We start from the raw sequence: 144,179 nt of genomic DNA, 5'->3' as shown, positions 1-144,179 counted from the left end.
GGTCAAAAACAGAGAAAGAAAACTATAGACCAATCTCCTTAATGAATATAGATGCAAAAATCTTAAATAGGATCCGAGCAAAAAGACTCCAGCAAGTGATCAGGAGGATCATTCATTATGATCAAGTAGGATTTATACCAGGGATGCAGGGCTGGTTCAATATTAGGAAAACCATCCACATAACTGACCATATCAACAAGCAAAACAACAAAAATCACATGATTATCTCAATAGATGCAGAAAAAGCATTTGATAAAATACAACACCCATTCCTACTAAAACCACTAGAAAGCATAGGAATAGAAGGGCCTTTCCTATAAATAATAAACAGTATATATCTAAAACCATCAGCTAACATCATCTGCAATGGGGATAAACTAGATGCATTCCCAATAAGGTCAGGAGTGAAACAAGGATGCCCAATATCACCTCTATTATTGAATATTGTACTAGAAACACTAACATTAGCAATTAGAAAAGAAAAAGAAATTGAAGGCATTAAAATAGGCAAGGAGGAGACCAAGTTATCGCTGTTTGCGAATGATATGACGGTCTACTTAAAGAATCCTAGAGGGGGCAGCTGGGTAGCTCAGGGGATTGAGAGCTAGCCCTAGAGACGGGAAGTCCTAGGTTCAAATCTGGCCTCAGACACTTCCCAGCTGTGTGACCCTGGGCAAGTCACTTGACCCCCATTACCTAGCCCTTACCACTCTTCTGCCTTGGAGCCAATACACAGTATTGACTCCAAGATGGAAGGTAAGGGTTTAAAAAAAAAAAGAATCCTAGAGAATCAACAAAAAAGCTAATCAAAATAATCAACAACTTTAGCAAAGTTTCAGGATACAAAATAAACCCACATAAGTCATCAGCATTTCTATATATTTCCAACACAGCTAAGCAGCAAGAATTAGAAAGAGAAATCCCATTCAAAATCACCTTAGACAAAACAAAATACTTAGGAATCGATCTGCTGAGACAAACACAGGAACTATATGAACACAACTACAATACACTCTCCACAAAACTAAAACTAGATCTGAGCAATTAGAAAAACATTAACTGCTCATGGGTAGGACGAGCTAATATAATAAAAATGGCCATTCTACCCAAACTTATTTATCTGTTTAGTGCTATACCCATTGAACTTCCAAAAAAAAGTTTTTACTGATTTAGAAAACAAACGTAAAGTACATTTAGAAGAACAAAGGATCAAGGATATCCAGGGAAATAATGAAAAAAATACAAAGGAAGGTGGCCTTGCAGTCCCAGATTTCAAACTCTAATATAAAGCAGTGGTCATCAAAACAATATGGTACTGGCTAAGCGACAGACAGCAGGATCAGTGGACTAGACTTGGGGTAAATGACTTCAGCAAGACAGCCTATAACAAACCCAAAGACCCCAGCTTTTGGGACCAAACCCCACTATTTAACAAAAACTGCTGGGAAAACTGGAAGACAGTATGAGAGAGATTAGGTTTGGATCAACACCTTACAACCTACACCAAGATAAACTCAGAATCTGTGAATGGCTTGAACATAAAGAAGGAAACTATAAGTAAATTAGGTGAACACCGAATAGTATACATGTCAGATCTATGGGAAGGGAAAGACTTTAAAACCAAGCAAGACTTAGAAAGAATCACAAAATGTAAAATAAACAATTTTGATTACATCGTTAAAAAGGTTTTGTACAAACAAATCCAATGTAACCAAAATGAGAAGGGAAGCAACACACTTGGAAATAATCTTCATAACAAAAACTTCTGACAAAGGTCTAATTACTCAAATTTATAAAGAGCTAAATCAATTATACAAAAAAAATTAAGCCGTTCTCCAATTGATAAATGGGCAAAGGACATGAACAGGCAGTTTTCAGCCAAAGAAATCAAAACTATTAATAAGCACATGAAAAAGTGCTCTAAATCTCTGATAATCAGAGAGATGCAAATCAAAACAACTCTGAGGTATCACCTCATACCTAGCAGATTGGCTAACATGACAGCAAAGGAAAGTAATGAATGCTGGAGGGGATATGGCAACGTTGGGATATTAATTCACTGCTGGTGGAGTTGTGAATTGATCCAACCATTCTAGAGGACAATTTGGAACTGTGCCCAAAGGGCGATAAAAGACTGCCCTTTGTCCAGCCATAGCACCGCTGGGTTTGTACCCCAAAGAGACAATAAGGAAAAAGACTTGTTCAAGAATAGTCATAGCTGCACTCTTTATATTGGCCAAAAATTGGAAAATGAAGGAATTCCCTTCAATTGGGGAATGGCTGAACAAATTGTGGTATATGTTGGTGATGGAATACTATTGTGCTCAAAGGAATAATAGAGTGGAGGAATTCCATGGAGACTGGAACAACCTCCAAGATGTGATGCAGAGGGAAAGAAGCAGAACCAGGAAAACATTGTACATAGAGACTGATACACTGTGGTACAATCGAACATAATGAACTTCTCCATTAGTGTCAATGCAATGTCCCTAAACATTCTACAGGGATCTAGGAGAAAAAAACACTATCACCAACAGAGGACAAATAGTGGGAGGAAAAACAATGAGGAAAAACAATTTCTTGACTACAGGGATTGAGGAGACATGATTGAGAAGAGACTCTAAATGAACACCCTGATGTAAATACCAACAACATGGAAATGGGTTTGAATCAAGGACACATGTCCTTGATTCCCAGTGGGATCCCAGTGGAATCACGCATCAGCTAAGGGAGGGGTGGTGGGAGGGGGAGGAAGGAAAAGAAAATGACCTTTGTTTCCAATGAATAATGTTTGAAAATGACCAAATAAAATAATTTTTAAAACTGTCCTCAAATTTAGTGTGCATCTCCTCAAAAATTGTCTATGTACATGGCCAGCTGTCTCATCATTATCTGCTTCTAAACCTAAGATTGCCTCTGCCATTTCTGAGAGACAGTCTATATATGTGGCAGGATGGTCCCCTTTATCCTGCCTGATCTTATGAAATTTGGACCATGCACTAGGTTTGGAACAGCATTGCTTAATGGCTTGAGGCAAATCCTCTTTGCACCATTTAAGGTATGACATGCAGGTCGGATTGGCAAATTCAAAATCCTCCTTTTGAACTGGAGTGAAGCAGCTGGTCAAATTGGTTTCAGATCTAGTTGTCTCCACAAATATCCTTTTTTCATGGGAGCTGAAAAGTTCTGATAAAAGAAATTCAATATCTTCGAAATCTGGATCAAAGATCCAAAATACTCTCTTCAGTTCCTTGTGGGCTTTAAAAGGATTGTACACAAATTGAGGAAAGCGATATTTAACGGACTCAAGTTCCTGAGGAGTGAACTGTCTATGGGCCTTTGAGTGAATAACACCAGCATTAGTTGTTAGCTTGGTGACTTCCTTCAATGGACATATTTTCTCAGGGGCACTAGCAGCCTGGTTTTCATTTTCATTGCTACCTTCAATTTCCTGAGGTGCATTCTCATTTTGCCCATTGTCCTTGCTCATAACTAGATCTAAACCTTTTTCCTTAATGAGTTGTTCAAATACTGCCTTAATCATCTTGTTTAAGTTATTGTCAATGGCCATAACCTTCTCTGCCTTAAGGGGAATCATGAATCTTAACATTTTCCTCACTTGGGTTAGAGTCTGCAACACAGCCATGAAGAGTATATATACTTGTACTAGGACTTGCCAGAGAACTAATTCAGTTTGAAAATGTAATTGTAACACAGTCATTGTCAAGTTACCTACATAATCCACACTTTCCACTACCATTTGAGTCAATTTGCTATATAGAATATGATAAACCCCAAAGCAAGTCCACCACCCCAAAAACTACTTGTTTGAACATCTTTACTATCTTTCCTGCTTGTGGATTGTTGGGTACTGTCAGACTAAGGTGCCACTTGAAATAGAAGAAATAAAATGAAGGAAATGGTTACTTATTGAAATAGAGAGGTAAACTGAGGGGAACTGTTTCTTCTTACAATGACTATTGTTCTCTGGCTGGCTTTTGACTTAAGAGAGCTGCTACAGGAACTTGAACCTGCTTATTGGTAATGGATACAAGAAAAAGAAATACTGAGGGATGCCACCACATAAGGATACTGGTACACAGGGGAACTACTTATAATGGAATGCATTGGGGTTTACTCTGGGGTTTGCCTATTGATCCTTACTGATGACTGATGGATCTACAATAGTAGTACAATGTTCTGTATTAGCTGATAAGTGTATTTTAAGTTTGATGTTTGCATGGTAGTTATGTTCATCTTTTGTTTGATGTTATTTGCTGTTTTGATTTTGCTTCTGTTTGACATTTGTACTTGTTCATTATAAAATTCCTTTTCCTTGTTAAAATTCCCTATAATAGGTTAGTATTAGTTAGCGTAAGACAGTTGAGTGTAGGTTGTTTGTTATTTAGAGCAGATTTCTTAGTTTAGGTATTTGGTAAGTATTTTAGATTGTGCAAAAATACAAAAATAGTGTTTCCAACATGATTTTTGATTCGTGCAAAAGGGGGGAATGTGATAAAGGATAAATGGTTTGCAAAAAACCGAGAGGTGCAAACATCAGAGTGAATGACAGAAGCTAAGGGTCACATGGGAGCCTGAGGCTGGAGATCTGGGAAAAGATTCTATACCCCCAACAGACTTCATCTTATCTCCTGGAAGCTGAAGTCTTGGAAGAGAGGTTTCTGACTTTTCCTGAGATCAGCAGAAGAAAAGAAAGCCTTTGAATCTGGCTGCTGGCAGCTTTGAGTCAAGAAGATAGAAGATAAATTAACCAACTGAAGATTCTGCCCCATTTGATTGGACTCCTGGTGTGGGACTTGGCTTTTGGGGAATTTACTGCTTAGCATAATAAAAGAGTTTTAGATAGTGTTTATGGATATTAGATTTTAAGATAACTAGTATCATTTTCTCCTAAAACCCTGTTCCTTCTACTCCTTCCCAACCAATATATTGGAATTATTTATATGTTCCTTCTTGTTCTTTTCTCACCAAATTCCCAATATAACAATACGCATTAATATGCAAGGTTGGGAAAGCATAACTTGACTCTGTATACACATTTGCTCTTTGGATTTTGCCAATTCTAGTGTTTGTATGAGAGCTTTTAATTTGGAACCTTGGGTGCTGACATGACCAGGTAGGGAAGCATGCCATAGCATCCCGTCATTGCTCTCTACTGCTGTACCTATGACCCTTTGTCCTCTAAAGATGTTTGAGAATCCATCTGTGTATAACTCAATCTCCGGGTCACTGAGTGGTGTATCTTTTAGGCAATCCCTTGATTTGTATATAATTTCTATTACTTAGGTGCAGTCATGTAATGGTTCTTCTCCTAAAGTCAAATCAGTAATTAGAGTTGCTGGGTTTAGAGGTGCACGTCTGTGAATGGTCAGATTATCATTTTCTAGCAAAATGATTTCATATTGAGAAAGCTTAGCAGATGTGAAAGCATGCATATCCTGTGACCTTGCAGGTTTTTCAATTTGGTGAGCAGAATATACATGTAACTTGCATCCCAGTACTATGTCATTTGCTTTTTTCACCATGAGTATGGCTGTTGCTATACACCTCAAACAATGTACCATTCCCTGTGTTATCTTATCTAAGATCATACTGTAAAATGCTATAGGCCTTAAATTAAGTCCTAGGTATTGTGCTAGAATCCCAGAAGCTATGCCCTGAGCTTCACGAACATATAAATGGAACTCTTTCTCATCATTTGGTATCCCTTATGCTGGGGCTGTTAGAATTGCCTGTTTCAACTTGAAAATGCATGGAAAAATTGCAATGGTTCTTCTACCTCATTCTTTGTCAAGTCTGTTAAGCATTTAGATATGTTGGAATACTCTATTGCCGAGAGAAACCTGCTATCCCAAGGAATGCTCTTAGTTGTTTCTTTGTTTTGGGGATCCCTAGCTTTGGGATTTCAGCTATTCTTTTGCTAGAGATTTCCCTGGTGCCCTTTCCCAAGATAAATCCCAACTATTAGACTTTTCGGAGAACCCACTGTAGCTTCTTTCTAGAGACCTTATGTCCTCTCTTATACAGTTCTATTAGCAGCCTTTTGGAATCTTCCAAGAATATTTTTGGATCAGGTGATTCAAGGAGAAGATCATCAACATAATGTACCAGTTTGCTATGCTTGAATTTAATAGTCTCTAGGTCTCTCTTAAGCAATTGGCAAAAAAAAAATAATGCACTTTCATAGCAGCCCTGAAGTAAAGAGTCCAGAAGAGCTTATTTTGTCCCCAGGGGAATGCAAAAATGTTTTGGGAATCAGGATGTAATGGGATGTTAAATAGGTGTTGCTCAGGTCTATCACAATGTACCACTGAGCATTGGGTGGTATCTCTGTGATAATATCATTTGGTGATGTTGTTATGGGGTGTGTCTTCTTTATAAAGTTGTTGACTCTTGATCCTCCACAAATCTCCATGAATATGACCCATCAGCACTCTGTTCATTTTTTTTGATGGCCAAGATTCGGCTGTTAAATTCTGATACTGTTGGTCTTCTTTTTTTTTTAAACCCATACCTTCTGTCTTGGAGTCAATACTGTGTATTGGCTCTAAGGCAGAAGAGTGGTAAGGGCTGGGCAATGGGGGTCAAGTGACTTGCCCAGAGTCACACAGCTAGGAAGTGTCTGAGGGCAGATTTGAACCTAGGACCTCCCGTCTCTAGGCCTTGCTCTCAATTCACTTAGCTACCCAGCTGCCCCCAGATACTGTTGGTCTTAATGTGCACTGCTCCAAGAAATTATTGATAATAGGACTTGTGCCTAGAATAGCTTCTTTACTGAGATCATATTGAGGTATCTTAGAAGATATGCCATCTATGACTTCTATTTTTACTGGTGTTGCTGATTTAATTCTACCCACATCATTCTGGTGTTTAGCAAATGCTCCTTCTGGTGTGTCATTGGGAATTTCATACATTAATGTTACTTCTTGCTGCTACTCAGTTTTTTCATCTAGTTCCAGAAATAATAAAGAATAGTGTTTGAGGGATTGCTTGGATTGAGAACGCATATATATATGTTCTCAGACTGTTCACGTTGCAAAGTCACTCCAATTTTACACAAAAAATAGAGTCACAAAAGGTTGTCCAGACATCCAGGAATTAGGAGATATGTATGGTTAATGGAGGGAGGACCTCGTTTTACCATTGTGCTTTTGAGCTCTGGGACCTGTGTGACAAGGAAATCACTTAAAGACTGATATAAATTAATTTAAGGTCGCTAAGGAATTCAGCTATGTAATTCCTTAATGAAAACTCAAGTCAGCAGTCAACCTTTTATGGAGTTTAATGACAAACAGGAGGAAGAAAGGTATGAGAGAGAGAGAGAGAGAGAGAGAGAGAGAGAGAGAGAGAGAGAGAGAGAGAGAAAGGGGAGAGAAGAGAGAAGGGAATAGGGCTTAAATACCCCCTCTGTTTAGGCTGGGCCAAAAGGCCCAAGCCCTTAGATAGCTGAGGCAAAGAAAAGAGATCAGTCCCTATCACTCACGTGACCAAAATGGAGAAATAGTCTCAGGGGCCTCCACCTCCAGCTTTCTTCAGAGCACAATCTCTCAGAGCAAAACCTCTCCAACCACCCCTCAGTCCTCAGACCCTGCTATCTTTAAGGAAACCATCCAAGTTCCCTCCCCTCAGTTCTCACATCTACCAATCACTATCCATGTCTTCCCTGTGCCAATGGTGGCTCTAGCTTAACCCAGGACCGCCTAGAGGTCTGTGGCTTTGCACATGTTTGTTGAAGGTCATATTCTCAAATAATTAAATCTTGATCCTTTGCTACAGCCCTTCCTAAATCCTGTTACCCTGAGTAGGGTGGAGATTGGAATAATTAAATTTTGATCTATGCTGCAGCCCTTTCCATTGTTCAGCAAAAGGTTTCTGTCCTAAAGTAATCTTAAGAAGGGAGGAGGAGGAACCTCCCTTGCCAATGGGGTTCACATTCCAATGGTGAAATTTCCAACATTCACAAGTCGAAGAAATTTTAAGGTTTACACCTGTTGAATCTCCCCAGTATCTCCTGACAATGAATCCATACCCTCAATGGTAGTAGCTCCTGGAAATAACTTTAGTACTGTAAAATTTTAAATTATACCTCAAATAATAAAGGATTATATTTTAGGGAGGTTTATTAAAGATCATTAGAAATCAAGGGAAAAAGAGAATAAAAATTAAAATCACATGTCCATGGCTGGTTAGCCATTTTCAAAATCCCCACTTACCACCATCGCTATTGATCATGCCAAAAAAGATAGGAAAAGCCTCAATGCCCACTCCCTTTATCCTCTGTCTACTGGAAGTACGTAATGACAGGAAGTCAATGGGCTCTTGGGACATGTAGTTCTTTTTTAGGATAACAGATTTTCAATTATACATTTCCCCCTGAAAGCCAAGGAAGACTAGACTCTCTGATGGGTCTTGTAAACATACCAACTTTGAAATTACAATAATTTGAAGATAAGAGGAAAAGAGAACAAAACCAATAATTGCTAGGAGCATTGACAAAAAGCCAGTTAAGGGGTAGTCCCTTTCAGCATAAGAGTATACATACAAAACAAATGCATTCAACCCCACACAGTTCAAATCACCATATACAACGGCCAACCAGTGACTGTTGTATAAAGAATCTCAATGGGTAATAACTTGAGGAGGAGAAAGAAGTCGGGAGAAAGGGATAATAAATCAAGAGACACAGACAAATCAATTAATATAAGGAACTGTGCATGCCCCTGTAATATTTTCCCTTTTAGGGTATTCTGTGAAGGAAGATATGAACAACAACATGTGGAATAGAGGTGTCCTAGATAGGAATAGAGTTCAAGCATGAGGATAGAAATCAGAGTTACAGAGAAGAGGCTTCCAAGAAGGAAGAAAAGAAAAAGGGGTGAGGCACACCACTACCTTTGCATTTATTTAGGTGAGTATTGGGAGGTATCTAATGAATATGTAATCACAGTTGAATAGCATTGGTTGAAATGTAAATGATGACAAGTTCCAGGTGTGGATAACTGTAGCAGGAGAAAGACAAAGAAGCCTGGATTCATGCCAGAATGTTAAGAATGCCAAGAACAAAGGCCGCATGACCAAGTCAGACCTTTACTGCTCATGTGTGGGTCTGACCATGCATTTGTTAATAAAATCCCCATACCTCAGATTCCTTAGATGTTCATATGTGTGACTGTTACATCTCCCCCTTTTTGTTTAACATAAAAACAAAGATGTGTAATATTAAAAATGTAACAAAGAATTATAACTTCAACAAATACAAATATAATGGTGCATACTCAAACTATAATTCAAAAGTGAAATCCAAATCAGATTGCAAAAACTTAAATGTAAAAATTGTGTGATTGTCAGTAAAAAGCTAATTTAATAATGATTCTGTAAAATAAAATTGATCTTCCTATCTACTTTTCAGAGTCAAAGGTAAAAGTTTCATTAACCATCATAAGTAATGATAAAACTAATAAGAAAGTAATTTTCACTCTAATAATCCTGGTTTAATGTGATATTAGTCCCATAGCTCATAGGACAGGTTCATTAACCAATCACACTACCCAAGTATAGTCAGGACTATAAGAAGTTGTCAGATCTTACAATAGTAAAAGAAAAAGACTATATCCGGAGATGAGGGGTAATTTCTTCCTTGTTCTTGTACTGAGCCTGCATCTTAGGGATATATATGTGCACCCAGATGCCTGCCACATAGAAATATGGTTGGAAGTTTAGTACCAGGGAAACCTGTGAATGAGGGTGTCAAAGCACTGCGTCCTAGCATCTCCAACCTTAAATATCCATTTCATATGGAATATGCATCTGTGTGCGGCTTCGGCTGTCTGGTTAAGTGTGAGATATCCATTGCAGTCCCTTTTTTATGCAATCAGACATAATCTCCCAGAAGTCACTTGGAATTTAACAAATGCTGTCATGTTTTTATAGTCTCCGGCTTTGGGGTATCTGCAAAAATAAAAATTTGCACTTTCACAGCTCAGGATTAGAGCATTAATGCAATGTACTTCAAATATTAGCAAAAGTTATGAAAAGGAAAACAAAATTGAATAATCAAAATAAACCAAAAAGTGCTCAATTAAAATAAGAATAATACTGATCCTTAAAATTCCTCTCTCTTTTTTTTTTGAGAGGGAGAAATCCTGTCCAAAAAAATGCATCCTCTCTGCGTGATCTTAGAGGATTAATAAACATGCACAAAGCATACAAAATATATCAGCATCTTTTACATCTTACAAACATTAGTGAAGAAGCATCATCGTTCTGCACATCACACTCTAATTGCTTGCAGTTCAATATCCTCACGTAATAAGTTTTGAGAATGATGAGATAGCGTCAATTCAGGCTGCATGTTTCGGATATAAGCCCTTTTTATCCAGCTTTTTCTGCAAAGTATTATCAAACCAATAGCCAAAACTATGAAGAGTATGATAGTGCCAATACTGGTTAAGTTAGTTCTGCCAAACCAATTTCTAGGATCCATGGAAGTTAAAGTTGCTTCCCAATTGGATGCTATCTTTACAGCTTTCTATTCCAATACAATTTGGTCTAACTTATTAATTTCTTCTTGTAGCCGTATAATATCCAGTGTGCTGTTATGATGTCCCCAAGCACCTTTAATGTGCTCTACAACAGTTTGCCATTCATATGACACATTATCATATGGCAAAGGTGTGATACAATATCCAGTTTGATTAAAATGACATGGATAAATAATTCTTGTGCATAAAGCTTCAATCTCTTTTCCTAACCAAAATACAGCATCTTTCAAAGTTTCAAGATTATCTCTAAAAGCTAAGTCAATGCTTTGCTGAGTGTGCCATTATTCAGATGAATTAGATACCATTTCTTGTATAAATTCTTGTTTCTGAATATAAGTAGTTAATGCCACTGTTGCTGTGGTCAATGCCGTAATCATAGCAACGATGGACACTACTGCTCCTATGACTGCTAATACCATCCATTTGGTGTGATGCATAATGATATTAAATGCTTTTTAAAAATATATACAGTAGGTGTAGATGTCCATGTCTTTGTAAGATTCACAGGTAACCACACCAATGGTGGTTATATACATATATATATATATAATGGCTATATACGAATCTTCATGCATAGAATGTATGCATTGATACAGGTGACATTTAGTGCATTGAATCTCATATAGTCCTTCCTTGTTTCTAGAAATGTTAAAACTATTACCCACTAACATTACATATGGAGCAAATACATATGCAGTGACATTGATGTGGGTGGCATATTCAAAATAAATTCCTGAATTCATTACATTGATCTTAAATTTATGTATTGGCTGTGTGGCAGCCATTATCTTCCATTGAGTATTCTGAATGGGACCTGCTTCAATAGCAAGTCTAAGAACAGCTACATCAACTTCTAGCAAGTCTTCAATCTTATGCAGTGTATGTGCCATTTCTCATATTTGCTACTCCTGTCTAAACGTGTCAATTGATCATAGCGACCACATCGTATTCTGGGTCCCCAATTGTAAATATTAAAGTTTACTTTTGCTGGCATCTTAACCTTTCTAGGAGATTGGATAGAACAATCTGTCCATGACAAATCCCTGTGCAATGTTCCTGTTTGGTTTGGACATAATTTCTTGTTCCCGGGATGGTTATGTATAAAAAGGAGATGATACCAAGGGTATATCATCTCCTTTTCCTATTATACCCATACCAATTCCTAAATAAGTTGTCACTAGCATTTTTTACTATCCAAGCTTGAGTTCTACGAGGTACACAGAAGGACTTCCCTTTGTGAGAATGTCTAGAAGATATACAAAATGAAGGGTATACAGTAGAGCCTGAATAGTTGTAACTTGCCCTTTCAGATTCCAGAGGAATATTTCTGACTAGAACTGGGTACGTAAGCCATTTAGTATAAAAGTAGATAAAAGTGGGGGCTTGTCCATCCAAGTTAACATTCTTAATATAGGAGGTTTAGGTATAATGGACCAATAGACTTCAGCATGACAAATGTCCATCATTGTGATAATAGTAAATGTCATTAAAAGTAATGTAATGTCAGTCTTTGGTGTGTGCATTCACCAATGATAGTTTCGTGCCTTGTGCCTTGAGCGTGTCCAGCATGCAATTAACTGGTGCCAGCAGTGATGTTTGTCTGCTTCTCTTACTAGTCTCAAGTTGCTGGTGGCATGGTGCTCTACTCTGGCTGCCTTTCTGCTCCCTTTGCATCCAAATCTGGTCCTTTCCATGGTTTGAGATGCTTCCTGGGAGTCTAGACATCTCCATCATCTATGGAAACACAAGCATATCCTCGACCCATTGTTATTAGTCTCTTCGGACCCTTGTAATCTTTTTCTCCTGGAAATCTCCAAAAAATGCGGGGCTGCTGAATTGTGTCCATTTCATTATGACACTCAAAATGTGTTTGCATAGGAGTAGCAGTCAGCCCTTCTGGGATGGAGAAGTGATTGATGGTTAGGAGTACCATTTTTAACAATTTGTTAAGAATGATAAGTTTGGGTTTCAGAATATCACCTTCATAAATTGTTTGGTACTCTCTTTTTTGTTTCTGTATTTGATTTTTAAGAGTTTTGTTAGCCCTCTCCACAATAGCTGGACCTGTGGAGTTGCTTGGAATTCCAGTTTTATGGGCTATATTCCACAATTTGCAAAATTCTGCAAATCTTTTATTGGCATATGCTGTTCCATTATCAGTCTTTATTTGGGGAGGAATGCCCAAATGTGCAAATGCTTCCAGCAAATGTGCAATAAAATGACAAACTTTCTTTCCAGTTTGGGCTGTGGCCCACATGACATGAGAGTAGGTATCCACAACTAAATGTATATATTTCCATCTTCCAAAAGGAGCATATTGAGTTACATCCATTTGCCAAAGCTGGTTAGCTTTCAGACCTCGTGGATTAACTCCTATAGGAAGAGGGTTTGAAGAGAAAGGTGCACGAGAACTGCACTGTTGGGTTATTTCCTTTGTTTGTCTTTTGGTTATATCAAATTGGCATTTGACAGATTTGGCATTTTGGTGCAATAAAGAGTGCGAATTAACTGCTCTTTGAAAGACAGAGGCAACTAAAGTGTCCACCTTTGAATTTCCCTCTGACAGAGGTGGGGGGGGGGGGAGGTTAGTATGCAAACGAATATGCATTATAAAAAATGTGTTTTGCCTTTGTAGTATCACCATTTGGGTGGTACGAAATAAAAGAAATAATTCATCAGAGAGGGGTTTAACCATAACTGTTTCCAGCGAGTTAACTAAACTTATTACATTTGATGTTGCAAGGTTGTGTTTAAGTACACTCCTGACCTCTGCTAATTCAGCTTTTTGTGGGGTACTTAGTGTGTAGCAGCATCACATGCTCTTCTACCACTGCTCCTGACTTGCCATTCTTTGATGCATCTGTAAAGACATTCACAGCATTAACAATAGGAAGCATGGATGTTATTTTTGGAAAAAATGATAGGAGTTAATTTCAAAAATTGTAATATTTTATTACCAGGAATGCATAGGAATGCAATCTTCCCTGCAAAATCTTCAAGAGCAATTTACCATGGTAGTGACTGAGCAAATAAATTCTGAACCTGTTCTCATGTCATAGGGACATGGATGGTGTCCAGGTCAATACCTACTAATTGCTGTGATCTTTTTCTAATCTGAGTGATTATTAAGATCATGAGTTCTAAGATCATGAGAGATTTAGTCTGATGATTGGCTAGATGTATCCATTCAATTATATGCTCCCCTTGATAAATTGCATCCATGGGTGTGTATCTAGTGAAGGATCAATCCTGTATAATCTAGCTGCTGATAAAGCTGCTTCTACTACTCATAATTCCTCTTCAGCTTTGGGTGAAAGTGCTCTGGGGGAATGCAGTGCAGGGTCTCCCTTCAAAGTGGCAAATACGTTTTCTAATTGTCCTGTTGTAATTTTGAGAAAAGGTCTAAGCCAGTTAATATCACCCAGTAATTTTTAAAAATCATTTAAAGTGTTTAGAGAATCCCTATGAATCTCTATTCTTTGAGGCCTAATTTCCTGATCATACCCAATCGTGCCTAGATATTTGTAAGGAGATTCACTTTGAATCTCAGAAATCACTAGCTGTGCTTTCATTAAAGCCTTTATGGTGTCCGCTAGTAGTTCCTTAACTTCGCCACTAGATGGCACTACTAGCAAAATATCATCTAAGTAATGGCAGATATATAGATTTTCATATTTTTTCCTGACTTCTTCCAGGGCTTGTGCCAGAAATTTTTGACACAAACATGAGCTGACCTTCATCCCCTGGGGCAACCCGGTCCACTCGAACCTTTTGAATGGACTATTAAAATTTATGGAGGGTACTGAGAAAGCAAATCAATGGCAGTCCTGTGGTGAAAGTCGGATGTTGAAAAAAAAATCTTTTAAATCTTTTACTATCAAGTTCCAATTCATAGGATTGGGGCTAGGGGAAGGTAGGTCTAGTTGGCAGGTGCCCATGTCAATCATTTGCTGATTTACCTTTCTTAAATCATGACCTAGCCTCCATTCCCCTGACTTTTTGGGTACCAGGAAGATTGGGGTGTTCCAAGGACTGTTTGACTCGCGAATATAACCTAAGAGCAACTGCTTTTGTTTTATTTTGTCTAAATGTACTAGCTTTTCTTTAGAAATAGGACATTGATTGATCCATATTGGCTTATTATCAATCCATGTTATTGGATCAGCATATTTTGCTGTGGAGTCAATAACAGAACCCACAAATTCCGACTGTGCCTGACTGGATGTAGTTAGTGTTATATTCATATCAGCCATGACTTCTCTGCCCCAAAAAGATTGGGAAATGTCTAAAACATAAGGTTTAAATATACCTATCAGACCATGATAAATCTCTGGCAGATTGTAAAACCTTTTCAGGAGTCCCAATGCCTATTAACTGCTGGTGAGGTACAATAACTGCCCAAAATTCTGGCCAAGCATTAGCAGAAATTACTGCGATGTCTGCTCCAGAATCTAAAATGCCTGTTATAAACTTGTCTTTTACATAAAGAGTCATGATCAACCTATCCTTAGTGACTTTTTGAGTCCAATATAAATTGTGGGTCTGCGATTCAGATTGGCTTTTTTCCTGAATACTTTTTTCTAGGCAAGGTAATAAAAGTAAGGAGGCTATCTCCATTCCTTTTGTGATGCCAAATGTAGACCTAGCTATAGCTAAGATGTGTAGCTTATTTGCATCCTTGTTCTCACACAATTGTGGTAGGATTTCTAGCCCTTTAACAAAGAACTCCCGGTTTACCTAAGACTAAGCCTATATAGTCTTGAGGCACAGAAAAAGCAAAGTTTGTAGGAATTTGAAAGAGTGCCTTTTGCCTAGCCACTAGAACATCCGAATATGCTGTTTTTGGGAACCCTGGATAAGAATTCACAGCTGATTCTATGTTCCTAGCAGCGTTTGTTTAATGCCTCGATTCTGCCCTGGGCTCGAGACCTGCCCATAATCTAGTTTTTTGCCACGTGTCAGGCCATTTGTAAATATGATTCTTCGGGGGCCTGTTTCTGCATGAAGAAGCCCAGTGCTTACCCCTTTTGCATCTAGGGCATATTCCTGGGACTTTCTTAGCTCTTGAATTAGGACAAGAATTTTGAAAATGATCTGTCTGGCCACAAGAGAAACATTGACCCTTAGGTCCTCTAGCCTGCACTGCCAAAATGGATTGATGTTCAAAGATGCCTATGTCCTGACAAATTCTTAAAAAATCCGCCAAAGTACCCGTTGCTTTGATGGGAGCTAACGCTTTCCTAGAATCTGCATTTGAATTTCTATAGGCAAGATCTTTTATTAGTACCTGTGCAGCTCCTTCATGAGGTATCTTTTTTTTAATCTCAAGGGTGTCAACATGGAAATCTAGAGATCCCCAGTTTATTTAGTTTGAGTATAGAAACCCCAGGTTTTGACCTTGTCACAGGAGAGTTTCCCCCTGAGGGAAGGTCCCTCTTCACCAAACAGTGAACTTCCTGGTAGTTTGTGTGGGAACAGCTAATCCCATCCAATACTGAACATCCCTTTTGTCCCAATGGTTTCTTCCCCCTAGGCTATGGTCCATGACCAAGGTGACCCAGCCCTAGGCTGAGTCTTTCCCTTTTGTGTCCATTGTGGGGCCCCAGCCCCTCACTATTATTACTCTCTGGAACTCTTCATTTTCCTTTCTCACCATTGTAAGGTCAATCAACTGTCCCTCTAATCCTAAAGCCCCCAGGTCACCTAGAGTGGTATATAGGTTCCCCAAGTTCTTTTGTTCCTCGGAGTCCATCCTGAGTTGGTGGCACTCCGGTGCAGTCTTGGAAATCAGCTCTGTTGTCGTAGTAGTAGGGCTAACCCCTTTTCCCTTGATTAAAGAGTGATTTTGACTATTTAATAGTTCTGTGTTTTTTCTAGTTGACAAGGGTCAATGTATCCACAAAATCTGCAAAAATCTCATTTTGCTTCTGTATTATGTCTGTATAAGAGTATGCTATCTTGTCCTTATTTGGCAGCGCTTGCCACACCCTTCTTGCCGCAAGGGCGATTTGGCTATAGACTTGTTCAGTGCCTGCGATTTGCCTTTTGATGAGTTCGAATTTTCCCTGCCCCACTAACTACTCATATGGAATATCTACTCCAGCTCGCCTATTCGCAGTAGCCTGTTCCTGACAAAAATCCTGAAATTTTAATTTCCAAGTTAAATAATCACCACCATTAAGTGAAGATTCAGCTATCAGTTTCCAATCTCCTGGGCTAAGAGATTGCTGACTGAAATTCTTAATCAGTGCTATGGTAAATGGAGCAATGTTTCCATTCTGAATTACACTGTCCCTGAGAGCTCTTAGAATTTTATAATCTAGAGCTTTGTGCTCAGCTAATTGTTCATCTAGATTATCTGGGTTATCTCTTAAGATTACTGGGTATGCTAAAATGTCTGTTTTTTCCTTTGCGAGGTCCCTCTGTGGCTCTTTCCTATTGGATGCAATCTTAGTAAACTCTGGTGATAGAGGTCTGTGAGGAGGAGCAGCATGATAGGTTTGCAAAAGCGATCTACATGCTGGAGGTGGGGGAGGGGAGGCAAATGCATTAGAAGCCATCACCTCTATTGTATGGAGAGGAAGGTAAAGTGTGGAGCTTGTAGAGGGTTCCTTTGTTTCCTTTTGATCTGAGAAATAGCTAGGGGAAGGTAGGTCTAGTTGGCAGGTGCCCATGTCAATCATTTGCTGGTTTACCTTTCTTAAATCATGACCTAGCCTCCATTCCCCTGACTTTTTGGGTACCAGGAAAATTGGGGTGTACACATGAAATAGAGCCTGTAAAAGAGATCTTATCCCAACTGAGGTGCCAAATACAACGGCCGACCAGCGACTTTTGTATAAAGAATCTCCTTAGTGGGTAATAACTTGAGGAGGAGAAAGAAGTCGGGAGAAGGGGATAATAAATCAAGAGACACAGACAAATCAATTAATATAAGGAGTGGCCCGTGCCCCTGTAATAGCTTCCCTTTTAGGGTATTCTATGAAGGATGACATGAACAACAAAGAATGCATGGAATAGAGGTTTCCTAGATAGGAATAGAGTTCAAGCATCCAAGAAGGAAGAAAAGAAAAAGGGTGGAGGTGCACCACTACCTTTGCATTTATTTAGATGAGTATTAGGAAGTATCTAATGAATATGTAACAAAGCATAGTTGAATAGCATTGGTTGAAATGTAAATGTCGACAAGTTCCAGGCATGGATAATTCTAGCTGGAGAAAGACAAAGAAGCCTGGATTCACACCAGAATGTTAAGAATGCTGAGAACAAAGGCCTCATGCCCAAGTCAGACCTTTACTGCTCATGCGTGGGTCTGACCATGCATTTGTTAATACAATCCCCATACATCAACTATATTCCTTAGATGTACATATGTGTGAACTGTTACACCGTATACCAAAGTTCACTCTGGATCATTTGGTGCAGTGTGTGGTCTGTGGAGGCATCTTCATGGTGCTTTCTCAAAAGAGTTCATTTTCTGGATTCAGAGAGGTAGCATGTTTCTTAATCTAAAATTACTCTCAAAAAGAATTTAAACTTTGCAATTTAAAATAATAATAATTATGCATACCCCTTGAAGAGGGTGATTGAAAAACACAGCGATCACTTAGGGATGCATGGCTGAGATATGAGGTATATGAATCAATTGACAAGTGAAATAAAAAAATATTAAAAAATCCAAATAAAAAAGATAATTTCTAGAAGAAATACAGCCTATCAAAGTCTTATGTGTAAAAATTCTAAGTAAAGGAAAAGCAAATTTATAATAGGTCCTTGAATCAGGGCCCAATTAAAGTAATGTCTATCCTACATGTCTGTAGGACAAAATATATGATATTTCACTTACCCATTTGCAGCCAAGACTACAAGAAGTTACCATACTATAAGAGAAAAAAAGGTCTGATAGGGAAGTGTCGTTCCGTGGTCTGATTTTATCTTCACTCTCAGGGACAGAGGGAGCTGTGATGATAGCCAAACTTTAGTACATGTCTGTGAATATTTCACAAAAAGTGTGGTACAAGGTGTCCTACATCTTAACATATGTTAAGTGTCAAAATCTCAAGTCTCACACTAGATTCAAGTCTTTTTTTATTGGCTTAGAAGTTCATCAATCCTACCTGGATTGGTTTGGTTCTTTTTTGACCTTGTGTTCAATTGACATTATACAGTTTAGCTTTGTGCTTCTTTGGCACTGTGCAATGGATCTTTTTATATTCTTTTCTTCTGGAATCAAACAAAATCATTAATCAAAGTTGCATAATTAATTTTTTAAACAATCAGTGGCATCATTTTTATCATCTAAGGCTTTTAGGTAAGCATTGACATTATGTCAAATATATTTTTAAACATATTACTGCAAAATCAAAAAAATTAAAGAAAATTTTCTTAATACTGGTGATGTGCTTCACATACAAAAAGAGAGAAAAATAAAATGAAATATTTATTGCACATGCAAGCAAAAACAATAACAAAAGAGTTTTTAAAATAAAAAATATATAGCTTACAATCAGTGATACACTGTGTTAGCCAAGGAGAGGTAGAATACAAGGGTTCCTCACTAAAAAAAATGTGATCCATTTTCTTATTAACTTGGCCATGAACCATGGTGTATGTACATTTTTTTTCTGATTTTCAGAATAAAACAGTAATAGAGTAGATAATGCACATTCAGAGAAGTGCCAAAGTGCCCAAACTTTGCAATAACCCAGTTAATTACAATAGCAAACAAACCCACTATCATATTTCATATAAGTTTCTGTATGACATAAAAAAAACCCCCTATGAACTGATGGATATTTGTCAGTCTTTTTTTTTTAACCCTTACCTTCCATCTTGGAATCAATACTGTGTATTGGCTTCAAGGCAGAAGAGTGGTAAGGGCTAGGCAATGGAGGTTAAGTGACTATTCTGAGAGATTATGTCTGATTGCATAAAAGGGACTGCAATGGATACCTCACACTTAACCAGACAGCTGAAGCCACACACAGATGCATATTCCATATGAAATGGATATCTAAGGTTGGAGATGCTAGGACGCAGTGCTTTGATACCAGCAACACCAGAGTCAGCAGTGAGGAACTGAAGAACATGGACTCAAGCAGTTGGGTGAGAGAAGCAGCTTATCGCTTCTTCACCAAGAGTCTCCCAGCTAAAAATAGCCCAGCCAGCAGGGAGAGCAAACAACCAGCAAAAAGTAGGAAAAGAAAAACATAGCAGCTCCAAAGAGAGTTGGAGTTTGAGAGGGTGGATGGATGGGGTGGGTGAAAATCCTTGGCAGGAGAAAGGTGGCTTAAAAAATTATCTAGGCTATCTTAAAAAAATTGAAATAGTTTCTCATTCCTTCTGGTAGCCAACTGTAAAAATTAAAATCATATGTCAAACAAAAAAAATATATTTTGCAGAGGTTTATTAAATGATCAATAGAAACCATGGAATAAAGGGGGTACAAAATAAAAATCACATGCCTAACCCTATGGCTGATTAGCCATTTTCAAAATCTCCACTCACCACCATCACTACTGATGCCAAAAAAGAGAGGAAGAGCCTCAATGCCCACTCCCTTTATCCTCTGTCTACAGGAAGTACATCATGACAGGAAGTCAATGTGCTCCTGGGATATGTAGTTCTTTTTTAGGGTAACAGATTTTCAATTATACAGTACGAACTTGGAAGCACCAGTATCAATGAGAGCTTTGTATTCTTTCTTTCTACTTTAATCTATACATATGGTTCAGGTGTGTCAGTAGTTATTGAACCAGTTGTTATGTTGTTAATTTGCATTGCCCCTACATTAGCTATTTTCTGTACAATTGGACTAATTGAAACTTCTTGTCTTAACTTATTTTCTAACTGTTTCTTACTTACTGCATCTCCCTTCATTTCTATAGTAATAAATATTGGATCAGAACCCTGGACAATTGCCTGTTCATTTTGCAGCATGAGGTGAGACTTAGGGTCTACATTTGAAATGTTGGAGAAAGTGAAGCTGCTTAAAGATTGAGTATCACTGGAAGGTGTTTTTTGCTCTATTCTACCCATGCTTTCTGTTGTTTTTGTTGTATACTCTGGTATGAAGGTTAACATTTCTTTGTTGTGTGATGGTGTAATCATGTCAACCCCTTTCCCAAGTTTACAACTAAAATGATTTTAATCTTCTCCTTTAAATTGCAATGGGTAAAATATTTCTGCTCCTGCATTCAAACTAGTCTTTTTCTCCTCCTGAGTTGTCCCTAAATATACTTTAGTTGTTTCAATTAGTCCCTGTGTGGTTTGATTTGGTTCTGTAAGACTATCAGCTATGTATGTTTCTTCAGTTGTAGGTTTCATTGTATTTATTTTCTTTGCTGTTACTGTGTTGTGATGGTTTACAGAATTGTGATGTTGCTTTTTCTCCACTAACATTTGTTGTTGATGTAAGTTTTTGTAACTTTTCCTTCTCTGTCCAATCCCTACACCAAATCTAAATGCAAATAAATTTTCTAGATATGCTTTAACTTGTTCTTTGGTTTTCTCTTTTCCTGTTTGTAAGCTCCATGTATTTGTTGTTTCTCTGCTATAACATTCTGAATCTCTTTTTCCATCTCCATAACTTCTCTCTGCTTTTTACTAATGTTTTATTCCAACCTTTCTTGTAAAATGCTTACAGAACCTAAAATCACATTTGTAGATATCTCCTTTTTGTCACTGTTACCCTTTTTGTAATTTATGTTTAATCCCTCATGCTTCTTTCTCTTAACTATTTTCCATTCATTTCCCCCATATACATTCTTATGTTTTAATGAAAAAGAGTCCTGGCTTCATGCTGTGTATCTCTGTCCTTTAGCTACAACTTCTGAGTAGCAAGGTTTCTCCCCCTTTTTGGATAGTTGATTGCATTGTTTTTAGATCTGGTGTTTCAGCTTCCTTTAATCTGCAGTGATCACAACCGCTCTTATTATTTCTTTCATAGATACTATAATATCCTCTGTTTTGGAGTGTTTGTCTGATATCTCCCATTTCTGTTATGTCCCTGTTCATATCTTTGTTTTAGGACACAATTTTTCACTATGTGGCCAATCTTGTTGCAAAGGAAATATTGTCTAGTATCTCTATGACCCCACTATTGTGATTAATAGTTTGGTCTGGTATAGGTTCTCTGATAGTATTTAGATTTTTAACTTCTTCAATTTCTTTCTTTTTCAGGCACTTTGTTGTTTCTTGTAATTTTTACTTCAATTCATCTTTTTTATCTTGTTTTTTTCTGATTCTCATAGAGATATGTTTCAGTGCTTCTTATCAGCAATGGTTATAGAGTCAAATGTGGGGGGGAAAGTTCCTGAAAAAAATTTCTCGTTTAGTGATTGCACCCCTTTAGGAACTGCCTATGGACATGAGCTACAGACTTTGGGGAATACTGGATAATCCCCAAGATTGACTCCACATTTTCCATTAATCTATCGATAAAGGTAGCAGTATATTTGTTCTGATTTTGAGTCATCCTGTCACATTTACTCCAAGCATTGAGTCTGTCACAAAATGATTTGATGGCTTGTAGGAGGTCTTCTCTGCATCTTTTTAAGTATGAGAAATTTGCCAGTCTCACAAAGTCAAAATCTTCCCTCTCATGTGCCCTAGGCCATCAGATTGTCATCTTGCCAGGTCTTCTCTACAAATTGTCTCTCTTCATGAGGATTGAATACTTCCCCTATAATTAACTCTACTTCAAAATCAGGTTCATACACTTTCAATGCTCTCTTCACTTCCTTAACACATTTGTGGGGTTCAGAAATAAATTTTTAGAATCTCTTCTTCAGAGATTCCAGGTCTTGTGGAGTGAAGGATTTGTGTATCTTAGTATGCAGTACCCCAGAACCATCAGTTAGCCTAGCTACATCATGAAGAGGCATAATTTTGTGTGTCCCTGTGACTTCAGATGTTGCGTTATTCTCTGGCTTGCTAACTGATTTGGGATTGTCAACTACAGTATCTTCAGTCATTGAATCTTTAGCCTTGTCTGTATTATTGCCCATTTTGTCTTTGTAACATCTTCCTTTTTTGTTTCTCCAGTCCCCACCTCAACATCCTTATCTTTGTTCTTCTTAGATAAATATTCATTGCAGATCTCTGTTAGGATAGGAATTTGTCTAATAAAAAATCTAGCCACTCTTCAGTCATACAAGAAATTATACACAAAACAATCAAATGTGAAATATACCCAAATATTTCCTATGTGGAATAATGGGTCACATGGTTCATGACTACTATTTAAAGGCACAATTAGTTCTAGTTAACAATAAAAAGAGATACTGGAAAAGCAACATAAAGTATAGCAGCAACAATACACAAACAAATACAAAATGTTGTAATTGTTACTGCAAGAATTCATTGCAAGCACCAAATTTAGAAACCATGGAGAAATTCATCTAACAATTTTTTTGCAGGTATTTTTTTTTTGCAGGTAGTTTCAGGAACTGCCAAACAATGTCAGTTATGAAGCTAGGTGAATGTAGTAACAATCAAAAGGGAAAGATGGGAAAGGAAATGGGGAAAATGAAAAGGAAGGAGAATGCATGCAAATAGAATTCGGGGGTCTCAAAGCACAAAATAAAATTAAATAATAGTAGAAGAAGAAATCTAATTAGAGAATGATGTAACAGAGATTAGAAAATTTCTGGAACAGTGGAATAAGACACAAAGAAGGGGGAAGGAAAAGATCTGGAAAACAGTCTGTAATACATAAACCTTAAACTTATTAGGACTCTCTTTCCTTGCCCTCAGACTGGAAGGAGAGCTCTTTCCCTGTCTCTGTATAGAGTACCTCTATTTCTGGATATTTCCCAACTGTGTGCTCTACCTAGATTCCTGTGATCATGTATTAGAACAAAAGAATTTAAGGGGAGCAGTTTGAATTGTAATCCCAGTCTTTAGGGGTGTCAGCCCAAAGAGACAGGTCAAACCAGCTCTGAAGGTGAGAAATTTTTCTTCCTCTTGCTATCTTCTGCTAAGGACTTTGAACTTGAGAAAACTAGCACAGATTAGCATAGAAAGGAATAAAAGAAACCCTCCACCAGGCTGTGAGGCCTGGCCTCAGCTCAAAAACTGAGAGAGACTCAAACCCAATCTAGGGAAATCCTGTTTCCCTCTTCCCTGATATCTTCCCAATCCAAACTTGTTATTAAATTCATCTTGAGTTGAATAACCTGCAGTCAGATAAGACGACTATCATTTCAGGGTGACACAGAGGGAACTGATCCTAAGGAGAGGCATTCAACAATAAACGGTCTTCATCAGACCCCTGCTAGGTGACCTTGGTGGGTTGTGGTGGAGGCTTGTCCCTTAGGAGGTTCCTTGCTTACTCCCTGGGGTATCTTCAATAGAGAAGACATCCCCTCGTGCTATCATAAGTTGGCCCATTTCACGGGAACTCCATTTTTCAAAAATAGACTCTCAGCTGGGGTATCCCTCTCCTTTTACCTCACCAGCAACCATATTCCCTCTATTCCTTCAACTCCTCCATTCCCTGTTACAAAACCTTCTTTACCTCTTCAGTATCTCTACAATCCCTTTACCTATTACAATATTCATTGCAGATCTCTGTTCAGATAGGAATTTGTCCAACTAACTCTTCCATCTTTTTATCAATTATGAAGACTTGAGCTTATTTCTTTGGCAAGATCATTCTCATTATGGTCTTTACATAAGTCAAGGTCTGAATAGCTGCCATGAGGATAATGTATACTTGGATTACTGTCTGCCACATAAATGAGTTGTTGAAAGGTATAAAACTCATGAATGAGGTAGTATTAAAAATCAGCTCAATAGTACTACAGATGTTAAAGTGTTATATATCAGACAATAAGTCCAATCTATACCCAAAATCATAACAGAAGCCCAAAAGAGTAACTGCCACATATTGTCTTTTTCTTATATTGATCAAAGATGGATGGCTACCCTCGTTCAGGGGTTCCAACTGTCACCCCATTGCAGTTAACAAAGATGGATTCTTTTTGAAACCGGGGTGCCAAAACTGTACTAGCAGATCAGGAACCAAAGTTTGACAGCTAACTGAGAAGGAGGGAACAGATAAAGAGAAACACCACTTCCCTCCCAGTCAGAGCTGTCCCAGAGAAGATGAAGTTAATCAATGTCCAGAGCTGAAGGATAAGAGGATCAATCTCTGGTTTCTTGTCTCTTCTTTGGATGATTGTTATCTGTGATCCCCTTTGTACTTTGAAGAAGAGATGTCTAGTTCTTCGGTAAGTTATAAGATCCATTTACTACTTGATGAGTCTGGAATGGTAGGTTGGGGAAGAGGGAAACAGGAAGTCCCTATTATATTTTCTACCTAAAGTTTCTTCAGGGGTTGAGGCTCAGGTCTAGGGACCTAAATCCCAGAAGACCTTAGGATCTTTGTGGAGTCAGTAAATCCCTGAGACAGAGATTCAGCTTTGAAGGAAAATCTTTGGGGTGGATAGTCTCTTGCCTTCTCCAAAGAAAAACCTCTATTCTACTTAAAAGGAAAGATGGTTAATCTGGGTCTCTTCAGATCAACGAGGGACTGTAGCAGAATAGCGTCATTGAGGTTGCTCCTTCCCCTCTCAGTTTAGAAGGGACTAGAAGAAATTTTCTCAACTGTCCACCTGCTTTTCTTAGCTGGAGATTCCAGACTCCTCTCCCATTGGCAGCCAAAGTTCTATTTCGTTCTTGCATGAGATTTTATTGTGAACTCCAGTCTTTGTAACATATATTGTATCTCTAGTCCACTATTGTATAATTGTCATAAAATCCAAAATTTTAAATTGTTTGAGAAAAAATTGAGGAAATGGAGCTTCAATAACTCTTTGAATTAAGAAAACTAATTGTTTAAAGAAGATGCGATGAAGATGCCTGAAGAAACCTCCACAACACCAGAAGATTCAGCATGACCTTTGAAGTATAATTGACTACATTGTAGGGGGGGGGGGTTTGAACACAAGTATGTTGAATGTACTCTTATGCCAAAGGTGACTGACCCCTAACTGTCTTATTGTCAATTCATCTAGCAAGCATTGGTTTGTGCTCTCTGTCTCTTTTTCTTTTATTTCCCTGTTATCTCCAACTATTGTAGTTCAAAATGATCCATTAGGGAGACTAGTCTCTCAAGGATCATGGGGGGGTGGGATTATGAAATAGGATTCTTTACTCTATTGTCTACCTTCAGTTAACACTAACTTAAGTATCTCACTAGACTGAAGACAGGATTAAGTGTCTTTTGTCTACCTTTTGATTGAACCAATAAAAAGTTTGAACTAGATGGAGGAGTTCACAAGTCACTTACTAAAATGTGTGTCAAGTCCAGAACTTTTGAATCCTTTGATAAGAGTTTACAACTTCAGAGGCCTTTGATAAGAGCTCACACCTTCAGCACCATAAAAGCAAGCCCAGCCTCCCTCAGAGCAGATTGTCTTTGAGAAGATAATATGAAGAGAGTGTCTTCTGGAGATAGCCTTCAAAGGATCTTTCCTGGAGACTTTGGCTTGGATTGGGGGTGTGATGCTTGGCATCAACTTGGGCTCTGTAATAAATAATAATAATAAATAAATAATATTGATTGGTAATGATAACTAACAGATCAGGCAGTTATCTTCTTTCTTTTGTCTACCCTCCTTCCACTATACCTCCCTTCTCTCTTCTTCCCTTCAGCTTCCCCTCCTCCTTCCTCCTCCTCCTTTCTTCTTCTTCTTTTCTAAATAAACTCAGGGGTGAGTCTATGATGTTTCAAGTGAAATACTCTTTCTCTTCTTCATCTTAAGTAAGGAGTTTATTTGGGGAAGACAGGAAAGGATAAAGAATGGAAATAAGAAGGTCGAGGATTTCCCTATTCCTCCAGTGAGTTGTTGGAATATATGTCTGATAGGTCTGGAAGTTCAGTCATTATCATCAACAGAGCAAGTCAACGAGGTATCTGGACTATTGTCCTTCTTTCTTCTCTCTTCAAAGTTGCCAGTCTACCTCCAATTTTATTCTCCAAAGTCCAAGAGAAAAATTCCTCCTTCCTTCTGTTACAAGGGAATCACTTTAAAAGACTGATATATATTAATTAAGGTCGCCAAGGAATTCAGCTATGTAATTCCTAAATGAAAACTCAAGTTTGCAGTCAATCTTTTATGGAGTTTAATTACAATAGGAGTAAGAAAAGAATTAGAGATAGAGAGAAAAAGGGAGAGAAGGGAATAGGGCTTAAATACCCCTTCTGTTTAGGCTGGGCCAAAAGGCCCAAGCCCTTAGATAGCTGGGGCAAAGAAAAGAGATCAGTCCTTATCACTCACGTGACCAAAATGGAGAAACAGTCTCAGAGGCCCCCACCTCAGCTTCCTTCAGCGCAAGCTTCTCCGAGTCCACCGCAATCACCCCGACCAAACTCCTCAACCCCCCTCAAGTCTCCAGACCCTCCTATCTTTAAGGAAACCCTCCAAGTTCCTCCTCTCAGTTCTCCCATCTACCAATCACTGTTCATCAATTTCCCTGTGCCAATGGAGGCTCTAGCTTAACCCAGGACCGCCCAGAGGTTTCTGGCTTTTGCACATGTCTGTTGAAGGTCATATTTTCAAATGATTAAATCTTTGATCTAGGCTGCAGCCCTTACTCAATCCTGTTAGGACTGAATAGAGTGGAGATTTATTCCAAGTATCTCCATTGTATCAATTCTAAAATCAAATCATGATTCAAAGAAATTCCTGTTCTATGCTTAAGCATAGGTCAAAGTTCTTTCCATTGTTCAGCAAAAGGTTTCTGTCCTAAAGTAATCTTAAGAAGGGAAGAGAAGGAACCTCCCATGCCAATGGGGTTCCCATTCCAATAGACTATCAGTAAGAAATTTTCCAAGTATGAAATATCCCAATGGTGAAATTTCCAACATTTATAAGTCTAAGGAATTTTGAGGTTTACACTTCCCTGATACAAGGCAACCAGGTTCATCCACAGTTGGTCTGGCTCCCATCTGCCTATCCCAGTAACATTCCAAGTCAGAATACACTCATTTGACTGACAGCTGCTCCAAACGCAGACTGACTGAACTTCACAATCCTAAAACAACAGCAAAGACATTCAAACAAGTGATCTGTGGGGTAGTTGTGTTGGCAGCCATTACAGGGTATTGGATTTATAACATCTTATATAGCAAAATGACTAACATGATAGTAGATTCAGTGGAATACATTAACAATACCATTATGTTCATACTCCAGATGCAATTTCAAAAAGAAACCATTCTCTGGCAAATTTTGACACAGATATACATCATTTCCATGGTTGCTCTACAGCCACTGACCTACTTTAAAAACATTTACAGATTTGTGATTCCCAAACAGACAACAAAGATTATGGTAGTGGATACAAACTTGGAAACCTTAGTTAAGAATATGTTTGAAGAATTTATGAAGGCAAAAGGGCTAGATCAACTAAAGGATAAGGGAAATGGTGAGGCAGATAGTGCACTCAAGGAAAAAGACAGAAAGGCCAAGAAAACAAAGTCTGATGCACAGGGAAATGAAAGTGACAAGGACACTAAGACACATAATGAACCTAAGAAAATTTTTCCACTCAAAGATGTTACCAAGATATCAAGTATAGCTGGTGTGTTACATTCAAAGGTTCATAGACAATGTACTACCCAGGAGTTTGATTCCCTGAAGAAAAGGGTCCCAAATTTTCTTGATAAGCCTTATAAAACTCAGAAGGAACTTAAATGTGCTTTCTGAATTTTTTAACCCAATTTTTCAGGATGTGGAATTTCTTTTGGCAGAACTTTTTAGCCCCCATAAGCATTGCCAATTCATTGAAAAGCCTAGGTCAGAAAACAACCTGACAAGTTGGCCCACAGAAGAGCAAAGGGAAGACTTTGATTTCTCTAATCCCATCAGCATGACCTATCTAAAGAAATGCCAGGAGGACTTGCTCCAAGCCATTAAGATGTGTTGTTCAAAGCCAAATTCTTGGGGAAACTCTGACAGTTTGGTGCAAAATAAAGGAGAACATTCAGCTTCCTTTATTGATTGCCTGTCTGAAATGGCTGAATCTATAATGGGCTTAGAGATGAACATAGAAGAGTCTATATCGCATGTAAGGAGACAATTTTTGAAAGGATGCACACCACACTTAAAGAACTTTTTCAGACATTATTTTCCAAAATATGACAAAGTAAGTTTAATTGAATTACAGGATATGGCAACTTCCTTCCATTCATGGCAATCATACAGAGCAAAGTAAACAAGTGAAAGATTTAAAGGAAAAATTGGAAGAATCACAGAAAATTTTAAGAGAAAAAGAGATTGAAGAAATCAAAAAGGTGAATATTGTTACGACAGGCACAAAACCTGCTTATAAGCCAAGAACAGTGCAGAGAAAGACTAGGCAATGTCTTTTCTGCCATAAGACAGGACATCTGATCAAAGACTGTTTTCTAAAAAAGAAATATGAAGTTAGTAACAACAAAAGCACAAAAGTAAAACACAATAAGCAAAACCCTACATGCTATGATCATTGTACACTGAAATTCACACAACAGGCAACAGATTTACAGGAAATGAAAGATGCTATTAAATCAGGATCTAAACCCAAATATTCAGACATGGTTAGGAGAGAATTATGAAGCCAGGCTTATATTGCATGTAGTTTGGTTCATGGAGATAGAGAAAATTAAAGCTTCCCGAGGGGAGAGAAGCTTTAAGGTAGGAAGATAGAAGAAGGATAGAAGTTTTGGATACCACGAGGGGAATGGTGGAGCCAAATTAGAGATATGAGGTGGCAGGAATGAGTCAGAAATCCAGGCCTTATTAATTATCAATGAGCCACAGCAAAACTCCGATCAGTGGACTACTCAGAAGGCTTGTACCCGTCCAGTGATCCAAACTTAATACCACACAGGTTGGAGAGATGATAGAGAAAAGAAAGTGCCTGGCCAAAGGCCAGGTCCCAGGTGAGCGAGATAGAGAAGGATTAAGGCCTCTGGCCAAGCTCCAGCAAGGACAGACATCAGGGAGAGCTGAGATCCAAGTGAGGAAGAGAGAGAAGAGAGGAAGAGAGAGAGGTGGAGCCTGCTGCGGCTGTATTTCATCTCTTTGATATGCAATTATACACAACACATAGGGATGATTATCATTGGTTATCGACAAGGTATAAGTGTGGTTTCACTTACCAGGTGAACACAAAGAAACCTGCTTTCCTGCCTAAGCTGGGGGAAGCTGGGGTCAAGGGTCAGAGGCTTTCCCAGCCATGTGCAAGACTGAGCATGCTCAAGACTGAGCATGCTCTCTTCTAAGACAATCTGTACATACTAACTGTTTCCCTTGCCCCTAGACAGGTGTGGACTGCTACAAAAATAATGAAAGACTTAAATTTAGGAGAAAACAGATAAGAAACAGTGAAAAAGGGGTGCAAGAAATTGAATCTGTGAGTGAGGACAAATACAAACCAAGCAAAAGATCAGATGATAAGCAGAGACAAGTAAAACAGCTTGATGCAGAAGTTAAAAACATCATTTCTCAAATGTTAACTTGTTAAGTTGTTAACTGAGATAGGAGAAAAACTGTATAGTAACCATGTATGAAAAAAGCAGAAATCAAGTCAAAACATTCTTGGAAAAAAATTTTCAATGCAGATTGGGCACTGGGATTGAATTTTGTAAAAGAAAAAGTCAGAAAAAAAGTCACATAAACTCAAGCAGGAGTTATACAGAGAAACAAAATTTCAATTCCCTGCAGCAAAATGACTGTAACAGAAAATCAAAGCACAAATTTACTGTTACCAATTTGCACAAGATCCCACAAAACTCGGTTAATTTTTCAAATAGCTATATGGTACAGATCTCCTTAGAAAAAAAACATCTAATTTGAATCCTGAAGCTGACAATTTTCATCCTGCAATAACTGTTATAAACAAAGAAAATTTAATGAAAACGAAGTTGACATTATATTTGAAAATAAGTTGTACATGTAGTACAATAAACCTCAAATGAAAATCTCATAGGAAATGATTCAAATCAAGATTTATCTGATTCAAACATACAGCTGGCAGAGAGTAGCAAGGAAATGAACAGTGACTCAGTAACAATAAACACCTTAGCTACCCAGCCAGAAACATGTATGGAGTACTGTGGGAAAGAATGAAGGCACACATCCTAGTGATGCAGGATAAAATGCAGATGTGCTAAACTTATTCCCAGAAAATAACATCATAGAGGGACAGCTTTCTATCTCTACACAGTCAAAAGAGAGGGAAGATGAACAAAATCTTCAAGCTGAGGAATAGAGTAGAGTAACAACATTGCATATCTCTGCAAGAAGCAGTGAAATCCATACCATCAAGTTTACCACCTAAAAACATTAACCTAAAGCTTATCAAGGAGAAACAACCAGAAACTGATTTGGGAAACATAAAAGCTGGTGACATAAGGTTAGATTAACACACAAAGCCAGAGTTAACAATATCTGACACAAGTTTACATGCACTAAACAAAATCTAATGAATAACATAAGGATTACAGATTTCTGTGACTCAGAATCAAAAACAGTCAGAAGGAATACCAGCTGGTGTAATAATAATGGACCAAGATAGTGATTTAGAGCAAATATTTTATCAATTTTATAAGCTTTACGAGGAAGTAGACGGAGAAGGGGATGTGTGGGACACAAATGAGAAACTCGAATACCTGAAACCAGAACAATCAAAATCTTATGAATATGATTATGATGAGGTGATCTTTGGGCACAGGACAAATTGTATAACATTGCAGGAACATTTTTCAAGATTAGGAGTTGATAATGAAGATGATCTTATGGAGAAATTGCATTACATGGCTCATACAGATGATGATTTTGAATGGGAAGGGGGATATCAAGGAATATATTAAAGAACTGGAGGAGGATAGATATACAATTTCACATCTATTCTCTAACTTCAAAACAGGACAAATACTGTTCATGCAGTAAGAATGAAACCAAGATTAGTTGGAGTTCCACAGGGTAACATAAAACACAAAACCTTATGAGAATGAAGACTAGTCTTAGGTAGAAAAAAGAAAATATTCTTACAAAAAAAAAACTAAGTAATTCAATAACAACAACAAAACTCCTAAGCTTTTAGCAGAAAACTCCAACTTCAACACCTAGAATGCTATTGAAGCAAAGCTTCACATTGGATGAATTTGTTATCAAAGACTTCAACATCAAGTCAGAGATGAGAACTGAAACAGGTTAGCCATATCTCTCAACCTTCATCCTAAAGCAATCTCTACCAGAGGAAGGAAGAGAAGGAGGGTATACCATGAAGACATTGTTACAGTTAAAAAGAGTGACTGTGACCGCAAAAATATGGTTTCAAGACAGTGTCTTGAGTTAAATAAAAAATAAAGGGGTCGCCATGGGAAAATTCCCAAATATTAAATACCCAAGTCAGCTGGGTTTTATGGAGATTTTAATTAATACAAATAAAGGGAGAGAGAGAGAGAAAGAGGAAATAATGAGAAAAGGGCTAGGCCAGAAAGGCCAGCCTAGGCTTAAGCCTTAAGAGAGAGACCAGTCAGTCTTTTATCAACTCACCACAAGATCCTTCCAAGCAAAACTCTAGTGATTAGAGAGACCCTCCAGTTTTGCTCCTCAGCTCCACTAAGTTCAGCCACCAAGCCCTCCAATTCAGCTTTGGCAAGCTGCCTCCTTCAGAGGCCTTTCTGACCTCCTTTTAAAGAGAATTTTCTCCTATGTCACCTCCCCTAAGTTCTCACATTTACCAATCACAGTAGACATTTTCACAGGAATGACCATTCTTAAGTCACATCTTCTTTAGTTCTCAACTTCTCTGGGTAGACTAAAACTTCTGAGTAAGTTCACACCTCTTTGCCCCTTGCAAGTTTGCAAGTTGCCTGACCTTTTAGTGATTAATTTGACCTTCATAGGTACTTAGCACCCTTTTGTATTAGATATAAAAATAGATTTAGCTTAAGGGCTTTTGCCTCACTATAAATTTGAGTTAAGTACTTTTTCATTGTTCAGTAAGGAGTTTACAAATTTATCTTCCCTAAAGTATGCTTAAGTATGGGTGGAGTAAGGTTAGAGTTCTCACATTCCTGATCAAGTACCTTCATTGTTTAAAATGGTGAATGGTCATAACCAAATGTTCTAAGGTAGAGTCTGAAAATCTTTAACATTCACAAGTCTGAGAAATTTTAAGATTCACAACATTATGTCACAGTTTCAGATACTTCACAAAAAACAACAATGTGATCATCTCATCAATGAAGATACATGCAAATGACATCTGATAAAAGAAACCCTAGTCATGAGCAGCAACATGAGTAGCCCTAGAAAAATCAATACTAGTCCTTGTGAATGAAAGCCTATGAGTGGGAAAAATAAGGAAAGCACACATGAGAGTATGTGTCAACAAAAATTACAGACAAGAGAGCACTTCACATGTTAAAATGATAACAGGAAAGTACTTCTAAAGCAAATAGAAAAGCTCTGGAAAGAAACACAACCAGTAAAACACACACAAAAGGAAAACATCCATTTAAAAAATTAGCTCCAAGGAAAAGTCTCTATATAATCTATACAAAGTCTCTTACAATCATAGTAACAACAAAGAAAGAACCAAAGTTATTTCAAATGAAAACATAACTCCATGACCAAACGAACTACATTATATCCAAATACTATCTCCAAGACATAACTAAAAGACAGCAAACAATAAATCTTCTCGTGAAAAATTCAAACATTAAAAGACAAGAAACTCTCAGATTCATAATCTTAACAAGAATCTAAGCACTTATACATTATACATTATGCATATACCCACTCATGAAGATGATCATATATAATGCTTACTTCCACACATGTAGAATGGCTAATGAATTTTAACCAGCACTCATGAAAAATTCATAGCTTACTTACATGCACAATGAAAATTTCAATCTTACATACATGCACATGTAAAAACCTTACACAAATGCATGTTCGTTTCTGATTGTTCCAGTATGTTCCTGAATATAAAAAAAAACACACGACTACAATCAAGAAAGACGAGAGACAAAAAAGTGGCATGCAGCACAGACAACAAGAGATCAAGACAGAGTTTCTACTATCAACATCAAAAGACATGGAAGGACTTTGAAAGTTTGAACTTGTGATCATGAGGTTATGTAAGAATGCGACATAAATTTTAATATCACATAAATATATGCACATGCTACACAGAAATACAATGTAGGAAGAAATCTCATGGAATGGGTAAATATACAACATATGCATATTTGCAAAACACAAAATTCACACTTACATATAAATTTCTGTGGAAAATTCAAACAGACAAAGAAATTTCTTATCTGCATGAGTTTGCACAGAAATCAAGAACAATGTATTATATTTGTACATATATATCTGTATAGATACAACTTATATATGTGAATAATATACTAACTAACTATATTGGAATAACATTAATGTTCTAATAATTAACAATAGGGACAGTTTAGAAAAAATTTGTTCAAAGTCTTAGGGAAGTATGGACAGACATAAAAAATACTTAAGTATAGAAGTTAGATCACATTATAATTTTAGGTTAGCAATTGTTAGTAACGGAAATTTTACTTAGTTGAATTTATAGACATTAGGAGATAAGACAGTTACATATTCAAAATACTGTTGAAATGGTTTTAAATTGTTACATGATTTGTTATGTTAAAAAACCATGTTCAAGTAAAATTCCTATTACCTAAACCATTTTCCTATATCCAAACTTAGCATAGAATTAGACAGACAGAATAGCTAAGATAGATTAGTATTTGTTGTTTTGGGAGGATAAAGGAATATTTAACATAGTATAGCGTTAAGAATTAGATAGTTAGAAACATAACAAAATGTATATCTAAAAGGTAAATATCATTTAAAAATGCTGGTTGCATTTTTTTCAAGACAAAAAGGGAGGATTTGTGGAAGAAAGAGATATTGGAAAGGCATGCAGCAAGACAGGAAACAGCTGAGTGCAGGCCTATTAGTCAAATGAGTGTGTTTTGATTTGGAGAATCAGTTGGAGGCAAAGTCAACTGCTGGCTGAACCCTGGTTGCCTTGTATCAGAGAAGGAAGAAGCTGGGGTTTTTCTCGTGGACTTTGGAGAATCAAGCTGGAGGTGGTCTGGTGACTTTGAAGGCTGAAGAAAGAATAGTCCAGATATCTCTCTGACTTGCTCTGTTGATGATAGTGACTGAATTTCTAGACCTATCAGACATTTCTCTCAATTTGAACCATATCCCAACATCCTCCAACCTAAGGCTCACTTTAGTATTAGGGAAATCCCCAAACCTCTTACCTCCATTCTTTATCTTTTTCTGTCTTCCCCAAATAAACCCCTTACTTAAGATATAAGAAGATAAAGAGTATTTCATTTGAAACATCATAAACTCACTCTGGGTAATTTAGAAAAAAAGGAGAAGAAAGGGGATGGAAGCTGAAGAGGGAGGAAGGGAGATATAGAAGGAGGGTAGACAAAAGAAAGAAGATAACTGCCTGATTCATTAGTTATCCCAGAATCCCAGAGGAATTTATACTCAGGCCAATTTGGTTTCTTACCTAAAGATGAGGGAATGGCTTCCAGGTGTAAGGATACTTTTAGAATTGTGACCAAAACCATATTTAATTATTGTTGCCATGGAATATCCCAAATAACAAAATACCCAAGTCAGCTAGAAATTATGGTGATTTTAATTAATATAGAGGAAAGAAATTAAGAAAGAGAGAGAGGGGGAAAGAGTTAATTAAAACTGATCTGACTCACGCTGAGCCAGGCAGGAGTTAAAGGCCTTGGCCAAGGGGGCCTCCCCAGAGAGCCAAGGGAAAGGGAAGTCAATCTTATCACTCACCACGTGACCATCTCAAAGAAGCTGTCTGAGGGAGCTCCTCTAGGCTCTAGTTCCAGGATCGAACTGGTGCCCAGCCTGCTCACAGAAAGTCACCAGCCAGAGCCACCTCTCCAGGGAAAAAGCCCAAAGAGACGAAGTGACGTGCGCTGTATAGATGGTTTTACATCACTTCCCTGCATCTTATCCGTACCAGTAGTAGCTTAGCTTGACTTAGGACAGCCCAGGGGTCTGTCAGGTGTTTCTGCACATGTCTCTCAAAGGCCATCCTCCTAGATACTTAATTCTTAAGTGCAGACATTCCTGACATTGTTAGACTAAGTAGGGTGGAGCAATGTAAAGTTCACAAGACTTTCCCGATTCTGTTAGACCAAGTATCTTCATTGTTACAATCAGGAGGTAGCTAAATTCAGTCTTCACACAAGATACCTTAGTTCCCTAATCTCTTTTGGGAGAGTCTATTTGAGATTGGAGAGTTTGTTTGTTTTTTTCCTAAGGGAGAAAACTCAGTTCTCAGTTTTTCCTTTTCTTTTATCCTACTTTTCATTTTTATTACTTTTTTAATTTAGAATTTATAGTTAAAAATTTTTTTCATTAGATTAGCTCCTTTATAAGAGCAAAATAGGTGATAACTTCTCATAACCTCTGTTATTGTGGATATAGTAATCACCTCTAAATCCTGGCATTCTTAATTCAAGTTCATTCCTGTGATGAAATGAGGCACCTGACAGCCACAGAACAGGTAATATTTGAACCCCACAAGGATCCCAAGGAACTTTCTAGAATCTGAGTGTGGACAAATGTGCCAATACACCCCAATTTATTTGCTGAGGTCAGAAAATATTGACCTTGAAGAAGAATGTAATGAGAGTTTCACCTCATAAAGCATGTGTTGGAATGTGAAGTAACAATTTTTATTTATCATTTTTGAACATAGTATGAACCTAGTTTTATGTGGCTAGAATACACTCTAGCCAAAGGGTTACTACCTCAGAGAAATCAGAGAGTTGTAAAGAATGCTTGTATACAACCTAGTGCTTATTTTGGGTCCACCCAATGTTTGTGTTTTGATTGACTTTCCTGCTGATATACATCTCAAACTACATTTATCTTGGTTACTACCAAGTCAGACCAATTAAACAAATGTCCTTATGCCCATATCTAAATGCTATATCATATAAACGCAAAGAGGGAGACACTGCTTTCAGATTCTATCTCTACTGAATTACCTAATAATTTTCTTTCTAAAACTATTTCAGACTTTAGGGTTTAGCTGGCAAATGACAGGATGAGTCTACAGGATTGTGCTGAGTTGCCCTGCTTTCCTGTTGGGAAAGATATTCCTACTTCTATAAAACTAGTTTGGGGATAACATAGTTAAGCCTGAGTAGTCCTTTGGTTTCTCAATGCCTGAAAATGGAGGGGAGACTGTATCAAAGTCATGTTAGATAATTTTGGCTGTCAACCCAGGAATAGCCCACTCAGTTTACCTTAAAAAAGGAGTGACTATTATCTGTCTTTCCCCTCTTTTGACTCTTCAGATGGTCCCATATAACTCTGGGAATTCCCATGAGGTGAGAGAGGATCAACTTTCTCTTAGAATAGGAATTGTTTCCAGATGGCAGTAAGAGCAGGTGTTCGGTCTGGTGAGTTGACTTTAAACCTCAAGGCTTCAGGTGTTTTTGCCATTTGTGTTTCTTTGCCTGATTGTAGGTAACCAAAAAGGGATTACAAGACGGACATATCTAGTCTTGGAGGCAAGTTTTTGTGAGTTGGTGAAGTAAGGATGTTCTGGGTCATCATTCAGAGCAGGAGATACCCCTTTTCCATCTGTTATATCACTTATTGGAGGTAAAGAGGGCAACTAATAGAAGGATGCACCAAAGCCCTGGCCCTGTTTTTTAGAAGACAGATATGAAGGGAATTGTTTGGAAAGTACAGATGCCCGTTAAAATGTAAGAGGACTGTAAGGTACACCCCTTTTATATGTGAACAGTTTTGATGTATGTGAAGAAGCATAGAAGGACCACTTGTATAAGATAAAATGGTATGATGCACATGTGAAGAAAGTCTCTGAAATAAAATGTTCAAGAGACATAGACTGAGCAGAAGACAAGCTAGCCAATTGCTTCTCAAATGAATGTATTGTGAGACCATCTTGATGGCAGGACCTGGGACTGAGGGAATGATAAATGCAAGGCATTTTGATTCATTTGCATTGTACTGTTTTTAGGGGAAAGGAAATGAATAGAATCGATTTTTATATAACACCTTCTATGTATGAAGCACTTTTATGAATATCAACTCATTTGATCCTCATATTAACCCTAGGAGTTAGATGATATTATCCCCCTTTTACAGATGGGTAAACTATGGCAACAGAGGTTAAGTGACTTGTCTAGGATCACACAATTGCTAAGTATCTAAAGTTGCATTTGAACTCATTATTTCCTGCCTCTTGTTAGAATTTTAAGGTTTATAATAACAAAACTGTAAATAATTAATTGGGGAGTGTAAGATTATACAAAGATTTTTGGGTTCCTATCTGAGAGAAAGATAGATTTCTTGAATTTTACCTCATATAGTGTGAATCTTGAAAACTACTCAGACTGTACCTTAAAAGATTTGGTTAAGTTCTTCCCCATTTTTAACAATGGAAGTACTTGATCAGGAATGTATTGGGAACTTTTAAAATTACTCCATCCTACTCAGACAATGCCTTAGGGGAAGATAAAGTTGCAAACTCCTGACTGAACAATGAGAAGTCCCCAACTCATATCTTATAGTAAAGCTAGAACCTTAAGTGTAACCACAAAAAATGTGGGTTTCAAGATTGTGAATTGCCAAAACTGTAAAGATAAATTTTAGTGTCTTGATTTAAATAAAAAATAAGTGGTCACCATGGGAAAATTCACAAATATGAAAATACCCAAGTCAGCTGGGTTTTATGGAGATTTTAATTAATACAAATGAAGGAATTAAAGGAAGGGAGAGAGTAAGAGAAATAGTAGGAAGGGTCTAGGCCAAATGGCCTAGGCCTGAGCCTTAAGAGAGACTAGTCAGTCCTTTATCACTCACCACAAGATTGGTCCCAAGCAAAACTCCAGTCCTTCACTGAAATCCTCAACTCCTGAATTGAGTTCAAAGACCCAGCTCCTCCAACTAACTCCAAACTTCAACTAAGTTCAGAGAGCCAGCTCCTTCAAACTAACTCCAAAACTCCAACCTAAGTTCAGAGAGTCAGCTTCTTTTAAAGATAAATTTCTCTTATGTCACCTCCCCTAAATTTTCACATCTATCAATCACAGTAGACGTTTTCCAAAGGACAACCCATTCTAAAAACACTGCTTGGTCGACTAATCCCTTTAGTAAGTTTGTACCAGAGAAAACTTCTGAATAAGTATTCACCTCTTTGCTCCTGGCAAGTTTACAAGTTGCCTGACCTTTAATAGGTATTTAGCAACCCATTGTATTAATTCTAAAAATAGGCATGGCTTAAAGAACTTTTTGCCTCATTATAAGTATGGATTAAAGTATTTTCATTGTTTATTAAGGAGTTCTCTCTCCCAAAGCAGTCCCAAGTACGGGTGGAGTAGAGGTCCTCCCATTTTTGATCCAAGTAGAGTTCTCACTATCAAAATGGGGAATGTCCCCATGTACCTCTGTACATCCAACAAGGAGTGGAACCACGTTATTTGCAAGTAGTCTCAGGTGCTGCCATAAAAGTCAGTTATGAAGCCAGGTGCATTGGGTAACATCAAAAACGAAAAATGGGAAAGGAAATGGAAAAAATGAAAAGGAAGGGGACTGCATGCAAATAGAACTTGAGGTTGCAAAAGCACAAAATAAAACTAAAGAACAGATACAAGAAGAAATCCAATTAGATAATGATGTAACAGAGATTAAAGAGAACATTTTTGGAACAGTGGAACAAGCTACAAAGAAAGAGGAAGAAACAGAACTGGCAACAGTCTGTAATATACAAACTGCAAGTGAACTAAGTGAGGCACATGAGTTAAGAACAGAAGGGTCCAATGGGGAGCAAAATGCAATAACAGAAAACATTCAAATTAGCAGACCTCCTAGAGACAATGACATGGAAAGCAGGGATGATATTACAAAAAAAATACCTATGCCATAATAGAAAAGTCAAACTTAAATCCTTATGCAAAAGAATTCCAACCAATAGTAACTGCACAAGAAAAAGCAAACACAAACATTATTATGCCATCCTTAAGTCTCCATAATAATGCAATTCCCTTGCAAACTGATGATGGATTGCAAAATTAATGCTCAAAGCAACAAGAAAAGTCTGTAGATGAAGAACAAAACTGGGATTTGAACAAAATAGAAATAGAGGCACCTATGGTCCAACTGTGCCAACAAAATGAGAACACAGAACCAAGGGTCATGATAAAAGTGGGTAATGAGATCTACTCAGCTCTTATAGATACAGGAGCAACTAAATCTGTTTTAAAAACATCTCCTGAAGACAGCCAAATCACAAGTTACATACAAGTTAAAGAGCTTGCAAAAGACTTGGCGAATATAGAAATCGCCTAGCAAGAGTCAATGCAAGACACGAATCACACAGAATCACTATATTCAATAATGTTTGATTCAGAAAATGAAGAAGACCAAGAACCTTATGAATATATCAAACCTTACGATCAAGATCACAAAGCTTTACAAGAGGGGGAGAGAGATGATTTTATTAACAACTCAAATCAAGAACAAACAATCCAGTCAGAAGAGTTACTTTAGGAAATAAACTACACAATCTCATTAGAAGAAATGCTGGCAGCATTGGGAGTCAAGAATTACCAAGAACTTTGTGAAAAGTATGAGGAAGTGGATAAAGACACTAAATTTGCAGTAAAACAAAATCATATACCTGATCCAAAACAAAGAGAAGAAGAAGCAAACAATTTGATCCTATCATATTTTCCTTCCTCTGAAGAACTTCTAACAAACTAGACTGTCAATTAAGAAATATATACAAGTTTTACAAACAAGAATAGTAGAGTTGCATGAAATGGGCTTGATACAACAAACAGTACCCTGGGATTACAATTTGCACAACATCAGGAGACAAAGTATACTTTAAAAATTTCAGTAGAAAATTGGCTACAGACAGGGAAAGACTCATGGTTTCACTGTTCCCATGTAAAATCAGAAAAAACTCAACACCACTGTAATAGACATAGAAGGTAATTAGACAACAGATAGCTGAGAAATAAAACAAAAACTGATTAACATAAAAGGTACAAGACAAAGAAATAATAGTGACATATAATGTTCTAGACAACTTTCCAGCCCAGAGGAAAAGCAACCCAGAGGACAAGCATCCCAGAGGAAACGATTTTAAACCAGCCCAGAGGAAAAACATCAAGAAAAGATGCTAGAGACAAGAAACAAAGAAGAAAAGCTGAAATGGATAGCTAAGACTTTGAACTTTGTAAATTTGTTTACATAAGAAGAGGACAGATCAAAAAACGAGACATATATAAGACTGAGTGTGTTGAAGTAATAAAAACAAAAGCAATTTCATATATTAGGGAACTAGCATACATCACTACATAACTTGGAAGAAAAAAGAGATCCATCAGTTAACATGAGAAGTGGAAATCTGAAGAAACTTGATAAGTATTAATTCAACACAACACTATTAGACAGAAAACACAAAATCACAAACTGACATATGGAGCAACCTTGTTTATATAAACAAGTGTCTGAAATTGTATTTATGCCAAATGTAAATATGTATATAGTTAGTTCCATAAGGTTTTAGGCAAATAGAAAGAGCAATAGATATTTCTATTTGACTGACATCATGATGTGGAACAATGTATATTGTTGTATTATGTGTAAATAATTTCTATAAATAATGTATGTTTTAGTTAACTTAGAGTAAGTAGTATTAGCACTAGATTCAAATTTCTTGTAATGGTTTTGTTAAACATTTATTGTATTGAGTTTTTTGTAAAACCCCCAAAACTACCCTTACCCAAACTTTCCTGCAAAGAATCCTTAGAGTATATTTAGTAAATTGGTAACTATCATATAAATAAGTGACCTCGGGAAGGTCACAACAAAAAAAGGGGATGATTGTGGAAAGGAAACAAGATTGACAGTTGGTGGGGAAAGGGGCATCTGGGAGTGGCAGTTGGGTCTTGTGACTAGCACTTCCTTCCTGGCAGGAGTGGCAGTTGGGTCTTATCACTAGCTCTTCCTGCCTGCCGGGAAGGTGGCTTCCTTCCTGGTGTTGGAGGAGAGAGGAGCTTATTCAGCCCAGTCTGATGTCATGAGCATCTTCTTGGTTCAGCCCGAAGATTCAGGCCCAATTACTTCTGAAGGTCAGACCTGTTCTTGTTTGCTTTCTGTCTACTGCTAAGATTCTGAATTAGACTAAGCAGGACTGATGTAGACAGGAGTGGGAGAAACCCTCTGCCAGCCTCTGGGGCCTGGCCTCAACTCTGAAGCTAAGGAAAAAACTCCAATTCCAACTGGTTATTAAACTTTATATTAGTTGAATTCACAGTCAGATAAGGGGACTATCTTTTCGGGTCATAGAGGAAGCTGAACTTCAGTTCAGTCATTTCAGGACAGACAGTCCTTATTGGACCCCTGCTGCTTCCTCTTGTCAGGGGGCATCTCCCTCCTTTGCTTCACCGAGCAATATTCCCTCAAATCCCCTCAACTCCTCATTACCCCCATACAAACCTCTCCTTATCCCCCTCTTTTCCAATTCCCATTTCCTTTCACGTTAAATATAACACCAAGCAAGCTCCAATCCTCCACTGAATCTCCTGAACTGAGTTCAGAAATCAATTCCCAACCTAAGTCCCATTTTGTGAAACCATGGCAGGCTGACCAGAGGGGCTATCCCCGTAGAAGGTCTAAAGGATATGCAAAGTGGAATTGAAACAATCCTTTTTTAAAATTTTTGATTCGTTAAAACCCACTTGAATCTAGAAAGACTGTGGCTCTGGCCTTGCACATTTCTGAATTATGACCAGAACTGAGAAAGTGTTAATTTAGAGTAATACTCCCATGATTCAAAGAGAGCTGGGAAACTCTAGGAGGGTAAGACAAGATAAAAGGACTGTAACATATTGACATTATGTCACACACAGGTGTTGGGTAACTTAAGGTACCATTGTATTAATTTCCTATAAATTCTGAATTCATTTGTACACCTATGGATATGGAGCAGCAGCTGAGAGACCATTTGGTGTTGCAGTGTTCCCTGACCTCCCCCTTCCCCCTTTTTTCCTACTGTCTCCCCTTTCTCCCTTCTAAATAAAGCCACAACTTCCAGAATCTTATCTAGTCTCCTATCTGCTCAAACATTCACAGAAAAACCCACTTTTAATAGAAGAGTGGTGATGCAATGAAGTCTCCCAGAAGGGATTATAATAGTTACATTGCCTTTATAATGAACATATTCAAACTTATCTTAAAGAAATTGGAGAATAGCTTCACAATGGATACATCAGCACATCAATATTTTATAGGAATGACCAGGGAGTTGGAGACAGATACAAAAGAGGGGAGTGGTTCAGGACTGGGTTATCTAGGAGGGCCTTAGGGAGGCCAATTTAAGACATTGGGCTTGACCTCCAATTAGAAGGTCCAAATCCAAATCCAAATTTGTCTAAATACAAAGATACAACAGAAGAGTCTCTTGGGCCAAAAGGATACACAAGAGTGGTATTTAAGATCTGGTTCCCCAGTATCTCAGACTTCAGCTTGGGGCAATTTCCAGATAGTCTTCCTTAAAGCTGCAAAGCTTAGGTAAGAATGGGGGGCTGGGGAAACACCAACCTTTAGATATTAATAATTTTTCACAACTTGAGAATAATACACAATAACCAGATTGTTATTTCTTCTGTTTATATTTACAGAAATGAGATCTCTTGGTTATAAAACAATACTGTTATTCATATTGGTTAGTAAATAAGTTTTATTCTTTCTGTTTGTACACATTATCTTTGCACAAAATAATTGCTTAATAAAACATTGATAGCTGATTGAAGGAAGGAAGGCAGAAAGCGATTTCTAAAGCTGGAACAACCTAGATGACAATCCAATTAAAAGAAGAATAGCAGAAGATGGATGCAACTTGCGCCAGACCACATGTTGTTCTTTGGGGGACCGACAATTGGCCAAACTCCACATGGCCCGCGCGCGCACCACGCCCAGCTGACGCAGTCTTACTCCTGACGCTTCTGGCGTGCTTACCTTTTTGTTATCGCGAGGACACAGCTTCCTTCTTAGTGGCGGGCGTCCGGAACTGGAAGGGGAGCGGATGAGGGGGAGGACAGAAGATGTTACCACCACGTAAGGGGCGGGGCGAGTCTGTTCGCTGTTTTCTCTTGGATCTTACCTTTTATTGGTCCCTCCCTCCTTTTCCTTCCTTCTCCCACCAGCCCGAACATTTTGTCTTAACATCCTGTGGCGGCGGAGACTGATTTTGACTTCCCGCGGCGCGCGTTGATCAAGATGGCGGCGACCTCTAGCTGCTTCGGGAGAGGTAAGGAAAAGCCTTACTTACTTTTTCATGATCTCCAGATGCTTGCTTGCTTCCCCAAGGGCAGGACCGGGTCTTCTGACTCTGCTGTCCTTGGGCGCCTGGTCACTTCATACCTGGGCTATTATTATCAATTGGTTCTCTTAAACCGCTGGTCTGACCACGTCTTGACCGAGACCGCCCTTAATAACATTCAATGGTTCCTTTTTGCTTTTAGGGTCAAATGCAAAATATTCCGTTTGATATTCATTGTCCTTCACAATTATCTTTTCAGTCTTCTTATACTTTCCAATTCAATAACCATCTTCTCTAGGAGGCCTTTCCTAATCCTTAATTCTAGTGCCTGCCTTTTATTAATTACCTTCTGTTTATACTGTGTATATAGCTTGCTTTGCACATACTCGTCATACTCGTTTGCATGCTGTCTCTCGCGTTCGATTATAAGCCCCTTGAGACTAGGAGTTGTCTTTTGCTTCATTTAGTATCTTCGGGGCTTAGCACGGTTCCTGGCACCTAGTGGTCTCTTAATAAATGCTTGTTAACTGACAGACTGTGATTAAACCTTAGTAAGAGTTCCGTGACTAGGTGTATCACATATACAATAAAAAACTCGTAAAGGGACTAAAATGAAAGATGGTTTGGGATAGCATTTTTTTATCATGAGTGGCTTTGAGTTATCTTGGGATCTTGTTTTGCTGATAACAGTCAAGTCCTTCACAGATGATTATTGAACAATATTTCCATTACTGTTTCCATTTCCATTCCATTTCCAATACTGCACTATTCTATTTCTGTTCATCTTACTTTGTATTGATCTATATAATTATTTTCAGGTTGTTGTTTTTTTTAATTCATCCTGTTTGTCATTTCTTAGAGCAAAATAGCATTTCAGATGGATCTTAGTAACTGACTTTTCGGGCAGCTGAGTGGCCCAGTGGATTGAGAACCAGGCCTAGAGAGGGAAGGTCCAAAATCAAATCTAGCCTCAGACACTTCCTAGCTGTGTGACCCTGGGCAAATCACTTAACACATATTGCCTAGCCTTTACCATTCTTATGTCTTGAAATCAATACACAGTATTGATTCTAAGGTGGAAGGTAAGGGTTTTAATTAAAAAAATAAAATAATTGACTTTTTACATGTTAAATTTATGTACCTTTCTTTTTATTCTCATAGTATCTAGTAAGGTAATACAAATACTATTACCATTCACCATTTATAGATGAAGGAACAGAATCAGAAAATTTTAGTTTCTTGCTCATGGTTTATCAGTAAAGTAGCATTTATTAAGTACCTATTTGGTGCTATACAGACAGTGTCTTCATAATACTGACAAAATTGAGACTAAGTTATTATATATGAAATGTATAAACATGTTTGGTCTGAATTGTGCTTAAGGAAAATAATTTTAATGGTTCTTTGGAGGATGGATTAGAGAAAGGAGAAACTTGAATTAGGAAGTCCTGGTAAGGAGTTATTTCAGGAGTCCAGATTGAGAGGTGAACAAGGTGTTGTCTAAGTGAGTTGGGAGGGGTCAAATGTGTAAGATGTGGCAATCACAAGATTTGGTGACTAATTGGGTATGTAGGGTGAAAAGTGAAGAATCAAGGATAATGTTAAGGATAAGAACCTTTGGTGCAAGGTACAGAAATAGGCAAGTTTCAAAGGAAGCATATATTTGGTTAGAAAGATGATGAGTTTTATAGAGAAACATTATGATGGAATGACTGGAAGCTGGAGAAGAAAAGAGGGAAAAGAGAGGAACTGTTGACTGAGAAAGTGGCTGTTGATGGTATATGTAGAGCTATGTAAAGATCCTAGAGCAGGCTAGTCCATTCATACAACCTGATTTTGAATTTAGCATTTAATGTCTTGGATTTTTGTTAGATACCTCTAAATGCTAGTCATTGTAGCAGAAGGACTAGTTAAGATGCAAATTTCTGAAAAATCTATTATTGTCTGGCTTTAGACAAATTCATGTAATAGATATGCCCGAGATATGCCATCCTACAGAGGATGCCTTTTACTTAGACCTGAAGATCCACCATGGAAGATCTAAAATTGAAGAACTAGCTCCAGAATTCTAAAGGCCAAATTTCCTCAATTTTTCTTGTAGCATCTGATGATAGTTTCTGTAGACAATTTCATAACATTTTATATATTCTGAACTCCATTAATACCAGAAGATAGATAAGTGACATGCCTCCAAATGATGAAGAGTAGAGCCAGGTTTCCATTGTCCTTTGATAAACAGGAGAACACAAAGTTTTAAAAGAAATACTTGTATTGACTATGTATGGGAACTACCAGAACATTGTGCAAGATGTACAGTGACCAAGGAGCAACCTTTCGGAGAAGATTTGTTATTCATTGGATTTTTCCAAAATCCCTAGAGAAAACATCACAATTTAATATTATGAGTATTACATATAGATTAACTTAAAGCATTAAAAAAGAATCATTCTAGGAGGCAGCTTAGGTGGTTCAATTGATTGAGATCCAGGTCTAAAGTCAGGAGAGGTCCTGGTTTGGAATCTGGCCCTATACTGTGTGACCCTGAGCAAGTCACTTACCCCTCATTGACTAGTAAACAAAACACAGGATTGATTCAGAGATGGAAGTTAAGGGTTATTGAAAAAGAAAAAAGAATCATTCCAGCTATATCTTTCACAAATGATGTCATCACATTTGTGTCATTGATGTCTTAGCAGGGAAAAAACTCAAAATAACACATGCACATATTTCTATTATTAATTACTTGATGGTTAATTATGTAGTTGGGCTGGATACATTTGAAGTGCAAAGAAAAAACTGTCCTGCATGTAGCCAATTTCCTCCAAATCCAAATATACAAATTCCTTTATTATACGGCAAGAGGTTTTGGATTCTTTAATTATTAAAGTCTCATTATAGATAAAACCTCCAGCCATCCAGCCACATTAGTATGAAGAATAGAACACTTTCCTTATAGATAAAACTTCTGCTGAAGAAGGAACAAGGCAAAATTTTTCTGAGGCATTAAAAGAATTGGGACTTATGGATGTACAGGAACATGTCATTGCTGATGTAACACAAACTATACTGTTAGAATTTCATTTTAACTCTTAAGAAGAACCCTAAAGAGGATTAAACTGTATTGAAATATTGTGTTTCCTGTAGATGCTCAAAATAGGCAAATTACTTGTGGCTTTTATTTAGTATTAGGTGATGAAAGAAATTTGACTTTTATAATGAATCATTCATACTATAAAGTATCTTTCCAAGCCAGAATTTGGAAATCATATTAGAGTTTTCATTAATATAAGCCTGGAGAGAGAGGTGTTGACTAATTGTACTGTTCCTGTTCAGATTTAAGAGTCAAAGCCCATCTTGTACAAGAAGACTGATCATCAGACAGTGTAATCATCAACTTTCAGTTGAACAATTCTAAAGAAAATTAAGAATTTAAATGAACAATGTTGTGTAGCAGATAGGCCAAAAAAGATGAGGATTGTTAGATTGTAACCCTGGTAACTTCTGAGTCATGATGAGATTGAAAGCCAGAGTGCAAAGCTATATGGGACAGGAGTGAAAGTGGAGACAATGAACACAGATAGCTTTTTCTAGGAGTTTGGCCAAGAAATCCTGGAATATAACTTGAAGTGATGGTAGGAGCCAGCAAAAGTTTCTTAAAAGAAGGAGAGATTTGAAGGCAATCAAGGAAGAATCAGTAGCCAGGGAGAGGGGTGGGGGCAGATTGAGGGGGCAGTCTGCAGGAGAATGGAGGGAATACAGAGGGATTGACTTTGGCAAGGATACCTTGCCATACTACCTCATCGAAGCCTGGAGGAAAGGAAGAGAGAATAAAGGGTTTTGAAATGAAGGAAGTGGAAAAACTTAAGTTTTCTCAGCCAAATAGGAGGTGAAAGGGTACAGAGAGAGTGGGGGAAGCTTTCCATTTTATCTAATATATAGTTTGTATAAGTTGTTTATATATGTCTTTCCCATTATAGACGAGCTCCTCAAGATGAAGAAATATTTTTTTTTACTAAAAAAGTATTTCCAACACTTAACACAGTGCCTAGAATATAGTACCAGTCGTCTTCACTTTATTCCCCTTATATTCCCCTTATATTCCCTCTAAAACCCAGCTCCCTGGTCTATTTTTTCTTCCTCAGACATGATACTCTTCCTTGTATTGGCTGTCATCATTTTTGAATCACTCTCCTTCCTTATATCTAGCTCTGAATTTCCCTGGCTTCCTAAAGTGTCAGCTCAAATCCCACTCCCTACCAAATTGCTAATCTCTGGGTTGTATCTAAAGGAAATTATAGATGAGAATTACACAAGGGAGGTGAGATACCATAAAGGAATTATAATCCATACTGTACCCATAAATAGCAATGAAATTAGGCCTATCAAAGTAGAGTTTTTTCAAAGCACTAAGCTATTTTTATGATGATAATGGTTATTTATCACATTTTTTTCTAATGCTTTCCTTTTTCAGTTTTCCTTCAGTACCAGAGGCAGTGTCTCTCTAGGATGACTTCTAATACCTCCATTGCATCTTGTAGTGTAAATGTTCAGGCAGCTAAAAGACACTATGTTGCTGAAAAGTAAGTATTGGGTTTTATTTTATTTTTATTTCAGTAATTATTGAGGGGCCTCTATTTGGGATGGATGTATCTTTTAAACACACCACCCAAATGACTATCTCCATGATTCTGAATTGGAAGCCTGGGTCAGGAGAAGTCTTCTTCCTCAAATTTTGTCTTGGGTAACCACATCACCACCCTTTCTTCTCCAAGCTTTGCTCAAGAAGCTTAAATAAATCCCTGTTTCCTCTCAAGATAAAATACAAACTCCTCTGAGACTAAAAACTCCTCACAATCTTGCTCCCAACCCTCTTTCTGGGCTAATTCACATTATCCACTTACATTCTTGCCAGACACCTTTTCTTATTTTTTTATTTTTTATTTAAACATTATTTGATTTGGTCAATTTCAAACTATTCATTGAATACGAAAATCATTTTCTTTTCCTCCCTCCTGTCCCACCACCTCTCCCATAGCTGATGATAGCTGATGTGCAATTCCACTGGGTATCACATGTGTCCTTGTTCCGAACCCATTTCCACGTTGGTATTTGTGCTAGGATGTTCATTTAGAGTCCCCATCCCCAATCATGTCCCCTCAGTCCCTGTATTCAAAGCAGTTGCCTTTCTTCGGTGTTTTTATTCCCACAGTTTGTCCTCTGCTTGTGGATAGTGTTTTTTCTTAGATCCCTGCAGGTTGTTCAGGGACATTGCATTGGCACTAATGTAGAAGTCCATTACGTTCAATTGTACCACAGTGTATCAGTCTCTGTACAGTGTTTTCCTGGTTCTGCTCCTCTCACTCTGCATCACTTGCTGGAGGTTGTTCCAGTCCCCATGGAATTCCCCCATTATATTGTTCCTTTGAGCACAATAGTATTCCATCACCAACATATACCACAATTTGTTCAGTGTAATAATTAAAATAGTTGATGTTGTAAACTGTAGTGAATTAAAATGGTGGAAGATATAAATTGTAGTAAATATAAGAGTGGGTGAGTAAATTTGACCGCAGAAAATATGTTTCACTACAGTGTCTTGGTTTTTAAATCAAATGTAAGGTGGTCGCCAGGGAATATATTCCCAATTATGAATATGCCCAAGTCAACTGGGTTTTATAGAGAATTTAATTAATAATACAATGAGATATTAAAGAAAAGGAGAAGGAAAGAGAAAAGGAATTAATGAGAAAGAATCAGGCCTGGCCAACCCAGGCTTAAGCCTTAAGAGAGAAACCAGTCAGTTATCACTCACCACAAGATTTGTCTTAAGCAAGGATGTCTGGGGAACAGAATCTCCCCAGAGGGAGTTCCAGCCAGAGTCAGCCTCCCAAGGGACTTCTCAAGAGATCTTCAAAGGGCCTTCTCCAAAAGGATTTATCTCCAAGGATCTATCTCCAAGGATCCAAGGATCTACAAGCCTCCAGAGATTCCTTTTCTTATATAAGGGGTTTTTTCCTATGTCACCTCCCCTAAGTTCTTCCATCTACCAATCACTGTAGATGTTTTCTAAAAGACAGCCCATCTGAATTCCAGCTAAGTTGACTAATCCCCTCAGTATGTCTGAACCAGAGAAAACACTGCTGTGTCGACTAATCCCCTCAGTAAATCTGAACCAGAGAAAACATAGCTGAGTCGACTAATCCCATGAAGAGAAAACCTGCCCGACTTTTATAGGTACCTAGCATCCCATTGTATCAATTCTAAAAATAGGCATAGCTCAAAGAACTCCTTGCCTCATCATAAGCATGGATCCAAGTACTTTCGTTGTTTAGCAAGGAGTTTTCTCCCCTAAAGCAGTCTTAAGTACGGGTGGAGTAGAGGTCCTCCCATTTCTGATCCTGGCGAGTTCTCACAGTCAAAATGAGGAATGTTTCCAGTAGGGAATTGTTCCAATTGAGAATTCCCTGATGGGGAAATTTTTAACATTCACAAGTCTGAGAAATTTCAAGATTTACATCAGCCATTCCCCAATTGAAGGGCATCCCCTCATTTTCCAATTTTTGGACACCACGAAGATTGCACCTATGAATATTCTTGTACAAATCTTTTTCCTTATTATCTCTTTGGGGTACAAACCCAGCAATACTATAGCAGGGTCAAAAGGTAGGTCCTTTGTGCATAGTTCCAAATTGCCCTCTAGAATGGTTAGATCAATTCACAACTCCACCAGCAATGGATTAATGTCCTGACTTTGCCACATCTCCTCCAACATTCATTACTTTCCGTAGCTGTCATGTTAGCCAATCTGCTAGGTGTGGGGTGGTACCTCAGAGTTGTTTTGATTTGCATCTCTCTGATTATCAGAGATTTAGAAACACTTTTTCATGTGCTTATTAATAGTTTTGATTTCTTTGACTGAAAACTGCCTATATCAATTGGAGAATGGCTTGATTTTTTTGTACAGCTGATTTAGCTCTTTGTAAATTTGAGTGATTAAACCTTTGTCAGAAGTTTTTGTTATGAAGATTGTTTCCCAATTTGTTGCTTCCCTTCTGATTTTGGTTACATTGGTTTTGTTTGTACACAACCTTTTTAATTTGATGTAGTCAAAATTATTTATTTTACATTTTGTGACTTTCTAAGTCTTGCTTGGTTTTAAAATCTTTCCCGTCTCACAAGTCTGACATGTATACTATTCTGTGTTTACATAATTTACCTATTGTTTCCTTCTTTACGTTCAAGTCATTCACCCATTCTGAGTTTATTTTGGTGTAGGGTGTGAGGTGTTGATCCAAACCTAATTTCTCCCACACTGCCTTCCAGTTTTCCCAGCAGTTTTTATGAAATAGTGGATTTTTGTCCCAAAAGCTGGGGTCTTTGGGATTGTCATAGATTATCTTGCTGAGGTCACTTACCCCAAGTCTATTCCACTGATCCTCCTTTCTGTCTCTTAGCCAGTACCAAATTGTTTTGATGACCACTGCTTTATAATAGAGTTTGAGATCTGAGACTGCAAGGCCACCTCCCTTTGTATTTTTTTTTCAATATTTCCCTGGATATCCTTGATCCTTTGTTCTTCCAAGTGAACTTTGTTATGGCTTTCTCTAGTTCAGTAAAAAAAAATTTTCAATGGGTATGGCACTAAATAGGTAGATAAGTTTGGGTAGTTTGGTCATTTTTATTATATTGGCTCGTCCTACCCATGAACAGTTAATGTTTTTCCATTTTCTCAAATCTAGTTTTAGTTGTGTGGAAAGTGGTTTTTTTTTGTTTTTGTTTTTTGTCGCAGCAAATAGATTCCTAAGTATTTTATATTGTCTAAGGTGATTTTGAATGAAAATTCTCTAATTTCTGCTGTTGATGACTTATGTGGATTTATTTTGTATCCTGCAACTTTGCTAAAGTTGTTGATTATTTCCACTAGCTTTTTAGTTGATTCTCTAGTATGTGTTAAGTAGACCATCATATCATCTGCAAAGAGCGATAGTTTGGTCTCTTCATTGCTGATTTTAATACCCTCAATTTCTTTTTCTTCTCTAATTGCTACTGCTAGTGTTTCTAGTACAATGTTGAATAATAAAGGTGATGAGGATCATCCTTATTTCATTCCTGATATTATTGGGAATGTATCTAGTTTATCCCCATTGCAGATGATGTGGGCTGATGGTTTAAGAGAGATACTGTTTTATTATTTTTAAGAAAGATCCTTCTATGCCTATACTTTCTAGTGTTTTCATTAGGAATGGGTGTTTTATTTTATCGAAGGCTTTTTCTGCATCTATTGAGATAATCATGTGATTTTTGTTGGTTTGCTTGTTGATATGGTCAATTATGTGGATGATTTTCCTGATATTGAACCATCCTTGCATTCCTGGTATAAATCCTACCTGATCATGGTGAATACTCCTTGTGATGACTTGCTGGAGTCTTTTTGCTAGTATCCTGTTTAAGATTTTTGCATCTATGTTCATTAGGGAGATTGGTCTGTAGTTTTCTTTCTCTGTTTTTGGCCTGCCTGGCTTTGGGATCAGTATCATATTTGTGTCATCAAAGGAATTTGGTAGAACTCCCTCTTTGCTTATTTTGTCAAATAGTTTGTATAGTATTGGGATTAGCTGTTCTTTGTTTGATAGAATTCACTTGTGAATCCATCAGGCCCTGGGGTTTTTTTCTTGGGGAGTTCTTTGATGGCCTATTCAATTTCTTTTTCTGATATGGGATTATTTAAGAATTCGATTTCTTCTTCTGTTCATCTAGGCAATTTATATTTTTGTAAATATTCATCCATATCACCTAGGTTGGTATATTTCTTGCCATATAGTTAGGCAAAATAGTTTTTAATGATTGCTTTAATTTCCTCTTCATTGGAGGTGAGTTCTCCATTTCCGTCCCTAATACTGTTAATTTGATTTTCTTCTTTCCTTTTTTAAATTAGATTGACAAGTATTTTGTCTATTTTGTTTGTTTTTTTCAAAATACCAGCTTCTACTCTTATTTATTAGTTCAATAATTCTATCACTTTCGATTTTATTAATTTCTCCCTTCATTTTTAGGATCTCTAATTTGGTTTTCTTCTGGGGGTTTTTAATTTGTTCACTTTCAAGTTTTTTGATTTGCATGTCCAATTCATTGATCTCTGCCCTCCCTAATTTGTTAATATATGAATTCAAGGATATAAATTTTCCCCTGAGTACTGCTTTGGCTATATCCCACAGTTTGAAAGGATGTCTCATCATTGTCATTTTCTTCAATGAAATTACTGATTGTTTCTATGATTTGTTCTCTGACTAGTTGATTTTGGAGAATCATATTATTTAATTTCCAATTAGTTTTTGATTTATCTCTCCATGTACCCTTACTTATCGTTATTTTTATTGTCTTGTGATCTGAAAGGTTGCATTTATTATTTCTGCTTTTCTGCAGTTGTATGCCATGTTTTTATGACCTAGTCCATCTTTGTGAATGTGCCATGTGCTGCTGAAAAGAACATGTATTCCTTTTTGTCCCTATTTTTCTCTATATATCTACTAATTTTTCTAAGATTTCATTCACCTCTTTTACCTCTTTCTTATTTTTTTTATTTGATTTATCTAAATTTGATGGTGATAGGTTCAGGTCTCCCACTAGTATAGTTTTACTATTTCCTCCTTCAATTCTACTAGTTTCTCCATTAGAAATTTGGATGCTATACCATTTGGTGCATACATGTTGATTAGTGATATTTCCTCATTATTTATACTCCTTTTTATCAGGATGTATTTACCTTCCCTATCCCTTTTAATCAGGTCTCTTTTTACTTTAGCTTTGTCACATAGCATGATTGCAACTACTATAAAGATTACTATATAAAGATTACTACTATAAAGATTAAAATTTAGGGGAGATGGGGAGACTGAGGCATCTGAGGCAGGTAGAAATTAGTTTCTCTCTGCAAGGAGTATTATATTTTTTTAGAGGTTTATTAAAGGTTAAAGATTAAGAATATACAAGTAAGAAACATGTGCCTAGGCCAGAGGCCTAGACAAAATAACCTCACATCATGGAAGAGACGCCTCTGCTCCAAAACGGAAGTCCAAAAACCTTCAAAAGCCTTCAAAAGCTTTTGCTTAAATATCTTCTCGATCTCAGCCCAGGTGAGATTACAAGGCATTCTGGGGAAGTGGAGCAAAGGCTCATGGGGATTGTAGTCCTGTATTCGAGTCTATTTTTCACATTCCCCCATGTGATCATTTGCAAAAAAATTAATTTTTTTCCAAAGGATCATGAAAACAAAATCAACTTAAAAGATTACAGTAGTGTGAGGATAAGAGAAAAAAGAATAAAACCAATAATTTCTGAACACATTGACAAAAAGCCGTTAGGGGGCAGTCCCCTTTGGCATAAAAGTATACATACAAATAAATGTTCAATCAGCCACACCCAAAGTTCAATTTTGTGCAACTTGTGGTCTGGAGGCTTCTTCATGGTGGCTTCTCCAACAGTTCAGTTCTGGATTCAGAGAGGTAGCATCTTCTTTACCTAAAATTCTTCTCAAAAGGAATTTAAACTTGCAATTTAAATAATGATTTTTTTTTTTACATTCCCCCGTGTTGTGGGTGATTGAAAGATTCAGAATCAGTTAGGGATGCATGGCTGAGGTATGAGGTATATGAATCAATTGGCAAGAGATATTAAAAAGATATCAGAAAATCCAAAAGAAAAGAAAAATTTCTGGATGAAAATATAGACTATCAAAGTCTTATATGTAAAAATTCCAAGTAGAAGAAAAATAAATCTATAACAGGTCCTTGAATCAGGGCCCAATCAAAATGATCTAAGTAATGATGCATTTACCCAGTCAGTGCCAGGACTACAGAAAGGTACCACACTATGAGAGGCAGAAAAGGGGACCAGATTATAGAAGCCAAGTAGGAGCCAAGGTTTTGGGGATACTCATCTTTGAGTATCTTCAGAGTGAGTGTAGATACAAGGAAAGCCTATTTCTTAACACATGTTAAACATAGTAACCTTGAATCTTCACACTAGGTTCAAGACCTTTGTATTGGCCTAGAAGTGCATCAATCCATCCTAGATTGGCCTTTCTTTGGCCCTATGAAATGGCTCTTGTGTGTAGCTCTTGTCCTGGAATCAGACAAAATCATTAAGCAAAGTCCCATAATTTATTTAAATAATTAGTGGAATCATTTTCATAGTCACAAGCTTTTTAGGGCATGCATTAGAAAATGTATCTTAAACTTGTAGCACTGAAAAAATAAAAAGTTAAAGAAAATCTTAATGCTGGTGACATGTGCTTCAAATATAAAAAGGAGAGAAAAAATAATAAAAAAAACTGAAAAAGTATATTGCACATGCAAGAAAAATATAATAATAAAAGAGCTTTAAAAAATTCAAAAATATAGCTTATAATCATTGACACTCTGTGTCAGCTAAGAAAATATAAAATACAAGGCTTTCTCACCAAAAAATGAGATCCATTTCCTCTTTGTATCTGGCCATGATCGCTGTGAGTAGAAGGCAAATGAATTGAACAAGGTTAACAATTTTTCATTTTTAAAAATACAGTAGTACAAATATGTAGATATCAAAATCCCCAAAATTCTCAATAGCCCAATTAATTACAATAGCAAACACACTTTCATATTTCACATAAGTTGCTGTATGACATTTTTAAAACCTATGAATTGATGGACATTTGTCACAATTTTTACAAATGTAGCAATCTTTCAACCTTGGTATTTAAACATATTTTTTAAACAAAGTAAAACTCATCTTGGGTTTAGAACATAAGCAAGAAATCTATATATCATTCTGGTAGAAGTAAAGTAGTGAGCTGAAGAGCATAAATAAAGGGGTGCTCCTTTTTCTTGGAGGCTTATAGGGATACAAATGCCCTGAGATTAACTGCCCAACTTCCATTCACATGTGGGAAGGTTGGGGGTTATAAACTACATTTCACTTCAGCTACTGTAATGGGCCTTACCTCCTGGTAGGGGCAGGGAAAAATAACCAGATTGTTAAAAAAAATTCAAAAATCATATTTAAAAAACCCTTAAAATCAAATCATTTGAGGTATTTAGCACATTAAAATTTCCAAGGTTGTTAATACAATTATAACCAGTTCTGAAGTCCATCTATCCTTGGCAAAATAGAAAAAAAGCTGTTTTTTCATATATGGGCTTATTCAATAATATTTGTTCAACACAGTTATAGGGGAAAAACAACAGAATTTTAAAACTCAGTACATTCAAAGTAAATTCAATCAACCTTCAGTTCAAGCAGAATAATATTGAATCCAGTAATATATGAACTTAAAATCACAAAGTTATATCTTAAACAAAACAATGCAATAGAATACAGAGATTTTTTTTTATAAACCATTGGAGTCTGAAATGCCTTAGAATATAGCCTTTAGTCTCTTCAAAGTTCCTTGGGTTTTTTTTTTTGTTTGTTTGTTTGTTTTTAATTATCCATTTAAATGTCTATTGTCGGAAGGTAGAGTAGTAAAGGCTAGGCTATGGGGTTCAAGGGATCCGTCCAGGGCCCCATAGCTGGGAAGGATTGGCGGCCAGATTTTAACTAGAGACCTCCCGTCTCTGGGCCTGGCTTCCAGTTCGCTGGGCCACCCATTTTCCTCCCCAAAGTTAAAGTTGAATCTTTGGGCTGAGTCTGCTCCCAGATAGGCAGGCAAAATCAATAAAATTGCCAGAAGAGTCAAAAATCCTTTTAAACAGCCCATTGCTATTAAGTTTCTGTTTGAAAAGTCTGTTTCTTCTCTCTAGTCTTTTCTCTCTTTCCCCTCTGATCACCCTGTGGCCAATACCCCCAGCCACGTGGAGGCTTAGCCTAAGGGAAAATTGCCCGGTCTCCTTTCCCTCTGGTCTCTCCCCTCCACCCACGTGGCCAATACTGTTACCAGCTGGTCGCAATGAGTCCTGAGCGATCTGCTCCAAGGATCTGGGTGATGAGCCGGCTGGAGTCACGCTTGTGGGTCTGGGGCGCAGAAATAGGCAGGCAGCGGCTGGTGAGAGGCCAGGAGCAGGAGCGGCTGCGGGGGTGGGCAAGGCCGGGACCAGGTACCAGGTGAGGACAATCAGGGCTGCAGGTTGCAGGCAGGAAGCGGCGGGGCAGGTCCGGAGCCTGTAGCAGCTTTGCGAGGGTAGAAAACCTTGGCCAGAGAGATATGGCTCAAAAAAAAAAATTTCTAGGTACTAGCTATTAAAATTGAATTTAAGATCAGAAAAGAAATCAGAAGACTGAGTTTTTTTCCCATTAGGTCGCCATAACTATAAAGATTAAAATTTAGGGGAGATGGGAAGACTGAGGCATCTGAGGCAGGTAGAAATTAGTTTCTCTCTGCAAGGAGTATTATATTTTTTTAGAGGTTTATTAAAGGTTAAAGATTAAGAATATACAAGTAAGAAACATGTACCTAGGCCAGAGGCCTAGACAAAATAACCTCACATCATGGAAGAGATGCCTCTGCTCCAAAACGGAAGTCCAAAAGCCTTCAAAAGCCTTCAAAAGCCTTTGCTTAAATATCTTCTCGATCTCGGCCCAGGTGAGATTACAAGGCATTCTGGGGAAGTGGAGCAAAGGCTCATGGGGATTGTAGTCCTGTATTCGAGTCTATTTTTCACACTACTGCCTTCTTTCTTTCAGTTGAGGCCCAGTAGGTCTTGTTCCACCCTTTAATTCTGACCTTGTGAGTATCTACACACCTCATGTGTGTTTCTTGTAGACAACATATGGTAGGATTCTGGATTCTAATCCACTCTCCTATTCATCTAGGTTTTATGGGTGAGTTCATCCCATTCACATTCAAAGTTATGATTGTCACTTTTGAATTCCCTAGCATTTTGATATCCTTCCTAGTTCTGACCTTTCTTCTTGTGCTACATCCTTTTAAACCAGTGGTTTACTTTTACTTGGGAATTTTCCCAAGGCAACCACTTATTTACTTTTAGTCAACCCCCCTATATCCTTCCCTTGATATGTTTCCCTTTCTGGTCCCTCCCTTTTTGTTCCCTTCTTGTTATTTAGGGTCTGTTAAGTATCCTCCTCCCTCTCCTTCCCTCTCCTTTTTTCATTTTTTGAGCTCCCTACCCCCCTTAGTTTCCCCTTTTTCCTTACCCTGAAGGGTAAGATAGACTTCCAGATCCCAATGACTCTAGATGCTCTTCCCTCTCAACTGATTTCACTGAGAGTAATATTTGGGTATTACCTATTAGCACTCTCTTCTTCTCTCTCTTATAAGAGTATTCTTCCCCTCCCCTTCCCATGTGTATCTTTTTGTGACAAAGATTATTCTATTTTTTTTTAATTTCTTTAAGTATCTCTTAGTACCATCATGGATTCCCGCTCACCCTTTTTATCCCCCATATCATTTTAGAGTCCTAATGCCCCAATCTTTTCCTATAAATGATTCTTCTATTTACTATAATAATGAAAACATTTTTGAGAGTTACAAATAACATTTCCCCCATATATTAATATCTATAACTTGATCTAATTGTAGCCCTTAAAGAAAAGAGTTTGAAATAACAAAAAAAAACAAGAAAACAAAACAATTTTCTCCTTTTCCCTCTCTTTTATATTTACCTTTTCATGTTCATAAAATCTCCATAAACCCAGCTGACTTGGGTACTATTTTCATACTTGGGAATTTTCCCAAGGCAACCACTTATTTTTAACATAAAATCAAGACCCTCAAAATTATCTTTACAATTTTGGCAATTCACAGTCTTGAAACCCACATTTTTGCAGTCACAAAGATAGACTGGACTTGGGAGAGACTGAGGTTAGGATACTTACCAAAGGCAACTACAGTAGTTCATGCAGGAGATGATGAGGGCCTGAACCAGAATGGCGGTGGTGTCAGGAGAGAAGGGGACATATTGGAGAGATGCTGCAGAAGTAAATGGACAGACCTTGGCACCAGTTTGAATGGGAGGAGGGGGTAGTGAGAGAGTAAAGAATTGAGAATGACACTTAGGTTGTAAATTTGAGGGTCTAGGAAATTTGGAGTTGCCCTCCAATAAAAGGGAAATTTGAGGGAAAAGATAATGAGTTTAGTTTTGGATGTATTGGGTTTAAGATAATAATAGCTACCCTTTATATAGAACTGTATTCCAGGCACTCTAAAAGCATTTTTCAAATATTATCTCAGTTGATTATATATCATTTGATGTCTACAGGACATCTTTTTTAAATTTTCCTTTGGGTGGTGGTAGATTATAAGCTTCTTGAATGCTGTGCCTAACTTCTGCCTTTTTTTATTTTCTGTATTCCCAGCACTTCTTACCACAATGCCTGATATATATTAGGTGCTTAATGTTTATTGAATTGAATTGGAAAATTGGATGTGTAGATTTGGAAATGATCAGCCCTGTTGCTAAGATCTAAAACAGCTTAATTTAAGGAGAATCAAAAAGAGAATCAAAAAGGTGGTTTTTTTTACTCACCTGTTCTTGCAGTTGTATTTTTGAAGCCAAGTTAAAAAAGAAAACAAAACTGACTGATAGAGCAAGTAACAAAGAGAGAAAGGAAAGAGATTTCACAGAAACTTTTTGAGGGGTTTTTCCACCAATTTTGTGGTCAGCCATAAACTGTAATAATTAATATGGTTGGGTGTCATAAACTGTAGTGAGTAAAATACTGTCAAGATGCAAGGCAGTCCCACGGCCATAATGATTAAGCTGTCTTCCGTTTGTTATTTATTTTGACTGATTGTTCGCCACCAGCTGGGAACCCTGGAGTCACAAGTGAGGCTGGACCCTGACCACAGCAGGTTGGTCATCTTACAATATTGCTATTACAGTCTACACTGTCCTTCAGGTTCTGCTCCCTTCTCTTTCCATCAGTTCATGTAAGTCTTATCAGGTTTTTCTGAAGCCATCTTGCACATCACTTTTTATAGCACAATTATTTTCCATCACAAGCATTTACTACAATTTGTTCAACCTTCCCCAATTGGTGAGTACTCCTTCAATTTCCAATTCTCTGCCACCACAAAAAGCTGCTGTAAATATTCCTTAAGAATTGTTGTTCAGTGGTAAAAGACTACTTTAAAACTAGCTGTCCTAATTGGGACTCTATGGACCTCGAAGAATTGAGGAGAGTAGCAACCTATGTTTATAAAGGTCGTGTAAAAAGACCTGAGGAAGATGATACATCAGTGGAAGATTTATAGAAAGAAATTGAAATGTTAAGGAGACAGTTGAAAAATAAAGGAGGGACTATAGCCCCTTTGCGGGAATTCACAAATAAATCAGTAACTTGCCACTTCTGTGAGAAGAAGGGCCACAAAATGATGGAATGTAGAACCTTTCTTAAGATAATTGGAAGAAATATGCCGTTTAAAAACAATTTTAGAAATAATAACTATAGAAATGATGATGATGGTCATAGAAACCAGAATTTTAGAAATTGTAGAAAGTATACTAACGATTATGGAAATAACTATAATGAATATAGATATAAGAACTTTAGAAACCAAAATTATAGAAATAGGAATTGGGAAAATAATGACAATGCTCAAAATGAAGAAAATTATAATGATAATGCCCAACAAAAATATATGGTGCTCATCCAAAAAATACTTGAGGCGCTAATGACCCTCAGAGAGGTGCCCTTCAGGAGGGTGCCCAAGGAACTTCCCAAATATAATGAAGGTGATTCTTCTTAGACTCTGTTAATTTTGTTGATATTAATTAACCTTTTTCAGTTTTGTCTCCACTCCAAATAGTAGGAAAGGATGACCAAAGAACTTAAAACTATGATTGGAAAATTATGCACTGAGACACATTTAAAATGGCCTGAAATCCTACCTCTGGCCCTATTTTATCTTAGAAGCAGGCCTAGAGGAGACTTACATATCTCACCATTTGAAATGCTTTTTGGACATCCGCCTATACAGGCTAAACCTTTTTCCCCTGCATATACATCACTATTAGGGGGATATATTACTGTTGCTTCCTATATACAGGAGTTACAGCACAAACTACGTGAACTTCATGAATCCGGAGCTGCAGTACAAGCCAGACCACTAGACTTTTCTCTGCATGACCTGAATCCAGGAGATAAAGTTTATATTAAGAATTTCAAGAGAACTGGAGCAACTCAACCTTAGGGGGAAGGACCATTCCAAATATTGTTAACTACTCCAACATCTATAAAGATTGGAGAAAAGGAGTCTTGGATTCACTGCTCATATGTGAAGAAAGTTTCATCTGTTGAGACTGATTGACTGTACCCTATCACATGCATTGAAGATAGTAATCCATAGACAAATGGATGCTATTTTTTGAGAACACATTGAATTACTAATTTTTCCTTATTTTTATTATTGCTTTTCTTTATTTTTGATCAGAATATTTGATTTTTTCTTATTTCTTGTACTAAAGGTACACATAATTAATATTAATATTTTCTTTTACAGTAATACAAGTTAATATATATATTCTTGCTATAATGTCAATGCACAAACTCTAAACTATGGGAACCTGCCATTTATTGATAAAATATTATGAGACTGATTAATGTTTATGTATGATTCCAGAAAAAGGGATAAAAAACAATGAGCACAGACAACCTGAAAAGTGCCAAAAAAGAGCACACATGAAATCCTAATGTGAGACTCGAAGTTGCGACATTTGACATATGTTAAGCCGTAGGACTTCCTTGTATCTACACTCTTTGTGAAGTACTCATACAAGTACAAGATTTGACTATCATGCTGGCTCCCTATATCCCTGAGAATGACAAAAAATTTCAAATAAGGGAATGACACTTCCCTACCAAAATAGAATTCTAGTTCTTTTCTTTTTATATTTTGGCACCTTCCTGTAGTCTTGGCTACAAATGGCTAAGTGAAATATTACTGCATTCTGTCCTACAGATTTGTGGGATAGAAATTACTTTAAATTGGGCCTATGCAAAGGCCTATTTTTAATTTTTCCCTTACGTTTTTGATTGTGCTTTTCTATTCTGCTGATAACTGACTCATACATCCCCATAACTTAACATTGCATTCTGAGTTGAACTGGATGTTTTTTAACACCTACTTCAGGGGGATTGTATTTTATTTAAAATCTAAGAATTTTGATTTTTTGTTTGAGATTGTATTTTACATAAAATCCAAGATTTTGATTTTGCTCCAGAAAAGATCTTCAGGAAAAAGCTTGAAACTCCTAAATCCAGAGAATGAATTGTTGCAGAAAAATACCGGAAAATCCACACTACATCAAGAAGATCAAGAATGAACTTTGGATATGGTTGATTGAACTGAACTTTGATTGAACATTTATTGTAAATGTACACATTTATGCCAAAAGGGACTGCCCCTAATTTGGCTTTCTGTCAATGCGCCCAGCAAAATCTTTTCTATTTCCTCCCTCACTATTCTAATTTCTCTTAGAAAATTGAATATTGTGTATATCTATAGTTAGAAGTGCATTTAGAACTACAAGATGATTATGTTAAATGATCAATGGGGAGACTAGTCTCCCAATGATCATCAGGGGGATTGTGAATCTTGAAATTTCTCAGACTCGTGAATGTTAAAAAATCCCTCATTGAGGAATTTTTTATTGGGACAATTCCCTATTGGGACTATTCCCCATTTTAAACAGTGAAGCTACTTAGATCTAAAATGTGAGAACTCTACTTAGATCAGAAATGTGAAGACCTCTACTCTACCCGTACTTAAGCCTGCTTTAGGGGAGAAAACTTCTTGCTGAACAATGAAAAATACTTACACCCATACTTAAGCCGTGCCTATTTGTAGAATTAATACAAAGGGGTGCTAAGTACCTATAAAAGTCAGGCAACTTGTGAACTTACAAGGAGCAAAGAGGAAAAAACTTACTCAGATATTCTAGCCTACTCAGGTATGGATTACTAAAAGGATTAGTCTACTCAGGTGTGAATTCAGAATGGGCTATCCTTTGGACAACGTCTACTGTGATTGATAGATGGAAGAACTTAGGGGAGGTGTCATAGGAGAAAACCCCCTATATAAGAAAAGGACAGGCTGTTAGAAGAGATAGAGACTCTAAAACAGTCCCTAAGGAGGCTGTTAGAAGGAGAGTGCTCTAAGGAGGAGGCTCTGAAGAAACAGGCCCTAAGGAGTCAATTGGGAGAGGCTCTTGAGGACAGTCAGAAGAATCCCTCTCTGGAGAATGATGGCTGGCTGAACTGGTGTCTATATCCTTCTTAGACAGATCTTGTGGTGAGTGATAAAAGACTGATCTCTCTCTCTCTCTCTCTCTTAAGACTCAGGTCTAGGCCATGTTGGCTTAAGGCCCTTCATACTTATTCCTTTCTTACTCTTTCTCTCTTTCTTTAATTCCTCATTGTATTAATTAATTAAATTCTCTATAAAACCCAGTTGACTTGGGTATATTCATAATTGGGAATATTTCCCTGGCGACCACCTTATATTTGATTTAAAACAAGACACTCTAGTGAAAACATATTTTCTGCGGTCACAATTTACTCACCCACTCTTATATCTACTACAATTTATATCTTCTACTATTTTAATCACTACAGTTTACAACTCCCACTATTTTAAATCTTACAGTTTATGGCATCCAACTTTTTTAGAGGCCACACAGCTGCTTCACCATTCCGAGGCTTGGTTTTTATTTTTATACCCATTTTCTTGGCATGCAGATATACAAAATCAAAGAGAGGTAATTGGAAAAGTGATACATTAACTTTTAATAAATCACTTGATTAATATTCTATATTTTTGTATTGTGATAAAAGACAGAATAAAGGTTACACAAAAGATTTCATCACAGATGGCTTGATTTTCTCATTACCCTGTGAGAAATGTTGAGCTTACAATCAATCAAGGAAAATTACTTATTGCTTTTAACAAAATGGAATAATTAATCAGCAGTTCTTAGAAGACAATTCAACAATCATATCATTGAGGCTGAGGGGTACTGGGAACATAATTCAAATTTAGACTGGTGGCTTCTAGGGAGTTCCTAAATTACTGATTTGTGTGATCGAGTCACTGAGGCATACTGAAGCTTGATGTATTTGTACTTATTGCTTGGGCCTCTATGATTGGTTTGTGTGCTGGCTTCATGAGAATGGGTTTCTGTGAGTGGGGAAGTTCTGGGCTTGGCCTCTAGCTGTGGTTTTGCTGAGAATTATGCACCTAAATAAAAGTTAACCCATGATAGTCGTTTTGGGATTGGGTTTAAGGGTCTGATCTTTTTGGTGATGTTTTGGGGAATTAGAGTACAGGTATTTTGCTCTTGCATTATTTCTTTTGAGACTAGGGGGAATAATAATCATGTCAAATCATAGGTAAGGGGCATTGATGAAAGAGGTCATGTCAAGGGGATAGAGTAAGCAATCACATCTCGCCAAGGACCACTCTGTGGTCTCCTCAGCTACCACTCGTGACTCTGTCAAGGCGTCGTGGTCTGATGGATCCCAGCACCAACCAAAGACTTAAACTACTACAGCGCAGTGATCCACAGCAATTCCAAAGGAGTCATGATGAAAAATGCTATCTATTTTGAAAGAGAATTGATGAAACATGGGATAGATTCAAGCTTTTTTTCCACTTCATTTTTCTTGCTTTTCTTTTTTTTTTTATCATGACTGATGTGGACATGTTTTGTATAATTTGGCATGTATAATGGAATAACCTCACCAGCTAAGAGAGGAAGAAAATGTGGGACTCCAAATTTAAAAGAAGAATGTACAATTCAAAAAAATTAAAAATAAAAAGTAGGAATTGAACTCAGGTTTTCTGACTCTTTCCTCAAAGGAAAAGAAACACTTTTGTCCAAGAATAAATTTAACCCATATGACATTCGTTCATTATAAAGGGTGAAATCCTTAGGAGGGCTGAAACATAACTCTCCCAGTCCCTACTCAGTTTCCATTTTACATACAGTTCAGTGAGTCAGCATATGAACTCAAATGTGGGGCATTTTAATGTGTTCGGAGAGTCCTTTCTCTAAATGCAGGTTGGTAGTTTAAGATGGCCTGCTTATATGATGGCAGGTGATATACCAATAACAAGTTATTTAGGTTTATATAAATAAAAAGTTATATATGTTTTTAATTAAACATAAATAACATTTTTACAAAATTGATTTGGAGAGAGCATTCTCAGTTGAATGATGAGGTCAGAAACCAGACTGTAGAGAGTTAATAGATGGGTAGAATTTTCTTTTAGCAAAATAATTCAAATTTGACTAGTATTGCTTCTTAGTTTTGATTACTTATAATTACTTTTTTTTAACCCTTACCTTCTGTCTTAGAATTGATACAAAGTATCAGTTCCAAGGCAGAAGAGCAGTAAGAACCAGTAATTGGGTTTAAGTGACTTGCCCAGCCAGGGTCACACAGGTGGGAAGCGTCTAAGGCCAGATTTGAACTCAGGGCTTTCTGTCTTCAGACCTTGCTCTCTCTATCCATTGAGTCACCTAGCTGATCCACATTACTACTTTGGATAACTTTATTTTTGAGTTAATTTCCTTCTTTCTCCTTCAATTCGGTGTCACAGTTTTGTCACAGTATCAGTCTCCACTTCTTTTCTTTGAGGCCCTCCTTTTCAGAAGCATTTTTAGCTTTGCCACAGTCTTAAATTCAGACATTAAAGCAGGAGAGTAAAAACTTGGTCCCACTGTGTTTTCTAAATGGCACTTCAAGCTTACAGAATATATAATTAAGACATAAATTGATTTGTAGTACATGTGATCTTATAAAGAGTGGGCTAGAATGGAAAGATCATAGGTTAAGAGGGTTTTTTTGCTATTAAGACTACTGGACTTTGAACAGTAACTTCACTTCCCTGAGTTTGTTTTGTTTTGTTTTGTTTGTTTTTTTTTGAAGGTTGTAAGAGGGTAGAGGAGACAGGAGAGAATATTCTAGGGATGGGACAGAGGTAGGGCATTGAATACTATGTACAGTAAATGGCAGGTAGTCTACTTTGGCCAGATTGTGCTCTTTCCATGGTTTCCAATAGTCTCTGAACTGCTCGCTCCAAAAACCTAAGTCCCAACTGTGAAAGGAAATTCTTGGTTCTCTTTGTTCTCTTTGAGTTCACACTTGTGAAAAAGGAATCCTTTATTCTTTTTGCACTAACTTTGAATCAACACAAGCTTGAACTAGGTGAGAAGCCAGCAAGATTCTTGGGGAGCTCTATCCTTTTTTCTAACTCAGTCAGTCAGAAACTTGTGAATTCTGTTAAGAGTTCACACCCTCCAGAAGGTGCGAACTAGTTCCCAGAGCTAGACAATTTGGAAGCTGTGATTGGCCTCTGTGAAGAGGGGAGGAGACAAGAAGCCACTATAAAAGACCTGAATTTGGGGGGGGAGGGGCGGGAGTGGACTCCAAGAAGAGAGTCACTCCAAGAAGGAAGTTGGCTTCAGGAGTCATCTTCAGCTCAAGTCATTGTCTTGACCTGCCTCTTAAAGACAACTTGGGTGAGTGTATAGCTGGTTTTCCTTTCCTGTCTTTTGGAGATAGTTTAATTCTGGTCGAAGTTTCACAAGTCCTGGCTGAGCCAAGCACTGGAATAATATTTAGTTAGTGTCTTCTCTACCCATTTGTATTCCTCTGCTTTCACTCTTTCCACCTCTTTTATAATAAAAGACTTAATAATTTTCATATATTTAACCAAACCATTAATTTTAACACTTTAAAACTCTACCTTTTATAAGACTTTTTTCAATGCCTCTCTATTTTAGTACCGACCCTCAATTGACTATTTCCTATTTATCCTATATATAGGTTGGTTTTTATATATTTGTTTTCATATTTGCTCTCCCCTTAAATTCTAAGCTCCTTGAAGGCAGGAATAGTGGAGACCTAATATTTATTGGTTGATTGACCTCATTTAGCTTGACCTCTTGAGTTTTTGACACTTTCAGTCATCCATGTTTGGATGTTGATTTTTCTCTGATCATGCTGTTCACTTTGATTTGTCTCCAACCTGTCTGTCTTATGTTTCTCAGCCTCTTTGGTTGTACCATTTTCCTGTTCCTGCCCAATTGTTGGTATACCTCCAAAAGTCTTCTAAGCCCTTTCCTTTTCTTTATCTAATTTGTGAATGCCATCAACTCCCTTGGATCCAGTCATCCTCATTGTATAGATAATTCCTGTATTTTATCCATTCCCACATTATCATCTTCCTGTTAGACATCTAAAAAATTCCACATATCCAAAACAGAACTGATTGTCCGTTCACTCAGGATTATGATCTACATTTAGTCTTGAGACTTCCCTCTCTTTCATCTCCCATATCTAATCAGTTGCTATATCTGTCTCTTTTTAAGTCTGTAACTTTGCCACATCTCTCCTCTCAGTTCACACAGTCTCTACCTCACCATCACCTTTCTCATGGTCACTTCTCTGGATTGCTTCAGTAGCCTCTTTGTTCTTTTTTCGTCTGGTCTCTCACCTCTGCAATCCATCCTTCATGTGGTTGCCAAGTTTATTTTCCAAAAACAGAAAGAATGGTACCATAAACCAAAACATTAATGGCAGCAATATTTTGCAGAAGCAAAGAACCAGAAGCAAAGTAAATACCTATCAACTTGGGAATTGAATATTATTGTGCCATAAAAAATGATGAATGCAAAAAAAATCCAGAGAAGTATAGGAAGACTTATAAAAACTGATATTGTGTGCTTCCTAAGACTAGATTGGAGAAAAATGAACAGTTTGTCAAAAGTGCATCTAATTGGGCAATTAGGTGGCTCAGTGAATAGAGAATGAAGCTTAGAGATGAGAGTCCTAGATTCATATCTGGCTTCAGACACTTCCTAGCTTTGTGACCCTGGGCAAGTCACTTAACCCCAATTATTCCCTAGCCTTACCTCTCTTCTGTCTTGGAATTGATAGTCAGTATCAATTCTAAGATGGAAGGAAGGGTTAAAAAAAATGTCATAAAGTTCTGTTTTCAAAACTGAGAAAGAGATTGAGAACCAGGCCTAGAGACGGGAGGTCCTTGGTTCAAATCTGGCCTCAGCCACTTCCTAGCTATGTGACTCTGGGCAAGTCACTTGACCCCCATCCTTGACTCCAAAATGGAAGGTAAGGGTTTAAAAAAAAAAAACTGAGAAAGAATGAAAGTATCTTTCAAAATTTTCTACACCAATTACAAGTTATATAAAATGGATGATTTCAGCAAAAAGGAGTACATATTGCATATGAAAAGTATTTAAAAGATGTAAAAATTTATATATCAGGAGGTTATTTTACTCTTGTTTTCATTTGTCAGTCTTGGTTGATGATTAGTTTTTATGAACTTTTCTTCTCATGAAAGTTGTATAAATGGAGATTTTGAGCCTTTGGACTTCATCCCCCAGAAGTCCCTTAGTTTTTCCAAAATTCCATTTTCCATTTTCCTGCATCCCCACATTTTGTGTAATTGTATTTAAGTGGCTGCAACTTCTCTCTCTTCCTCTTTTGGACCTGCGACTGGGCTGAAGTCAGACAGTTCTTTTCTTTCAGTTATTCTTAATAAAACTTTATAAAATGTAATGCTTAGTTATTGATCTTTAATTTGAAAACCCACATTTTGGCTTACCATGAAGCGATTACGCATTCTCAAATTTTTGAGCAGATAGCCTTACAGTAAAGATAGTAAGATTGCCTGGTCGCTGCCCACCATGAGGGTCCAGTGACGGAGTGTGCCTGTGCTCCTGCCCTGCCCTGCCCTGATGCTGCCTGCTGTTTCTCCTGTCCATCTGCTTGGCCAGCATTCCTCACTATTCTCCACCCAGCTTGGAGCCTCCTCTTGGTGAGACAAGACCCGCCACAAGATCCTGCCAATCCCAGCCATTTTTTTCCACAGAGGGTGACATATAAAAATCTTTATACCCCATTCCCTTTCCATACTCCACGTGTGTGCTTCTAGCCTGCCATAGTCCATTTTCAGCTTGGGAAAAAGAACCCCACACCTTCTCATTTTCAAGCAGATTTTTTTCCAAGTTGATCCTGGACTCCTTGTTTAGAAGGCTGTTACTAAAGGTTTTTCACAGGGAGGGCAGTTAGTTCCAAATCAGTAGATTTAAAGTCAGTTTTGGGAACGTTCTATTGGGGATTTGGGTGAGGAAAGAACAAGAGGGAACATATAAATAATTCAGATTTATTGGTTAGGAAGGGAAAGAACAGGGGTTTAGGAGGAAATTACACTAGTTATCTTAAAATCTAATATCTATAAACTATCTAAAACTATCTTATTAAGCTAAGCAGTAAATTCCCCAATAGCCAATTCTCACACCAGGAGTCCAATCAAATGGGGCAGGATCTTCAATTGGTTAGTCTATCTTCAATCTTCTTGACTCAAAGCTGCCAGCAGCCAGATCCAAAAGATTTCTTTTCTTCTGCTGGTCTCAGGAGAAAGCCAAAACCTCTCTTCAAAGCCTTCAGCTTCCAAGAGCTAAGATGAAGTCCATTGGAGCATAGAATCTTTTCCCAGATCTCTAGCCTCAGACTCCCATGTGACCCTTAGTTACATGCTTCTGTCAATCACTCATTCTGACATTTGCACCTCTCCGTTTTTGCAAACCGTTCATCCTTTATCACAGGGAATAAGCCTAATTTTTGTTCCTTCTTTCTTTTGACCCAAAACACCAAGAAGTATTTTTTCTCTCATATGAAAATATGCTATTGTTTTCCCTTGAAGTTTTGCTTCTTGTGGTTTGCTCTTTAAACAAACCCCATTCAGCATCTTTTAGGAAAAATGCTATTTCAAAGCATGCTTGAAACTCTGAAACAACAGTTTTGAGTTGGTAGAGCTAAAAAGTGCAGTTTGGATCTGCTTAATTCTTATCCTGGGAATTTTTATTTTCATTGGAGATTTCCCACTTTATTTCCTTCTCCTCAAGAATATGCCAAAAGCGAGGCTGCTTATGCTACAAACTAACCTGAAATATTTTGACAAAGTTCTAAAAGTTTTAAATGCTCTCAACATGCAGAGTGGAGATTCTGCCCTGCGCTTCTATGAGGAAATTTAGACCTGACAAACAAAATCTAAATGGGTAATACTGGGGGAGGGGGGGGAAACTTTAAAAGAGATCTGGAAGTTTCTTGCTAATTATTTTGAGTTTATTCTCTTATAATAGTGAATAAGTCTATTGGGATTGGTGAAAAGGATATTTTTGACTGCACTGTCTGCGCCTTCTCATTTGTTTATATTCTTGTATTTACTGATTTCTTTAAGGTTTAAATTTTTTGTTTATCTATATTAATTTAATCAATATCTTTCTGTTATACTGAATCATTTTAAGCTACTGTTTTGCCTATGTTGATCTTTAATTTGTACCTTTACCTTTGCTGAAGAACAAAATATCACTGTATAAGTTTATGAACATCTTGCCCAAACCCTGGTCACTAGATCCATTGGAGATCACGTTGCCTTTGTTAAGTGTTACATAGATGATGATGGATGGATTTCAACAAAACTAGTTAAATTGTGTGCAACCTTTGGAGAATTTAATAAACTAAGAATTTAAATGGTAATTCTGAGGGGTCTTTAGAAATAATTTTAGTAATTAGTAGTTTCTGAATGGATAATTTTTTTTATTATTTATATATATTATAAAGAAATGTTCCTACCAAGGTGTGTCTATGAATCAGGAAGCCAAAAAAAGAGGTCCTGCAAAAGTCTTCATTTTAATTTACTTCCAGCAGAACAATCTAGATTTCTTGATGATGTTCTAGACTCAAATAAGTTTTACTTTGTTTAAAAATATTTTTGCCAAGGTTGAAAGATTTGCGACATCTGTAAAAATTGTGACAAATATCCATCAGTTCATAGGTTTTTTTAATGTAATACAGCAACTTATGTGAAATATGATAGTGGGTTTGTTTGCTGTTGTAATTAACCGGGCTATTGTAAATTTTGGGGACTTTGGTACTTCTTTGAACGTGCATTATCTACAGTGTTACTGTTTTATTCTTTTTTTTTAACATTATTTTATTTGGTCATTTCCAAACATTATTCATTGGAAACAAAGATCATTTTCTTTTCTTCCCTCCTCCTCCTCCCACCACCTCTCCCATAGCCGATGTGCAATTCCACTGGGTATCACATGTGTTCTTGATTTAAAACCCATTTCCATATTGTTGGTATTTGCATTAGAGTTTTCATTTAGAGTCTCTCCTCAGTCATATCCCCTCCACCCCTGTAGTCAAGCAGTTGCTTTTCATCAGTGTTTTTACTCCCACAGTTTATCCTCTGCTTGTGGATAGTGTTTTTTACATCCCTGCAGATTGTTCAGGGACACTGCATTGACACTAATGGAGAAGTCCATTACCTTCGATTGTACCACAGTGTATCAGTCTCTGTGTACAATGTTTTCCTGGTTCTGCTCCTTTTGTTCTGCATCACTTTCTGGAGGTTGTTCCAGTCTCCATGGAATTCCTCCACTTTATTATTCCTTTTAGCACAATAGTATTCCTTCAACCAACAGATGCCACAATTTGTTCAGCCATTCCCCAATTGAAGGGCATCCCCTCATTTTCCAACTTTTGGCCACCACAAAGAGCAATTACTGTTTTATTCTTAAAATCATTTTGTACTCTCACATGGCTGACAGTGTGTCACTGATTTTAAGCTATATATTTTTTATTTTTAATACTTTTTTATTATTATTTTTCCTTGCATGTGCAATATAGTATCAGAATTTTATTTTCTCTCCTTTTTGTATTTGTAGAACATGTCAACAGTATTGAGAAGATTTTTCTTTAATTATTTTTAATTTTGCAGTAATATAAGTTTCAAATACATTTATTCTAATATTAATGCATATCAAAAAAGCTTTAGATTATAAAAATGATGCCATTGATTGTTGAAAATAATTATGGGACTTTGCTTCATGATTCTGTCTATTCCATAAGAAGGGAATATACAAAAGAACTGTTGCACAGTGCCAAAGAAGCACAAAGCTAAACTGCATAGTGCCAATCAAGCACAAGATCAAAAAGACCAACCAGTCCTGATGGGATTGATGAAAATTTTGAGCCAAGACAAGAGGACTTGAACTTGTTTGGGGTTCAAGGTTGAGGCTGATTAATATGTGTTAAAGGCAGGTTTTCCTTGTCCCACATTCTACCAAATATCTCAAATTTGGCTCCTACCTGGTGCCTATAATCTAGTCCCTTTTCTTTCTTTCATGGTGTGGCAAACTTTCTAGAGTACTGATTGGGTAAATGCATAATTGCTTAAATTATTTTAATTGGGCCCTGATTCAAGGACCTGTTATAAATTTGTTTTTCCTTTACTTAGATTTTTTTAGACATAAGACTTTTACATTTTTTATTTCATCCACAAGTTATTTTTCTCTTTTTATGTTTTCATGTTTTTTATTTTCTTTTGCAAATTGATTCATATACCTCATAACTCAGCCATGTATCCCTGAGTGATCCCTGTGTTTGTTATTATTCACTTCAGGGGGGCCAAGTTATTGATGTGAACTTTGATTTAAATTTGAGCAATTTTAGGATAAGAAACTTGCTACCTCCCAGACTCCAGAATGCCCATGAAGATAGATACCTGCAGAGACCACATGTTGCACCAGAAGATCCAGATGTGAATTGAACTCTGGGTGGTTGAAATGCCTTTGTTTGAATGTATACTCATATGCTAAAGGGGACTGCCCCCAAATTGGCTGTTCTTCAACCTAGTAATCATTGGTTTTGTTCTCTTTTCCTTTTATCCACAAATTATTGCAATTTTTTTAGTAATTATTAATAAAACTTGATAACATGTAATACTTAATTATTGATTATTAATTTTAAAACCCACAAAGGGATATATTGGGAGAGGGGGAAGGGCATAAGCATTTACATAGTGTCGTCTCTGTGTCAGGCATGTGCTAAGAGCTTTTACAAATATCTCAATTGATACAACAATCCTGGGAGGTCAGTGCTGTTATCATCCCTATTTTACTTTATTTTTCATTTTAAAAAATTATAATACTATTTTACCAATTACTTGTAATAACATGTATTCACCTCAGGGGAGCCAAATTATTGATGTGAACAAATTTCCTGATAAGATTTCAGAAGTTATGTGATCCAAATTGTCATCTTTCCTCCTTTCCCTCCCCCTTCTCCTTGCCAATACATGTATTATCATCTCTTTTTAACAATTGAGGAAACTAAGACAAATAAGTTAAGTGACTTGCCAAGAGTCTGGGGCCACATTTGAACTAAGGTCTTCCTGACTCTAGACCTTGATTCTATTTACTGAACCACTTTATGGGAGGGGGGAAAATTAAGAATAAGTCAAGAAAGCCGTTTTATTTTTCTATTTTAAATTTTTATTTAGAATATTTTTCTATGGTTACATGATTCATGATCCTCCCCCCTGAAATAAAATAGTAAACTGACTGAAACTACTACTACTTAGAAGAAAATACGTAAGCTGAAGAGAAACTACTACTGATTAAAATAGTGAAGGTAAACTTAGGAAACTGTTACTTCAGCAATGACTGTTGTTCTCTGGATGGCTATGACTAGAGAGAGCTGAGGTAGGAATAAGAAATGCTCAGGGATGCTGATACACAGGGAATACTGCTCTAGATAGATACTAGAGGATAGTCTGGGGTTGGCTTACTGATCCCTACTAATGGCTGATGGATCAATCTATTTCCTAACCTCCTCCCCCCACCCCTTCACTCCCTCCCTTTTCCAACCCTCTCCACCTAGTTCTTCTTGAAGCCTTTGGCTCCTTCCCTCCCCACTTGAGAAACTATATAGATATTCTTTTCCTTTCCTTTTTCAAGTCAAGGGGTTTATTGGGATAACAGGATGGGAAACTGAGGTAAGAGGGGTGAAGAATTCCCTAAACTACTAGGATAATTTTAGGGGGTTTTGAGGCAGTATTCCAGTCACAAACTGTGACTCTAAGACAGTTAGGAAGATGGAGGACAGCAGTCCTTTCAAAAGCATCTTTCTTCTTCACAAATACAGCCTGGCTGGTCTCCTTTCTCAGCTTCAACCCCAGAGAAAAACAAAGTTCAAAATCTCTAAGTTTTCTCCTGGCCAGCTCAACTCTCAAATAGACCACCCACTCAAAAGCTTCTCCCCTGGTCAGCTTCCACTGCTCAGAGCCAGAGAGACCAAGACCCCAAAAGTCAAGTTTCTCTTCTCTGTTTCAACTTCAACTGCTCAGAGCCAGAGAAACCCCAGAAACAAAATCAGCCTCACAAATGTCTTTCAGCCAGGTTCAAACCTTCAGGGAGAGAGAGTGTGACTTCTAGTCAGAGACCAAGTCCAAAAACCCAGTTTCTCCTCTCAGTGTGGCCAGCAATCCCCCAACTGCCACTCCTGAGAACATTCCTTTGGAATCTTCTCTTGAGTGACAGCTGGGGCTTCAGCCTTGCATCTTGGCCCACAAGTACTGCAAAACCTCTCTCTCTTCATGTCTCTATCACCCCCCGCCACACTTTTCTTTCTTTCCCCCTCCCAAAGCTGATAAGCAATTCAACTGGATTATACATGTATCATTATTGTTCAAAATCTATTTCTGTGTTATTCATATTTGCAGTAGAGTGATTCTTTAACATCAAAACCCTAATAACTTATTTCACTATGTGGTCGGTCATATATTTTTCTAATGCATTTCTGGTTCTATAGTTCTTTATCTGGATGTGGATAGTGGTCTTTTTCTTAAGTTTTTCTTGATTGTCCTGGGTCATTGCATTGCTATTGGTAGAAAAATCCATTACATTCAATTGTGCAATAATGTATAAATCTCTGTGTACAATGTTCTCCTGGTTCTGCTCCTTTCACTATGCATCAGTTCTTGGAGGTCATTCCAGTTCATGTGGAATTCCTCCATTTCTTTATTACTTTCAGTACAATAATAACCATCGTATACCACAATTTATTCAGCCATTCCCCAATCCCCTCATTTTCCATTTTTGCCATCACAAAAGACCACAGCTATGAATATTTTTGTACAAGTCTTTTTCCTTATTAAAATAGAAACAATTCTTTAAAAATTTTATTTCATTAAGAAAATTTTTCCATGGTTACATGATTCACGTTCTTTTCCCTACCCTCCTCCCACCCCCATTCCTGTAGCCAAAGCTCAATTCCACTGGGTTTTACATGTGTCGTTGATCAAGATCTATTTCCATATTATTGATATTTGCACTAGGGTGACTGTTTGGAGTCTACATCCTCAATCATGTCCCCATTGACTCATGTGATCAAGCAGTTATTTTTCTTCTCTGAGAAACAATTCTTAATGAAAGTGGAGAGTAATGTGAACTTATTAAGGATCTAACCAGACAGATTAGAGTTTAAAAAAAAAAAAGAAAACTGTAGAAAGGATAGAAACAAGACTCACTGACAAACAGAATGAATCTAAGAGCTTGGCATGTTTCTGTAAAAATAGTGCCAGGGGTATTAAACCTCAAGATGTGCTGAGGTAGACAAAGAAAGTAAAGGATAATAAAAAGGGATTTGGGTCGGGGTTTTTTTTTTGTTTTTTTTTTAAAGTTGCTTTTGGGAAAGATGTGTCTCAAAGGGTAGAACTGCTAGGGGAAGCAGAATAACTGGCAAATGTTCTTAATAGGAAGTTGATACCTAAGATAAATACATAGAGAATAAGAGGAAATCAAATTACCTTTGATGGATTTGGTTCTTATTGCTTTGATGACTTCTGTCCTCTAGTGCAGAAAGAAGTGGCAGTTGTGAGTATGGTACTAAACCTCTGGTCCCTAGACCAGTCTATTCTGGATTAGATCCATAGTGAACATCTAGAAAAGGAAATGTTGTAGAGCAAGCTTGCTTTCATGAAGAACAGATTGTTCTTGCTTTTGTCAAGGCTTACCAAACTAGAAGGCAGGGAGAATGAAACACTTGATAAAACACCTCATGCTTGTAAAAAAGTTAGAGACACATGAAATAGGCAATACAGCGAGATGGATTTGAATGGATTCTGAGAGTTCTTGATCATGGTTCAGGATCATTGCTTTGTTTACCTTCTTTGCATTGATTGCATGGTAACTTAACATTTTTATAGTGCTTTATCATCCTGTTAGATTGTAGGTACCAGGAGAGCACAGGCTGTATATCCAGATTCATTTTGTGTCTATCTAATGTCTCACCTATTTTAATAGGCAATTGGAAAACATTTATCAAATGAATTTAATATTATTACCATGAAAACTAAGTAGCTTTATCAGTTTCTTTTCCCCCACATCTGTGTAACACTTGAAGGTTTACAAATATGAAAGAACAGTGAGAGTATTTCCCCTTAATAGTCATTTTAGACAGGAGAGATAATTATCATAGCATAGGCTCTTTAGGACCTGTTTTCTGTTAACTTCATTGGTCCTATATTTAGTTAAAAATGAAGTTTCCCCAGATTGGGATTTTTAAATGTTTTGCAGCAAAGTAAGTAAGTATAGAAATATTTTGACTATTCTACTTGGGCACTTTACTTAGATATGTTGTGTTTTCCATCCAAAGGGAACTTGCAGACAATTAGAAATGAGTATGATGAGTAAAACATTCTATTTTTAGTGCTTCAATTTAATTACTCATTACATGTATGTATAAGATAAATGTATGTAGAATATGGAATTCTAGACAGAATTTGATTTTGTGTCTGTTCAGAATAAAAATCACATAATTGATTTAATGTAAATTTCACTTGTAACTAGAGAAGCTATCCAGAAGAGAATTTCCTTTTGGAGAAGTTTCACTGTCTTAAAAATGTATGAGGAGAGTGAGGGGCAGACAACTAGATGGCTCAGTGGATTGAGAGCCAAATCTATAGGTGGGAGGTCCTAGGTTCAAATCTGGCCTCAGACACTTCCTTAGGTGTATGACACTGGGAAAGTCACCTAACCCCAACTGCCTAACCCTTACTGTTCTGCCTTGGAACTTATACTTGTGTAGTGATTCTAAGATAGTATGTAAAGATTTTTAAAAAGAAAAAAAATATTTGTTATTTTTTTGTGAATTGGTAAGCAGTCTCAAATTTCCTAGTCTATTTATGATCAATTTTTAATTATTTCTTTTCCTAAAATGCATATTTTCTTTCTAGATCTTTTGGAATATGTATTGTGATAGCTAATTTTCGATGTGTATTTTTTCTTGTAGACCTGCAAAAAAGTGGAGAAAAGGCTCCAAATTGCAAACTAAAGATGAAAAAACAAATGATGTAGAAAAACTAAAGACATATTGTTATATGGAGGGTGAGCCCGAGGATGATGTCTACTTGAAACGCCTGTTCCCAAGGCAGATTTATGAAGTGGAGAAAGCAGTTAATATACTAAAAAGATTTCAAATTCTGGACTATTCTAACCCAAAGCAAGCCATCTATCTTGACTTGACATTGGATATGACATTGGAGAAGAAGAAGGTAGGAATTATCATTGAAAATACCTGAATGAATGTGAACAAGAAGCTAAAGCTACATGATCATTACTGTTGACATAGATCAGAGTATTATTAGCAAGAAAAAAAATTTTTTTTTAAAAGAAAGGCCATTTTGGAAAACAGAAGGAATAAGAAAGTATACATTTTTTCTTTCTTTTTAGTTTTTTTTCCTAAGTTTTTTCCCATGGTTACATGATTGTTATTGTCTTCCTCCCATCTTTCCTCTCCCCTCCTGGAGTTGACTAGCAATTCCACTGGGTTATACATATATTATCACTCAGAACCTATTTCCATATTGTTCATTTTTGTAATAGAGTAATCTTTTATTTCATTTTAAAATTTCTTTTTTTTTAAACCCATACCTTCTGTCTTGTAATCAATACTAGGTATTGGTTTCAAGGCAGAAGAGTGGTAAGCACTAGGCAATGAGAATTAAGTGACTTGCCTAGGATCACACAGCTAGGAAATGTCTGAGGCTAGAGTAGAGTAATTTTTTAAAACCCAAACCCCAAATCATATACTTATATAAACAAATGATAAGTCATATGTTTTCTTTTGGATTTCTACTCCCACATTTCTTTTTTCTAGATGTGGATAGCATTCTTTCTCATTAAGTCCTTCAGAATTGTCCTGGATTTGCTTTTAGTAGCAAAGTCAATTGCATTAGATCATCCCACAATGTTTTAGTTCTCCTGGTTCTGCTTATTTCACTCTGCATCAGTTCATATAGATCATTCCAGTTCTTATAGAACTCCATCAATTCATCATTCCTTATAGCACAATAATATTCCATCACCATATATCACAATTTGTTTTCAACCATTCTCCAATCGGGGGACATCTCCTCATTTTCCAATTTTTTGCCACTACAAAAAGCACAGCTATAAATATTTTTGTACAAACCGATCCTATCCCATATCTCTTTGGGATACAAATCTAGTAGTGGTATTGCTGGATCAAAGGGCAAGCAAGGAAGCTATACATTTTAACTATATCCTACAATGGTTTTTCTAAATGAGTTGTAGGATTCTTCTTTTGCTTTGGAATTGCTGATAGTATCACTTGTATAAATCATTTTTCAGAATCAAAGCCTATAATATTTTCAACCAATAATTAATATAGATAAGCCCCTTACTCTGCCTTTTGGAATGTCTATTCTATAATAAACATATTCCCCTTTGTCCTGATCCTCTTTCTCTCACACTCCTATCTCCTAGCTTTCATTGAAACCTGACTCTCCTTTGATGATGTTTTACACCTATCCTCTCCAAGGCTGTCAATATATATATTCTCAGGGAGAGAGGGAGTTGGAATAATGTTTTCTTCCCACACTCTCATTTCCATACTCTTCCTTTACCTTTATCACTTAGAAATCAGAAACCTTGCTTCAAAGTCTACTCATTTAAATTTTCTTTCATTCTAAATCATAGTGGCTATAGTATATTGAGCCCCCAGGTCATTTCCCCTCCATTCTCAAGGAATTCAGGACATGGCTCATCTTCTGCCTTACACTAGGGGACCTCAGTCTTCATTTGAGCCCTGTCTTCTCATTATGTAACCAAAGAACTTAAGCTTCAGCTTCAGTATTTGACTTTCTAGTGGATAATCTGAATTTCTTTAAGTCTTGATTGATCTTAACTCCTTGCTGTCCCAGGGATTGTCCAAAGTCTTCTTCAGCACTACCATCAAAAGTGTCAATGCTGTGTCAATTCAGCTTTCTTTATAGACCGGCTTTCACAACCATTCATTGCTACTGGAAAAACCAAATCTTTGATTATGTATGGACCTTTGTCTGCAAGATGATGTCTATGCTTTTCAGTCTGCTGTCCAAATTTTCCATACCTTTCCTTCCAAGGAGCAAGGGTCTTTTTGTGGGGGGAAAAACCCAACAAACCAGTCTGTATCACATAATAATACAATTACAGGTAGATTAATAGGATGAGGAAGGGAGATGGGGCATATGGTAGAATTTGCATCTTAAAAAACATGTTATTTATATGTTTATAAGCAGTGGAAGATTTAAAAAATTCTTAATTTTTTTCCCTCTTTTATTCATTTTAGAAAAAATTGGAACCATTTGCCAGTGTCCTTAATTTCCCATACCCATTTACTTCAAAAATTAATAATGTTATGGTGTTTACAGAGGTAGGTAAACTTTATGAAACTCTTACACAAAAAGATATTTAATGGGAACGATATCTAAATAATTTCTTAGTCTGGTTCATTCTTAAGTGATGAAACCAGCTGTATTTTGTAAAGGGTGAAATTGTGGTTGATAGTGAAAAAATCTAAATTTAAGTGGTCACCAAGGGAAATCCCAAATAATAAAATACCCAAGTCAGCTGCCTAATTTTATGGTGATTTAATTACAACAGGAGGAAGAAAATATTAGAGGAAGAGAGAGAGGGAGAGAAGGAAAGGAGTTTAACTCAAAAACTGCTCTGGCTCAGGCTGAGCCAAAGTGGGAGTTTAAGGCCCTGGAGAGCCAAGGCAGAGAAAGGAGTCAGCCCTTATCACTCACGTGACCAGTCTGAAGGAAAGCTATCTGTGGGACTCATCCAAGCTTGAGCTCCAGGATCGAATTAAACTCTTGCCCTCTACGCAGGAAGTCATGAGAACTCCAGAGGTTGTTCTCTACCTCACTTCTTGCTTCTCACATGTGCCAAGGGTGGCTCAAGCTTTGACTTAGGACAGGCCAAAGGTCTATCCTTTTTTTGCACAGCTGTTGAAGGCCATCTCCTCAGATAATTAAATCTTGAGTTTGATGCAGACCTTCAAAATCTTGTTAAACTGAGTAGGGTGAAGAATGTAGAGTTTCCAATACCTGATTCTGTTATTCCAAGTATTTCCATTTGTTACTGATCAGGAAATAGTTAAATCACACCTTGAATTGTCTGATTAGGGTGGAATAGTTTTGAAATTCAGAATCTCCAAGGACTGATTAGAATGTTAGAATTGTTAGGGGTTCAAATATATAGAAAAAAACCTTTTTTTTATATATTTACTCTTGTGAATTATATTATTTAATAGTCTTCCTCTCAGTGCCTATGTAATAGATGTGAGAGAGTCACTAGCTCATGAATCTTTAGTATTCCTAGAATTATTTCAATTTGAAACTACTCTTACTTGGGTTTTTTAAATCCTTAGATGATGTACTATTACTTCAAAACTTCATTATACCTTGTATGAATATACCAGAGGAGGCTAAACAGGGGCAGGGTAGGTAGTGGGGTGGGGTAAGAGGAAGATGGGAATCATAGAACCTTCTGAAGAACCACTGACTAAGGAATAAAGTGTCCTGTAGCAGTAGAAGATAGCCGCTGATAATACTCAAAAATGTTGAAATAAATTTGCATGATATCAGGATTAAGTAGGCTTTTGTATGTGTTTTGAATGCCAGACTTTCAAATATGTACATTTATTTCCTGTGCTTTAAATTTCATCACTTGCCCTAACTTTCCTATATTACTATGTGATTTTATTTGTTCAAGTTTATGTGACAAAAGGTCTTGGAAATTTTTTGTCTTAAATTTCAGAATAACCAAGAAGTGAACATTTAAGAGAACAAAATTAAACAAGAGAATTAAAACCTGTGTTCTTTCTGGAAGATCATAGTCCTCAAGACTTGGATCTGTGAAGATAATTTTAGGGTTGTGATTTAAAATCTAGGTTTAATTGGCCACCAGGGGAAATCCCAAATAAAATATCCAAGTCAGTCTAGAAATTTATTGTAATTTAATTAATATAGAGGGAAAGAATTTAAGGAGAAGGAGGGAAGAGGATATAGGATTTCTCTTGCCTAGCCTGTGCCAGGGGGAGTTTAAAATTCCCACCTCTAGGTCTCTGAAAAAGATTAGAGGCTTCTAAGAGGATAAAGTTGGAAAAGTAAAGGAGGGAAACTTGGCTAGAAACTCACCACAGAACCGGACAATAGCTTGTAGCCATGTTAAGATGCTGAAAGGCCCAGCACGTTACTATCAGGCAACTCTCTGCTGCAAAAAGTACCAGAGAGAGGAAATGAGCCAATATGAGCCTTTTACTCTTGTGTCTCCTCTTCTAAGTGCCCATTCATTTTAGTTTTCATCTTCTTTGATTAGATTATATCTTTAGAGTTACTTAACACTTCTTTGTTTAGTTCACTTTTCGTGAGTTACTTAACCTTTTTGTGATTAATTTAACCGTTATAGTTACTTAACACCTTTTTGTATTGAGATCTTAAAATAGACTTTGCTTAAAGTTCTAGCTTCACTATAAGGTAAGAGTTAAGTACCTTCATTGTTCAATCAGGAGATTACAACTTTATCTTCCCCTAAAGTATGGTCTAAGTAGGGTGGAGTAGTTTAGAGTTCCCAAGACATTCCTGATTTTGTTCAACTAAGTATCTTCATTGTTACAATCAGGAAATAGCTAAATCCAATCTTCACAGGTCCAGTCATAGAGCAGGTTTGTTGTGAACAACCTAGATAGCCAGCTGTGATGGTTACATGTAAACACTGTTAAAGGCAGTGGTATCTCACATCAAGCTTTTTTGCGTAATGCCATTGCTCTATTCCAGTGTTGAAAAAAGGATACAGTTTTAGCTTTTGTACATGATTTGTTCATTTTTAGATTTGGTTCAGATTGTTGACATGAAAATCTTATCTGTAACAAATACTCAAAACACAAACATTAGTGTGTGACAAACTTTTCTGTCTTTTCTCCCCCCAGAAAGCATCAGAAATTAAAATAGCAGAAGAAAATGGAGCTGCATTTGCAGGAGGATCTATTCTAATTCAGAAGGTGCTGCCTTGCTTCCAAGCCCAGTAGTTTTTGGTTGATATTGAGAAACTTCCCATTGAGTTCATGGTTTGTTCTTGATATTTGGTGGGACCTAGACAAAAATGTGTCCTGTTCACTAGGTGAGATTAAGCATCAAGGTGCTAGAGTCTGTAGTAATTTTAACTTGACTTGTTTGTGAAATGTTTTTATATGCTGCAGATAAGCAAAAATTTCACAAATAGAATAGGAAGGACAACATGACTAGGGATTAAAGGGAAATATGCTTGGTAGGGATAGCTAGGTGGTATAGTGCATAGAATGCCATACCTGGAGTCAGGAAGAATTGTCTTCCTGAGTTCAGATGTGGTTTGAAACGCTTTCTAGCAGTGGGATCCTGGCAATACCCTTAACCCTGTTTGTTAGAGAATGAATGGGCAAACCACTCTAGTATCTTTGCCAAGAAAATCCCAGAAGGGATCATGAGAAGTCAAAATATGATTGAAATGACTGAGCAACATCAATTGCCTGTTAGAGTAGCAGATATTTAGAATTTGAGTTCTGTGCTTTATTTAAAAGAAGGGAAGGAAAAAAAACGTAGTGCTCTAACCACTTGAAATGAACTAAACCCTTGCTACACTGAATCTTAGATCCCAAGTTTTCTCCTTGGTGCAGAATTGGTCCTTATATAGACCAGTTTGGTGCCTAGAAGTAAGAGGGTGGGCATAGCCCCTCCCTAACATGGGATTGGTACAATTCAAGACCAATCCCACTCCAGGAAGCTGGGGAGAGGGACCCCTGGGGCATGCTGGGGATCCAGTTCCCCTGGCCACAATATTTTAAACCTCACAAATCAACCCCTGTGATCCTTTGGAAGATCAGTCTCCCCAATGGGTCATATGAAATATAATAAACTAGAGATACATACATACAGTGAAACAAAAGGAAAACAAGAACAAAACCAATTGGAGATAGCTCCCTTTTGCACAACAAAACATGTATAAAACAAATGCATTTTAACAAAACAAATGAATTTAACCCCCCAAAGTTCAATTCTGCATGATACTTCAGAAGGTTTGCTCAGGATCTGCTGGAGCAGCATGTGGTCTCCGCGGGCATCTCCATGATATCTTCTGCAAGGAGTTCAGTCTCTGGATTCTTGGAGACAGTAAATTTCTTACCCTCAAAATTACTTAAACTTTTCCTATAAAATAAAAACACATCCTCCACCTGAGGAGAATATAAAGAAACATTGAAATTACACAGGGATACATAGCTAAAGTATGAGGCATATGAATTATTGCTAAATAAAATTATCAAAAAACATCACAAAAATGCCAAATGTTATATGAAAAAAATCCTAAATAGGGAAAAATAAAATCACAACAGGTCCTTGAATAATGCCTGATTAAAGTAATTTATGTCCTAATAGTCCATAGCAGCAATCATGGACTTACCCACTTAGCAGCAAGGACCATACTAAACTGCCACAGCATGAAAAATGGAAAAGGGACTAGATTTTTAGCAGCAATTGGGAAATAGAATTCCCTGGGCTGATCTTTTCTGTCTCTCGGGAATAGGGGAGCCAGAACAGCCAATTGATAGAAAGTAACAAGGAGTGTGAGACAAAGAGTCCTGTGTCTTTAAATTGTCAAGTGCTACAACCTTGAGTCTCACACATGGTTCAATTCCTTTTATATTGGCACAGAATTAAATCAATCCTACTTGGATTGGTTCCTTTTTATTTGACTTGTGTGCTTTTTTTAGCACTATTCATGTTAAGTTATGCTTCCTTGGCACTGTGTAGGTGAAGTTTGTGCCCTTTTTTGATCCCATTTTATTGAATCAGACATATTTACGAAGCGAAGTCCCATATTACTTAAATATTAGTGGCAATTTCAACAGTCTAAGGTTGTTGGGCAGACAGTTACAGTCAGGACTAATGGACATTCCAAACCTATACTAGTGTATAATTAAAAAAAGTTCTCTTGCAATATTAATGACATATGCTTTGGAAAACTCAAATTGCACATGCAATTATAAAAACGTTTTAAAAATCAAAATTATATATCTTACAATCAGTGTCACTTAAGAAGAGGTAGAATATGACAGTTTAATTTAGCCATGATCCTCAGTGTGAGTACAAATTATTTTCTCAAACTAAAGCAACAGGTTTATAAAACAATAGGCAATGGGTAGGACACATTCAAAGAAAGTACCAAATACTCGAAATTCACAATATGTTAACTTATCTTTAGGTTTTGTCCAACTAGTTCATGGACTTTTACAAAGGCATTTTGTCAGATTCAAGTATAGTATTGTACAATTAAAGACAGTGGAACAGAATACACCTCCAGTAGCAAAAATTTCAATAGCTGAAAATGCAGACTATCTGCAACATATATGTGTGTATATATATATACATTCATACACACTTAAAAATCAATGAAATCTCAGAGCAAACAATTACTCCAATACAATAGGATCTATACAATTACTCATTATTTGTAGAAGGTGCTCTCTTGACATGGGAGCAATATTATAGATTAACCAACATAAACAGTTTAAATATGGAGACAAAAAATTTCCCTTTAAAAGATTTACATCAAATCACAATGTAGTGTCTTTTAAAAATACAGACCGTATTTATTGTAAAGGCTCCAAATACTGTAAGTCATTTTAACATGATTTTTGCTACTCAAGAAAAATACATATTTTCAAAATTGGGTTAACTTTAACAACGATCCAAATTAATATTTTCTAGTGGTTTGCATTTTTCATCATGCTTATTGGCCAGTACTTAACTTTCTAAGAGAATCTTTTCAGTCTCTTGTTTTCACTTGGAATATTTTGTTGGAAGGGAAATTTTGATTAAATTAAATTTTATCTAATTAAAAGTTTTTTAAAAGAAGAAAAAACAAACTCTAGCCACTTGAAATTAACTAAACCTCCTGCTAATCTGAATCTTCTCAGATTACAAATTTTCTCCTTGATGCAGGATTGGCCATGCCCAGAAGTAGGGGGAGCCATGGCTTCTCCCTAGCATGGGATTGGTCCAATTCAAGACCAATCCCATGCCAGGAACTAGGAGGGAGGGACTCCTGGGGCATGATGGGGAATGCAGTTCCCCTAGCCAGAATATTTTAAAAACTCACAGCAGGTTGGATTTCGTGTTTGACTACAGAGTTCAAAATCATTAGAATAGTGACAAAATATCATTGACCCTACTCTGGACACAATACCTTCATTTCATATTTCTTAGATGAAAGAAGTTTTAAATAATTACCACTTAGTTTTTATAATGAAGAACTTGTGGTTGGGAAAAGGGAGGGTTAGAAAGGAGAAAAACTGCTTATCTATTGAATTTTGGGGATTGTGTATTAGAAGACATTTTTCTTGGTATTTGTTTAAGAAACAAACTCTTTTCAACATGAAGTTTAGGTAATAGAATATAAAGTATACTTTGGTTTAGGAAAAGAAGATTTGAAATTCTGTCATTCACCAAACTTCAGGTACCAGTGCCACAGAGTGAATTAGCATACAATGTCCTTTGAAAATTAGGTAGAGGGGGCAGCTGGGTGGCTCTGGATTGAAAGTCAAATCTACAGATGGGAAGTCCTAGGTTCAAATTTGGCCTCAGACACTTCCTAGCTGTGTGACCATGTAAAAATGGAGATTTGAACCCCGGACTTCAATTCCCAGAAGTCCTTGGTAGTTTCCAGAATTCCCTAAAATCTCACCAGAGATACCCACCTGGGCTGAGAACAAAATTTGTATTTAAACTGACTCTACCACCTACTTGCACTCTCTGCTTCTGCTTCTAAGCACACATATCTCTCTACCAGGCAGGCAAGATGTAGGTTGCATGTGCTTTTCTTATTTTGTATTTCTTCATTTCTTAATTCTAATAATCTTTAATATACCTCTAAAATTATAATACTTTTAGTAGAGAAATTAATTTAACTATTACATGGAAGTCACTTAACCTGGATTTTCTAGCCCTTCCTGCTATTGATTCTAAGACTTAAGGTAAGGATTTTAAAAAAATTATTTATTCATTTATTTATTTGCTTATTTGTTTGTTCGTTTGTTTCTTTATTTTGCTGGATTTATTTAGTCCATTTAGAACATTGTTCCTTGGTTACAAGAATCGTTATTTCCCTCTCTCCCCTCACCCCACCCTTCCCGCAGCCAAAGTGTAGTTTCATTGGGTATTACATGTGTCCTTGATCAGAACCTATTTCCATATTGTTGGTGTTTGCATTAGGATGTTCATTTAGAGTCTACATCCCTAGCCATATTCCCTTGACCCATGTATTCAAGCAGTTTTTTTCTTCTGTGTTTCTACTCCCACAGTTTTTCCTCTGAATGTGGATGATGTTTTTTCTCATAGATCCCTGAAAGTTGTTCAGGATCACTGTATTGTCACTAATGGAGAAGTCCATTACATTTGAGTGTACCACAGTGTATCGGTCTCTGTGTACAGTGTTCTCCTGGTTCTGCTCTTTTCTCTCAGCATCAATTCCTGGAGGTCATTCCAGCTCCCATGGAATTTCTCCAATTTATTATTCCTTTGAGCACAATAGTATTCCATCACCAACATATACCAGAATTTGTTCAGCCCTAATTGAAAAGCATCCCCTCATTTTCCAATTTTTGGCCACCACAAAGAGCGCAGCTATGAATATTCTTGTACAAGTCCTTTTCCTTATTATCTCTTTGGGAGATAGTCTTTTACTATCTTTTGTGCATAGTTCCAAATTTCCCTCCAGAATGTTTGGGTTAACTCACAACTCTACAAACAGTGTATTAATGTCCCGACTTTACCACATCCCCTCCAGCATTCATTACTTTCCTTTGCAGTCATGTTAGCCAATATGCTGGGTGTGAGGTGATACCTCAAAGTTGTTTTGATTTGCATCTCTGTGATTATCAGCGATTTAGAACACTTTTTCATGTTCTTATTAATAGTTTTGATTTCTTTAACTGAAAATTGCCTATTCCTGTCCCTTGCCCATTTATCAATTGGAAATGGCTTTATTTTTTGTACAATTGGTTTAGCTCTTTATAAATTTGAGTAATTAGACCTTTGTCAGAGGTATTTGTTATGAGGATTGTTTTCCAATTTATTGCTTCCCTTCTAATTTTAGTTGCATTGGTTTTGTTTGTACAAAACCTTTTTAATTTGATATAATCAAAATTATTGATTTTACATTTTGTGATTTTTTTTTTCTAGCTCTTGCTTAGTTTTCAAGTCTTTCCTTTCCCAAAGATCTGACATGTATACTATTCTGCATTCACCTAATTCGCCTATAGTTTCCTTCTTTATATTCAAGTCATTCACCCATTCTGAATTTAGCTTGGTGTAGGGTGTGAGGTGTTGATCTAAACCCAATCTCTCCCATACTGTTTTCCAATTTCCCAACAGTTTTTATCAAATAGTGGGTTTTGGTCCCAAAAGCTGGAATCTTTGGGCTTGTCATAGTCTGTCTTGCAGAGGTCACTTACCCCAAGTCTGTTCCACTGATCCTCCTTTCTGTCTCTTAGCCACTACCAAATTGTTTTGATACCCACTGCTTTATCGTATAGTTTGAGATCTGGGACTGCAAGTACTCCTTCCTTCGGATTTTTTTTTCATGATTTCCCTGGATATCATTGAACTTTTGTTCTTCCTGATGAACTTTATTATGTTTTTTTCTAACTCAGTAAAAAAAATTTTTGATAGTCGATGGGTATGGCACTAAATTAATTTGGGTAGGATTGTCATTTTTAGTATGTTAGCTCATCCTACCCATGAGCAATCAATGTTTTTCCAATTGTTTAGATTTAGTTTTAATTGTATGGAGAGTGTTTTGTAGTTGGATTCATAAAGCTCCTGTGTTTCTCTTGGCAGATAGATTCCTAAGTATTTTATATTGTCTAGAGTGATTTTAAATGGAATTTCTCTTTCTAATTCTTGCTGCTGAGATGTGTTGGAGATATATAGAAATGCTGATAACTTATATGGGTTTATTTTGTATCCTGCAAATTTGCTAAAGTTGTTGATTATTTCAACTAGCTTTTTGATTGATTCTCTGGGGTTCTTTAAGTAGACAATCATATCATCTGCAAAGAATGATAGGTTGGTCTCCTCATTGCCTATTTTAATACCTTCAATTTCTTTTTCTTCTCTAATTGCTACAGATAGTGTTTCTAGTACAATGCTAAATAATAGAGGTGTTAATGGGCATCCTTGTTTCACTCCTGATCTTATTGGGAAGCCTTCTAGTTTGTCCCCATTGCAGGTGATGTTTGCTGATGGTTTTAGATATATACTGTTTATTATTTTTAGGAAAGGCCCTTTTATTTCTATGCTTTCTAGTGTTTTCAATAAGAATGAGTGTTATATTTTGTCAAAAACTTTTTTTTGCATCTATTGAGATATTCATGTGATTTTTGTTGGTTTGTCTGTTAATATGGTCAATTATGTGAGTGGTTTTCCTGCTATTGAACCATCCTTGCATTCCTGGTATGAATCCTACCTGGTCATAGTAAATAACCCTCATGATGACTTGCTGGAGTCTTTTTACTAATATCCTATTTATGATTTTTGCATCTATTTTCATTAAGGAGATTGGTCTATAGTTTTCTTTCTCTGTTTTTGACCTACCTGGCTTTGGGATCAGTACCATATTTGTGTTGTAAAAGGAATTTGGTAGAACTCCTTCATTGCTTATTCTGTCAAATAGTTTGTATAATATTGGGATTAGTTCTTTGAATGTTTGATAGAATTCACTTGTTAATCCATCTGGACCTGGGGATTTTTTCTCATGAAATTCTTTGATGGCTTGTTCAATTTCTTTTTCTGATATGGGGTTGTTGGAAGGGTAGAGAGATTGGAGATAGGAAATACTCAATTGACTCAATGAGGGAAGAACAATCCAGTACATTGGGGCAAAGAATTGATTTGTGCCCTATAGGGAAGTAGAAGGGTAACAAATGGACTGGTGGGGAGGAAAATACTACAAGGGAGGGAGGGAGTGGGGCAGTAGTTTAAAAAGACTCTAAAGAAAATAGGGGGAATAAAAGAGAGGGATAGAATGGGAAGTAAAATAAGGATAGGAATTAGGGGGACTGATTAAAAACAAAACTGGTGTAGAAGGAAATAGTGAAAGAAGAAAAGGCCAGACTAGGAGTAGAAATCAAATTGTTGGGAAATACAGATGGTAATCATAACTCTGAATGTGAATGGAATGAACTTACCCATTAAACCCAAGGGAATAGCAGAGTGGATTAGAATCCAAAACCCTACCATATGCTGTCTTCAAGAAACACACATGAGCAACGTAGACACGCATAACGTAAAAGTAAGAGGATAGAGCCAAATCTATTGGGCATCAACTGATAATAAAAAGGTGGGAGATGCAATCATGATATCTGACAAAGCCAACTTAAAAATAGATCTAGTTAAAAGAAATCTCCCAGATATATATGCCTAGTCTCCCCAATGAATCATTTCACGTAATTAGCTTTTACCGCTAAAGATTCTGACTAGAGGTACATGACCTATTGCACTTTACAAAGGGCAAATTGCAACAATTTGGGGATAAGAGCGAAAGAAATGAGGATAAAAACAAAAAAGATTGATAGACCATTTGTCAAAATGCTAATTAGGGGGCAGTTCCCTTTGGCATAAGAGTTTACATTCAGAATAAGTATGTTCAATCCCCTTCAGTTCAGTTCCATCATATCCCAAAGTTTTTTATGGATCCTTTGATGCAGCGTGTGGTGATACCTTTTACAATAATTACACCCCCTAAGGAGAGTGTTGACCAGCACCAGAATCACCCCAGGATACATGGCTGAGTTATGAGGTATATGAATCAATTGTCAAAAGAAAACCAATTCCCCCACCACCACCAAAAAAATAAAAGAGCAAAAATTAAATTCTAAATTTAAAAAAAAAATCTTATATGTATAACATTCTGAGTTAAAAAAAAAAAAAGAAACCTGTAACAGGTCTTTGAATTAGGAGCATGGCCCAGTTAAAATGATTCATTTCCCACAAGCCTATAGGACAATTGCAGTGATATAGCACTTTACCCATCAGCAACCAAGACCACAGAAAACTGCCATATTATAAAAGAGAAGGGACTAGGTGCTGAGGTAAAAGTATGTAAGTATGATTTCCTGGTCTGATTTCAGGGATAGTGGAGCCAAAATGAAACAACACAGTTAAATTTGAATATGGGGATGGAATGGCAGACATAGTAACAACCAAGGATTCAGTTAGTGCCAACGTTCTATGGGGCACAGGGGTATCTAGCCAAGGCAACTGCCATGGTTTAGTTTCATGTTCCATTGAAGATTTCATTGGGAATGAATCAAATCAAGAAGAATTAACAGGGTTACATATGCACCTAGAAGAGGTTAGCAAGGGTATAGACAATGGGTCATTAGTTATGGGCACTGTGGCTACTAAACCAGAAACAGATACATGTTGTGGTAGTGGGGCAACATGAAGGCACACATCCTATTATTGATGGTGAAGGGGGAAATGCAGAAGTACACTCTATTCCCAGAACAAAGTACTTTAGAGGGAACTATTCCTATCTCTACACAACCAAATGAACTCAGACTAGTTTACAAGATCTGCAACAAGAAGCTAACCCCATACCATCAAGTTTGCCAATTCAAAATGAAAACAAAAAGCTTAATAGTGAGGAACACAAAGAAACTGATTTGAGTAACACAGAAGCTGGTAACAAAGGCTTAGATCAAAATGCAGAGCCAGAGTTGCTAACATCTGACAAAAGTTTACAAGGCATTGAGCAAAATCCTAAAAGCATAGTGATTGCATTTAGTGACTCAGATTCAGACACTGAATCTAAAGGGATACCAGAAGGTATAATTATAATGAATGAAGATGATGTAGAACAAATGCCTTATCAGTTTTATAAGCTTTATGAAGAGTAGATGAAAAGGGCAGCTGGGTAGCTCAGTGGATTGAGAGCCAGTCCTACAGTTGGAAGGTCCTAGGTTCAAATCTGGCCTCAGACACTTCACAGCTGTGTGACCCGGGGCAAGTCACTTAACCCCCATTGCCTAGCCCTTACCACTCTTCTGCCTTGGAGCCAATACATGGTTTTGACTCCAAGACAGAAGGTAAGGGTTAAAAAATAAAAGAGTAGATGAAGAAGGGGATGTTTTGGATGCAAGTAAAAAGAAAACCTGGAACCAGTGCAAACAAACTCATACCAATACAATGATGAGGAATTATTCTTTGGGCACAGAACAAGCTGAATACCATTGGGGAAAAAATTATGCAAGCTTAGGGGTAGAAAATGAAAATGACTTTAAAGAGAAGTTGAATTACATGGCCTACGAAGATATAGATTCTGAATGGGAAGGATATCAAGAAATACATTGAGAAATGGAGGAGAGGACATAGACACAAAATTTCATTTCTAGTCTCTAACTTCAAACATATGACAAGTACCATTCATGTAGCAGTCCACACCTATCTAGGGACAAGGGAAACAGAATGTAAAGATTGTCTTAGAAGAGAGCATGCTCAGTCTTGTGCCTGGCTGGGAAAGCCTCTGACCCTTGACCCCAGCTTCCCCCAGGTGAGGTGGGAAAACAGGTTTCTTTGTGCTCACCTGGCTAAGAGAAACCACACCTATACCTTGTCGTTAACCAATGATAATCATCCCTATGTATTGTGTATATTTGCACATCAAAGAGATTAAAAACAGGGCCACAGCAATCTCTGCCCTCTTTTGGATCTTAGCTCTCACTGATGTCTGTCCTTGCTGGAGCTTGGCCAAGCTCCATCTTTAATTCCTTTCCTTATCTACCTCTCTCACCTGGGACCTGGCTTTCGGCCAGGCCATGTCTCCGACCTGTATGGTATTAATTGTGGATCTCAGGATGGATCATGCCTCTGCGACATCCTAAGATCGGGGTTCTGATGTGGCCCCATTATAATCAATAAGGCCTGGTTTCTGATTCATTTCTGCCATCTCATATCTATAACTTGGCTCCACCATGCCCCTCAGGGTATCCTAAACTTCTATCCTTTTTTCTATCTTCTGACCTTGTGGCTTCTCGCGGGTCTGGGAAGCCACAATTCAAGCTGTAACAGTGAAACCAAGATTAGTTGGAGTTCCATAGGGTAACATTCTACACTAAACCTTATGTGAATGAAGACTAGTCTTGGGATATGTGACAAGCCAAGGAATTCAGCTATGTAATTCCTAAATGAAAACTCAAGTCAGCAGTCAACCTTTTATGGAGTTTAATTACAAACAGGAGGAAGAAAGGTATTAGAGAGAGAGAGAGAGAGAGAGAGAGAGAGAGAGAGAGAGAGAGAGAGAGAGAGAGAGAGAGAGAAAGGGGAGAGAAGGGAATAGGGCTTAAATACCCCTTCTGTTTAGGCTGGGCCAAAAGGCCCAAGCCCTTAGATAGCTGAGGCAAAGAAAAGAGATCAGTCCCTATCACTCACGTGACCAAAATGGAGAAACAGTCTCAGGGGCCTCCACCTCCAGCTTCCTTCAGAGCAAACTTCTCAAAGCACCACCTCTCAGAGCAAAAACCTCTCCAACCAACCACCCCTCAGTCCTCAGACCCCTCTATCTTTAAGGAAACCATCTCAGTTCCCTCCCCTCTGTTCTCACATCTACCAATCACTGTCCATGTCTTCCGTGTGCCAATGGTGGCTCTAGCTTAACCCAGAACCGCCCAGAGGTCTGTGACTTTGCACATGTCTGTTGAAGGTCATATTCTCAAATATTTAAATCTTGATCCTTTGCTGCAGCCCTTCCTAAATCCTGTTAGGACTGAGTGGGGTGGAAATTTTATTTTCCAAGACCTGGTTCTGTCATTCCAAGTATCTCTATTGTATCAATTCTAAAATCAATCATGACTCAAAGAAATTCCTGTTCTATGCTTAAGCATAGGTCAAAGCCCTTTCCATTGTTCAGCAAAAGGTTTCTGTCCTAAAGTAATCTTAAGAAGGGAGGAGGAGGAACCTCCCTTGTCAATTGGGTTCACATTCCAATAGACTATCACTAAGAAATTTTCCAAGTATGAAATTTCCCAATGGTGAAATTTCCAACATTTATAAGTCTAAGAAATTTTGAGGTTTACAGAAGGCATCTGAAATTGTCAAACCGCTGCTTCCTTGAACCCCCAAAACAAGTCCTTTGTGTTAGTGCAGATTCTCATCAATCCCATACGGATTATTGGCCTTTTTGACCTTGTGATTCTTGGTACTTTGCAGTGGCTTTTTTGTGATCCCTTTTTCAGAATTCAGACAAAATTATTAGTAAAAGTCCCATAATACTTAACAATCAATGGCAGATTTCTATAGTCTTAAGCTTTTGGGTATGCATATATATTAGGGCTAATAGATATTGTAAACTTATCCTTTAAGATAAAAATCATCAATACTGATTCCATGTACTTCAAGAACTAAAAAAGATAAGAAAAAAGAAAAAAATAAATATCCTATTGTAAACATAAAGAAAAACAATAATTAAAAAAATCAAAATTTCATAGTGCATATTCCATGTGACAATGTGTTAGTCAAGCAGTGGCATAACACAAAGGTTTCTCACTCAAAAATGAGTTCTGTTTCTTTTTTAACTTGGCCATGATCCACAGTGTGAGTGTACAGGATTTTTTTCACCAGGTAAAAGTCTTTTAAAAAACAGTAGTACAACAACTAATGCAGATTCTAAGAAGTACCCAAATTCCCAAAATTATAAGAGCTTATTTGATGACAACTGCAAACAAACCCACTTTCATTAGGATTCACCCAAGTGTTTATAGCCACTTGCTGTGTGTAATTTAAAAACCTTTGAAGCCTATGGATATTTTGTCACATATTCTCTAAATCCAGCAATCTTTCCACCTCAGCTGAAATATTTCTAATAGAGCCATCATTCCAAAATTTGACAGGTGAGCCCAGAAGAACATCAGAAGTACAGGTTTCTCTGGTGTCATGGAGTTCTCACATTTTGACCTATAAATCCTAAATATAAGGAGCAATCGAAATGTCCTGTCCTGTCCCACCCTCCTCCCCCTCCAATCCCTCCCCCACCCCCGGTAATGATGTGCATGCAGGAGAAAAAGATTTAACTTGTATGGGGGGGATGCCAAAAAGCATCTCAAATGGTGAGATGTATAGATCTCCCCTTCAGAGGAGAACCTCAGGCCATCTCAAGTAAGTTTCAGTGCATAATTTTCCAATCATATTTTTAAGATCTCTATTCATTATCTCCATGTGGCCTGAGCGGTTGGGTTGGTGGGGTGCATGGAATTGGGGAGTGATCCCCAAACAAGAATGAATCTCAGACAAAACAACAAAATTGAGCCTTCCGTATGAATCAGTTTGTGCTGGTGGGCCAAAGCAAGGGAAGACCTCCCTTAAGAGCATCTTAGCAACAAAAGCTACCATGGCTAGATAAAATGTATAATGTCTAACCATAGTAATAAAGTCAAATTTGTAATGGCTCAAAAGGTGCGTAAGCCAGATGATGCCCACCAAAATGTCATGAAAAGCGTGTTGAGTAGGGCAAGCTGCGCATACTTTAGAGCCTATGCTGGTCATTCCAGGCGTTATCCATACCTTTTTAACAGAATCTGCAATACCCTGAGTGCCAAAGTGACTATTCTATGAACAGATAAGCGTATTTAGTTATTTAAAAAACTTCCCCATAGTCCATTGATTTGCTTTAAACTTTTTCCATTTTTCCACTTCCTGGTCATTATAAGAGAGATAAATTTAAATTGTTATTAGTTGTCAAAGTTAAAATTAATTCAGGTCCTTCTAAAACTGAGCTTTACTTCAGTATCTGCCTGGTAATTCCCCTAGAGACATAGTCAGTTCCAACTGTAGGGGCAGAGTAATGAAAGTACAGCTGGATTGATGGGATCTGATGGGGAGGGACCCTAAGGGTAGGAGGAGGAACAACTGAAGGAATTAAGCCAGGATGGTCTAGATCCCAAGAAAGAAAGGCCTCCTCTATGGAGGACACTGGAGGGTCCCGTTATGGCTCATTTATATGCCCAGAGGAGCCAGTACTTATACTCTTTGGAATCTTTGTCACTAATGACCATTTTTAAATCTTTTAAGACCTTGGACTCAAAGGCACCATACTTTGGCCATCTAAAGAAATTATCCATCCAGGCTTTGCAAAGTTTCTAACTTCCTTCTTTGTCATCCAAGCCTCCTTAGGAAACCTTTGGTTGTTCAACTACATATTAACTTATGTAATGGAGAAAACTTGGGCACTTTTTTGGTTTTAATCTGTTTATTTCCCATAAAGGCTGGTGTTTAGACTCATTTGAATGGAGGGCAGGAAAAGCCTTGAGTTTTAGTTAAGAGCTCTCTTCTGTCTCCTTTTCCCAGCTGAGTCAGGGGGCTGGGAAGGATTAGGAGTTCCTGCTGGATTCCAGAGCCAATTGGGATTTATGGATTTTGGTGCACCTGCAGCCTAGGCACATCCATGCAAACCTCATGACTTGGGCTCCTTTCTCTAACACCCCACCCTTATCTAAGTTAAAAGGCGGGGTATCTCGTGAAGGAGAGTTCTTACTGATTTAGATCCACATGGCAGACTCGCAAGGGAAGTAGCAGGTGCAGAAGTGGAGGCAACACTTTATCTGTCTTGACAAGGGTGTGTCTGGAACATGAAAGCAGACTAAACAAGCAGGTGTGGCTTTGCAAAAGACACCTACTCCCTATTCTATAATCAAAGACTTTCTCAAAATAAAATAAAGTGGGCTATGGGAGAGGTGGTGGGAGGGGGGAGGGAAGAAAAGAAAATGATCTTTGTTTCCAATGAATAGTGTTTGGAAATGACCAAATAAAAACTTGAAAATAAATAAATAAATAATTCTTTTTCAGATAGTGGTTGCCATTCTAGAGAGGGAGGGAATGAAACTCCCTCTACGCATGTTAGGGGTGGGACCTGGACATGTAACTACCAGGCTCTAAGTCCTGTTGTTCATTCAATATGCCATTACCTTGATTTTTTTTTTTCAGAAATTATTCAATTAATCATAATCACTGATACTTTAATTTCACTAAGCTATATTTTGAGTTAAAACATGACAAATACACATTTGATCCTATGAGAGCAAATAATAGCTAATATACAGTACTTAATGGTTTACTAATAATTCTATGAAGAAGGCAAGGCACATTATTATTTCCATTTTGCAGATGAGTAAACTGAGAATCATTGAGATTAAATGACTTGTATTGAGCCTGAACTTGAAACTAGATCTTTACTTATTCCTGTACACAAGAGTTTAAAATTAATAATGTTTGGAGAAATGCCCATTTCTTGAAGTAAATGTATTATTGTTGAATAGACCATTGAGGACCTCCAAAAGGTATTTTATCCTGAGGTCCAGCTAAAGAGGTCTTTAATGCTAACCAACTTGAAGTATTTGAATAGGGAAGGAATAGCTAACCTGGAGACAAGAAGTGATGCTTGGGGCCATTGTTGGGTGGTTCTTTACTTCCTCCTACCTCCTCACTTCTCTTTTGTTCTTTCCTCACTACTCCATTTTCTTTTTCTCTGATTGCTTTCCTCCATTATCTCTTTCCTTCCCTTTATCTTAAACCTATTAATTCACCCATGAATATTGCATAATCCCTGGAGCATTCACTGCCAAAGGGTCTGTTGATTCCCTCCTTTTGGGAATTCTGTTCCCAGGCAGGTAGCAGCAGGTGATCAATAGAGCACCTGGGCTCTCAGTTCTTATATTCTATTTTTAGAGCATCCCAAGATCTGTAACAACATGCTAAAGAAGCAGTTTTAATTCTCTTTAACGAAGGCATTTCATGTTCCCTTTTAGGAGCCTAGGATTTAGAGTCAAATGAAAAGTTAGAGGGCTAAGATTTGACAGTATGACAGCCCGCAAAGTTGGGAATCATTGCCTAAATGAGTGTTCAAGTGAATATGGTTTTGCCATATTTTTAAAAGTCACCTGGGCAAGTCACTTAACCCTCATTGCCTAGCCCTTACCACTCTTCTGCCTTGGAACCAATATACAATATTAATTCTAAGGCAATAGGTATGGGTTTAAAAAAAACAGTAAAGCCTCAGCCACTTCCTAGCTGTGTGACCCTGGGCAAGTCACTTGACCCCCATTGCCTAGCCCTTACCACTCTTCTGCCTTGGAGCCAATACATAGTATTGACTCCAAGACAGAAGGTAAGGGTTTAAAAAAAAAAAACAGTAAAATACTTGAAATGTGTATTGGCACCAATGTTCCTCACCATTAGAAGTTTAATATCATATCTGCTGCGCTGGCAATACTTTATTTTTTTTGTTTCTTTTGTTTATATTGTATTGTATATTATATTGTATTGTATTGAAGGTTTTCCTTGATCAAAATTTCCATGTTGTCGGTATTTGCTTTAGGATGTTCATTTAGAGTCTACATCCCCAACTATATCCCCTCAACCCATGTATTCAATCAAGCAGTTGTTTTTTCTTCTGTGTTTCTACTCTCACAGGTTTACTCTGCATATGGATAGTGTTTTTTTCTCATAGATCCCTCCAAGTTGTTCTGGATCACTGCATTGCCACTAATTCGATTGTACCACAGTGTAATCAGTCTCTGTGTACAATGTTTTCCTGGTTCTGCCCCTTTCTCTCTGCATCAATTTCTGGAGGTCATTCCAGTTCCCATGGAATTCCTCCAGTTTATTATTCCTTTGAGCACAATAGTATTCCATCACCAACAGATACCACAATTTGTTCAGCCATTCCCCAATTGAAGGGAATCCCCTCATTTTCCAATTTTTGGCCACCACAAAGAGCATAGCTATGAATATTTTTGTACAAGTCTTTTTCCTTATTGTCTCTTTGGGGTACAAACCCAGCAGTGCTATGGCTGGATCAAAGGGCAGACAGTCTTTTATCGCCCTTTGGGTATAGTTCCAAATTGCCCTCCAGAATGGTTGGATTAATTCACAACTCCACCAACAACATATTAATGTCCGGACTTTCTGGCAATACTTTTTAAATCAATTACTTTGTCTTTTAACTCTTTCCTTCTGGTAAGGGCTAGGTAATTGGGGTTAAGTGACACATCTAGCACACAGCTAGTCAGTGACTAGCTGCCCCCTCAAATCTTTGTGAAACTTTCAGAGTTTTCATGGCAAAGATACTAGAAAGCTTTGCCATTTCCTTCTCCAGCTCATTTTACCAGTGAGAAAAATGAGGAACAAACCTAGGAAGTATCTGACACCAGATTTGAACTCAGGAAGATGAGTCTTGATTCCAGGCCTGGCACTCTAATACTGCAATGTCTAGCTGCCCAATGTTAAATAACTGCCTAGATTCAGTATGCCCCCTTTTTAATTACATATTTTTGTTCTCTACAAAATTAAAGGGAGAAATTGTTTGGAATTCAGAGTTCACGTAGAAGTGAACTTGAATTTAATCCTTTTTAAAAATTTAAACTTAAATATTGTGGCAAAATATTTTCTTTCTTTTTTTTGGTGAAAATTATTACAGATTCGATCCATTTAGTAGTGCTCTTTTGTGAGAAAGAGATTACAACACCAGAAAGATATTGGCAAGCAAATGCAAGAGATGGAATTTTGAAGAAACTGTCCATCAACCAGAAGGAAGGAAGATTCCAATAGAATTTGATGAGAAGGCAGTTGGGAAAACCAGAAGCTGAACGGGGAGACTTTCTTCCTGCTGACTGGGAGGGAAGAGGCTGAGAAACAAGCTTGCTCTGGATTACTGGCTATTCGTTGACTTAATACTGAAAAGATTGGAGCTTAGCTCTGAAGAACTTTTTCAGTTTATCAGCAATATCTCCTCAGAGACAAATCACTTTATTTCCCTGTATTGAACCCCATAAGAGATTAGGGAGACCGTAATTTTCCTCTTCCCTCTTCCACCTCTCTTAATTCCCCTAAATTAAGAATAAAACCCCTTTCATAAAAGAGTTATACTGTGAGATTAGTCCTTGGAAAACTTTTGATAACTTACCATTTGAGAAGAACCGTTTAGATCAACTGAGAGAGGAACAGGAAGTGGGGTGGGGGGAAGGAGTACAAACCTTAGCCTTTCCTCTAACTTACTTCCTGGTGTTATCGCTTCAACACCTCTCTGCTACCATAAATATCTTAATTGGAGCATCTATTACACTTTTAAAAGTATTGTTACTGGTACCTTAGATGAACTTTAAGTATGTATTAAGTTTTATTTTGGAACTGCTAAAAGAATGAGCTTGAATCTCACATTTTTGGGGCAATCTTACTAATTAAACTTTTTGGATTATACTTTATGTGATAGCATGTGCATAAAAATCAACACATTACTCTGTCTTATAATAATACCTTTGCCCAATGAGGCCTATGTATTTGAATTTATCTGACTTTAACAACATTATGGGCTATAGAGGGTCTTAGTAACAGAAAGACATAGCTGTTTAAAAAAAAATTTTTTTTTAACCCTTACCTCTAAGGCAGAATAGTGGTAAGGGCTAGGCAATGAGGGTTAAGTGACTTCCTCAGGGTCACAAAGTGAGGAAGTGTCTGAGGTCAGATTTGAACCTAGGACCTCCCGTCTCTAGGCCTGGCTGATCAATCCACTGAGCTACCCTGCTGCCCACAAGACATAACTGTTTTGAAAAAGGTGGAAGAAATATCTTGTTTCAAGGAGAATTTATCCATATATTCATATAAAATGAAATTTCATGTTATTTGTACAAAATCTTTAGTGTTTATCTTCTAAGTGATTCATAAAAATGCTAAGTTATTTTGAAAACTGCACTAGATTCTGTAGGATATAGATTTCTCCTTAATATGACTGCCATTTTATTGTGATTTTCAGATTTTGGATGATGAAATCCAGGCAGACTTTTATGTGAGTGTTCCAGAAATGATGCCAGCACTTCAGCCATTAAGAAGGAAACTTAAAAAAAGATTTCCCAGGCTTTCCCAAAGTAAGATAATTTTTTCTGAATATTTTCTTAATTATATCAGTACCTTCTCAGATTTTTACATTGTTAAAATTGAACTTCTGAAAGGTATAAGATTGATCCACTGATGGATTTTGGTCTGTGTTTTTTCTTGGATAAGAATTGGGCTTGCATTATTATTTTGAAATTTTTGAACAAAAAGTGAAAATTGATCAGATAATAGTTTATTTTTTGTTTTAACTACTTCAAACTATCTTTAATTTGAGTCAGAAAGTGACCAAATGTATTTGTCACTTGATTTTAGTAACATGTAACTAGATAGAAATTGGAACTGAAACCCACAAGATATTTTTTACTTCCTTGTTCTCCTGGATGAATGATAGTTTAATTAATTTTCTTTTATTCCTTCACTACTTTGACTGTTTTCCTAATACTTTTGCCTTCATAACTACTTGTTCCTAGAGGGTTTTTTTTTTATCAATACTCTAACCTCAAAGTGTTTTTTAGGATAAAAGCTTTTCAAATACTTTTTCAACTTTTTCAAAGAGATTGCTTTCACTAATAGGCCATACTTTGTTTCTGCTTTCATGAGCCACGTCCTCTAAAGTAATTAGGCCATTGAAAAATACATGATTCCCTTCCTCAAAAATTTTCTTTTTCGCCTAGTGTTATATATATATTTTTTTCTTTCTTTTTTTTAAACCCTTAACTTCTGTCTTAGAATCAATACTGGGTATTTCAGTTTTGATGGTCATTTCCAAGCCTTAGTATTATGAAGATATTAGTGAGGAAAGACAATAGAGATGAAAGATTATATAAATTAACATTTTAAATGCTTTTAAACAAAATGAGTGAAAAATTTCCCTAAAATTATGTCGTATGAATTTGCCAACTTTATTGTAGTATTTTAGATTAGTCAGTATGCATGTAAGTAATCATTCTGTATAAGTAGGATCTTGGGTTCATGAAAATTAATATAAAAAAATGATCATTCTTGAACATTTTTTTTAACTCTTAACTTCCTTCTTAGAATCAATACTGTGTATTGGTTCCTAGGTAGAAGAGTGGTAAGAGCTAGGCAATGGGGGTTAAGTGTTAAGTTAAGCCCAGGGTCACACAGCTAAGGAAGTATCTGAGGCCATATTTGAACCTAGGACCTCCCATCTCTGGGGCTGACTCTCAATCCACTGAGCTACCTAGCTGCCTCTATATATATATATGTTTGTGTGTGTGTGTGTGTATATTTCTAAACCCTTACCTAGTTTCTCAATATCATTTCCAAGATAGAAGATCAGGAAGGGCTAGGCAATTAGGGTTAAGGGACTTATTTGTCCTTGGTCATGCTAAGGAAGTATGTGAGGCCAGACTTGTCTCTAACCCTGACCATAACTGAGTCACCTTGCCTGATGTATTTAATAGCACACGCTAAACATTTGTTTATGTGTGCCAAACAAATGATTTCCCCATTAAAATGTTAGAATAGAATACATTGGAGCCAATGAAACTTGTCTGTAGTTTATTGCTGCTTTTGCCCCTTGTAGCTCAGTCAGAGAGGCTCTCAGATGAGTCTATGGGGGAGGGAGGTGTTGGAGCTTGAGCTTCTCTGCCCTCTGAAGGCTTCTTATCTGCCCTTTTTGATGAGATTCAGCTGGGACAGAGGATTTGATCTGCAAAGCTGGCTGTGCCCTGAGGTCAAAACCTCCAGAAGGTGGGGGAGGGGGGCAAGATGAAGCATTTTGGCTGAGACTTGGCTGCCTGCTCATTGCTTCTCCAACTGCCTCCATGCTGCCTGTGTTCTACACCCTGAGCCTGGCACAGCTTTGCCACCACTGGAGGCTCAGTGCTATAGTTGTGGGAGGGCTCTTTGGACCTTCCTTCTTCCTTCTCCTTAAAACCCCATGTTCTAGAGTTCAGGTTTTTTGGGGAGTGTACCTTTTAAGTTGGGTCCAGGAAGACAGTTCCCTAGCTCTGTCTTGTTAGATTTGGTTTTCAGTCCCCTGGAAGCGCTGTGTTTTTTGATCCATAAGGAAGGGTTTACAGAGAGGTCTGAATTTTTGCTGCCTCTAAGCTGCCATCTTGACTGTCCTGCCAATGAAACTTGTGATAGACATTTTCAAAGCTTATTCACTCTTGGGTTAGCAACTTGACTTCTCTTAACTAGCAAAACATTTAAGGACAAACTATAAAATTTGAAAAACTATAAATTTGAAGAAGTGGTTGAAAAAAAAAACTTAATAATTCCCTGCAGCTAAGATCATTATTTTCCCATTTTGTTCAACTTTACTAAATTGGCAATGGGTGGAACCACCTTGGCTGAGTTGAGCTGGCAGATTCTGCAGCACATTTAATCCTTCTGTTATAATAGTTATATTTTAATTACACAAATGTAGACAATGTCATACTCAAATTTAGTTTCATCTCTTTTTCTGAGTATGCCTTGTTCTACAGAAAAATCTTTAAAATTGGGATTCGGCTCCCTATATCTATATTGATACCAATACATCTCCAGACTGAACTCCTTTAGTTTCTAAATTGTATTCCCTTTGTGCACAAATTATGTTTTATCTTGTTTGCTATGCATGTTATTTGAAATTTATTGAGCATTCTTTTGAAAGAAATGAGTCACATATCGTAACCGCGAAAATGTGGGTTTCCAAGACTGTGAATTGCCAAAACTGTAAAGGTTTCGGCCAAACTGTAAAGATAATTTTTAGTGTCTTGATTTATATTAAAAATAAGTGCTTGCCATGGGAAAAATTCCCAAATGTGAAAATACTCAAGTCAGCTGGGTTTTATGGAGATTTTAATTAATACAAATGAAGGAATTAAGAGAAGAGAAGAGAAGAGAAGAGAAGAGAAGAGAAGAGAAGAGAAGAGAAGAGAAGAGAAGAGAAGAGAAGAGAAGAGAAGAGAAGAGAAGAGAAGAGAAGAGAGTAGAAAGGGTCTAGGCCTGGGCTTTGAGAGAGAGTCAGTCTTTATCACTCACCACAAGATCATCCCAAGCAAGCTCTAGTCCTTCACTGAAATCCTCAACTACTGAACTGAGTTCAGAGACACTCCTCTGAACTCCTGACTTCCTCCTGACCTCCTGAACCCTGAACTGAGTTCAGAGACCTCCTTTTAAGGAGAATTTTCTCTTATGTCACCTCCCCTAAATTTTCACATCTACCAATCACAGTAGACGTTTTCCCGAGGACTGTCCATTCTTATTTCACATCTTTTTTTATCACCTTCTCTGATTATATCTTCTGAGTATTTCACATCTCTTTGCTAAGCTTGCCCTTTGTAAGTTTCTTGACCTTTTAGTGATTAATTTAACCTTTATAGGTACTTGGCACCCTTTTGTATTAGATCTAAAAATAGACCACCTACCTTAGGGTTTTTGCTTCACTATAAGTATGAGTTGGGGACTTTTCATTGTTCCATCAGAAGTTTACAACTTTATCTTCCCCTAAGGCACTGTCTGAGCAGGGTGGAGTAATTTTAAAGTTCTCAGTACATTCCTGACCAAGTACCTCCCATTGTTTAAAATGAGGAATAGCTTAACCAAATCTTCTAAGGTACAGTCTGAGCAGTTTTAAGATTCACAATATTTAATGGTCTCTTTTCCTCTTGTGTGTTGCTTTTATCTTCTATCTTAGAACCAGGAACAAGCAGAAGAGTGGTTAGGACTGGGTAATGGGGGTTAATTGACTTGATGAGGATCACATAGCGAGGTGTGTGTTGCTTTTTGATGGTTAACTTATGCACTAAAGAAATTTTATCAATTTTTTAAAAATAATTTTTTGTTATTCTCTTCTTAAATAAAAACCTATTAATATGAGCACTTCCAACATACAAAGAGCAAAGGAAAGGGGGGGATCATATAAAATATATAAAAATAACTTGCCATTTATTTTTCAAAGATTGTAAATTCTGTATGTTTCAAACATTCCTATTTGTGTTTCCTCCAGCTTTCCCTTTGTTCTCTTCTATGTGTTTTGTTCACAATGCTTTATCACTAATTATTCATTCTTATCTCCCCACCACCCCTAGTTCTCTCTGCTCAGGGTTGTTTTTTTTTTTTCAGAAAGCATTATATAGACAAATAGAAATATTTCTTGTGTCAAATAAGCTGTGTCACATGAAAAACATCCACACTTCAATTTGAACCAATCCCTGTAAAATATAGATTGTTCTCCTGATTCAGCTCTGATCACTCTTACTATAAGTCATCCCATCTGCACCCATGGTTTTTGTTGTTTCTTTTTTCTTTTCTTTTAAATTTTATAGTATTTTATTTGATCATTTCCATGCATTGATCATTAAAAACAAAGATCATTTTCTTTTCCTCCTCCCCACCCCCCTGTAGCCAACACGTGATTCCACTGGGTATCACATGTGTTCTTGATTCGAACTCATTGCCGTGTTGTTAATATTTGCATTAGAGTGTTCATTTAGAGTCTCTCCTCTGTCATGTCCCCTCAATCGCTGTAGTCAGGCAGTTGCTTTTCCTCGGTGTTTCTACTCCCACAGTTTGTCCTCTGCTTATGGATAGTGTTTTTTCTCCTAGATCCCTGCAGATTGTTCAGGGGCATTACACCGCCACTAATGGAGAAATCCATTACGTTCGATTATACCACAGTGTGTTTGTCTCTTTGTACAATGTTCTCCTGGTTCTGCTCCTCTCACTCTGCATCACTTCCTGGAGGTCGTTCCAGTCTCCATGGAATTCCTCCACTTTATTATTCCTTTTTGCACAATAATATTCCATCACCAACATATGCCACAATTTGTTCAGCCATTCCCCAATTGAAGGGCATCCCCTCGTTTTCCAATTTTTGGCCACCACAAAGAGCTCAGCTATGAATATTTTTGTACAAGTCTTTTTGTCCATTATCTCTTTGGGGTACAGACCCAGCAGTGCTATGCCTGGATCAAAGGGTAGACATTCTTTTATCGCCCTTTGTGCATAGTTCCAAATTGCCCTCCAGAATGGCTGGATCAGTTCACAATTCCACCAGCAATGAATTAATTTCCCTACTTTGCCACATCCCCTCCAGCATTCATTACTTTCCATAGCTGTCATGTTAGCCAATCTGCTAGGTGTGAGGTGATACCTCAAAGTTGTTTTGATTTGCATCTCTCTGATTATAAGAGATTCATGTGCTTATTAATAGTTTTGATTTCTTTATCTGAAAACTGCCTATCAATGTCCCTTGCCCATTTATCAATTGGGGAATGGCTTGATTTTTTGTACAATTGATTTAGCTCTTTGTAAATTTGAGTAATTAAACCTTTGTCAGAGGTTTTTATGAAGATTTTTTCCCAATTTGTTGTTTCCCTTCTGATTTTAGCTACATTGGTTTTGTTTGTACAAAAGCTTTTTAATTTGATGTAGTCGAAATTATTTATTTTACATTTTGTGATTCTTTCTATGTCTTGCTTGGTTTTAAAGTCTTTGCCCTCCCAAAGGTCTGACATGTATACTATTCTGTGTTTACCCAATTTACTTATGGTTTCCTTCTTTATCTTTAAGTCAATCACCCATTTTGAATTTATCTTGGTGTAGGGTGTAAGGTGTTGATCAATTCCTAATCTCTCCCACACTGTCTTCCAATTTTCCCAGCATTTTTTATCGAATAGTGGATTTTTGTCCCAAAACCTGGGATCTTTGGGTTTATCGTATACAGTCTTGCTGAGGTCACTTGCTCCCAGTCTATTCCACTGATCCTCCTTTCTGTCTCTTAGCCAGTACCAAATTGTTTTGATGACTGCTGCTTTGTAATATAGTTTGAGATCTGGGACTGCAAGGCCCCCCTCATTTGTGTTTTTTTTCATTATTTCCCTGAATATCCTTGATCTTTTGTTCTTCCAAATGAACTTTGTTATGGTTTTTTCTAAATCAGTAAAGAAATTTTTGGGGAGTTCCATGGGTATGGCACTAAATAGATAGATAAGTTTGGGTATTATGGTCATTTTTATTATTTTGGCTCTTCATATCCATGAGCAGTTAATGTTTTTCCAATTGCTCAAGTCTAGTTTTAGTTGTGTGGCGAGTGTTTTGTAGTTGTGTTCATATAGTTCCTGTGTTTGTCTCGGGAGATAGATTCCTAGGTATTTTATTTTGTCTAAGGTGATTTTGAATGGTATTTCTCTTTCTAGTTTTTGCTGCTGAGCTGTGTTGGAGATATATAGAAAAGCTGATGACTTATGTGGGTTTATTTTGTATCCTGCAACTTTGCTAAAGTTGTTGATTATTTCAATTAGCTTTTTGGTTGAATCTCTAGGATTCTTTAAGTAGATCATCATGTCATCTGCAAAGAGTGATAACTTGGTCTCCTCCTTGCCTATTTTGATGCCTTCAATTTCTTTTTCTTCTCTAATTGCTACTGCTAGTGTTTCTAGTACAATGTCAAATAGTAGAGGTGATAATGGGCATCCTTGTTTCACTCCTGATCTTATTGGGAATGCATCTAGTTTATCCCCATTGCAGATGATATTAGCTGATGGTTTTAGATATATACCGTTTATAATTTTTAGGAACGACCCTTCTATTCCTATGCTTTCTAGTGATTTTAATAGGAATGGGTGTTGTATTTTATCAAAGGCTTTTTCTGCATCTATTCAGATGATCATGTGGTTTTTGTTGGTTTGCTTGTTGATGTGGTCAGTTATGTGGATGGTTTTCCTGATATTGAACCAGCCCTGCATCCCTGGTATAAATCCTACTTGATCATGGTGGATGACCCTTCTGATCACTTGCTGGAGTCTTTTTGCTAGTATCCTATTTAAGATTTTTGCATCTATATTCATTAGGGAGATTGGTCTATAGTTTTCTTTCTCTGTTTTTGACCTGCCTGGTTTTGGAATCAGTACCATGTTTGTGTCATAAAAGGAGTTTGGTAGAACTCCCTCTTTGCTTATTATGTCAAATAGTTTGTATAGTATTGGGATTAACTGTTCTCTGAATGTTTGATAGAATTCACTGGTTAGGGGGCAGCTGGGTAGCTCAGTGTATTGAGAGCCAGGCCTAGAGACGGGAGGTCCTAGGTTCAAATCTGGCCTCAGACACTTCCTAGCTGTGTGACCCTGGGCAAGTCACTTGACCCCCATTGCCTACCCTTACCACTCTTCTGCCTTGGAGCCAATACACAGTATTGACTCCAAGACAGAAGGTAAGGGTTTAAAAAAAAAAAAAGAATTCACTTGTTAATCCATCAAGCCCTGGGGGTTTTTTCTTAGGAAGTTCTTTGATGGCCTGTTGGATTTCATTTTCTGATATGGGATTATTTAAGAATTCTATTTCTTCTTCTGTTAGTCTAGGCAGTTTGTATTTTTGTATATATTCATCCATATCACTTAAATTGGTGTATTTATTGCCATATAATTGGGCAAAGTAATTTATGATTGCCTTAATTTCCTCTTCATCAGAGGTGATGTCCCCCTTTTCATCTTTGATGCTGTTAATTTGCTTTTCTTCCTTCCTTTTTTTAATTAGATTGACCAGTACTTTGTCTATTCTGTTTGTTTTTTCAAAGTACTAGCTTCTTGTCTTATTTATTAAATGAATAGTTCTATCACTTTTGATTTTATTAATTTCTCCCTTAATTTTTAGGATTTCTAGTTTGGTTTTCTGCTGGGGGGGGGGGTTTAATTTGGTTGCTTTCGAGATTTTTTATTTGCATTTCCAATTGATTGATCTCTGCTCTCCCTAGTTTGTTAATATATGCACTCAGGGATATGAATTTACCTCTGATTACCACTTTGGCTGCATCCCAAAAGGTTTGAAAGGATGTCTCACCATTGTCATTTTCCTCGATGAAATTATTGTTTCTATGATTTCTTCTCTAAACAATTTTGGAGTATCATACTGTTTAGTTTCCAATTAGTTTTTGATTTGGTTTTCCATGTACCATTACTGATAGTTATTTTTATTGCCTTGTGGTCTGAAAAGGCTGCATTTATTATTTCTGCTTTTCTGCATTTGTGTGCCATGTTTCTGTGACCTAATGTATGATCAATCTTTGTGAATGTGCCGTGTGGTGCTGAGAAAAAGTTGTATTCCTTTTTATCCCTATTTATTTTTCTCCATATGTCTATTAATTCTAATTTTTCTAAAATTTCATTCACTTCTTTTACCTCTTATTTATTTTTTTATTTGACTTATCTAAATTTGATAATGGTTGGTTCAAGTCTCCCACTAATATGGTTTTACTGTCTATTTCCTCCTTCAATTCTCCTAGTTTCTCCATTAGAAATTTGGGTGCTATATTATTTGGTGCATACATGTTGATTAGTGATATTTCCTCATTATCTAAAGTCCCTTTTAACAAAATATAATTACCTTCCCTATTCCTTTTGATCAGGTCTAATTTTGCTTTGGCTTTATCAGATATCATGATTGCCACTCCTGCCTTCTTTCTGTCAGTTGAGGCCCAGAAGATCTTACTCCATCCTTTAATTCTGACCTTGTGGGTGTCTACCAGCTTCATGTGTGTTTCTTGGAGACGATATATGGTAGGGTTTTGGATTCTAATCCATTCTTCTATTTGTCTACATTTTATGGGTGAGTTCATCCCATTCACGTTCAATGTTATGACTGTCACTTGTGGACTCCCTGGCATTTTGATATCCTTCCCTAATTCTAACCTTTCTTCTTCAGCTCTACCTTTTAGTCCAGTGATTTACTTTAAATCAGTCCCCCTTGTACTTCCCTTTCTACCTTCTTATTCCTTTCTTATTCCCTTCCTTATTTTCTCCTGTAGTCTTTTTAAAATTCCACCCCCCACCCTCTCCCTCCCTTGTACTGCTTCCCTCCCCACCAGTCTGTTTTTTACCCTTCTACTCCCCTATAGGGCGCAAATCTAGTCTCTTCCCCAATGGATTGGATTGTTCTTCCCTCTTTGGGTCAGTTTCAAAGTATATAAGAGTTGAGTATTTCCTATCTCCAACCTCTTTACCCTTCCAGTGTATCGATGTTCACCCCCCCTCCCGCCATGAGCTTCTTTGTGACATATAAATTTACCCCCATTTGTTTCTTTTCCCATTTCTTTTAGTCATAACCTCTTTTCTTTTTTAGCTTTAGTCATGTATTTATATACACACACATGTATATGTATTTATGCATGCATATATCTATATACCTATTTATGTCTTGTCCTTTCATCCTATACAGTTTGTCACTGTTCCCTCTGAGTGTAGTTCTTCTAGCTGCTTAGGTGATAGCAACAGTTTTTAAGAATTGCCAATGACCTCTTTTCTTATAGGGATACATATCATTTTAACTTATTGAGTCTCTTAAAAAAATTTTGTTGTTGTTGTTGTTGTTTCCCCTCTTTTTTAATGATCTTTTGATGATTCTCTTGAGTTCTGTGGTTGGACCTCAAATTTTCTGTTCAGGTCTGGTCTTTTATTTATGAATGCTTGGAACCTTTCTGTTGTGTTAAATGACCATTCTTTCCCCTGTAAGAATATAGTCAGTTTTGATGGGTATTTTATTCTTGGCTGTAGGACTAGTTCCCTTGCTTTCCGGAATATCGTATTCCATGCCTTTCGGTCCTTCAGTGTGGATGCAGACAGATCCTGTATTATCCTCACCGTGTTTCCATGGTATCTGAATGGCTTCTTCTTGGCAGCTTATAATACCTGTTCTTTCATCTGATTGTTTTTGAATTTGGCTATAACATTTCTTGGTGTTGTCAGTTGGGGATTAAATACAGGGGGTGATCTGTGGATTCTTTCAATCTCCACTTTCCCCTCTTGTTCTAGGATCTTGGGACAGTTTTCCTGGATAATTTCCTCTAGTATTATGTCCAGGCTTTTTCTTTTGTCGTGGTCTTCTGGTAGTCCAATTATTCTTAAATTGTCTCTTCTTGAATGATTTTCTAAATCGTCTGTTTTGTGAATTTTTTCATTCTTTTTTTTGTTTTATAGTGTCCTACTGCCTTGTGAGGTCACTTGATTCTAGTTGTTTTACTCTGGTTCTTAAAGATTGGATTTCATCTCTGGCTTTTTGGTCGTCTTTTTCCTTCTGGTCTGATTTTCTTTGAAGATAGTCTTTCATTCTTTTTATCTCGTCTTTCATCTCCTTTGCCTCATTTTCCAGCTGGATGATTTTGGCTTTCAGGACACTATTTTCTTGTTTTAGTTCAAGTGCCTGTGTTTCCAGATGACTTATCTTAATTTTTAAATTCTTTTCCCAATTGTCTTCAGCCTCTCTTAGCTGTGTTTTGAGTTCTTCCACAGCCTGTATCCAATTCACTGGGATTTCTGGTTTACCGTTTACTGATCTCTCCCCCTCTGTTCCATTTAGTGAGTAGTAGCTGTCTATTGTAGTTTCTTCTGTTTCTGTTGTTTGTTCAAATTCACCCCTTCTTTCCTCCCCATATTTGTCTGTGCTCTTGTTCCTTTCATTTTTTTGTTTTTTGGGGACTTCTATCAGTCTCCCCTCTTGGAGCTTTAACAGAAGATCTCTTGGTGTAATCTCTGGGGGAGGGTTGTTGGGGGTTTGAGCTTTCCTGTCCTCTGGAGGCTTTTCATTGGCTTAAAGTCCAGCAGTCAATGAGGATGGATGGGGAGCCTGGGCTTCCCTGCGTTCTGGAGATTTTTGATGGGATTGAGTTCAGCTTGGTTGGGCTGGGTTTACTCTGAGTTTTAAACTTCCTGGATGGCTGGAGCAGATATCGAGGATCTCCAAAGCTCTGGCCAGGCTGCCAGGTCTATGCTCCTTCTAGGCTGCCATCTTGACGTCGCCTCTAGGTTTCTGTTTTTTTCAGAAGACCCTCCTCTCTAAGGGGGGAGATGAGTGGCCTCTCTGGGCTCTGAGGGCTCCTGATGGGATTAGGTTCAGCTGGTTCTTTCAGAAGACCCTGCTCTCTAAGGGGAGAGGGGTTGTGGCTTGCCTGGACTCTGAGGGCTGTTGATGGGCTTAGGTTCACCTGGTTTGGGCCGAATGAGCCCTGATGCAAAATACCTCCTCATCCACAATCTGTGTTGAATGCCTGGAGACTGGTCCCGGTTGTTTTCAAGGTAAGCCCTTTACTGGTCCTGAAGTTTTTGTTCTTTCAGAAGCTCTGAGGGCTCCTGATGGGATTAGGTTCAGGTGGTGTGGGCGGAATGATCCCAGAGCCAAAAAAAGGAAGAAAAAAAAGCAGCAGCCTTCTCCTCCACAGTCTGTGTTGAATGCCTGGAAACTGGCCCGGGTTACTTTCAAGGTAAGCTCTTTGGAGCAACCCCTTTGCCAGCCCTGAGTTTTCTGTCCTTTCAGTAGCTCTGAGGGCTCCTGATGGGATTGGGTTCAGCTGGTGCCCTAAAGCTGGGACCTCCCTTGAGACTCAGATGGAAGGACCCAGCCAGGGAGCTACAGGCTTCCCCCTTCTCTCTATGTTTCCCTGCCATCTGTGTTGGGCGCCCCGGAGATTGGCTCAGGTTGCTTTCAAGGTGAGTCCTCAGAGCCCTGAGGTTCCCGCTGCTGCCGTGGGCTCAGCACTCTGGGTTGGGGGGGATGGGTCCTGAGACCTTTCTTCTGCCTACCCCTTAGATCCGAGTGATCTAGGGTTCTGGCTTTTGGGGTGCGGTACCTTTTGATCCAGGTCCAGGAGGAGGTTTCCCCAGGTCTATCCTGTTGTTCAGCTTGAATTTCGGTGACCTAGGAGCACTCTGTTTGCGATTGGTAAGGAAGGGTTTCTGAGGTCTGAACTTTCGCTACTTCTATGCCGCCATCTTGACCGGAACTGTTGTTTCTTATAAAACGGTTCTTTACTCTCATGAAGTTTTGTTATAAATATTTACACATCTCTTTCTCTTTGTTTTCAATCTCTTACTTCTATACACTTAATAGAGGTATTTCTGAGCCAAAGAATATGTATAGCTTTGTGACAGTCTTTAGGCTGTAGTTTAGACCTTAGTTTCTTCGTAACCTGCCCTATCCCTATGTATTCCTCCTAAGAGAGAAATCATTCTTTTTCTTGCCGTCAATTATAACTTTGATTGTTGAAGACTCACAAATCAGTAACCTTGGTCCAGGTCTCTTACTTCATTCTAATCCCTTCTGTTCTGGTTCTAGTTTTCTTCATGTCCCCTAAATATAATCCTTTAAGGTTCTGTCTTCATTCTTCCTTTTCTTCACTCCCTTCCCTGAATGACCTCTCTCCTCACTTTAATTTTCACTTCTATGAAGATGACCCCCTAAATCCCTTTATCATTTGAACCATGGACATAGCTTTCATATCCCTCATAGCCTCATCACCCTGCTATGGAAACCAAGCAAGGCAATGGGCTCAGGTTGAGGACGCATGTGACACCCAGAGGAATCACCCATTGCCAGTGGGAGAGATGGGAGGAGGAGGGGAGAAAAAAAAGCGATCTTTGTTTCTAATGAATAACGTTTGAAAAATGACCAAATAAAATAATGTTTAAAATTTAAAAAAAAAAACTTTGAGAAAGGTCTAATTACTCAAATTTATAGAGAACTAAATCATTTGTACAAAAAAACAAGCCATTCTCCAATTGATAAATAGGCAAGGGACATCTACATTTCTTCACCCTACTCAGTTTAACAAGGTCAGGATGCCTGCACCATATTCAAAGATTTAGTTATCTGAGGAAATGGCCTTCAACAGACATATGCAGAAAAACCAGACAGAACCCTGGGCTGTCCTAAGTCAAGCTAAGCTATCATTGGTAGAGATGAGACGCAGGAAAGTGACGTAAAACCGTGTATATAAGGCACATCACTGGCTCTGTTCCCCCTCTTTCCCTGGAGAGGTGACTCTGGCTGGCAGCATGCTAGGCATTCCGACATCTTTGACTGGGTTTGGCGGTGAGTTTGCCCTTGAGCTGATTCAGGTTCAGGCATCTTGGCTGAGCCCTTTTGAACTTCAGGTTGATTCCTTCCTCTTTCACACTCAAAAACCTTACTTTCTAGATCACCTAATCTTCCCGTCCGGTACTAGCGAGGTGGGAGACATCCTGCTCCCTTTGCTTCTTCCTTCTCCTTAATCTCCTCCACTATACCAATTAAATCACCATAAAATTTCCAGCTGACTTGGGTATTTTACTATTTGGGATTTTCCCTGGCGACCAATTAAATTTAGACTTTAAGTCACAACACTAAAATTATCCTTACAGACATGAATAGCCAATTTTCAGATTAAGAAATCAAAACTATTAACAAACACATGAAAAAGTGTTCAAAATCTCTTATAATCAGAGACATGCAAATCAAAACAACTCTGAGGTATCACCTCACACCTAACAAATTGGCTAACATGACAGCAAAGAAAAGCAATGAATGCTGGAAGAGATGTGGCAAAATCGGGACATTAATACATTGCTGGTGGAGTTGTGAATTGATCCAACCATTCTGGAGGGCAATTTGGAACTATGCCCAAAGGGCGATAAAAGACTGTCTGCCCTTTGATCCAGCCATAGCACTGCTGGGTTTATGCCCCAAAGAGATAATAAGGAAAAAGACTCGTACAAGAATGTTAAAAGCTTCACTCTTTGTAGTGGCCAAAAATTGGAAAATGAGGGGATGCCCTTCAATTGAGGAATGGCTGAACAAATTGTAATATATGTTGGTGATAGAATACTATTGTGCTGAAAGGAATAATAAACTGGAGGAATTCCATGGGAACTGGAATGACCTCAAGGAATTGATGCAGAGTGAGAGGAGCAGAATCTGGAGAATATTATACACTGTAGTACAATCAAATGTAATGGACTTCTCCATTAGTGACAATGCAGTGATCCGGAACAACTCAGAGGAATCTATGAGAAAGAACACAATCCACATCCAGAGGAAAACTGTGAGAGTAGAAACAGAAGAAAAACAACTGCTTGAATACATGGGTCAAGGGAATATGGCTAGGGATGTAGACTCTAAATGAACATCCTAATGCAAACACCAACAATATGGAAATAGGTTCTGATCAAGGACACATGTAATACCCAATGAAACTACACTTTGGCTGCGGGAAGGGTGGGGTGAGGGGAGAAAGGGAAATAACGAGGGGAATGTGATTGGGGATGTAGACTCTAAATGAACATCCCAGTGCAAACATTAACAACATGGAAATAGGTTCTGATCAAGGACACGTGTAATACCCAGTGGAATTGGGGGTTGTCTATGGGAAGGCGGAGGGGAGGGAGGGAAAGAATATAATTCTCATAACCAAGGAATAATGTTCTAAATTGACTAAAAAAAAATTCCCCCCAAAAAATAAATAAAATAGTTGCTTCCACTTCCTTTTCAACTCTTTCCTTAAATCAGCACAGTCTGATAGCTGACTGCATTATTTTTCCAAATCTGCTTTCTCCAAAGGTGCTAATTATTCTTTTTCAAGTCTGAGCTGGGGAATCCTTTCAACTCCCAAATCCTGTGGTTTTGCTTTGTGTTTGATTAATAGTCAACAAATGAGATTTTCTATTTCTCCATACAGATTCTATCAATCATGACATTGTAAAAATGCTTGAATTCTTTAAAACTGCACATGAGATTGCAGTAGATGAAGAAAGAGGAAACTTTCTCACAACTCAAATAGCACTGGTAAGTTGCAGTGGGAATTATGTCATATGACTTTCTTATTCATGTATACGGTGAATAATTTACCCAAAATATGTGTTTCCCTTGAACTTATGCTTCTGAGTTATAGTGCCTGTGCTTTTCCCCTTCCCTTGTGTTTTTCCTCCTTACTTTGGAATTAAATAAGAATTATACTTAGTATTTACTACTGTGTATTATCTTTTTTTGGTATAGGTTAGTTGTACTTTGTCATCATCATTAAATAGTTAGCTTTTTGAAAAAGAAATTATACTTTTACACACACATTTGTTTTTATGTGTGCTCCCCCTCTTTTCTCCCCAAACTTTCTCTATATACATGCTTCAGGACTGATTAATAAGCTTCATGAGACCAGGGGTTGTGCTTGTCTCTCCTGTTGATAGTTCTGTTCACAGCAGGTGTTTCTTGAAATGAATGATTGAATTCACAGAATTGGACTGTAGTAAAGAAGGAGAATGTGCCTCCTGAGACAGTTTCACTTTGAGATAGCTCTGATTGTTAATAAAGTTTTTTTTAAATACATTCTAAATTTGCCACATTACAACTTCAGCTATTGCTGAATATATACTTTATGCTGTGGCTTGGCAGAAATGTCTACTCCCTCTTCCCCAGGACAGTCCTTGAAGACAGTTTGAAGACTGTGGGTTTTACACCTCCAATTCCCTTAACAACTTGTTCTATGGCTTGAACATGGGGTTTGTTGTAATCCTAGTCCTTCTAAAATGTGGTTCCCAGACAAGAACACTCCAAATTCTTTTCTATCTTGTTTGCACCAATTCTCAGGTCTACCAATGCCATCCATATTAGTGAGCATGTCTTCTTGCAGCTCCTCCAACATCTATTTCTTTTTATCATCTTTGCCAGTGTATAGGAGGTGAGACGAAACATCAGAATGGTTTTGATTGGAGCTATATTCCATCCTCAGTATTCAAAGAAATCTGAATTATAAGCCAGCAGGATCTTTTTCCCAGTGTTACAGAATACAACCTGTCTTGTGAGATTTTGATTTATGTCCCACTGCCACTTCACCATAAGAAGTCCATCCTGCACGCTGGAGGCCTTCCTTAGTTCTCTTGACATCTCAAGGATATCAGAAAAAACTTCTCAATATTTATCTGTCAGTATTTGCCTTTGCCACATGACCAAACCTTTTTTTCTTTCTATTGTGCATTTCCCTGATAATACCTTTTATTCTGTCTATTCTTGAAAGTTCCTCACTGGCTATATGCCTCAAGCTTAGGGTAATATTTATTTTCAGTTCATTGGATAATGCTGTGTTCCTTTTCTCATAGCCAGATAGTAACACCAGCAGAATGTTGCTATTTTTAAAATAGCTTTCACACAAAGCATGAGGTCTTTTAAGGAACATTGCACCTTCCCTAAGGCAATCCAGCCTGCCCTCTTCCTTTTCAATTCTGAGCCCAGCTTGTTCTCCATTTGTATCTTCTGTCCCAGGTATGTCCAGATGCATGTTTTAATCTTAGCATTCTGTATTTACTTGGTTATTCTCATGTGAATATCAGACCAAATTCTTTATAGGAACTATAGACTCAGAAGTCTTTTTTTTGGTGGGGGGAGGGACTAAATCCAATATATTCTTTGACACAGAAATTCCACTACTGAGTATATAATCCAAGAAAGTAATGATATCACTCATAATTAATATTTACTTAGCACCTGCTTTTGCCAGGCCCATGCTTTATTATTACTTTCTCATTTGATCCTCACAACATCCCTGGGAGGTAGGTGCTATTATTATCCCCATTTTATAGATGAGAAATCTGAGATAGAGGTGAATTGACTTGTCCAGGGTCACACAGTACAGTTCATACAATGAAACTAAACCTTTTGCTATGATGGGTTGTTAAAAGCATGGCACCTCCACAATGAGCTAGAATGATATGGATTTGAACTAGATAATTTCATCCGAGGTTTGGTTTCAGCAAGTGCTTTGCAGAAATGTTTGCCCTCTGCTAAATCATAAGATTTTTAGTGTGCTATAGATGCAATTCCTATTGCTGGAGGAATTTCCAAACACTTGATAAAATGTGGAGAAATCTTTGTCCATGGTTTTCATGTAGCCAGAGACCAGAGCAAAAAATTTAGAGAAAATCCAATTCTGTTCTATGAAAACCAGACATTTGAATAAGTGCCCTACACATAATAGGTACTTAAATGTTTTTGAGGTTGGCAGGTTTTTCCCAGAAGTTAATTTTTTAAATGCATTAATGGAGAATTAAGATACAAATCATGGCTTTTCATTGCAACTCAACATCATTACATGCACCAATATTACACACATCTGCTCTGAACTATTAAAATTATTATCTGGGTCCTGGAGAGTATATCTCCATGAGAAAATAAACACAACCCACCTGAGCAGTTTCCCTTAAAAATGAAGATGGTAAATTAAAAATATAAAAGGGCAAGAGATACTTTGTACAGACAAAAATCTAAATTTTCTGTAATGGTCTTTTGTGCCCTACAACATGGGGGCAATTCATTTATACTAGTGAAATAAACACTAGCTATAATCCATTTAGACATTCAAATTATATGGAATCTTGGTCCAGGTGTTGCAACGATGTCGCTGTAAGGCTCCTCTTGTTTCAGCTCAATAGCCTGCTGCTTTTTTTTTTTTAACCCTACCTTCTGTCTTGGAGTAAATACTGTGTATTGGCTCCAAGGCAGAAGAGTGGTAAGGGCTAGGCAATGGGGGTCAAGTGACTTGCCCAGGGTCACACAGCTGGGAAGGGTCTGAGGCCAGATTTGAACCTAGGACCTCCCATCTCTAGGCCTGGCTCTCAATCCACTGAGCTATCCAGATGCCACTCCCCCCCTTTTTTTTAAACCCTTACCTTCTGTCTAGGAGTCAATACTGTATTAACTGCCTTAATAGATTTGAATTCAGGTCCCATTGCTCTGTCTACGCTGCTCTCTAGAAGCAAAATGAAAAGTAGAAACTAAAGTTAAAAATATACTAAAATATTGATAGCATACTCTTTGTGACATCAAAGAACTGGTAACAAAGGAGTTGTCCATCATCTGACACTGGATGAAAAAACTAGTATATGAATATAATTGAATATTCTTGTTCAGTGAGAAATCATGAACTTGAAGAATCCAAAGAATCATTAAGATTTGTGTGAACTGCCATATGGTGAAATAAACAGAAATAAAAGAATAACGTACATAATACTACAGCAACATAAATGAAAGATGCCTAAAAACAAATGGAATTGTGAATAAGTGAAACATCTCTAAAAGTTCCAGGGAACAGATAACAAAACATATAAACCCTTTTTTTTTTAATTTAATTTATTTTTTTTAACATTATTTTATTTGGTCATTTCAAAACATTATTCATTAGAAACAAAGATCATTTTCTTTTTTTCCCTCCGACGCGTGATTCCACTGGGTATCACATGTGTTCTTGATTCGAACCCATTTCCATGTTGTTGGTATTTGCATTAGAGTGTTCATTTAGAGTATCTCCTCAATCATATCCCCTCCGCTCCTGTAGTCAAGTAGTTGCTTTTCATCGGTGTTTTTACTCCCACAGTTTATCCTCTGCTTGTGGATAGTGTTTTTTAGATCCCTGAAGATTAGATTGTTCAGGGACACTGCATTGACACTAATGGAAAAGTCCATTATGTTTGATTGTACCACAGTGTATCAGGCTCTGTGTACAATGTTTTCTTGGTTCTTCTCTCACTCTGCATCACTTCCTGGAGGCTGTTCCAGTCTCCATGGAATTCCTCCACTTTATTATTCCTTTGAGCGCAATAGTATTCCATCACCAACATATACTATAATTTGTTCAGCCATTCCCCAATTGAAGGGCATCCCCTTATTTTCCAATTTTTGGCCACCACAAAGAGCACCACTATGAATATTCTTGTACAAGTCTTTTTACTTATTGTCTCTTTGGGGTACAAACCCATCAGTGCCATGGCTGGATCAAAGGGCAGACAGTCTTTTATCGCCCCTTGGGCATAGTTCTAAATTGTCCTTCAGAATGGTTGGATCAATTCAAACTCCACCAGTAATAAATTAGTGTCCCTACTTTGCCACATCCCCTCCAGCATTCATTACTTTCCATAGCTGTCATGTTAGCCAATCTGCTAGGTGTGAGGTGATACCTCAGAGTTGTGTTGATTTGCATCTCTCTGATTATAAGAGATGTAGAACACTTTTTCATGTGCTTATTAATACTTTTGATTTCTTTGCCTGAGAACTGCCTGTTGGGAGAAATGTATAACATTTTGTTATATAAAACCAAATTTTTCCTATGGTTATTAATAGTTTGCAATTACTTTTTCAGAAAATTTGTTTTTTGTCCTTCAACCATTTTTCTGTTCACTAATGGCTTTTGATTTTTCTTATTTGTTTTGAATCCCTGGTATCTTAGATGCCAGATACTTGATAAAAAAATTTTTTTTAGTTGATAATTTCCCTGTTCATCTAAGCTGCATTTATTTTGTTTGTGCAAAAAAAAAGTGTCAGTTTTATATGAAAGTATTTAAGATTTCTCTTTTTTTTTTGTTTAAAAATTCTCTCCATAACCAATCTGTTTTCTTTTTGGTTTTCTCTGACAAACAACAAAAAGGAACAGTTTCTTACACCAAAAAAAAGGTCAGAAAAAGAGGATTTCATGTAATATTATGAATCCTATATATGAAACTAATTTGTTGCAGCTTTTTAAAAACTTATACATCAAACCAACACTACTATCTTTTATGCCCTCTTGTGAGTTTTTTCTATCATATGTTCTTTAAATGTTTCACTATTGTTGTTTTATGCTTTTGTGGGGTGCTTTTTGGGGTATCATATTACTTCTACCCTCATTTACAAGAGAGGCTTTCTTCGTGGTGCATTGGCACATTCTGTATCTTGAGGCCATTGGGAGTCATGATCCACAATTCTTAAGTCTTTCATGGTTGTTTTTGGTATAATGGCATCAGAGAATTGGCAACAAAGAAAATGCCCTTGTATTGAGAATGTCCTAATAGCTATAGTATGTAAATGTTTTAGAATTTTATTGTGCTCTGAGAAAGTATAAACATAATCTATACAGAGGACCACAGAAGGACTTAGCCCCATGATGACAAATGTATGGCACTGTTGTTAAAATGGAGATTTTGAACCCTAGACTTCAATCCCCAGAAGTCCTTGGTATTTCCCAGAATTCCCTATAATCTCACCTGAGTCTCCACTTGGGCAAGATCATAATTAGTAATTATGATAATAATAATAATAACTAGCAGTAATGTGTGCTCTCTCTCCTCGGCCATTGCAATGATGTACTAAGTAAGCTTTGAATGGGCTAATCAGCCCTGGGCATGTATCCTTGATTTCTAATAATCCTTAATAAACCTCATAAATATAATATTTTCTTTCTAGAAAGTAATTTAATTTTTACAGTTAATGGCAACCACAAGATTGGAAGAGAATTTCTCAAGTTTTTTTTTAAGATAGCCTAGATCATTTTTTTAAGCCACATTTCTCCGGACAAGGTTTTTTGGCCCCCCTCGCAAAGCTAAATCTGATTCAGCTCACTCCAGCCATCCGCTCTGGACCTGCTTGACCTAGATCGCTCTCTGGCCCCAGCCCCGCTCCAGGCCCAGCCCCAGGACTTGAGCTGCTGGTAGCAGCCACTGTGTTTTGGGAATCACAAACCAGCTGGTAAAAACTGGGGTGTTCTTTCCTTAGGCAACAATTAGCCTCCGCCTGGCAGGGAACCTCAAGGGGAGGACCGAGGAGAAGGAAGAAACTTTTCCAAAGAGGAAGTTACAAGTATGGCATATTCTATAAGAGAGAAGTGCATTTCCTATTTCAAAGGATATTTTTTGAGTGCACTGATCCTTTTATTTATCTCACCTGACATTCAGGAGAGAAATTCATCCCCCTGCAACTCTTTGCCATTTGGGCCTTCCCAATTTGAGATTCCTAAAACCCATGTTCACCCTTGCTGTAGGATATTCCATAGTTCTGACAAAAGGCATCTCAACAGATAAAAAACAAAAACAAACTTTAAAGAGACTGAAGGTTATATTTTTAAGGTTTTTCAGACTCCAGTGTTTTTAAAAAAAACAACCTATATTGCATTTTGCTGATTGTTTTGTTTAAGATTTAATTTTGTTTTTAAGTTCATATATTAATGTATTCAATACTATTCTGTTACACTGAATCATTTTAATGTACTGACTTTTAACTGCTGTTATATTCTGTTGCTTTTCCCCTCTAACTATACTGAACAAATATTATTGAATAAGCCCATATATAAAAAACAGCCTTTTCTATTTTGACTTTGTGAATTGTCACATAGAGGATGGATGCACGTCATCAAAACTGGTTACAATTATTACCTTTGGAAAATTTAATGAGCTAAATATCTCAAATTGATTTTAAGGGGTCTTTAGAAATGAATTGAAATTTTTTTTTCAACTGATCATTTTGCCTGCCTCTAACAGGAGGTAAAGTCCATTTTAGTAGCTGAAGTGAAATACAATTATAATCCCTTTTGGGACCGACCGCCTGCAGTCCCTACACAAATTACTTGTGGATGGTGACCTGAGAAGGAGAATGGAGTCTGGAGGAAAATGGATGAATAGTTATATAATAATAGTTATATAGGGATAATAGTTATATAGGGAGAAACGCAGGAATTACTCAGAGATGACAAGCGAAAACACATGGGGTGCAGTGATCTCTGATAATATTTCTCATGAGCAAGATAACAAGAGGAGTAACTAGAAGTATGAGAAACAAACATGAGGGGAGCCACGATCTCCACTAATAACCTCTCATGGGCCAGAGAGCCAAAGGATTAATGAGAAGTATGAGAAGAGACAGCATTCCAAGAATCAAGCAGGCATGAGGAATAATAGAACTAGAGCGACAAGAGGATCCAGAACAGTTAGAAGATCAAGAGAAGCAAGAGGCAAGAGGGAGGCTCGCACATGTTCCTCAATTTTTATTGGAGATTTTAGGAATGTGGAGTGGGAGGTAATTAGTGAATACGTGACATGGCATAGGTTTTAACATTGGTTGAATTGATAATCACAAAATCAAAGAGGAGGAGATTAATCCAACATGCCCCATGGAAAGGAATGTGGTCTGACAAGGCGTGAGCCGGCACTGTTGCAGGTAATGCCCTGCTCAGGAATTCTCTTGTCCTTTGGACTGAAGATTTAGAAATGCGATAATCAATAATTAACTTGGCCATGAGTCTGGCATATGAACACATAAGATACGATATCAATACATCAATCACTTCCAAGATGCTAATATGCCTGGTATGCTACAATCCCCACTTATCACATTTATCAAAATGTGAACGGATGGGACATCGCAGTCTCATACCAAAGGAGCTGGGAAGTTAATCCCAGGGCATGGTACCCCTGGATGGCTCCCAAAAGAGGAGCATCTCTCATTTATAACTCTTCAGCTCACTTTACCCAACATCAACAGTACATGGGGTTTGGGTTTTTCCCAGACTCCTCTGCCACATTTTTGTAATGATATCTAGATTTCTTGATGATGTTCTAGACCCAAATATGTTTTACTTTGTTTAAAAATGTTTGCTAAGGTTGAAGCATTGCTATACCTGAAAAACTGGTGACAAATATCCATTTTCTTTAAATGTCATACAGCAGACTCATGTTAAATATGATAGTGGGTTTGTTTGCTGTTGTAATTAACTGGGCTATTGTGAATTTTGGGGATTTTGGTACTTTTTGAATTTGCATTACATGTTGTACTACTAGTCTTTATAAAAAACTGTTACTTTGTGAAATTCATTTGCTTGTACTCATAGTGGATAATGGCCAGGTATGAAGAGGAAATGGATCTCATTTTTGGTGAGAAGCCTTGTATTCTACATTTCCTTAGCTGACACAGCATGTCAGTGATTAGAAGTTATATTTTTTATTTTTTTAAAAACTTTTATTATTACATTTTTCTTGCATGTGCAATATGCTATTTCAGTTTTTTATTTTTTCTCCTTTTTATATTTGAAGCACATACCACCTATATTAAGATTTTCTTTAATTTTTTTTATTTTGCAGTAATATATATATGAAATATAATTTTCTTTAATGTCAATGCATACCCAAAAAGCTTGAGACTATAAACATGATGCCATTGATTGTTTTAAAAAACTATGGGACTTTGCATAATGATTCTGTCTGATTCCAGGACAAGAGAATACAAAAAGAGCCATTTCACAGTGCCAAAGAAGCACAAAGCTAAACTGCATAGTGCCAATTGAGCACAAGGTCAAAAAGACCAACCAAATTTTGAGCCATGACAAAAGGACTTGAGCATGTTTGGAGTTCAAGGTTGAGGCTGCTTACTTATGTTAAAGGCAGGTCTTCCTTGTCCTATAGTCTACCAAGTATCTCAAATTTGGCTCCTACCTGGCTCCTATAATCTAGTCCCTTTTCTGCCTTTCATAGTGTGGCAAACTTTCTGTAGTCCTGGCTACTGACTGGGTAAATGCATCATTGCTTAAATCATTTTAATTGGTCCCTGATTCAAGGACCTGTTATAGGTTTATTTTTCCTTTAGTTAGAATTTTTACACATAAGACTTTGATAGTCTATATTTCATCCAGAAATTATCTTTTTAATTTAGATTTTTTTTTTATGTCTTTTGATTTTCTCTTGCTAATTGATTCATATACCTAATAACTCAGCCATGCATCCCTAAGTGATCCCTGTGTTTTTCAATCTCCCTCTTCAGGGAGAGAATGTAAAATTATTATTTTAAATTGCAAAGCTTAAATTCCTTTTGAGAGTAGTTTTAGGTTAAGAAACATGCTACCTCTCCAAATCCAGAAACTGAACTGTTTGGAGAAGACACCATGAAGATGCCTCCACAGACCACAAGCTGCACCAGAAGATCCAGAGTGAACTTTGGGATGTGGTGATTTGAACTGTGTGGGGTTTGAATGCATTTGTTTTGTATGTATACTCTTATGCCAAAGGGGACTGCCCCCTAACTGGCTTTTTGTCAATGCGCCTAGCAATTATTGGTTTTGTTCTCTTCCTCTTATCCTCAAATTACTGTAATTTCCTAGCTGTTATGTTTACAAGACCCATCAGAGAGACTAGTCTTCCTCAGGCCTCTGGGGAGAAATGTAAAAATGGAGATTTTGAACCCTAGACTTCAATCCCCAGAAGTCCTTGGTATTTCCCAGAATTCCCTATAATCTCACCTGAGTCTCCAACTAGACGAGATCACAGTATTTAACTGCGAGTAACACTCGTTCCCTCTCTCCTCGGGCATTGCAATGATATAGCAAGTAAGCTTTGAATGGGCTAATCAGCCCTGGGCATGTGGTTTATTATTTTGTATCCTTGATTTCTAATAATCCTTAACAAACCTCATAAATATAATATTTTATTACTAGATACTAATTTAATTTTTACACTGGGTATACTCCATTCCCCATTACAAAACCTTCCATATCCCCTGTTCATCAATCCAACCAGTTTTCCCGATAAATATTACAGCACAATGCCAAAGATGGCTTGCAGAGACTTCTGTGGGCATGCATGCTAATGCTCATTATAGTTTGTTACTAGAAAGGCAGAGGGACTTGGGTGAAGCTATTCCCTTTTCCCTCTCCACTAAGCCTCCCCAGCACTCTGCCCAGCAGCCCAATGGAAGTGCTTATTTCCTCCCCTGAGCTGCCACTTCCTCCCTTTCTCCTACCCCTGACTGGTGTAAGGCAGTGAGGGTGGGGTACTGCATGTGGTCTCCAAAAGGTTCACCATCATGAACTTAGACCAATGGATGAAAAGCGACATAATAGAACCAGGAAAACCACATACACCAATGGATGTAACAGTGTCAATAGGAAACAATCAAAACTGAGTGCTGTCGTTTCAGTGGCCAAGGGTGTCTGCCTCCCCTTACAGTCTTTTTTAAATCAAATAGAGCTTTTATTACTTATTTGTAAAGTACATTTTGGTGAAATTCGAATATAAAGACATTTCATGCTTATACCTTCCTGCTGGCCCAGAAAAGCAATGTTCGTCAGGTATATAGGTGACTGACAGTGAGGGGATAGCAGCTCTTGGAGACACTGGTTCCTGCTGGTTCACATTTCCACAAGTATTCATTCCATGGGCATTTCTTCTTTTTCTTTCATAACATCTCATAATGTAACCCTCAGAACTTTGGAAAGCAACAATTTCCTCCTGAGCTACACCTTCTCCTCCTGGATGACCCCATGTAACTAATCCATTCTTCCTGGAGAAGCTGTGAAACTAGCAAAGGAAGGTTTGTCAGTTGGGAAGTGAATTTTGCCATCTTTTTTTTTATTGCTGCCAATTTTGAGTGATACCACTCAAAATAAGGCCCCATTTTGAGTCCTTCTCTCTCTCTCCCCCTCTTCCCTCCCTCCCCCCAGGGTCACATACAGAAGTATCTGAGGTTAGATTTCAATCCAGGGCCTCCCGTTTCTAGGCCTGACTTTCAAACCACTCAAGATAATCAGAATCACAGAAAGACATCAGAACAGTCCAGAAAATATTTTTAATTAAAGGGATCAACTCTACTCTAATACAGGTTCTTTTATTTGATAAACTGCTTCTTACACCAGATTTAGAAACCCTATCTGTTCTTTTCTCATGATTGTGGCCAGGTGTGATGCCAATTTTGCTGATGACTGCTATGGGGAAATTTGGTAGGAGATAAGGTTGAATAGCAGCCACATAATCTTTTGGCTGAGCCTGTATTTGAAGTATTTCCATTTTGGTGGTCATTTCCAAGCTGTAGTATCATGAAGATATTAGTGAGGAAAGACAATAGAGATGAAAGATTATATAAAATAACATTTTAAATAAAATGAGTGAATAATTTACCTAAAATTATGTCATATGAATTTACCAACTTTTTGTATAATTTTAGCTTAGTCAGTATGAATGTAATTAATAATTCTGAATAAGTAGGATTTTGCATTCAAGAAGACAAAAATGATCATTCATGAACATTTTTTTAACTTTTATCTTCCATCTTAGAATCAATACTGTGTATTGGTTCCAAGGCAGAAGAGTGTTAAGAGCTAGGCAATGTGGGTTAAGTGACTTGCCCAGAGTCACAGTTAGGCGCAGTATCTATAGAGGTCACATTTGAACCTGGAACCCTCCTCCCCTCCCCCCTGGCTCTAGGCCTGATTCTCAATCCACAGAGCCACCCAGCTGCCCTCTTTCTTGAACATTTTTAAGCCTGACTATTGTAGGAGTAAAAATGAATAAATACTCCTACTTTTTAAAATATATAGGATTTATAATATTAAATCAAAAGAGAAAAGGAAAAAAAAATTCTGTCAAGTGAGCAGAGCAAAGAGAGCCAGAGACTCACACCTGCAGCACTTTACCAAAACCACAAGCTCTGAAAAAAGAGCCCCACAGCCAAATTTTATCTCCCAACCCTCCTTACATAAAATGAGGGTATAACTTAAAGGGATGTTGGGAATGTAGCTCAGGTGTGGCAATTTTTCCACCAGCACACTATGGAATTTACATTCTCTTCCAAAATAGTTTTTCACCATTACACTACAATCAACTTTTATTCCATAAAATAATAGAAGATTCCAAAGGACATAGGCATTCTTGGAGAAAAAAAGTGTCCTAATGGCCTGTCCCATGCAAGTAGGCTAATTCTTCAATGAAAAAAATTTGAGGTGGAAGAGACTCAGCAGGACTTCTTGGGTGCCTGAGTCCAAGAAAACCTCACTGGGCGCTGCTGCTTGACCTCCTTCCCTAGACAACCCTGGGGCCAGAGAGCTTTGCAGAGCTACAGCCACATCAAGTCCCATCTTCTGCTCGGTGCTAGGGAAGTGATGGAAGAACCTCTCTGAAAGGAACCTTTCTGCAACATGGAAGCTCTGGGAAGAACCCTCCCATGGCAGAATGGGCTACAGGAGCTCAAGGAAGCTATTATTTTTAAACTAATTTCTTTGGATACTCTGCTTATGGATAGTGTTCTTTCTCATAGATCCCTACAAGTTGTTCAGGATCACTGCATTGCCACTAATGGAGAAGTCCATTACATTCGATTGTACCACAGAGTATCAGTCTCTGTGTACAATGTTCTCCTGGTTCTGCTCCTTTCACTCTGCATCATGAATTACTTATTTCTTAAGAATGTAGCACTATTTCATTATATTTATATACTTACTATAATTTTGTTTAGCCATTCCCCAATTGGCGAGGAACATTTATTTCTATATTCTTGTTACTATAAATAGTTCTGTGAATATTTTGGTACACTTGGGACTTTTCTTCCTACTCTAGTTTTTAAATCTAGACATATATAATTAGTTTAAAGGGAAGAATGAGTCATTTAGCAATTTCTGTTAATACTGAATTATTTCCCAGAATAGTTGGAGCAATTCACATCCAAACCAAAAGTCAGTTGGTACGCTTATCTTCCCACAGCTTCTATTTTTATCTTCTATCATCTTTCCCAATTTGAAGATTGTTCTAATCATGTTTCTAAAATGTTTATACTGTATTATTTTCTTTCAGCTGGATATGCCAACTGACCAGATAGCTGCTAATCTGCAAGTAGTTCTCACTGAAGTCTGTCGGCAAAAACCACAGAGTAGTGGTAAGTGACTAGATACATGTAGACCTTATGATACTGTGTGTATACCAGAGATTTAAAAAACATATATATCTTAAAAGTCACAATAGCACTTAGAGAAACACATTGGGTATATGTCTGTGGAGGATCCATTGAAGAATCGAGTCAGAGCCTTCCAGAATGACAAGTCTTGGGTAGGTCTGTGGAGGATCTCCTCTCATCGGTAAGATCACTGATCCATTACAGAACAATGAATAATAATTCTAAAAATTTGGAGATTTAGTGGGCCTCAGTAAATACTTGCTGAAATCTACAAAATATCCTTAGCTAATTTCTTTTTTTTTTTAAACCCTTACCTTCTGTCTTAGAGTCAGTACTGTCTATTGGCTCCAAGGCAGAAGAGTGGTAAAGGCTAGGCAGTGGGGGTCAAGTGACTTGCCCGGGGTCACACAGCTAGGAAGTGACTTGAGGCTAGATTTGAACCTAGGACTCCTGTCTAATCTTGGTTCTCAATCCACTGAGCCACCCTGCTGCCCGCCCCCGCCCCCCCTTTGCTAATTTCAAGATCTTTTCTACTTCACTTCAACTGTGCCTGTACACAATTGACAATTTTTTTTAAATCCTTATCTTCTGTCTTACTAGCAATTCCATGACAGAAGGACAAGGGCTAGGATTGCCCAAGGTCACACAGCTAGGCCAGATTTGAACTCAGGTCCTCCCAACTCCAGGCCTGGCAATCTATCCACTGTGCTACCTACATCTTGTCTCTCCAATTGGTCCTTTTGGGACAATGTTGTTCTTATTGAAAAGATAGAGGAATGTGGGCTAAACAACAGTACAGTTAAATGGATTGAGAAGTGGTTGAATGATCGGATTCAGAGATTAGGTATTAGTGTCCTCATGTCATCTCTGAAGGAGATATCCATTGGAGTGCCTCAGGAATCTGTGCTTGGCTTTGTAGCTATTTGCCTTCACTTTCTTCTCTCACTCACTTCTCAGTCCTTGGCAACATATTTTTAGGCCTCGTCCCTCAACTTCAGAGCTTTCTGCAGTCCTATTGTGAAAGAGAGAACTATTGAAGGAAATACAAGGACTAGATTTGCAGTGTTATCTCATGAAAAAAGATCGAACTCTGACTACCAATGGGGGATGGGAATGGAACCTCCACCCAAGAAAAGGAGAGGAGCAGTTGAGGATTCCGTTTCTTCCCTTTTGAACTGAAGAGGAAAGGAGCAATTTCCACTGAACCTGTCTAGCTACAAATCCCTCATTCAACAGAAAAGATCCAGACTAACCATCTGTCTCATAGTGGTTGGATAGAGATTTTTTTTCCCTCCAGGGAAGGCAATAGTCTATCCTTCAGAAGACTCCTTCAAAGCTATATCTCTGTGCCAAGAAATACAATCATCTTGAACATATAAAGATACTAAGATCATCTGGGACTTAGTCCCTAGACTTGAACTTCAAACCCCTGAAGAAACTTATAGGAGGAATATAGTTCAGGGACTTCCTAGTCTTTCTTAACTTTCTTAACCAAATCCCTTTTTCTAATAAATAGATATTTTGAATAACTGAGACACCAGATCTTCTTCAATGTACTAAGGGGATCATAGATACAATCATCTAAAGAAGAGAATAGTACTAGAGATTTGAAGATTTTTCTCTTACCCTTCAGCTCTGGTCAGATCTAACTCCATTTTCTATAGGACAGTTCTGCCTGGGAGGGAAGTGGTGTTCTTCTCTCTGTTCCCTCCCTCTCAGCTATCTGTCAAACTTTAGTTCCTGATCCCTGGCTAGTACACTATGCTATGCTTCCTTTCCAACCTTAGCTCATTTTTCCACCCTCTTAAGAACCTTATGCTCCAACTCAGGTAATCCCTTCTGTGAGTCCCATGCATGTCCTCCCACACAGTGTTTGATGCTTAGAATGCTTTCCCTTTCCCCAAGCTAAATTCTTTACTCATTTCCATTCAAATGCTACCTCCTACAGTGAAGTTTCCCTTGTTATTGCTAGTGGGTAGTAATCCTAATTCAGATATGTAGGCATTGAAAAAGTGTTTGCTGAATGAATATGTGTCAAGTAAATACTCACATGGATCTATGATCTCATCAAAGTGAGTGTTTTCTATAATAGCCCTTTTGTGGTAATCCACTTGTGTGTTAGTCCACTGATGCTCTGTCATCCAGGTATATGCCCTCTCATAACCACAACCGGCCCAGTGAGATACTTGTGAGTCTTCATTATCTTTAGCTTTCAGAAAGGTATTAACAGAGTATACAAGCTGTCCAATGATCATCTGCCACTTTGGCCACTTGGCCAGCTCTCCCCCTGCCCCAATCATACATTTTTTGGATGACATCATTTATTTCAACTAGTAATACAGTTCTAGCTAGTTTCTGCTAACCTGAAATCAAGTGTTTCATTGTGGGGGAGGGCAGGATGCCACTTACTTGGTAATCACATTTTCATTTATCTATTTTTGGGAATCTCACCAAGTAGCAACAAAGCAGCAGCTGTACTAAATGTTAAAAATATTTATAACCTTTTCATTTAATGTGAATATCACTATCTTCTCCCTTCTCTGTCAGCTTTGTAATAAAATAAAATTTCAGTGAATAGCATCTTGGAACAAGATGAATTGCTTGGTGAGCACAAGGCCATTTAAGGACAAATCTTTTTTAGTTCTAAGACCAGTTCATCTTGTATACTAAAAAGGGAAATCTTTTTTAAAAATAACTTAGACATTGTTTAGAATTATAAACAATTCCTTAAATATCAGTACCTTCTAGCTGAACATAATTTGGTGGTGAATGTTGCTTTTTGTGTACCAGCATTTAGATAGGTACATGTTGACTTTTGTACAACTTTTGTTTTATCTTTTTGCAGGACCTTTTGTGGTACGTGCATTTGTTCGTAGTGCAACAAGTGAAGGATTATTACTAAAAACTGAGCATTTATTGCCTCAAGAAAAAGTAAAAGCAGAAGAAAATATTAAAGAAATCATCTAAAATTTTCATCTCATGAAATGACTTACTGGATTTGATAACCTACTGGTGACAAATTATCATGTCTTCAGAATAAAGACATGACTTACTTTTCATCCTTGAAAATGAATTTTGTGACCTCATCAGAATAAAGTATTTAAATAACTAACCTTAAAAAAGAAAATGAATGAGCCATCAAAGAACTCACGACTTAGATATGCTTGTGAATTAATACAATTTTATACAGATTTAGGAAAAGAGAGTACCTTACCAACTTCTTTCCATGAGTAGGTCCCAATACCTGAATCAGTGGAGGAGAAAGAAAACTGCAAGCCAGTATCTGCAATGAATTTCAGTACAAATATGTTGAATTAAGTATTAGAAAAATGCCATAGCTACATATTAAGAATAAGTTGGATTTATACCTGGAATATAAGGGCAGATTAAATATTTGAAAACTAGACCACTTTAATTAAAAACACAACAAAAATCATGACTTTATTAATGAACACAGATAAGATCCAACAAAATAGAAGACTTCTTTATGTTGAGAACATTTAGAAAACATAGTGCATAAATGGAATTTTTCTTAATATAATATCTAAGCCAAATAGCAAATGTTATCCACAAATCACTCTGAAGCCCTTCTAATAAAATCAGATGTAAAGAAAAGGTATATATATTGTCATTTTTTATTTCATACCATTCTAGAACCTAAGATAAGAAAAAAGAAATTAATAATGTCCTTAAAAGAAAATCTAATAAAGAGAAAAATTAATTTCATCCAAAATTACATTAGAATAAATAAAATAAATATGTAGTAGTTCATCTAATAAGATACACATAGGAATTCTATGACCAAAACTGAAAGCACTAGAGAAATAAAGGAAGTCTTAAATATTTGAAGAGGAATTGCTTGTGGTTGGGGTATGATAATGTAACCATGACAATATAATCTGAATTAATCTGAAAATTCCAAACCAAAATAATCGGAGCCATCAAAAGATTACCTTTTAGAACTGGAGGGTGCTTAAAAGTAACATCTTGAGGGGACAACTGGGTAACTCAGTGGATTGAGAGCCAGGCCTAGAGATGGGAGATCTCAGGTTCAAATCTGGCCTTAGACACTTCCCAGTTGGGTGACCCTGGGCAAGTCACAACCCCCATTGCCAACCCTTACCACTCTTCTGCCTTGGAACCAATACACACTATTGATTCCAAGAGAGAAGGTACGGGTTTAAAAAAATTTTTAAAGTAATATCTCGAACTATACTCCAAAGCAATAATCATTAAAACTATTTCAAAGAAAAGTTGGTCAACAGAATGATTAGGTACAGTTATAGATATGGAGGCAAGTAGTGACATATTCAAGGATATCAAATATTGGGGTAAATATTGTTAGAGTAGGATTTTGGGTAAGGGAAACGAGGAAAAAATGTAAAAATCTGTTTTATTGTTTTGGAAGAGAAAGGAATAAGGGCTTAGGGATTTGCTTATGCTTATTCTTATTTAAAACTAACTATACTAACAGGTTACTAAATTAAAAATTTAACTAAATACCCAAATCTCACAGCAAGAGTCCAAAAGTAGTTACAGCCAGGATCTGTTGTTAGATGTCCAAGCAAGTCCTGATGTCCAAGTAAGACTAATGCTGTCAGCAGCCACATACAGGAACTCAGTTTGAACACAGGGAAATCCTCTTCATGCCTTCCTCTCAATTTCCTCAGGAGAGCAGAAGAAGATCAGTTGGGCCAAATGGAATCTTCCCAGATCCTGAAGCTCATGTGACCTTTGGTCACATGTCACTGTCAATCATACCTAGGTTTGCATTTTGCAGTTTTGCAAATTGCAAACTTTTTCATTCTTTATCACAGTATTAAACCAAGTTCCACAAAACCTTGGGAAAATGACATACTATCTGGTGTGAAGATTGGACTTGGCTATTTCCTGATTGTAACAATGAAGGTACTTGGATCTTCCTTTATTGGGAAGATTAAATTGTAATCCCCTGTATATTTTTAAATTTTAATCCCCAAAAATGTTAACTCAGTATTTAAAGTAAATCTACCCAATTTAACTACAAAAAAGTTGTTAACTAACTACAAAAGGTGTGAACATCCATTTCATACAGTGAGTCCTGGAGAGGAGCATCTGCTGTGATTGGTAGATTTAAATTTAGGGGAGGTAAAAACAGAGGCACATGGAGGTCAATCATGATCTTTCAGTCACTCAGAGTTGGACTGAGGAAGAATCAGTCACTCAGACTTGGGAGTGAAGACACTTGGCTATGGAACTGTACCCCTGGAGGAGCTTGTACAGGAGACCTCAGAGTGGTGAGTGTAAAGACTGACTTAATTCCTTGCCCTTTCTGGAGGTGTGAACCTCTGATAAAGTCCCCTAGTCTTGAGACTTCCCTGGCTAGGACCTCAGAATTTCTAATTGGTTCAGAGGAAGCTGGAGCTTTCTCTCTTCCTTAATACCTTCCTCTATTGTAAAAATACATTACCTTAATTCCATTTACTTGAGTAATTCATTTTGGCATTTAATAATTTTAATTTAATAATTAAGTCCCTGGCGACAACCAATTAAATATTCAGGTCTGACCAATTGTGGACAGGAAACTAAAGCAAGTTCTGGACATTATGCCACTGAGTTGGAACCAACAACAGTAGGAATGTTAGAAGATATTGACAAGACTGACAGTTGGTGGGGGAAAGGGCAACTGGGAGTGGCAGTTGGTCTCCTGACTCTCCCTTCTTGGTCCTGGTACTGGGAGGAGCCTCTCTCCCTGTCTCTGGATAGAAGTGCCTCTATTCCTGAATTTCCCAACTATGTGCTCTGTCTGGATTCCTGTGATCGTGTTCATTGGACAAAAGTACTTAAGGGAAGCAGTTTGGACTGTAAGGCCGGTCTTTAGGGGTGTCAGCCTGAAGAGGCAGGCCCAACCAGCTCTGAAAGTCAGAACTTTCCTCCATCTTGCTTTCTACTACTAAAACTTTGAACTTAAGAAAAATAGCACAGATTAGCCTAGACAGGAGTAACAGAAACCCTCCACCAGCCTGTGAGGCCTGACCTCAGCTCAAAAGCTGAGAGACTCAAACCTCATCTAGGGAAATCCATATTCCCTCTTCCCTGATAATTCCCCAATCCAAACTTGTTATTAAAATTTATCTTTATTATACTTCACTTCCGGGTAAGTATGGCTGCAGAGTAGACGCTAGGCTTGCTTCCTCTCCTCAGACCCAAGGACACAGAAGACCGAAAAGGACCCTCCCAAAATAAAAAACAATCATCCTCATATTAACGGATAGACCCCAGAACAAGGCGAAGCTCTGAAGGTAGGTGGGATTCTGGCAGCTCCACAACATAAGGGAACGAAAAACTGACCCACCCTCCCCTCCCCCACCAAACAGACGGAGCCAGAGTTAAAGTCAGCACTGAACAGAATCAACAAGTGAGGGGGGGGGCACCCCAGGACTGAACAACGGGCAGTCCCAAGTCTGGGGACCTGAATGAGATCGCTAAGGTCCTTCTCCTGAGAACACAAGAAACCCCACCAGGCGGGCTAGGGGAGCACAGATCTCAGGTGCCCAGAACTAGCACGCTGTAATCACCGAGTGCACAAAGTGATACCCTGACATGAGCAAGGGTCACCTACAGGTTTTGGGGGTTAGCTAAGACCACCAAAGACTGAGAGCACTAACTCCCAAAACGCCGGCAGGCAGGGGAGGGCAGTCCTTGGGCCTCCCCAGGAAGACAGCACAGCTGCAGAGAACCTATAATTAGCCTGAGACTAAAGCCTTGACCATCAGACCTTTATACTGAGGGCAAGCACCCCAACACCAAGAAAAGCAAGAAGAAGGGGGTGACTTTGGATATATTTTATGGAGGGAAAACACAAAAAACAGAGGAAATAGCAGAAGAGGAAGCACAAACAAATGGTCCAAAACCTTCCAAAAGAAATGGAAATTGATAAGATCAGGAGTGAAACAAGGATGCCCATTATCACCTCTACTATTTGACATTGTACTAGAAACACTAGCAGTAGCAATTAGAGAAGATAAAGGAATTGAAGGCATCAAAATAGGCAAGGAGGAGACCAAGTTATCACTCTTTGCGGATGACATGATGGTCTACTTAAAGAATCCTAGAGATTCAACCAAAAAGCTAATTGAAATAATCAACAACTTTAGCAAAGTTGCAGGATACAAAATAAACCCACATAAGTCATCAGCTTTTCTATATATCTCCAACACAGCTCAGCAGCAAGAACTAGAAAGAGAAATCCCATTCAAAATCACCTTAGACAAAATAAAATACCTAGGAATCTACCTCCCAAGACAAACACAGGAACTATATGAACACAACTACAAAACACTCGCCACACAACTAAAACTAGACTTGAGCAAATGGAAAAACATTAACTGCTCATGGATAGGACGAGCCAATATAATAAAAATGACCATCCTACCCAAACTTATTTATCTATTTAGTGCCATACCCATTGAACTACCAAAATACTTCTTCACTGATTTAGAAAAAACCATAACAAAGTTCATTTGGAAGAACACAAAAGATCAAGGATATCCAGGGAAATAATGAAAAAAAACACATATGATGGGGGCCTTGCAGTCCCTGACCTTAAACTATATTACAAAGCAGCAGTCATCAAAACAATTTGGTACTGGCTAAGAAACAGAAAGGAAGATCAGTGGAATAGACTGGGGGAAAGCGACCTCAGCAAGACAGTATACGATAAACCCAAAGATCCCAGCTTTTGGGATAAAAGTCCACTATTCGATAAAAACTGCTGGGAAAATTGGAAGACAGTGTGGGAGAGACTAGGAATAGATCAACACCTCACACCCTACACCAAGATAAATTCAAAATGGGTGAGTGACTTAAACATAAAGAAGGAAACCATAAGTAAATTGGGTAAACACAGAATAGTATACATGTCAGACCTTTGGGAGGGGAAAGGCTTTAAAACCAAGCAAGATATAGAAAGAATCACAAAATGTAAAATAAATAATTTTGACTACATCAAACTAAAAAGCTTTTGTACAAACAAAACCAATATAACTAAAATCAGAAGGGAAACAACAAATTGGGAAAAAATCTTCATAGAAACCTCTGACAAAGGTTTAATTACTCATATTTATAATGAGCTAAATCAATTGTTCAAAAAATCAAGCCATTCTCCAATTGATAAATGGGCAAGGGACATGGATAGGCAGTTCTCAGATAAAGAAATCAAAACTATTAACAAGCACATGAAGAAGTGCTCTACATCTCTTATAATCAGAGAGATGCAAATCAAAACAACTCTGAGGTATCACCTCACACCTAGCAGATTGGCTAACATTACAGCAAAGGAAAGTAATGAATGCTGGAGGGGATGTGGCAAAGCAGGGACATTAATTCATTGCTGGTGGAGCTGTGAACTGATCCAACCATTCTGGAGGGCAATTTGGAACTATGCCCAAAGGGCGACAAAAGAATATCTACCCTTTGACCCAGCCATAGCACTGCTGGGTCTGTACCCCAAAGAGATAATTGACAAAAAGACTTGTACAAAAATATTCATAGCTGCGCTCTTTGTGGTGGCCCAAAACTGGAAAACGAGGGGATGCCCATCAATTGGGCATCCTTTGAACAAACTGTGGTATATGTTGGTGATGGAGTACTATTGTGCTAAAAGGAATAATAAAGTGGAGAAGTTCCATGGAGACTGGAACAACCTCCAGGAAGTGATGCAGAGCGAGAGGAGCAGAACCAGGAGAACATTGTACACAGAGACTAATACACTGTGGTATAATCGAACGTAATGGACTTCTCCATTAGTGGCGGTGTAATGTCCCTGAACAACTTGCAGGGATCCAGGAGAAAAAAACACCATTCATAAGCAAAGGATAAACTATGGGAGTGGAAACACCGAGGAAAAGCAACTGCCTGAATACAGAGGTTGATGGGACATGACAGAGGACAGACTCTAAATGAACACTCTAGTGCAAATACTATCAACAAAGCAATGGGTTCAAATCAAGAAAACATCTAATGCCCAGTGGACTTACGCGTCGGCTATGGGGGGTGGGGGGGAGGAAAAGAAAATGATCTTTAACGAATAATGCTTGGAAATGATCAAATAAAATATATTTTTAAAAAAAAACAAAAAAAACAAAAAAAAAACAAAAAAAGAAAAATTAGTTAATAGACATATGGAGAAAAATAAAAAGGGATAAAAAGGAATACACCTCACACATGGCACATTCACATAAATAGATCATCTACTAGGTCACAGAAACATGGCATACAAAAGCAGAAATACTAAATGCATCCTTTTCAGATCATAAGGGAATAAAAATAATGATCAGTAAGGGTACATGGAGACCCAAATCAAAAATTAATTGGAAATTAAATAATATAATACTCCAAAATCGGTTAGAGAAGAAATCATAGAAACAATAATTTCATTGAGGGAAATGACAATGGTGAGACATCCTTTCAGAACTTATGGGATGCGGCCAAAGCAGTACTCAGAGGAAAATTCATATCCTTGAGTGCATATATTAACAAATTAGGGAAGGCAGAGATCAATGAATTGGAAATGCAAATCAAGAAACTTGAAAGCGAATAAATTAAAAACCCCCAGAAGAAAGCCAAACGAGATCCTAAAACTTCAGGGAGAAATTAATAAAATTGAAAATGATAGAACTATTAAACTAATAAACAAGACTAGAAGCTGGTACTTTGAAAAAAACTGACAAAATAGACAAAGCACTGGGCAATCTAATTTAAAAAGGAAAGAAGAAAGACAAATTAACAGCATCAAAGATGAATTTAAGGCAATCATTAAAAACTACTTTGCCCAACTATATGGCAAGAAATATACCAACCTAGGTGATATGGATGAATATTTACAAAAATATAAATTGCCTAGATTAACAAAAGAAGAAATAGACTTCTTATATAATCCCATATTAGAAAGAAAAAAATCCAACAGGCCATCAAAAAACTCCCTAAGGAAAAAATCCCCAGGGTCTGATGGATTCACAAGTGAATTCTATCAAACTTTCACATAACAGTTAACTTCAATACTATACAAACTATTTGACATAATAAGCAAAGAGGGAGTTTACCAAATTCCTTTTATGACACAAACATGGTACTGATTCCAAAGCCAGGCAGGGCAAAAACAGAGAAAGAAAACTATAGACCAATCTCCCTAATGAATATAGATGCAAAAATCTTAAATAGGATACTAGCAAAAGACTAGAGGGTCATTCACTATGATCAAGTAGGATTTATACCAGGAATGCAGTGCTGGTTCAATATTAAGAAAACCAACCACATAATTGACCATATCAATAAGCAAACCAACAAAAATCATATGATTATTTCAATACATGCAGAAAAAGCCTTTGATAAAATACAACACCTGTTCCTCTTAAAAACATTAGAAAGCATAGGAATACAAGGGCCTTTCCTAAAAATAATAAACAACATATATCTAAAACCATCAGACAACATCATCTGCAATTGGGATAAACTAGATGCATTCCCAATAAAATCAGGAGTGAAACAAGGATGCCCATTATCACCTCTATTATTGAACATTGTACTAGAAACACTAGCTGTAGCAATTAGAGAAAAAAAAAGAAATTGAAGGCATTTAAAATAGGCAAGGAGGAGACCAGGTTATCGCTCTTTGGGGACTTCAAGAATCCTAGAGAAGCAAACAAAAAGCTAGTCGAAATAATCAACAACTTAATATCTTAATAATAATCAACACAAAGGTGGATGAGCAGCCCTAAAAAAGGTTTGGCAGGCCCTTTCACCAGAGGGGCTGGTCCTCCTTGCACATCCATACACTCCAAACCAGACAGAGGGGAACTGAGGGGCCACAAACCCTTAAATGTGTTAGGGGCTCTCAACCCCAAGTATGTGAAGATTGCCCCCAATAGAATGGGCAGATGAGAACAATTTGTTCCATTGGCCATGAAGGCAGCTACAGCAGGCTCTGTAGAATTATTAGAATTTAGACATTGAAGATGTCACAGTCCTCCATTGCATGCCAAGCTAAACTTTTGTCTTGCTTCTGGACTTCAGTAACTCTGGAAGAGAGGATGAACCTGACAATTTTGTGCATCTTTGCCTCACTTGAATCCAATTCATGTACAAGTCAAGACATCACCCTGTGATGTCATTGGTCCTTTTTGAAAATGGGTATTACAACAGATGCTATATTGTGTTAGTCCCTCAGGCATTTGGTGGGGTGAGGTGGTCATCTGACTGGGGGTCTGCCTGGAGGCCTAAAGATTCATCTTTTTGTCCATCTAAAATCTAGAGGACTATCAGGACCCTAGGTGGGGTGATTGGGTGTTTCTAGGTTAAGAGTCACAAGCATGCAAAGACAAGGGAATTTCCCTGATAATACTACCCCTGGGTTTCTAGGGGTACAGTGCCCATGTCACAACTGCATCTTACTTTGATGATAAGATGATAAGAATGACTGTGGCACTGAGATTAACCAACTTTTAGATCTATTGTAAGTTTTTGTAGTGATGTGTATAGGATAGAGTATGAATTCTGCCTTTTATGAAGAGTCTTCATAGTTGTCCGAGTTTGAATTTGTTTCTTTTTTTAAACATTATTTTCTTTGGTCATTTTCAAACATTATTCATTGGAAACAGAGGTCATATTCTTTTTCCTCCCACCTACCGCCACCCCTCCCATAGTCGATGCACGATTCCACTGGGTATCACATGTGTTCTTGATTCGAACCCATTTCCATGTTGTTGGTATTTGCATTAGAGTGTTCATTTAGAGTCTCTCCTCAGTCATATCCCCTCCACCCCTGCAGTCAAGCAGTTAATTTTCCTCGGTGGTTTTACTCGCACACTTTATCCTCTGCTTGTGGATAGTGTTTTTTAGATCCCTGCAGATTGTTCAGGGACACTGCATTGACACTAATGCAGTTAAATGAAGTCCATTAATTTCGATTATACCACAGTGTGTCAGGCTCTGTGTACAATGTTTTCCTAGTTCTGCTCCTTTCGCTCTGCATCACTTCCTGGAGGTTGTTCCAGTCTCCATGGAATTCCTCCACCTTATTATTTATTCCATTTAGCACAATAGTATTCCATCACCAACATATACCACAATTTGTTCAGCCATTCTCCAATTGAAGGGCATCCCCTCATTTTCCAATTTTTGGCCACCACAAAGAGCGCAGCTATGTACAAGTTCTTGTACAAGTCTTTTTCCTTATTATCTCTTTGGGACACAAACCCAGCAGTGCTTATGGCTGGATCAAATGCAGACAGTCTTTCATCACCCTGTGGGCATAGTTCCAGGTTGCCCTCCAGAATGGTTGGATCAAGTCACAACTCCACCAGCAATGAATTCATGTCCCAACTTTGCCACATCCCCTCCAGCATCCATTACTTTCCTTTGCTGGCCTGTTAGCCAATCTGCTGGTGTGAGATGATACCTCAGAGTTCTTTTAATTTGCATCTCTCTGATTATCAGAGATTTAGAGCAATTTTTCATGTGCTTACTATTGATTTCTTTGGCTGAAAACTGCCTGTTCATGTCACTTGCCCATTTATCAATTGGAGAATGGTTTGATTTTTTTGTACAATTGATTTGCTCTTTATGAATCTGAGTAAATAGACCTTTGTCAGAAGATTTTGTTATGAAGATTTTTTTCACAATTTCTTGCTTCCCTTCACATTTTGGTCACATTGGATTTTTTTGTACAAAACCTTTTTAATTTTATATACTCAAAATTATTTATTTTTCCTTTTGTGACTCTTTCTATGTCTTGCTTGGTTTTAAAGTCTTTCCCTTCCCACAGGTCTGACATGTATACTCTTCTGAGTTCCCCTAATTTACACCTACACCTAATGATACACCTAATTTATAGATTCCTTCTTTATGTTCAAGTCATTCACCCATTCTGAGTTCATCTTGGTGTAGGGTGTGAGGTGTTGATCCAAACCTAATCTCTCCCACACGGTCTAGGGTCTTTGGGATTGTCATAGACTGTCTTGCTGAGGTCACTTACCCCAAGTCTATTCCACTGATCCTCCTTTCTGTCTCTTAGCCATTGCCAAATTGTTTTGATGACCACTGCTTTCTAATAGAGTTTGAGATCTGGGACGCCAAGACCACCTTCCTTCGTATTTTTTTCATTATTTCCCTGGCTATCCCTGATCCCTTGTTCTTCTAAATGTCCTTTACGTTTGTTTTCTAAATCAGTAAAAAACTTTTTTTGGAAGATCAATGGGTATAACACTAGATCAATAAGTTTGGGTAGGATGGTCATTTTTACTATATTGGCTCGTCCTACCCACGAGCAGTTGATGTTTTCCCAGTTGCTCAAGTCTAGTTTTAGTTGTGTGGAGAGTGTTTTGTAGTTGTGTTCATATAGTTCCTGTGTTTGTCTCGGGAGATAGATTCCTAGGTATTTTATTTTGTCTAAGGTGATTTTGAATGGGAGTTCTCTTTCTAGTTTTTGCTGCTGATCTATGTTGGAGATGTATAGAAATGCTTGGAAATGTATAGAAATTCAGTATAAATTGTGCCTTTTATGGAAGAGTCCTCTTCATTCATGTTGTTTGGTCTTTGAGCTTGTTTCGTCTTCTACATTTGGGACAGAGAAGGAGCTATTGCTCCTACTTGTTTCATCTTAGTTTAAAACCTATGGTTAAGGTTAATATGAATAAACTTTGAAGTATTGTCTTATTTTGCTTTCAGAATGATATCTTAAATGTTTTTCTATTGCTAGGGATAGGATAAAGTAGGATTTCTGCTTTTTATTGAAGATTGTTCATGTTTGTTGGACGGGAGTTTGGTTTTGCGCGATAGTTACATTTGGGACGACCATTGACTTATTGCTCCTATTTGCTGCCTCTTAGTTTACAACCTATGGTTAAGGTTAATATGAATAAACTTTGAAGTATTGAGTCTTATTTTGCTTTCAGAATGATATCTTAAAGGTTTTTCTATTGCTAGGGATAGGATAAAGTAGGATTTCTGCTTTTTATTGAAGATTGTTCATGTTTGTGGGACGTGAGTTTGGTTCTGCGCGATAGTGACATTTGGGACAGAGATGGACTTATTGCTCCCATTTGCTGCCTCTTAGTTTACAACCTATGGTTATGGTTAATATGAATATACATTGAAGTTTTGAGTCTTTTTTTGTTTTGATTGTTCATGTTTGTCGGACGTGAGTTTGGTTCGGTGCGATAGTTACATTTGGGATGGAGATTGCTTTATTGCTCCTATTTGCTTTCTCTTAGTTTAAAATCTACGTTTTTGGTAAATCCAACTATACTTTGTTGAATTGTTCTTATTTTATTCTTAGAATGTTGTGGGACTGAGATTTCCCCACATTAGGTATATTGTAGCTGTTTGTATGGGTAGGGATAAACTAAAGTGTTATTTCTCTTTTGTATTGAAGAGTAATCCTGTTCGGATTTGCGTCTGTTTCATTGACAAAAAGTTACATTATGGACAGAGGTGGAGTGATTGCTCCTATTTGTTTTGTATTAGTTAAAAACGTATGATGTTAAAATTAATATACATTTAAGTATTGGTTCTTATTTTGGTTTCAAAATGATGTGGGACTGAGATTTCCCAAACTTTAGGTGTAGTGTAGGTTTTTGTAGTGATAAAGTATAATTTCTGCCTTTTATTGAAGAGTCTTCATGTCGGTTCATATTTGAGTTGAGTTTGTTTCATCGAGATTGTTACATTTGGAACAGAGATTACATTATTGTTCCGCCTTGCTTTCTATAGTTTAAAACCTACGGATGAAGTTAAAATGAACCAACTTGTTGAATTGGGTCATACTTTGTTCTCAGAAGGATGTGGGACTGAGATTTCCAAAGCTGGAAGTGTATTGTACCTATTTGTAGTTCTAGATGTAGGCTAAAATAGGATTTCTGCGTTTTAGTGAGGAGTCATCGTGTTGGTCGGATTTGAGTGTGTTTCATCGAGGTAGTTACATGTGGGACGGAGAAGGAGATATTGCTCCTATTTGCTTTGAATTCGCTTAAAACCTGTCATTAAGGTTAATATTCACATACTTTGTCGAATTGGGTTGTATGTTGGGCTTAGAATGAATGTGGGACTGAGAATTCCTTAGCTTTTGGTGTATTGTAGGTTTTTGTCATGCTGCGAATAATATAATGTATAAATTCTGCCTCTTATAGAAGAGTCTTCATGTTTGTTCGTATTTGATTGAGTTTGCTGCACCGAGATAGTTACATTTGGGACAGAGTGTGTATTCTTGGTCCTATTTCCTCTCTATTAGCTTAAACCTTATGGTTAAGATTAATATTAATATTCTTTGTATAACGGCGTCTTCCTTGGATATAAGAATGACTGTGGCACTGAGATTTACCAAGCTTTAGGTATAGTAGAGCTTTTTTTGGCTAGGAATAGGATAGTTTAAATGCGGCCTTTTAGTAAAGAATCTTCATCTTTGTTCGTATTTGAGTTTGTTTCATCGAGATATTTACATTTGGGACAGAGATGGAGTTATTGCTCCAGTTTGCTTTGTATTACCTTAAAACCTGTCGTTAGGTTAATATTAATACACTTTGTTGAAATAAGTCTTATTTTGCTCTCAGAATGATGTTGGACTGAGATTTCCCAAGCCTGAGGTGTAGCTTCTTTAGTGCTAGGGATAGGATAAGGTATGATTTCGGCCTACTCTTGAAGAGTCTTCATCTTTGTTCAGATTTGACTTTCTTTCATCGGGAGAGTTACATTTGGGACAGAGATTGCTTTCTTACCTACACTTGCTTTCTATTTGTTTAAAACCTGTGGTTGAGGTTAATATTAATATATTTTGTTGAGTGAGGTCTTATTTTGATCTCAGAATGAGGTGGGACTGAGATTTCCAAAGCTTGAGGTGTATTGTAGCTTTTCGTACTGCTACGTATAGGATACACTTTGATTTCTGCCTTTCATTGAAGCTTCTTCATGTTTGTTCGGATTTTGAGTGTGTTTCATCGAGATAGTTACATTTGGGACAGAAATGGAGTGATTGCTCTGATTTGCTTTCCTTTAGTTTTTTAAACCTATGGTTGAGGTTTATATTAACACACTTGGGCACATTGGGTCTTATTTTGCTTTCAGAATGATGTGGGACTGCGATTTCACAAACTTTAGGTATTGGGTAGCTTTTTGTATTGCTAGGGATAGGATATAATGCTTTCTGCCCTTTATTGAATAGTCTTCATGTTTATTGCTCCTACTTGCTTTCTATTAGTTTAAAACCTATAGTTGAGGTTACTATTCATAAACTTTGTTGAATTTGGTCTTATTTGGGTCTTAGAATATTGTGGGACAGAGATTGCCCAAGCTTTACGAGTGTTGCAACTTTTTGAACTGCTAGATATAGGACAAAGTGTCCTTTCATTTGAAGAGTCTTCATGTTTGTTCGGATTTGAGTGTGTTTCATCCAGGTAGTTACATTTGAGACGGAGAAGGAGATATTGCTCCTATTTGCTTTAACTTAGCTTAAAACCTGTCGTTAAGGTGAATATTCATATACTTTGTCGAATTGGGTCGTATGTTGGGCTCAGAATGACTGTAGGACTGAGATTTCCTTATCTGTAGGTGTATTATAGGTTTTTGTAGAACTAGGGCTAGGATTCAGTATACGGTATGCCTTTTATTGAAGAGTCTTCCTGTTTGTTCGTAGCTGAGCTCGTTTCATCGTGAGAGTTATATTTGGAACAGAGATTGACTTATTGCTCTTATTTGCTTTGTATTAGCTCGAAACCTCTGATTTAGGTTACTCTTAATATGCTTTATATAACTGCATCTTACTGTGATATAAGAATGACTGTGGCACTGAGCTTTCGCAAGCTTTAGGTGTATTATAGCTTTTTTTGTCTATGACACTGTACAAGTTCTGCTTGGCTGGAACACTTGGTTATCCTATTTCATGGGGAAATAGTACTGTGATTAAA

General features: G+C 37.4%; 1 protein-coding gene and 1 long non-coding RNA gene across 2 annotated transcripts; both read left to right on the top strand.

The window, feature by feature from the left end:
- Window positions 1-43,675: 43,675 nt before the first annotated feature.
- Window positions 43,676-130,864, top strand: MRPL1 (mitochondrial ribosomal protein L1). The gene is made up of 9 exons (XM_056803250.1): window positions 43,676-43,961; window positions 48,445-48,553; window positions 77,082-77,343; window positions 79,422-79,505; window positions 82,068-82,139; window positions 99,971-100,082; window positions 114,482-114,588; window positions 127,146-127,227; window positions 130,091-130,864. Exons 1-9 carry the CDS (start codon window positions 43,931-43,933, stop codon window positions 130,210-130,212), a joined length of 981 nt encoding a protein of 326 aa, XP_056659228.1. The 5' UTR covers window positions 43,676-43,930; the 3' UTR covers window positions 130,213-130,864.
- LOC130455112 (uncharacterized) lies at window positions 48,560-63,359 on the top strand. The gene is made up of 2 exons (XR_008913020.1): window positions 48,560-59,760; window positions 60,958-63,359. It is a non-coding gene; the product is annotated as an uncharacterized LOC130455112 (long non-coding RNA).
- Window positions 130,865-144,179: the final 13,315 nt, after the last annotated feature.

Source organism: Monodelphis domestica, chromosome 6 (assembly GCF_027887165.1).
Source record: "Monodelphis domestica isolate mMonDom1 chromosome 6, mMonDom1.pri, whole genome shotgun sequence".
NCBI lineage: Eukaryota > Metazoa > Chordata > Mammalia > Didelphimorphia > Didelphidae > Monodelphis > Monodelphis domestica.
The sequence above is the reverse complement of the archived record's forward strand: the minus strand, read 5'-3'. Positions and strand labels throughout refer to the sequence as shown.

What these genes read in the sequence shown, in the direction of transcription:
- MRPL1 (XM_056803250.1), top strand. Translation starts at nt 43,931, where the DNA reads ATGGCGGCGACCTCTAGCTGCTTCGGGAGAG. An exon ending in ATTTCCCAGGCTTTCCCAAA is followed by an intron (nt 100,083 to 114,481) that starts GTAAGATAATTT and finishes TTCTCCATACAG; the next exon opens with ATTCTATCAATCATGACATT. An exon ending in GCAAAAACCACAGAGTAGTG is followed by an intron (nt 127,228 to 130,090) that starts GTAAGTGACTAG and finishes ATCTTTTTGCAG; the next exon opens with GACCTTTTGTGGTACGTGCA.